This window comes from Panulirus ornatus, chromosome 41 (assembly GCF_036320965.1).
Source record: "Panulirus ornatus isolate Po-2019 chromosome 41, ASM3632096v1, whole genome shotgun sequence".
In the NCBI taxonomy this organism is placed as follows: domain Eukaryota; kingdom Metazoa; phylum Arthropoda; class Malacostraca; order Decapoda; family Palinuridae; genus Panulirus; species Panulirus ornatus.
In genome coordinates, this window is record NC_092264.1 from 13,919,775 (window position 1) to 14,031,061 (window position 111,287).

Sequence of the window (111,287 nt, forward strand, 5' to 3'; positions counted from 1 at the left end):
ATTCTGTGGCATGCAACACTCTCATTAGACTGAGGAAACACGCGACTGAGTTAACTGTTTATTCAACATGAGGACTTTAGAACTTAGTTCGAAAAGAGAATGGGAAATCAAACGTCCAGAATGGTTTGAACTGTGTTACGCTTAATTGTCATACGTTCTTTTCTCTTCTCTGAAAGAGATTAGATAGTGTTTTAGCAGAAAAAAAGGGAGTCATCCCAGCACACAAGAATCGAGCAGGTCACACAGTATCTGTCCAAAAATGTCTAAATGTTTGCGTCCAGAAGTGCGAAAGGTAACTTTGTTATTGCCACTGAATTAATTTACTCCCACACCGACGAAAAGTGTGTCAACGGTTGGCTGGTTGCTTGGGGGCCTTTTGGCCTAGCAACTGCAAGGGTTAAAATAAGGCCACCTACGTCAAGCGATATCCACCAAGAGAAAAATCGTTTATCACCTTTGGGTGTCAAGGATAATGCTAAGACCAACTTATACTCTCACAATGTAGGTCGACACGGACCATCGCTTCGGCGTAGCTGAGCTTAGCGCTGCTGTGAGGAAGGTGAGTGTAAACCAGGGTCAAGCCCTCCCTGTACACTCACGATCGTAGGGCTCCAGACCGTTAAGGGGTGGGTATCTCCCTTCATCATGACTGTTATATGGCAGTCGTCAGAAAGCAGGGAATGCCGTACCACACACCCTAAATAAACCTCCTTCCCCTTAGAGCAGGGGCTTTAGGGGGAATTTGAAGGGAGAGGGGAGGGCCCATAAAAAACGCTAGGGATGGCTCTGGCTCAGACATTGGCGTTGGTAAGGACATGGTCATGTTATTCCATGCCTAGGAACTCCGGTGGTGGAGGTGGACAACTCACACTATACCGTATCAACAGGTCATACACTGTTGACAAATTACTCGATGTTTGGAAGCGCGCTGTGACATTGTGTCTCCCTAAGGTGTGTTAAAACGTTTAGACCAACCTCACTGTTGACAACTGTGCCGATTAGATAGGATAAGATAGGGTAGCATATGATACTTTTCCGGCTACGATGGAAAATTGGTCCCTTTCACCAAAACATCTTTTGGTTTGCTGAAGGTTCAGGTACGGCTAAATGCATTCTTAGTGTATTTGGACAACTTGATAACTCGAATTCTGGCCATTTTAGATCTTCAGCAGGGATTTGAATTAGCGGCTCCCTGTGTAATAAGTCTCCAGTGGGTAAAGGTTAATTTTAAGGTGGGGCTATCACCTAAGTGATAATATAATCAGAGTTACTTTCAAAGGACATTTTTCACTCTTCAAGGAGGAGTTGATTCCGAAACTGTTCAACCTCTTAATGGAGAAACTCGATAAGATTGCCTGACCTAATAATTCCAATGTCCTCAGCTGCTTGTTAGCTGTAGGGTTCCTGCCCTGGCTAGTGCGCAGGTGCACTTAACACTATAGAGATGAGGTGCATTGGTATAGGACTAAAAAATCTCCATTGTAAAGTCAAAGGCACTTTGCTATGGTAATAAGGATCAAATAACACGTCTCCAGGTGCAGGATATGAATCTTGACTGGGTGTTACATTAATATTAAGGGATATAGTTTGACCAAAAAAAAAAATGATATGCAGGTAAAGTATACTAAGGAAAGAACAGCAAACAAGTTGAATGTGATGAGAGAGATGTTGGGCCAACGACTGTGTTTACAGACCATGTTACCATCACGCTGTAAGGTCTGTTACTTTGATCGCTCCGAGCACGACACTAATACCGTTAAGTCCAAAGTACTGCAAGCTCATAAAGGCAATGGAAAGCAATGCAGGAGTTCCAGGGTGGACTATATCACGGAGAATTTATGCCCAGAAACGCACCTCCAGCCCACATTGGCACTTCCTCCCTGGCCGTTGATGAAGATTCTCAAGAAAGATAAGGTAAGCGTATTCACAAGACAATGGAGTCGGTCCTTCCCAAAGGAGCTCGGTTGTATGTTTGTTAGGTTTTACGGCCATCGACCTATGAGGAAGGTCATTAGGCCTTCAACCCTATTTAGTGTATGACTGATGTCATCATTCCTATTAAAAAAAAAGTGTAATTTTGATGTAATAATGATAAATATAAATAATGAATATAAGTAGTGGAAATAAAAGAATCGGTTGTATCTTGGTGAGACATAGTTGATGTTTACAAATACAGAGCGTACCTGACCGCGTCTCCCATCCAACACTGTTTATACCTAATACTTCCTAGATTTCTCCTTTCGGTGACATACCGTTTTTCCTGCCACCCAACCACAGCCATTGTACTTCAAAACCCATTACATTTCAACTCGTATTGTGGCTACATTTCAACTCATATTGTGGCTACATTTCAACTCATATTGTGGCTACATTTCAACTCATATTGTGGTTACTATTTATGTTGTTCCTCCAGGCTCGGTGGATTATAATACTTGATAGTTCTGTGGATCAGCAAACTTTGCGTGGTTGCTGCTGCAGTACATCTCCTTTGACCGACGAAGTTTGTACAGACGGAACTACGTGTCATTTAGATGTCTCTTGTACGTGCAAAACACCTCATTATTATGATGCAGTGATACACTGATTCGAGAGCTGTAGTTGAAACATTGACACATCTTTTCAACTGACGATGTTAATCTACAAGAAATAATTCCACTCCTCCGTAAACTACAGTTAGAGGGTAGATAAATTATCCACAACTGGATTCCTAACAATGTGCTCTATACGGGAATGAGCTGAGCCAAACGAGGAACTTATCAACAAACGCTCGAAGAACGAAGCTCAGCGACTATGAAAAGTGAACCAAATGAAGCGAAGGTGGGAGACGGGACTCGGGTAAGAGGCGTCGTCTGCTTAACACCACAGTGACCACACAACCCTCTGCAACATTTTTCCTTCCCGCCGTCTGGTATAATGCCCTAACTGACGACCAACCACCAGCATTTAGTAACAAGAATACCAGGGCTTGGGCGGCCGGCCGGAACAACGCTTGGGAGCTGTTGCTAAACACCTCAGAGAACGGTAAGAGATGTAGAAACGTTGACACATTTACGGATATTCTTCAAAATCATTGATAACTGCATTATGATCAATAACACCATGTGAGTGTATTACTGAAATGTCACACCGTGGTCAGTGTAGCAGCAAAATGTGTGTGGCAAAGATTGTAAAGATTGGCTCCAGTGAATTATTCGATACGAATGTGTAAATTGGCTTGGTGAGTAAACACAGGGGATAACGTATCCGTTATATTCTTATAACTTTTCGTCTTGTGCAGAAGCCATCTTAAACACTTGAAGTGGTAACGTTAGATTAATAAGACTCTCCACCCCAGTCGTATTCAGTGTTTTCATAAGACATCACCCGAGTCAAATGGCTGCTGCCATTATACTGATGAATACTATGTTCAGGTTCGTGACACAGTCTTAGGATCATAATAATTCTCTGGTCCATTCTCAGCACTTTGTAATGGTACGATCAATGATTAATCTTGTTTTTTTTCCGATATCTTTCGATTATATTGTTTCTTTACTTCAAATTTCTTACTTTTATAGTTATTGATGATTTTTGGGTAGAAATTTCGTGAGTTGATCGTAATGCCACAATTTATGTTTGTCCTTTGATTTCTATTTATTATTTCGTTTCTGTTTTGCTGTAACTGTTTACCTGCCTCTCGTTTAAGATTATGTAGCGAAATGGTAAAGTTCCCATGATAAGTGTAGCTAAATGGTTGTTGTAAAGACGATATCAGTCTTTCACCAGGTCATTATATATATATATATATATATATATATATATATATATATATATATATATATATATATATATATTTTCTTTTTTTTCAAACTATTCGCCATTTCCCGCATTAGCGAGGTAGCGTTAAGAACAGAGGACTGGGCCTTTGAGGGACTACCGTCACCTGGCCCAATTCTCTGTTCCTTCTTTTGGAAAAAAAAAAAAAAAAAAAAAAAAAAAAAAAAACGAGAGGGGAGGATTTCCAGCCCCCCGCTCCCTCCCCTTTTAGTCGCCTTCTACGACACGCAGGGAATACGTGGGAAGTATTCTTGCTCCCCTATCCCCAAGGATAATATATATATATATATATATATATATATATATATATATATATATATATATATATATATATTTGTGTGTGTGTGTGTGTGTGTGTGTGTGTGTGTGTACGAACAAAGTGCATAGGAACGCGCACCTTCATAGAATATATATATATATATATATATATATATATATATATATATATATATATATGTGTGTGTGTGTGTGTGTGTACCTGATTACATGACCTACGATAGTGTTGGCAAATTCATTTTTTTTTCAGTGTAATTGTAAAAAATCCATTCGTATGTAAAACTCGTTACCATTTTGATCCTGTAACTATTTGATTCCTTTAATTATGTTGTAAAATTCTAAGTGTTCAAGTTCTTGTTAATATTTGATTGCTGAGCCGTCTAAAACGCAGCAATTTTGTTGATGAAGAAATCAATTTATTTCATAGGAAAATCAATGATGATACTGAAATGCATATGAGAATAGAACGGAGATTAACAAACTCATGAAAATAATGATGAAAGACCCGACAAGGCCACATTATAGAGAAATTAGCTCTTAAAATATTTGTGTTGTTTAATCAAATCACATGGTCAAATAATCCATTGAAAAGTTGAATATAATCACAATAGATTTAAGTTTATTACGAAAGTGAATTTACGATTTTTGATAAGACATCAGATAGTAATAATCACAGGATTGTTGTTAGATGAAAGTTGATTATATGTCAGAGGTGCAGAATAGTGAAATGGACTCTCTTCTCTCATCTCTCACCACAGTTTAGTACATATCTTCAGAGTTGCCATCTTGCTTTCCCCAGATGTAATACATGAAAGTGCACTCGGGACTTCCCGTGCTCCATTTTCTTTCGTTGTTATCTGTAAATACGTGGTTTTTTGCACATCATCTTGAGCTTATTGCATACATGTAGGTTTGATCTTAATGCATACATGTAGATTGTTTTTCAAGAAAAAAAGTAAACAAAAATGTTACAAAGTTACTAGTTACTACTGGTTGTAATTACTAGAAGTTATTTTTGATGGTTGGTGTTGTCCAACTGAAACTACTATGGAAACCCATAGCCATAGTTTAAGTAAAAACCCCTTAATAAAGACATTAATGACCCAACTAGGCCACTAGACTGCCAAGCATGCTTTGAATACTTTTCCTGTGGGCTAAGGAAAGGCCAATAGCCTTCTTGCATTTAATACTTGAATATGATGACAGGAGTCCGCATGGCATGACATGTAAATGTGCGTAAGCACGCGGTGAGTGTGGAGTATATCTTAACATCTTAAACTGGTTGCAACACTGCAAACATAATCGGTCATCATGCATGGGTCCTCACAGTTATCAGAAATGATGTAGCATGCATTCCAACACTGCTAATAGTACCTAAACCTCCTAATTCACAATTGCAAGGGACTTGTTGTTAATGTCCTTAACCGACTGATATGTCAAATAAACAAAACACTGTGTCGTTCCTGCTGCACAACATAGCACTTAGAGGCGACTTCGCTTCAAGGTCTCTGCTGGTGCTTAAAATTTTGTTCACCTAGTGAGCGTCAGCTGGTAACACGTCCTTAGCGGTGGATTTTAAGTAATCCAGTCTGCCACTGGTCTCCGAGCGTGAGTGTTTCCGTGGCGCCCCTTAGCGATGGACGACCTTCGTCCTCCCTCGTCATGTCACACGGTGCTCCGTGTTTCACGCAACGCCGTATCTCGCCTCCTGGGTCGAGCACGTCCTTGGCGCTGCCCACAGGATCGGTGCTCGCACATCTGTGACTTTTCCCTCAGCTGGGACGCGGGTTTCCTAGTAGATGTTAAATGCTATTTAACCCCCCCCCCCCTCTCTCTCTCTCTCTCTCTCTCTCTCTCTCTCTCTCTCTCTCTCTCTCTCTCTCCCCAAGGCAATTATGTCAGTTGCCTTGGTTTATTACTTCCCCTAAGTCACTTTTGTCATTTTTTTCCCACACTCGATACATTTCCTTGGTGACATTATTTGAAACTTTTTCCCACACTCGATACATTTCCTTGGTGACATTATTTGAAACTTTTTCCCACACTCGATACATTTCCTTGGTAACATTATTTGAAACTGTCTCACCGTCCGTTCTTATTTGAGCCACGTAAACAGTAAACCTTGCACTTGGCTTGGTCCTATTTGGAACCTGCTCTTGGCGCTCTGTGAGTTGAACAATTTAATTTCTGTAATTAACCTCTAGCTATACTCATGATACATGACACGGATGATTTTACGCGGTGATGCCTTACGTAATTCTTACCGTATGATAATTTGCTCCTTACTAGCTAAACAATCTTGCATGAGTACCCATAATTGGTATCCCCCCCCCGGATTGGGGGATGTGACAGCGGGTTGGGGGGGGGGGGTCAGCCTCCCGCATGACCTCCCTATCACTCGTGACCCCGCGGGGTTGCCACATTTGGTAGCCTTCCCCCTTAATAGTGGCTTTCGTGATGATGTATACTTGTACTTGCAAGTTATAACATTCCAGATATGTCAAATTTCAACTGAATGTCAATGAGACTAAAGTATAATAATACAGGGTAGACAAATATAGCAACACTGGCCTACATCTGGTCCCTTATTTATTCCCAGTCTGTGTTGTTCTGCTGACCCCATGGCACAGAATATATATATATATATATATATATATATATATATATATATATATATATATATATATATATATGTTATATATATAATTCATATATATATATAATGTTATATATATATGTATATATATATATATATATATATATATATATATATATATATATATATATATATATATATATATATATATATTTCCCTGGGGATAGGGGAGAAAGAATACTTCCCACGTATTCCCTGCGTGTCGTAGAAGGCGACTAAAAGGGGAGGGAGCGGGGGGGCTGGAAATCCTCCTTTCTCGTTTTTTTTTAATTTTCCACAAGAAGGAACAGAGAATTGGGCCAGGTGAGGGTATTCCCTCAAAGGCCCAGTCCTCTGTTCTTAACGCTACCTCGCTATCGCGGGAGATGGCGAATAGTATAAAAAAAAAAATATATATATATATATATATATATATATATATATATATATATATATATATATATATATATATATATATAAGGGCGATGTCCCTATCAAGCAGAAAGATTGCGCCCAGAGACGACTGATACGCTGGGGTCCTGGGTTCAATCCTGGCTGTTGGAGATTTGTATGCTCTGCGATATATATATATATATATTTTTTTTTCAAACTATTCGCCATTTCCCGCATTAGCGAGGTAGCGTTAAGAACAGAGGACTGGGCCTTTTTCGGAATATCCTCACCTGGCCCCCTCTGTTCCTTCTTTTGGAAAATTAAAAAAAAAACGAGAGGGGAGGATTTCCAGCCCCCCGCTCCCTCCCCTTTTAGTCGCCTTCTACGACACGCAGGGAATACGTGGGAAGTATTCTTAATCCCCTATCCCCAGGGAAATATATATATATATATATATATATATATATATATATATATATATATATATATATATATATATTGTCCCTCTTATACTTCTAGTGTGGTATCATGGTAATATGGTCCCGTTAGCAGATAGATCTTATAATACTCTCCATGTTCTGTGGTCATAATTTTTCCTTATTTCGCTGCGCCTCATCACCGTCATATTTGCGTCTACTTGAGTTGAGTTTCATCATCCATGTTTCTAACCAAGGCTGGATCCTGTCCAACTCCCCGTAAGATTTTACCCAACTCGATAGAGTTTGTTACTCTCTTAAGTTCTGATCATCCACACACACATATTTGGGTGGGATTGAAGTCCTTTTTGGGCAAATCAAAATCTGGAACAGTAGTGGTTTCATTGCTGATCCCTTCAGGATGTACCGCTTCTATGTGTTCTTTTCTTTGTCTCTCTAAGTGGGTAATTTTCCATCCATCGAAGAATGGTGTCACTTATTTTGTCTGTGTGTCTGTATGTGTTTGTGTGTGTGTGTGTGTGTTTTTAATTACCTATTTGTAGTTAGCTATCTGTATTATACGGTGAGTTTTATCTCTTGTGTACACTTGTAATTTTAAACAACACCAGTACTCTAATATATAGTTACCCCTACTGTTGTTTCTACTGTACATTAAGAAGTACATGTAATTTTGATGCGAGTTACGTTCCCTAAATCATAGACGTAACTTATAGCTTCAAGTTCATCCTAGCCTGCCGTTGTAACTCTTAGCTACGGGTATAGTTACGTACACGACTATGGCATGTGCAGAGGCGACCTGAGCAGTAACTCCTTGGCCCTAAATGCAGCCCGTGTGTGTACCGCCCTTCGGTAGGTGTTAAATCTTGGCCACAAACCTAGAAGCACAACGAACATCCTCCTCCGGAGCTTGGCAATGTTGGGGTCGGCCACTTTACCCTCTGGCTTAGACATGAAGAACACCCTGAGAACATAGATATCACCCTGAGAACATAGATAAGAAGACAATGAGGAACTCTCGATTCTCGAACGGAGAAGTTTAGTAGAAACTATGAAGTGATGTTTACTATACTCGGGGTGCACTAGTAAATGTTATCTGTTATCTCTAGTGACTTCTTTGTGGTATGAAATATAAACACTGAGAAACAGATGGAAGAACACTGGAACAGGCTTGCGAATAGGGTCGAAAAGGTTCAGTATGTGAGGTAGTCCCTGACCCTTACCATATCTCCGACCCGCGCCATTGACGTCTTTACCAACAAAATGTTTTCATTTGAAGTCTTGAAATTCAATCATCTTCGCCAAATTCATATTCTTTTATCTCGTATATTGTCCTGAGTTGATGATCCATCAGTTCCATATCATATATTTCAAGATTGAAAATAAGATGGCAAGGCAAAAAATAAATTAGTGACAACAAGATGTGAAAATAAGATGGCAAGGCAAAAAATAAATTAGTTACAAGATGTAAACTGACTAGAAAAAAATAGCCGACAAAAACACACACACACAAGTGAAGCTATAACACTATTATCACTTGCTAGTACAAATAAAGGTAAAGTGGTTAGTTACAAATTTAACTCGCTATATCTAACCAGATTTAGTGTAACAAAAAGATTATTGAAACTGATTTGCTTCGTGTACATGACAGCAGGAATATAATCAATATTTACTCTATCAACCGTAGTTAGTCGAAGAAGCAGGTAATGGAATATTGTCAGACTTCTCTTACTTTGTGTGAGGAACTCTGACGTTCAATGTGCAGCTTAGCTCAGCTTACAGCTTGTGAGGAATTCGAACCTGCACGGTGCAGTGTAGCTCAGCTTACTGCCTGTGAGGAACTCTGACCTGCACGGTGCAGCGTAGCACAGTTTACTGTGTGTGAGGAACTCTTGACCTGCACGGTGCAGCGTACCACAGCTTACTGCGTGTGAGGAACTCTTGACCTGCACGGTGCAGCGTACTACAGCTTACTGCGTGTGAGGAACTCTTGACCTGCACGGAGCAGCGTAGCACAGCTTACTGCGTGTGTGGAACTCTTGACCTGCACGGAGCAGCTTAGCACAGCTTCCCGCATGTGAGGAACTCTGACCTGCACGGTGCAGCGTACCACAGCTTCCTGCCTGTGAGGAACTCTGACCTTCAAGGTACAGCGTAGCAGCAGGATGGGAGAGAATAATGAGGGCGAGGCATAGTGTGTGGATGAGTCAGCGAGTGAGGTGTGTGGCTGCTTCCTGCCTGCCCCTTGGCGGCCTTCAGGTCAGTTGGGCCAAGGATACGCATTTATTATCCGACCCTCTCCTGTGGAACACTATTTTCCGTGTAAGGTGAATTTTCAGTTGAATTCACCTACAGTAATGTATAATTAGACTATATTCTTCAAGTGGATTTATGACAAGCAGAGGTTTAATTGTACTACCTAAAAGGTCATTTATTGCCAACTCGTGCTTCTGCTGTGGAAGATGGCGCCCAAGTTTACATAGTATGGGACGGGCTCATTGAGTGAAATATGTGACAAGTTACATGATGCATTGACTGAAATATGTGACAAGTTACATTATGCATTGACTGAAATATGTGACAAGTTTCATGATGCTTTGACTGAAATATGTGACAAGTTACATGATGCATTGACTGAAATATGTGACAAGTTACATGATGCATTGACTGAAATATGTGACAAGTTACATGATGCTTTGACTGAAATATGTGACAGGTTACATGATGCATTGACTGAAATATGTGACAAGTTACATGATGCTTTGACTGAAATATGTGACAGGTTACATGATGCATTGACTGAAATATGTGACAAGTTACATGATGCATTGACTGATATATGTGACAAGTTACATGATGCATTGAACTACTACAGTGTACAAAGTTAGGGTGCTTCTCAAGTTGGTAGGAAAGTTAGGGATAGTACATATCAGTATGGATGAAATGCTTACCAGCATATAGTAATGCGAAGGAGAAATTACATTATGAATATGTGAATAGGATTTGCAGTTGGCAAAGTTAGGGCATCTGAAGTAATATATAATTATGGATGGAATGCTCACATATATTATGTATAATAGCAGTTATATAACAAATTACATAATTGAACTTTTAACAGTTGGCAAAATCATGAAATTCTCAAACGAATCGTTGTTTTAGGCTGTTAGGTTGGGGGGTTTACAAACCTAACCACTCGGTTGGGAGGGGAAATCTTCAAGTGACACTTAGTTTGGCCTCCACAAATGAAAAATCCGCTAGCACTTAACAGTTGATTTCTTTGTATATGTTCATATCTTTCACGGTTTACCTCCTCTTGTCCCTACAACTTTATCATAAGCATACACCGAACTGTCACTGTCATACGAATAAGTGGCCATGATGCGTTGTTTTATGCGTCTGTATAATTAATTATCTTTCCATAAGGATATTTCTCCATCTTCATTCTTCGCTTTATATTCCCCTAACTCCAACTGCACTACGTAAGTGATCTATCCCTGTATATGTCATTTTTCTGTAAATATGGACCTGATTATTCTCTGTATTATCTTTACTTATCATAACATATACCTAAATTCATTATCTGTTTGTGACTTTCAATCCCTTCTGAAAACAAGGTAAGGACCTTGTTCCTTGTCCCAGAGTACCCAGTTGGGTCCAACATCTTCCTCCTACATAGATCACGAAAACGACCCGTGATTCAGCAAACAGTGCAGCAACATCTGCATACAATACCCGATAATCACCACCCCACACCTATCTCACGTAATAGGTCATCCATAAAAACATTAATCGAGGGGGATATCAGTGTTCAGCCTTGAAGTTATCCTTCAGTCATTTCACATTGCCTCTTCTTTACACTCACATAAACTCTGCTCTCTTTATAAAAGCATTAAGCAACTTTAGTCTTTCAAGCCCATCATATGCCAGATTTTCCAAAGTCCTTTCAAGTTAATTATATCATAGGTGTCTCTTAAACTTGTAAAGGATGTGAATTTACTGCTTTTCTCTACAGTTTTTCCACAATTTGCCAAAGTGCAACACTTACCTGGGTCTTCCTATTAAGCGAGGTCATTGATTATACTTTGTACATAAGCCAAAAAAAGCCGCAAGTTTATGTCAACAAGTATTCATTTACGTAAGATGAGCTTCTCTGCTTAATTCCTTATGACACCTTCCTAAGTGGGAACAGCAAACACCAGCATGGAAGGTGTGACTGGGCATAATAAATGGTGATGCGAAATAACCGACTTTCCCTAACGTGCAAGATATTTAACGAACTACCTGATAATTACAAAATAATTGACCACCAAAATTGTAAAGAGAGTTGTGGCTGGAAGAGCTGAAGAGGGTTTGTTGAAATGGTTTGGGCAAATGGGGATAATGAGCAATGAGAGGTTTGTAAAGATGATGTATGTGTCAGAAGTAGAGGGGACAAAGAGAAGGGGAAGACCAAATTGGAGATGGAAGGTTGGAGTGAAAAAGATTCTGAGTATTCAGGGCCTGAATATGCAAGATGGTGAAAGGCATGCATGAGATACAATGGATTGGAGCGATGTAGTATCCAGGTAGGGTGGGGGATGTGCTGTCAGTGGACTGAATCATGGCATATGAAGCAGCCAGGGAAGACCTTGGAAAGATCTGTGGAGCCTTGTAGTGGTAAGGGGGCTTTGGTTTTGGTGCACATGACAGCTAGAGAATTGATGTGAGTAAATGCAGCCTTTCTTCATCTGTTCCAGATATTAGTTTGCTGATGTGAAAAATGGTGAAGAATTATAAAAAAAGATTCTCTTGGTGTAGTAGGACTTGAAACAAGGTTTTACACACACCGTTGCCGGTAGGTGTCTTTCCTTCTTTTCTGTCAAGAGCATACATGACATTACACATGTCTTTCTCTTTGCAGGGAACCAACATCTGAGTCTCTTGGGGTCGTTTTCTTACACTTCTTGGTAAGCATTACATCTCCGGCACTTTTTGATAAAATTTGATGCAGTTTGACAGGTAAGATTTTCCTACAAAATTTTGGAAAGGAAGTCATGCATGTACACATCTAAAGTCCAAAATCAGAAATAAGATGGACAGTAAATTTGTAAAACTCCATCCAAAACATTTTCATTTTCCGTCTTAAGTTTGCTGATGCATGCTCTCCCCAATTCTCATTTGCCTTCTTTTTCAACCCTTAAATCTTCTTGATCGCATGCCACTTCTAATGTACATATCCGAATCACACGTATTCCTAACCAGCCTCTAACGTCCATACACCTCTTTTTTATCTTTCACCAGCAACTTACATTTCTTGTGCCAACTGATCACATAAAAGATTCCATGGTATTTACCCCGTGAAAATCTGCAGGTGCAGTTACCAGGTAAAGATCTACAGCTGTTGTTACTTACACCTTTGTATCATGAGAGCATAGATATATTCCTAAAAACCATATACTATTTCTTGTGCAGGAAGCATATTTATTTATTTATTTTGCTTTGTCGCTGTCTCCTGCATTAGCGAGGTAGCGCAAGGAAACAGACGAAAGAATGGCCCAACCCACCCACATACACATGTATATACATACATGTGCACACATGCAAATATACATACCAATACATCTCAATGTATACATATATATACACACACAGACATATACGTATATACACATGTACATAATTCATACTGTCTTTCTTTATTCATTCCCATCGCCACCTCGCCACACGTGAAATAACAACCCCCTCCCCCGTCATGTGTGCGAGGTAGTGGTAGGAAAAGACAACAAAGGCCCCATTCGTTCACACTCGGTCTCTAGCTATCATGAAATAATGCACCGAAACCACAGCTCCCTTTCCACATCCAGGCCCCACAGAACTTTCCATGGTTTACCCCAGACGCTTCACATGCCCTGGTTCAATCCATTGACAGCATGTCAACCCCGGTATACCACATCATTCCAATTCACTCTATTACTTGCACGCCTTTCACCCTCCTGCATGTTCAGGCCCTGATCATTCAAAATCTTTTTCACTCCATCTTTCCACCTCCAATTTGGTCTCCCACTTCTCCTCATTCCCTCCACCTCTGACACATATATCCTCTTTGTCAATCTTTCCTCACTCATTCTCTCCATGTGACCAAACCATTTCAAAGCACCCTCTTCTGCTCTCTCAACCACACTCTTTTTATTACCACACTTCTCTCTTACCCTATTATTACTTACTCGATCAAACCACCTCACACCACATATTGTCCTCAAACATCTCATTTCCAGCACATCCACCCTGCTGCGCACAACTCTATCCATAGCCCACGCCTCGCAACCATACAACATTGTTGGAACCACTATTCCTTCAAACATACCCATTTTGGCTTTCAGAGATAATGTTCTCGACTTCCACACATTCTTCAAGGCTCCCAGAATTTTTGCCCCCTCCCCCACCCTATGATTCACTTCCGCTTCCATGGTTCCATCCGCTGTCAAATCCACTCCCAGATATCTAAAATACTTCACTTCCTCCAGTTTTTCTCCATTCAAACTTACCTCCCAGTTCACTTGACCCTCAACCCTACTGTACCTAATAACCTTGCTCTTATTCACATTTACTCTTAACTTTCTTCTTTCACACACTTTACCAAACTCAGTCACCAGCTTCTGCAGTTTCTCACATGAATCAGCCACCAGCGCTGTATCAGCAGCGAACAACAACTGACTCACTTCCCAAGCTCTTTCATCCACAACAAACTGCATACTTGCCCCTCTTTCCAAAAGTCTTGCATTCACCTCCCTAACAACCCCATCCATAAACAAATTAAACAACCATGGAGACATCACACACCCCTGCCGCAAACCTACATTCACTGAGAGCCAATCACTTTCCTCTCTTCCTACACGTACACATGACTTACATCCTCGATAAAAACTTTTCACTGCTTCTAACAACTTGCCTCCCACACCATATATTCTTAATACCTTCCCCAGAGCATCTCTATCAACTCTATCATATGCCTTCTCCAGATCCATAAATGCTACATACAAATCCATTCGCTTTTCTAAGTATTTCTCGTATACATATACATATTATTAAGAGCCTGGCTTCTTTTCAAGAGACAAGTAAACAAGGAATTCAATGATATTCAAGTTAGGTGTGGTTGAATTTAATGAGAATTAGTCACTCTCAGCATTTTGTAGGGTTTCTGAAAAGTTTATGACTAATCAGATGGTTAGTATAAGACAGTACATATTGCCATGAATAAAATTATCAACACTTCTTACAAATACACATGAAATTCTTCTTTGGTTCTAAAAAAGATAAAGTGAACCTTCAAAGTTGATTCACCATTGAGCATAAAATATAAATGCTATCATTTATCTATGCATTTATTATTGTTGACGCCACAAACAGGCATACATCTTTTAGGTTACTTTATTCTGAGGAACTGGGGTTCCCAGCTCCATTCCCACAGGATTGCTAAGGACAATTTATTTATCATCACTTTCACCATAAGCATACCATTTATGGTAATAAGCTCCACATTAACTGCCGATGAAAGATGGCATCAGGCTTTTCAGAGTAGTCCAAAAAATTTGCTGTCCATATGCCAACACCATGCATTCTGGATGCCTGAGCTAATGCATATTTGTAAACAAGACTTCGCTCATCATCATACCGCATCTGATGCTGCTGACCATTGTCCTACAAAATAAAGAAATTCTTGGTTAGAAATTGCTTATGAAAGATCTCATCCGATTTTGATCTGAAGTAACATAAATCTCTTTGGTCTTAAAGATCATTGATGAGACTGCACTTCCCTTTGTCTATTGATGACATAATGTTGCTGAAGGTGATATTTAAAGTATTTCTTTACACATTTATACCTTTTTGGCTAGAAAACTTTTACAACCAGAATTGCTGTCAGCACCTTTTTTTTTCCTTTTTTTTTTTAAGCTGAAAGATCCAGTTACTGACATGTCTTCATCAAGGCCAGACCTTAGATATTAATTAATCAGGGATAAAGAGAGAGAGAGAGAGGTACAGAGGATATGGTGCATATAGGGTGACGTTAAGACTTGTCTGGAAGCTTAGTTTTAATGAAACAGAAAGCAAGATTAAAATGACTATGAAACAGAAAGCAAGATTAAAATGACTAACACGCTGTTATGAGAGTGAAAGGTAGTATTTCCCTGAACAGTAGCTGTCTTCACTCTACTTGCTACAAAGCATTAATTTTTTTTTTTTTTTTTTTGCTTTGTCGCTGTCTCCCGCGTTTGCAAGGTAGCGCAAGGAAACAGACGAAAGAAATGGCCCAACCCACCCCCATACACATGTATATACATACGTCCACACACGCAAAATATACATACCTACACAGCTTTCCATGGTTTACCCCAGACGCTTCACATGCCCTGATTCAATCCACTGACAGCACATCAACCCCGGTATACCACATCGATCCAATTCACTCTATTCCTTGCCCTCCTTTCACCCTCCTGCATGTTCAGGCCCGGATCACACAAAATCTTTTTCACTCCATCTTTCCACCTCCAATTTGGTCTCCCACTTCTCCTCGCTCCCTCCACCTCCGACACATATATCCTCTTGGTCAATCTTTCCTCACTCATTCTCTCTATGTGCCCAAACCACTTCAAAACACCCTCTTCTGCTCTCTCAACCACGATCTTTTTATTTCCACACATCTCTCTTACCCTTACGTTACTTACTCGATCAAACCACCTCACACCACACATTGTCCTCAAACATCTCATTTCCAGCACATCCATCCTCCTGCGCACAACTCTATCCATAGCCCATGCCTCACAACCATACAACATTGTTGGAACCACTATTCCTTCAAACATACCCATTTTTGCTTTCCGAGATAATGTTCTCAACTTCCACACATTCTTCAAGGCTCCCAGAATTTTCTCCCCCTCCCCCACCCTATAATCCACTTCCGCCTCCATGGTTCCATCCACTGCCAGATCCACTCCCAGATATCTAAAACACTTCACCTCCTCCAGTTTTTCTCCATTCAAACTTACCTCCCAATTGACTTGACCCTCAACCCTACTGTACCTAATAACCTTGCTCTTATTCACATTTACTCTTAACTTTCTTCTTTCACACACTTTACCAAACTCAGTCACCAGCTTCTGCAGTTTTTCACATGAATCAGCCACCAGCACTGTATCATCAGTGAACAACAACTGACTCACTTCCCAAGCTCTATCATCCACAACAGACTTCATACTTGCCCCTCTTTCCAAAACTCTTGCATTCACCTCCCTAACAACCCCATCCATAAACAAATTAAACAACCATGGAGACATCACACACCCCTGCCGCAAACCTACATTCACTGAGAACCAATCACTTTCCTCTCTTCCTACACGTACATATGCCTTACATCCTCGATAAAAACTTTTCACTGCTTCTAACAACTTGCCTCCCACACCATATATTCTTAATACCTTCCACAGAGCATCTCTATCAACTCTATCATATGCCTTCTCCAGATCCATAAATGCTACATACAAATCCATTTGCTTTTCTAAGTATTTCTCACATACATTCTTCAAAGCAAACACCTGATCCACACATCCTCTACCACTTCTGAAACCACACTGCTCTTCCCCAATCTGATGCTCTGTACATGCCTTCACCCTCTCAATCAATACCCTCCCATATGATTTACCAGGAATACTCAACAAACTTATACCTCTGTAATTTGAGCACTCACTCTTATCCCCTTTGCCTTTGTACAATGGCACTATGCACGCATTCCGCCAATCCTCAGGCACCTCACCATGAGTCATACATACATTAATATCTTTGATTAATAGAATTACAGTATTGTGTTAGATGTAAAGTGATTATGCAGATTTATAAAAACCTGTTGAGGACAAAAGAAATGCCTTTTTTTGTAAACAATGCATAATGGTTAACTTTGTTTTGTAACTTGTAGAAAGACTAATGTAATGATAAACCAATCAGTCTGTGTAGGAAAACCAGTAGTTCATACCACATGTATTACCAGCAGAAAGAATTGGGATACAAGCAAATGCGTTTTTTAAATGTTAGTGAACCCCATACAATGGGAGGGATATGGAAACCTATTTCATTCCCAGTGGTGAATTATGGCCAACAAGCTAATTCCAATAATATTTTTCTTACTTTTTATGCATTGTTTTACCATTTCAGCAAACTTGAGGACCAAATGAAAGGTTTTCTTTTGAAAACAGTGATTCATTGTGCTGTAATGTGTGAACTGAATTAACGTATCATTTCATTTTCACCAGCATCAGTCATGCATTCAGTTACACAGATTTCTTTTTCAGAAGTATCATCCTCTCCTTTGCTTTTATCCCAGACTATATCCTCTGGAAATTTCCAAGCTATTCTGACCCTTTCCCCTTCTACATAGTATCACTCATAGCTGCAACATCTACCTTCCCATGCTTACGCATAGCATTGACCTCTCCCTTCTCATTCTGGTTACATAGATGCTCATTCAGACATCCCCTGTCTGATTCTTTTATGAGCAATCCTCTCTTGTCTCCTTCTTTCAAAAAGTGATAGTACAAGGAGGGGAGGACCTCTAGCCCCCTGCTCCTGCTTCTATTAGTCACCTCCCATGACATGTAGGAGATAAGTGGGTAGTTTTCTCTCTTATTTATCCTCAGTGACTGAGGAAAATTGTGATTTAGGGTAAAGAATTGTATGAATTACTTGCAGTTAAGTGTTACATGAAAAATGGAAAGTCAGTGTACAAGGGGCAAGTGACTGTCAGTGCTTATACCATTGATAGCAAGAAGAATGAGGAAGACAGTGGACTCTTTTGGGAGGAGTTGAGTGAATGCTTCAGCAGTTTCAGTGCAAGGAATCATGTTCTCCTGGTGGCTGATTTGAATGCAAGAGTAGGTAAAGTGGTAGTTGAGGGTATAATTGAGGGCAGAGGTGCCTGAAGTAAATGAACAAATGGTAGAGTTGTGTCAAAGAGATACTTCATTGAAAAATAGTTGTATATATGCGTATACAAGGGTTAGTAGGGGTTGGGACCAGTGGACATTGTCAGAATATGTATTAGATGACAGGCATGCTAAGGAGAGGTTGATGGATGTAAACATCTTGAAAAGGACAGCAGGTGGGATGTCTGATCATTTCCTGGTGCAGGTGACTGTGAAATTTTTTAGTGATTTTAGGAACATAAGAAATGACATGGATGGGAAGAAAATGTAAAATGAGTAAGCTTAGAAAAGAGGCCTGTGTGTATAAGTACAAGAGTAATGGAGTGAAGAATGACATGAGGGGGGTAGGCAAGGAGTAAAAGTAATAAAGGGATCCTGTGCTGTCATGTCGGGTGCTGTCATGTCCTGTCATTATGCAGAAAGTTGGATGTGTGTGTGTGTATGAGTAGATGAAATTGCTAGTGAAAGAGAAAGCTAGCAGGGGAGAGTGCTCATGATTGAAAAGAAACTGGCAGGAAGTCATGAGGAAAATGCAAGAGCTGAGAAAAGAGCAATTAAGAGATAGGTTGAGAAATGTCAGCACGCTTTAGAGAGAGTGAAAAAATGTTTTTGGAAGGAGGTTAAAATTGTGTGGGGAACAAGAGAACAGAAGAGAGCAACAGTGATGGGAGCAGATGGGAAAGTGTGCAAAGGTAAGGAAAAGGTGAAAAATAGATGGAATAATTATTTTGAAAGACTGTTGAATGGGTTTGATGATAAGGTGATGGATGTAGTGTGTTTGGGATGAGGTGGTATGTAGTGCGAGAGAGTCATGATGAAAGGTTTGTTGAAAAGATACGTGATAGTGAGAATCTTGAGTAAAATGTGGCAAAGCAGTAGAAGTGAATGGGGATTGCAGATGAGTTTATCAACAAAGGGGTTACAGTTTGGCAGATTGGTTACTGAGGCTTTTCAGTGTATGTATGGTTCAAGGTGAGGTGCCTAAGGACTGGCAGAATGCTTGTGCATTGCTTTTGTATAAGGGCAAAAGGGAACAAAAGTGAATGTTTGAATTAGAGAAGTATAATTCTTTTAAGTATATTTGTTGAGGTGTATGGGAAAATTGTAACTAAAAGCCTGGAGGAATGTGTTGAGCTTCAGACTGGGGAAGAACATTGTGGCTTCAGGAGTGGCAAAGGATGTGTTGACCAGGTTTTTGTGTGACAAATATTTATGAGAAATGCTTTAAGAAGGATCAGAATTTAGGGACTTGGAGAAAGCACATGGTAGTGTTCAAAGAGATGCTTGTGGAAAGCTACTAAATGCAACAAAGAATTTTTATTGTGAGAATATGGCATGCATGCAAGTACAACGGGAGGAGGGTACAATGTTTCAAGTGATGGTAAATCTACAGTAAGGTATGTGTGATCACCATGGCTGTTTAATCTGTTTAAGGATGGAGTGTTCATGGTCTTGGCAATGTAATGGTCTTGGAGTGAGAACTAGGTCTATATTATGTCGGAGGTTGGGAAGACATGGGAGATGAGTCAGTTGCCATTTGCAGATAACACTGCTTTGGTAGCAGACTCGAGAGAATCTTCAGAAGCTTGTGTCGGCACATGGGAGAGTATGTGAAAGGAGGCAGTTTCAAGCCAGTGTAAACTAAAGTAAGGTGAAGTGATGTAGCAGGCAGTAAGACAGGATAGTTTGAATGTAAATAGGTGAACCTAAAGGAAGTGGAGTGCTTTGGTGCATAAAAGAGAATATGACGGTGTATGAAAACTTGGGAGCTGAAATAAGTCACAGGCTAGAAGAAAGTGTTAAGGTCCTCCGTGCATTGAGAATTGTGTGGCTGCAAGCCTTGGGCCCTGAATACAAAAGAAAGGAAGAGGTGGACATGTTGGAAATAAAATTACTAAGGACAATATGTTATTTAAGGCAGAATGATCATGTAAGGGAAGACAGTGTAGGATCTGGGGGTGGTACTAAGCTCAGTCTGACAGAGAACGTTGAGCAGGGTGTACTGAAATAGTCTGGACATATGGAGAGGATAAGTGAAGAAAGACCAACTACCTAAGAGGACCTAGGTGTTAGAAGAATTGGAAGCCAGTGGGAAGGGAAAACTGAGACTGAGAAAGAGATAGAAGAATGCAAAGAAAAAAACTTTCAGGTATTGTGGCCTGAATATGGAGGTTGAAAGGTGTGAATAGAGTAAAATATATTCAGGGAGTGACATGCTGTCAGTGGGGCTTGGCTGTTGATGGTAGCTATAATTTAGGTGCATTATACATGATGGTTATGGAGTGGTTGTGAGTTGATGATATAATTAGTTATCTTTTGTTGGCATTGCCTCATTACGAGGCATTTCATCAGGGATTTGTGTTCAGTTTATTGGGATTAACACCTTTACAGAATTAAGGCAAGACAGAAGATACATCAGCATCAGAAAATACTTTCAGTGCCTACTTACACTTTCTAACTTATACTTTATCAGTTTACCTAACCTAAAATGACAGGGGTCTTCATGTGAAGATTTGTGTAGCAGGTGCAGGAAGTCATCAGATGAGCACTAGTTTTTGCAGACTTAATTTAAACCTGTCAAATTTTTTATATCTGCATGTCTGTTAAATTAAACAACCATGGAGACATCACACACCCCTGCCGCAAAACTGCATTCACTGAGAACCAATCACTTTCCTCTCTTCCTACACGTACACATGCCTTACAGCCTCGATAAAAACTTTTCACTGCTTCTAACAACTTGCCTTCCACACCATATATTCTTAATACCTTCCACAGAGCATCTCTATCAACTCTATCATATGCCTTCTCCAGATCCATAAATGCTACATACAAATCCATTTGCTTTTCTAAGTATTTCTCACATACATTCTTCAAAGCAAACACCTGATCCACACATCATATACCACTTCTGAAACCACCCTGCTCTTCCCCAATCTGATGCTCTGTACATGCCTTCACCCTCTCAATCAATACCCTCCCATATAATTTACCAGGAATACTCAACCAACTTATACCTCTGTAATCTGAGCACTCACTCTTATACCCTTTGCCTTTGTACAATGGCACTATGCAAGCATTCCGCCAATCCTCAGGCACCTCACCATGAATCATACATACATTAGATAACCTTACCAACCAGTCAACAATACAATTTGTTTATGGATGGGGTTGTTAGGGAGGTGAATGCAAGAGTTTTGGAAAGAGGGGCAAGTATGAAGTCTGTTGGGGATGAGAGAGCTTGGGAAGTGAGTCAGTTGTTGTTCGCTGATGATACAGCACTGATGGCTGATTCATGTGAGAAACTGCAGAAGCTGGTGACTCAGTTTGGTAAAGTGTGTGAAAGAAGAAAGTTAAGAGTAAATGTGAATAAGAGCAAGGTTATTAGGTACAGTAGGGTTGAGGGTCAAGTCAATTGGGAGGTAAGTTTGAATGGAGAAAAACTGGAGGAAGTAAGGTGTTTTTAGATATCTGGGAGTGGATCTGACAGCGGATGGAACCATAGAAGTGGAAGTGAATCATAGGGTGGGGAGGGGGCGAAAAATCTGGGAGCCTTGAAGAATGTTTAGAAGTCGAGAACATTATCTCGGAAAGCAAAAATGGGTATGTTTGAAGGAATAGTGGTTCCAACAATGTTGTATGGTTGCGAGGCGTGGGCTATGGATAGAGTTGTGCGCAGGAGGGTGGATGTGCTGGAAATGAGATGTTTGAGGACAATATGTGGTGTGAGGTGGTTTGATCGAGTAAGTAATGTAAGGGTAAGAGAGATGTGTGGAAATAAAAAGAGTGTGATTGAGAGAGCAGAAGAGGGTGTTTTGAAATGGTTTGATCACATTGAGAGAATGAGTGAGGAAAGATTGACCAAGAGGATGTATGTGTCAGAGGTGGAGGGAACGAGGAGAAATGGGAGACCAAATTGGAGGTGGAAAGATGGAGTGAAAAAGATTTTGAGTGATCGGGGCCTGAACATGCAGGAGGGTGAAAGGCGTGCAAGGAATAGTGAATTGGAACGATGTGGTATACCGGGGTCGACATGCTGTCAATGGATTGGACCAGGGCATGTGAAGCGTCTGGGGTAAACCATGGAAAGTTCTGTGGGGCCTGGATGTGGAAAGGGAGCTATGGTTTTGGTGCATTATTACATGACAGCTAGAGACTGAGTGTGAACGAATGTGGCCTTTGTTGTCTTTCCCTAGCGCTACCTCACACACATGAGGGGGGAGGGGGTTGTTATTCCATGTGTGGCGAGGTGGCAATGGGAATAAATAAAGGCCGACAGTATGAATTATGTACATGTGTATATATGTATATGTCTGTGTGTGTATATATATGTGTACACTGAGATGTATAGGTATGTATATTTGCGTGTATGGACGTGTATGTATATACATGTGTATGTGGGTGGGTTGGGCCATTCTTTCGTCTGTTTCCTTGCGGTACCTCGCTAACGCAGGAGACAGCGACAAAGCAAAATAAATATATGAATAAATAAATAAATGTCTGTTAAGTTCTCTTGGTCACATAAGTGTTTCTTACAGAGACTAATATTCTCTGGAAGGTATTCTAAAGTGTAAATATATACAGAAGTAGATGTATGTGTGAAAAAACGTTTGAATGTGTGTAAATATTTATCCCTAGGGATAGGGGAGAAAGAATACTGCCCACATATTCCCTGCTTGTTGTAGGAGGCAACTAAAAGGGGTGAGAGTTGGGGGGCAGGAAATCCTCCCCTCTGTTTTACTTTTCCAAAAGAGGATCAAAGAATGGTGCCAAGTAAGTAAGATTTTTCCCTCAAAGGTTCAGCCATCTGTTCTTGATGCTACATCGCTAAGGCAGAAAATGGCGAATATGTTTGAAATAAAAGTTTTAGATAGTAACTGTAAATAGTGATGAGTGTCATTTAGAGAATATGGGTCTGAAATGAAAATTTTAGATAGTAACTGTAGTAACTGTAAATAGTGATGTGTCATTTAGAGAATATGGGTCTGAAATGAAAATCTTAGATGGTAACTGTAAATAGTGATGAGTGTCATTTAGAGAATATGGGACACAAGGCTAACCCCCCCCCCCAGGTGCTCTTCCACCAAACCCTTTCCCCACACCACTTCTGCCAAGGAATTATGCAATATCTTTAGGGCTATTTTATAGCTATATAAGTTCTGTCAACTCACTTATTTCTACATATCCTTTACATTTACAAATATTTCTTTCATAAACAGTAATGAGTCATTACTGAACTTGTGTAAGGGGCTCGCCCCTCCTCTTTCTCCATGCCTCCCTGGGTGCTCTATCCATCAACTTCAGCACTATAACATGGCCATAAAAGTTGTATTAGCTCACTTTTCTGGACATACCCATTGCTTTTTACTTGTATTTCATATCATAATGGGAAGCAGAAAATCTGATCATCTTGTCTTTTTGCTGAAATTGTGAGCAACTTTCTGTAAGCCAGCTGGCATCAAAGGGTTAAATTAGATATTTGTATGAAAACCACACAATACACAGAGAATCAAATCTGGGCATGTGACTTGATATTTACAGCTGGAGTGATAAAACAAATTATTTATCATCTCACCATGTTAAGAAATACTATAATCCAAATCACATTATATATATTGATAACTAATTTATCCTTACGTTCTTCACTTGTCCCATCTAAGCAAGGTAGCATCAAGACCAGATGATGAAGCCTTCAGGAAATTTTTTTAGCTTGGCCTCTTGCTCTCAATTTACTTTAAGAAAGTGGTAATACAAGAGGAGAGAGTTTCTAGACCTCTTCTCCAACCTCTCTAAGTTGTCCTTTACACCATATAAGAGGCATGTGGACAGCATATTGTTTCCCCTATTGCCAAGGATAGATATTGTTTTGGTAAACTTCAATATTACTAAAACTAGGGAATTAATAGATTTAAGTATTTGAGAGTGAAGATCAGTATGAAAGGCAATGAAAAGGCTGAAGTTGAGAGTGAGATCATGCAAAGGAAAATAATTGGAAGTGTACTGAAACCTTCGGTGAATGAGAACTTACCTCTACAGCAAGCAAGATTCTAGCAAGATGGGATGCTTGTTCTGCCTCTAAAGTACAGGTATGAAACCTTAGTTTTCATAGATCCATGTAAGTCAAAGAATAAAAGTAGTAAAGATGGATAATTTTATAATCTGGAATCAGAGGAAACAGAAATAAAAGTAGTATAATTTTTTAGAAGATGGAAGGCCTTTCATAACTGCATGGCCATGTATGACTCATGGCAGATTATAGATGGATGATGATATATGGTAACACAGGTGAAGGTATAAGGACAGATTATGGTTGGATGATGAAGATGAATGGTAGCACAGGTGAAAGTATAAAGAGAAGAGGAACCAGAAAGGTGATGGACAGATACAAAATGAATGAACTGTTTTGGTCTAAAACGAATTTCACTTTAAAATATCAGAGAAACTATTTCTGATTGTGTGCAAAGGAGTTTAATATTTTATATGTGCATGCAAAGGTATAAGTGGAACCATTAGTTTTTTTGTTAAATGAACAAAATGAGAATTGAATATTTATATCAGGGTGGAAGTCTAAATTCATTTATGTGGGTTTGCTGAGGCTGAAAGTACTTGGTCCAACCCAAGTAAATGGCAATGGAAACATCATATACATCAATGACTTACCTTGACTTGATACCATGGGGTGAGGGATTTCTTATCCCAGTGGTAATGTGCTCTGAATCGATGACGTGTTTTAATCATATAACTATATGGATATTTCTTCCCTGCTCCTTCACTACAGTTGGCTCCTCTAAAGGGTACTTCTTTGATAAAACATGTACCATTCTGGGGATATAAACAGTCAGCTGAAAAGAAGCATCTTTATAATACATAGGGATGAAGTGATTATAATGAATGTATTCAAAAAAATTTTCTTGACAACAAAATGGCAAGTATTAGACTAGATGATCCTACCATAAACAGAAGCATTGACCAAATGTGAGAAAAAATGAATACATTTATGTAATTAATATGTTAAATTGAAAATTTACTGCATATAAGATTATGCAGACAATTTTCATTTGCCTTATTCTTACATTTTTTCAGAATTTCTTCTCTTCTTTTTTTATGTTACTGTTCAATTTATATCTTATCCACTGTATATATCTTCTTCCCTTTGCCTTTCTCTTTAGACTGAATCTCCCATTATGGATTTTTTTTTTCTGATTGGACAAGGCTTTTCTTGTTAAAATTCAAGCACAATCCTATGTCTTCATCATTAGAAAATTTGCTCAGATTCACTAAATCTAGCTGTAAAGATTGTATGTTATCAAAACAATTACATAAGATTCCTATACTATTTTCTTTCCCATTATAAACAGTCTGAAGAAGCCATTATCTTAATGGTAACTCCTGAAAATTTCAGTTTTCTTTTAATAGGAGGGCCAAACATCTGACTTCTTCACTTTCCTTCTTGATTATTGTGTATCCTTTGGAACATACCAAAAGTGAATCCATCTCCTTAGTAAACTTCATCCTTACAGCAATATTTTCCGTGATTTACATTTTGTCTCTTGACGTGGGACTATACTGGCAGATTTTTGTTTTGTTGTATAAGTGTTGAATGCTTGTGGCTGCTTGACAGTCATTGATTGTTGTGAGTGCTTGTTTTAGGTCATTTGCAGCTCTGCTATATTTGCTTCACACTGGGTGGATGACCAGGCAGGTGAGGCATAGTTTAGGGTGGAAAAGATGAATTGTTTGTATAGGTTACTTTAGGATTATTTTTCCTACCCAAAACTGGTACCAGTAAGTGTTCTGAGGGAGTTTGATATTTTTTTTCTTTGTGTTGTGCAGGAATTGAAGGTTATGTGCATGTCTTATGTGATGCCCAGAATAGTTAGAGTTTAGTTGAAAGGGAGCAATTAATCATTCAAGGTGATGGGAGTGTGCAGGTTGGATTCATGTCAGAGTGGGATTCAAAGAGTGACTGAAGACTTTTTTTGGAAATGGAGACATCCTGTTATGGGTGAATCAGTATTCCAGTTATATGATATAATGTACCTTGCTTATTACTGCTTGCATGGTGTCAAGGTGCTGTCATGTAAATGCCAGATCAGCTACCTATAAGAGCTTCATACTATACGTTTGGGTAGATACACAGGCACAGCACTAGTAATGAATATCTATTTATCTGTCTATATGTCTATATAATGGTTGTTTAATTTGTTTATGGATGGGGTTGTTAGGGAGGTAAATGCAAGAGTCCTGGAAAGAGGGGCAAGTATGAAGTCTGTTGGGGATGAGAGAGCTTGGGAAGTGAGTCAGTTGTTGTTCGCTGATGATACAGCGCTGGTGGCTGATTCATGTGAGAAACTGCAGAAGCTGGTGACTGAGTTTGGTAAAGTGTGTGGAAGAAGAAAGTTAAGAGTAAATGTGAATAAGAGCAAGGTTATTAGGTATAGTAGGGTTGAGGGTCAAGTCAATTGGGAGGTGAGTTTGAATGGAGAAAAACTGGAGGAAGTGAAGTGTTTTAGATATCTGGGAGTGGATCTGTCAGCGGATGGAACCATGGAAGCGGAAGTGGATCATAGGGTGGGGGAGGGAGCGAAAATTTTGGGAGCCTTGAAAAATGTGTGGAAGTCGAGAACATTATCCCGGAAAGCAAAAATGGGTATGTTTGAAGGAATAGTAGTTCCAACAATGTTGTATGGTTGCGAGGCGTGGGCTATGGATAGAGTTGTGCGCAGGAGGATGGATGTGCTGGAAATGAGATGTTTGAGGACAATGTGTGGTGTGAGGTGGTTTGATCGAGTAAGTAACGTAAGGGTAAGAGAGATGGGTGGAAATAAAAAGAGCGTGGTTGAGAGAGCAGAAGAGGGTGTTTTGAAATGGTTTGGGCACATGGAGAGAATGAGTGAGGAAAGATTGACCAAGAGGATATATGTGTCGGAGGTGAAGGGAACGAGGAGAAGAGGGAGACCAAATTGGAGGTGGAAAGATGGAGTGAAAAGGATTTTGTGTGATCGGGGCCTGAACATGCAGGAGGGTGAAAGGAGGGCAAGGAATAGAGTGAATTGGAGCGATGTGGTATACAGGGGTTGACGTGCTGTCAGTGGATTGAATCAGGGCATGTGGAGCGTCCGGGGTGGGCCGTGGAGGGCTGTGTGGGTATGTATATTTGCGTGTGTGGACGTGTGTATGTACATGTGTATGGGGGGGGTTGGGCCATTTCTTTCGTCTGTTTCCTTGCGCTACCTCGCAAACGCGGGAGACAGCGACAAAGTATAAAAAAAAAAAAAAAAAAAAATATCTCTGATGCCTATTGCCATTGGGAACTCCATCAAGGAATGACCACAGCAAAAGAGTTTCTCTATGTGAGACTTAGGTGCAGTAGTTCCATAATTTTTCCCACATGATCACAGACCAACCACAAGGATGGTAGCGAAGGGAGTGCTGGCCTCACACCTCATCACAAAATCCTGCTCTAATCACCCAGTCACTTTTCCTTAATTTTTCTTATGTTTTTCACTTTTCTTGCTGACTGACACACACACACATGATAAATGTTAATATCTTTCAAGTCATCCAACAACATGCCTATTTTCTGTAGGATCATCAAACATGCACAACCTTCAGGTTAATGGCCATGCACTTGTGATGGTGATTTTGAGGTTACTGAGAAGAGCAGAAATTTTTCCCATACCTGCCTGGTGCTGACAGAGACCATTATATGCTACTAATGGTGTGATAACTCAGCTGGATATTTAAATGGAGGCAGGAAAATTTAAACTGTTATCTGATGTTGACCACCATCCCCTATAAGTTTAGATACTAAGATGACATAATTCATGGAAACAAGAATAGATGTCACAAAGTACTGGCAGATTTAGCATAATGTTGAAAAAAAAACACTAGGTACAATTATGAAAATAAAACACTTGGTACAGTACAATTATAAAGTTATTTACCTTGTCCACAGAAATGCAAGGATAGTTGTAACCATACCAAGGTACCCCCAGAATCATCTTCTCAGGAGGAATGTCAAGATCAAAGTAGGTATGGACACCTTGAGTGGTCTTGAAGATGCCAGAATTTGGTCTGTAGACAGAAAACATTCATAATATCAGATATCATGAATAATATGAAATCTCTACTTGCTGAAATACCATATACTAAAGAGCTGTTTCTATGAGTCTTGAACCTTTGTTTAATAAAACAATGGAACTATTAGATCCTAATTCTCTGAACAGAGAGGCGAGCAAGATTTCCAGGATCTCTGTTGTATTAGTTGTTCCAAATACAATTGCCTGAGAATTGTTATCTTAGGCAGGGCATCTGTAGTTGTTGCTAAAAGAGGCAGAAGAAACCCATGAACACTCCTATTTTTCACCTAACATATTAGTATTCCTCACATGAACCTCCTTCATGCTTTAAGATAATCCATATGAAGTATTTTGATCTTTTAATTTTCATAAACTCTTCCTCCGAGACACTTATTTGTTTTCCTTTTATTCATGTACAGTAACTTTTGTTTTTGATTCTGTTGCTTATACTCTCTCTCTCTCTGTCTTCAATTCATCATTATTTTTTGGATAATTCATCTTCTAAATAATTTTTTCCATAAGCAACTTTCATAAAAAAAAATTCATTCCACCATCCTGTTCCTCTGTTTTCACAACCCATACCTGCAATCACAGACACCACTGTGGCTGCCTCTTTAACTTTTGCCAAATCACCTCAACCTCAACACTGTATTTTTCTCAGTATCTCATTTTTTCTTCTAACTATTGGAAGTTAAGATTTAAACTTTTATTTCTTTACTTTTATCCTTTTCATTTTCCCCATGTAAATGGAAAGAAAATCAAGGTAAAACAGAGACAGTCATGTGACTTTAGGAGTGGGAATATGAGAAATGGATGGAAAGAGGAGTGAAACTTATTAGGAAACTGATTCAAGATATGTCAGCAGATTGATGAGAAGTATCCCATACAGTAGGAGATAACACTAAGGTAAATATCATAGGTTTATGGTCATAGTTAATGTCTATCACTTACCTGGCAGTGCATGGGCCATTAAAGATCTGACTTTGCTCATCATATGCCATGATGAAGATAAGATCACTATAGTTGGCAATTGACTTGTAGTCATAATGTCGACCATCAATCCCATTTGCTGACCAAGCAACATCAAACGAAACCTGCATCATTCAAAGCTTTAACAATTACCAGGACAAAACAAGGAATTTAAGTATACTAAGCTCAAATCTACAGTTAAAACATTAGTCAAACACATCATGACGTCTTTTTCTCAAGCAGACAATACATGCCACTTCGGTTATACACTCTTTAAGCATATAGTACTCATGGTACATTAATAGCCTGTTCCCATTGGAGTTCCCTCAAAGGGGTGGCCACTGCAACAGAATGTCTATAACTAAAGAACTCCAGTGTTGTAAGGCTTATTCTTTTTCATACTCAGTATTATGATCACTTTCATATTCTTACCATTATACTAGATCTCTATTTCCCATACAGCAAGATAGCACCAGGAAAAGACAAAAAAAAAAAAAAAAAATGGCCTCATTAGTTCACATACACTCTTGTCATTTATAATGCACCAAAACCAAAGCCTTTTATCCATAGCTGAGCTACACAAAACATTCCATGGTTTCCCCTTATCATTTCGTATGCCTTGGTTCAGCTAAGTGTCAGCTCATTGCCCAGTGTCAGCACACTGCCTCTTGTCATTCCATTCCACTCTATCCCATGCAAAACTCACATTCTGCATGCTCAGGTCATAGTAAATTAAAATCTTTATCACTTCATCCTTCATCGCCTCAGTCTCCCACTCCTAATTGCTCTCTTCACTTCTTACACATACTTCCTCTTCATCAGTCTCTCTTCATTTATTCTCTCCATGTGTCCAATCCACTTCAGCACACACATTCATCTCTCTCACTTGTACTCAACTTACTTCCAAACCTCGCTTTCACATGATATATTGTCCTCAAGCATTTCATTTTCAGCGCTTCCATCCTTCTCTGTCCTTTTCTATCTAAGGCCCCACAACCAGCACCCATACAGCACTGTTGGAACTACTTTTGTTACGACCTCACCGCTTCCTTTATTAGTGTATTATCAGCATCCAACACTGGTTGAATGCTAAACACATTGTTTTTTTCTTACATATTCGCCTTATCCCATGTCAGTGAGGTAGCGTTAAGAACAGAGGAGTGAGCTTTAAAGGGTATATCCTCACTTGGCTTCTTTTGTAACATTATAAAAGGGAGGGGAGGATTTCAAACCCCCACTCCCTCCCCTTTTAGTCACCTTCTACAACATGCAGGGAATATGTGGGAAGTATTCTTTCTCCCCTATCCCAAGGGATAAAAACACAGTGGTATGTTATAAAAATATTTTTACATTAACAAAAATCAACTTGTGCTCTCTGAACATGAAATATAACAATTCACACCTAATACAATGATCTTCTTCACTTATTTTACTTAGAAAACTTTTGGTAAATATACTGGCCTCAATTTATAACATAATTCTCTCAAATCATCAAGATGTGTATAGATAATATGATATATTTACCCAACAGGATTGTACAACATCCTACCAAAACCTATTGAGAGAGAGAGAGAGAGAGAGAGAGAGAGAGAGAGAGCAGAACCAAACCAAAACATTTCTACACTTTTTTCTGTTTCTGTATACAAGTACTTTCTAGTATTTTATCTCTTACATATTCCTTGGTCTTCCATAAATTGTAATAATTATGATAGAAATATGTATTTATTTATTTACAATCTAATAAAATTTCATATTGTAACATACGACAATAAGATTTTTCAAAGAATATAATGTACCTTAGATAAAAAACTGAACATAAAATGGATAACTGAAACAATTATTGGGAATGAGGGGAGATAACGGTAACCCTATACCATCAAACAAACTCTGTTTCCACACACTCCTCAATGCATCCAAGACCTTTGACCCTTCACTCACCCTGTGGTTCATTTCATCTTCCATCAGCTGCCACCACTCCCAGGTATATAAAACACTCCAGTTCCTCCATGATCTCTCCATTCAAACCAACCTCTCTCTCCCAGATGTTGAATCATATATCCTTACTCTTTTTCACATTCTCAGATACCTTCTTTCACACATTCTCCCAAACTCAGACACCAGCTTTTTACATTTTCTCACTCAAATCTACCACTAAGGTCATGTCATTTGCAAATAGCAACTGATTCATCTCCCTGGCCCCCAACCCCCCACATACAGCACTCTCTCTCTCTCTCTCTCTCTCTCTCTCTCTCTCTCTCTCTCTCTCTCTCTCTCTCTCTGACCTTCACATTTACAAAACTTACCATCTTTTCCATAAACAATAAACAGCAATTGTTACATCACACACCCTTGACACAGACCTGTCTTCACCTGGAACCTGTCATCCTCCTCCCTTTCTACCCAGACACAAGTCTCTCTCTCTCTCTCTCTCTCTCTCTCTCTCTCTCTCTCTCTCTCTCTCTCTCTCTCTCTCTCTCTCAACAAAAGGTCCTCTCTGTATCTGATAACTTTTCTCCCTTACCATATATTTATGATGCATAGCATCTCTATCAAACCTATATAGGCTTTCCCCAGATCTGAAAATGCTAAATACAGATCTCTCTCTCTCTCTCTCTCTCTCTCTCTCTCTCTCTCTCTCTCTCTCTCTCTCTCTCTCTCTCTCTCTCTCTCAACAAAAGGTCCTCTCTGTTTCTGATAACTTTTCTCCCTTACCATATATTTATGATGCATAGCATCTCTATCAAACCTATATAGGCTTTCCCCAGATCTGAAAATGCTAAATACAGATCTCTCTCTCTCTCTCTCTCTCTCTCTCTCTCTCTCTCTCTCTCTCTCTCTCTCTCTCTCTCTCTCTCTATGTTTCTAATAACTTTTCTCCCTTACCATATATTTATGATGCATAGCATCTCTATCAAACCTATATAGGCTTTCCCCAGATCTGAAAATGCTAAATACAGATCTCTCTCTCTCTCTCTCTCTCTCTCTCTCTCTCTCTCTCTCTCTCTCTCTCTCTCTCTCTCTCTCTCTCTCTATGTTTCTAATAACTTTTCTCCCATACCATATATTTATGATGCATAGCATCTCTATCAAACCTATATAGGCTTTCCCCAGATCTGGAAATGCTAAATACAAATCTCTCTCTCTCTCTCTCTCTCTCTCTCTCTCTCTCTCTCTCTCTCTCTCTCTCTCTCTCTCTCCAGTTATTTCTGACACAAATTCTTCATAGAAACCACCCAATCCACACATCCTTGACCATAACTGACATCACATTGCCCCCACAAGATAAATTGCCCCACCAGCTGACCCGCTTGGCACATTCACATTCAACAGTCTCCATCTTTCCTACTCACTTATATATAATTGTGCATGTCTCTCTTTTCAAACCAGGTATCCCCATTCACTAGTCATTTTGCAGCACACAACTCCACAAGCTGTTCACCATTTCAGTTCACATTACTGAAACCCCATGCCCCCCAAATATTTTTTTCATACTTACCACTGTTTCCCCCATTAGCATAGGAGCACCAGAAACAGACGGAGAAAGACCACATCCACTAACATCCATTCCCTAGCCATCGTGTGTCATGCACCGAAACCACAGCTCCCTATCCACAACCAGGCTCCACAGATCTTTCTATGGTGTACCCCAGATGCTTCACATGCCCTGGTTCAGTCCACTGACAGCACATCAACCTCAGTATACCACATTGTGCCAATTCACTCTATCCCGTGCATGTCTTTCACCCTCCTGCATGTTCAGATCACGATTGCTTAAAATGTTTTTCACTCCAGCCTTCCATCTCCAATTTGTTCTGCTCATTCTCCTTTTCCCCTCCACTTCTGACACATATAGCCTCTTTGTCAACCTTTCCTTACTCATTCTCTCCATATGTCCAAACTATTTCATGACACCCTCTTCTGCTCTCTCAATCACATTTTTTATTACCACACATCTCTCTTACCCTTTCATTACTTACTTGATCAAACCACCTCACACCACATATTGTCCTCTGTGCAGCCTTATGTATAGCCTAAGCCTTACATCCGTATGATATTAGTGGGACTACATTTCCTTCAAAAATACCCCTTTTTGTGCTCCCAGATAAAGTTCTCTCTATCCACATATCATTGAATTCTCCTAGAACCGTAGCCCCTTCCCCCACTCTATGACTCACTTCTGCTTCCATGGCTCCATTCACTGCCATGTCCACTCCCATATATCTAAAATACTGCACTTCCTCCAGTTTTTCTCGGTTCATACTCACACCCCAACTAAGCTGTTACTCAACCCTGCTGAACCTAATAACCTTGCTTTTATTCACATTCACTTTCAATTTTGTCCTTTCACACACTTGTCCAAACTCAGTCACCAATTTCTGCAGCTTCTCACTTAAATCTGCCACTAGTGCTGTATCATCAGCAAACAACTGATTCACTTCCCAGGCCCTCTCATTCCCACAAGCTTCATACTTGCCCCTTTCTCCAAGACTCTTGCATTTTTTACTCCCTCTACCCCATCCATAAACAAATTGAACAATCAAGGTGACATCATACACCCCTACTGCAGATCAGACTTCACTTGGAATTATTCACTCTCCTCTCTTTCTACTTGTTCACAAGCTTTGCATCTATCTATCTTTATCTCTGATGCCTGTTCACAACTGGAACTCCCTCAAGGGGTGGCCATGGCAATAGAGTCTCCATAACTGGGAAACTCCAGTGCCACCTCTTAGTCTTTAGTGCCTCATCCTTAACAGGACACTGGCAGAGGGCAACTTTAGCAGTGTTTGCAGAGGGTACTACATAATGTTCCTACTGACTACTTCTACCTAATGCTCCTTCTTAATGTTCCTACCTGCAACTTCTACCTTATGTTTCTCCCCAGTACTCCAGCCTAAAGGTTCCTACTTACTACACTGCTATCTACTGCCCCTACCATCTTGCCAAAAGGCAGTGCCAGCACAGTTTTCACCACAGGAAAATCTAGTTATGAGGAATGAGCTATGTGAATTAAGTGTTGTCAAGTGTTATATATGATAAGGAGAGATTGTATCTTTGTGGACAGAATGCCAGTAGTCCATGTGCGAGTGAGGCATACAGAAAAGACAGCTACCTTGGTCACAAGCACAATTTGACAAGACAATCAGTGAAGTGCTGGCTCTATGCAGCTGTCACTAACCCTTCTGATACTCAGGCAGATAGTACTGGTAATATACCTCCCTGGTCATTGGCTGCCTGCCAATTACTACCTACTGCAAACTACACTCTTGATAAAAACTTGTCACTGCTACTGTATATTCTTAAGACCATCCACAAAGCATTTATCAACCATATCATATGCCTTCTCCATATCCATCACTGCCTCATACAAGTCCAGCTGTTTTCTTAAATATTTCTCACACATTCTTTAAAGCAAACACATGAACCACACATCCACTCTCACCTTTGAAACCTCACTGCTCCTCCCCAATCTGATGCTCTGTACATGCCTTCACCCTCTCAGTCAATCTAATGGACTGCAAATGTGAAGTTGGTACTACACAATCATGACACTAGTATTTAGCAAAAAATTAAAGATGTGCTCTAAGTGAATTCTTCCACTTACCTGTGACCCAGGTAGATTCATATGAAATATTTTTGCTGTTTCTAGCACCAGATTAGTTAGTCCCTCTTGTTCAGGAGAGTTTGGATCTACAGCATCCTCATAGTCAATGTTGATTCCATCCAAGAAGTTTAAAGTAACATCTTTGGCTTGTAATGCTGCCCATTTATGTCTTGCTGTAGCATTGGAAAGATCACTTGTAGGAAAGTAACCTGTATTAGATGAGAGCATCAGTTTCACATTATATGCTGAAAACACTACATGATTACTTATTTGTGCAATGTGGGAAGGGACTCGACACTCATGACTACCCTTCACTTAGATTTTCTTGTGTATCATGAAAATTTCTAAACTTGTTTTTACTGTCTACATATGCAGTTTCTTTTTACACAAGGAAACACTTGGCAACTGATGGCTGTCTTTTAACCTTCATGTGGCTACTGGTGAATTTGTCTTTTAACCTCCATGTGGCCGATGTGGCCTGACACCCCTTCCAGGGTTTGAATTCAACCCATGGTGTATATAGATATTTTCTATCTATTAACATATTTGTCAAGCCATTGGTGCCATGATGAATTAGAATTCTATATTACCCCGACTGAGATGAAGCTGGGACATAAAAAACAGTGGGCAAGTAATGGTTATGTCTTTTTTTAACATTCATGTAGACAAGGTGGCCAGATGCTCTTCCCAGGGTTTAAATCTGACCTAGGGTGTATGAACATTTTCTATCGACAAATTTGTCACAACATTGGATCTGCAATGAATAGTCCATGTTACCTCCGCCAAGATTAGGTTGGGACACAGATATAGTGGCTGAGGTGGCTGGATTCCCCTCCCAGGGTCAATATATACATGTTTCCACAACTCTTTTGCAGTAAAGCATTTCTTTACATCTGTAAACTGAGTTTTCATCCTCAAGTTCATCCAATTACTAATGAATTTGAAGCATTGTTTTGTATCTATTTCATCAAAGCCATTCTCAGACTTGTTTGTTATTATCCTGCCTCAACTCTTCCTTCTTTATTCAGACATAGGTAATTCCATTGCTGCTTTCCTTTCCCTTTAGCTTAGTTCCTTGAATTTTGGTAAAATTATTGTTGCCCAACTCTGGACTTTCTCCTATATAGCATGTTTCCTTTTGTGGAGTGAACAAACTAATGCTGCACATTCTACTTAATCAGTTTTCTAAACAGCTCCACAGAAGTGCACTTGAAGGCAATCTTGGCACTGTATTGACTGGTAAGCAATTTACACCCTTAACAATTCTCCTGGTCATCGTGGAAAGGGCTGAATGCTATGCAATCCACTAAATCTCTTTCAGATTTTGATATTTAATTTGTCTCTATCAAGACAATATTCATAATAAATGTCTAATTCATAACAAATATTTAATTCTGAGGGGTAAGGCTGCCTTGAACACTTGTGTTTACATCAGAAGGGTGGCTCTCTCTCTAATCTACCTGAGGAACTCTCATGGGAAGACATGAGTCGCAGAGAATCATGGAACTCTGCAGACCGCTGTTTGTGGTGCTTGGGTGCCTATTAAGAACTTAACTCATTGCTCATTATTCTAAATCACTACATATGCTTCTTAGTGACTTCAAACTACCTAATTTCTCAACTCTCTTACTAAGTTAATCAGTATTTGGAAGAAAGTGAGTTCTATATGCATGAAAAGCTACTTCTTCCTTCAGAGGACAATGAACAAGCCTATAATTTCCTTTCCAACCTCCGTATCCCGCTTTTACTCTTATGTACTCTCTTATGATGTCCTAGCCACCAAATTCTGTCATCTACCTCTTGCTGGTGATAAAGAAACCAACCTAGGCTCCACAAACATGAATATGCCAAGCTTAGCCTCCTACAATGAAAGTGTATGAGTCTTTTACCTTGAATACAAACTTAAGGAAAAGGACAGATGTATTGGAAATGAAATGCCAGAAGGTGATATATGATGTGATGTGGGCAGATTGTATAAGATAAGACAGTATCAGAGTTGTAGTACTGAGCAGAGTCCAAATGAGGTGGCAGACTAAGGTGTTCTGAGATGGTTAGAACGTAGGAAGATGAGTGAAGAGAAAATGCAAACATCTTTGTGTTGTAAGTGAATGAAGCATGGGGAAGAGAAGACTGAGGAGATGGAAGAATGGAGTAAAAGAAGGGCCAAAACATTCAGGTGGGTGAGAGGCGTGTGTTATTCAGGAAGAAATGGATCAATTTGGTATGTAGGCAGGAGGGAGGCACAAGCTGTTCATAAGCTGAAGCATGACGTATGATACAGTAAAGGTAGTGAGTGGGGCTTGCTTGTGGATGGTAATCTGATTTCAGTGCATTAAACTTGAGGACAAGAGACTTGATTTGAACAAATGAGGTTGTTGCTCAATTGTTTCTGGTGCTACCTTGCTAAAGTGGGAAATGCAATTTGATATAAAAAAATATCAAATATGTCATTTCCTGCTCTTAACAGAAACTTCCATTTTTTCCTCAGTGCTTCATATTTACTTTTATTGATCATCCAAGAATTATATCTGAATAATGAAATGGCTCACTGAATAATAATGTTTTCTAAATCATCACTCTATCTAGACTGAAAAGAAAGGCAAATGTCAACACAATTTTTCTAATATTGAAACGAGATTGAACAAAATCCTTACCCAATTTGACAACTCTGACTCCATGCTGATGGGCTAGACAAACAAGGTCTGCTTCATAGAAACCAACAAGAGCGATGGTTGTCAGCTTGGACCAATTGAACTTGCCCCATATAGATGCATTACAGTTCAGCACAAATGCAAACACCTGCATTACCAACATATGAGTATTAGTGTCACACCTGTATTGAAAATGAAATTCTTTTTAACATATAATACAGTATATGATCATGACTTAACAAACTAGCCAATGGCCTACAGTGCCATAGCCAGGAAGCTTATAGTCTTTAGGGTTACTTTTCAAGCCTTCAACTCTCATCTGTTAAATGCTATTAGCCCACAAAACAGACACTTACTCATTTGGCGTCTTCATCTGGAATATCTCTAGCTTTCAAGATTTCATTTACCTTCCCTCTCTTGATGTACCTCTTCCGTATTACCTTTAAGAATGTTATTTCAGATCTCCAACCTCATCATACCTTTTCAACTTGCTGTTGCTACTGCAACTTTTCAGTGACAACTACACACCATTTACCTTTCTTAAATCTTTACTCTTATCTCTTTTCTTACTATTGTATCATGCACTTTGTGTCTGCTGCTTACTAATTTGATGTCGTTATCCAAATACAACAGTTGGAACAAGTACAACATGTAAGTTTCTTGGATACACACACTTCTTTGCATTGATAAGAGTTTTCAAAGCATTTCCACTTATTATTATTCTTTCTACTACTCTGATCTGCATTTCCACGACAATGTTGATGATAATCATTCCAAAATACCTAAATGCTTCCACAAATTTCAATCCCTCCCTCTTGAGAGAGATATTAGATTGCTCACCCTTTCCTAACATACAAACCCTGCTATTTCTTGCAATTTCATTTTTAACATCTTCCTCTTCCACTTATCCCAAAGCATCTTATTACTTTTTATTAACCCTTTTTCAGATTCAGCAGACAGAATTACTCGCTCAGCTTCAAACAACCAAGATAGCTTCCAGTCTGTTCCACCACACTCTTTATTCACATAAAAATTAAACCTATTGCAAACTATTCATTTATACCATTGCTTATTCTGAATAATGCTTAACTTCCAGTTTAAACACAGTCAGCAGTTATCTGTGCACTCAGAAGAGCTGATTTACATAAATCTTTTTCTCTTCCAGTGATCATACCCTTTTCTAAATCCAAACATGTTATATGCACTTACTTTTTATTCTCAGGATTTTTTTTTTTTGCTACAACCTGTCAACAATTTGAAGTCCTCATATACAAACAGTTAAGGAATCTTTTTACTTAAGATTAACATTAAACCTAAACTGTAAACTGTTTTATGCTTCTCAAGTTTGGTCAGGCACCGAAAGAGGTACGAAGATTTAATTGAGAGTCCAGAGAAGCACAACTAAGATGTTACCTGAATCAAGACAGCAGAGTTACAATGAGAAGCTAAGAGTAACAAATTAGTCGAGCATTTAAGAGAAAAGATTCGGTAACATTATTACAAAACTCAACTTTTTAAATCACTTGGACAACATTGACAGTAAAGAAACCTTCATGAGATGCAATGCCATGAGTAAACAGAGGTCATAACAAGATAGGCAAGAAGCTTATTAGAAAAGATATGAAGAAGAACTGTACTGTTTTAGTGTAAGGTAGTTCATAGTTGGAAAAAATAAAGTGATGAAACTGTAAATGCTTGCAATTTGTACTGTGTGAAAAGCTATTTAATGATAAAGAAAGTTCAGGAGTGTAGAACTCTCTCCTCATGTAAAAGTTGGTAATTACTGATAATACCATTATATTCATTTATTATACTCTGTTGCTGTCTCCCACATTAGCAAGGTAGCGCAAGGAAACAGACAAAAGAAAGGCCTAACCCACTCACATTTACATGTATATACATACACATCCACGCACTTACATATACATACCTATACATTTCAATGTATACATGTATCTACATACACAGACATATACATATATAAACATGTACATAATTCATATTTGCTTCCTTTATTCATTCCCGTCGCCACCCTGCCACACATGAAATGACAGCCCCCACCCCCGCATGTGTGTGAGGTAGCACTAGGAAAAGACAACAAAGGCCACATTCGTTCACACTCAGTCTCTAGCTGCCATGTATAATGCACCAAAACCACAGCTCCCTTTCCACATCCAGGCCCCGCAAAACTTTTCATGGTTTACCCCAGACGTTTCACATGCCCTGGTTCAATCCATTGACGGCATGTCGACCCCAGTATACCACATCGTTCATATTCACTCTATTCCTTGCATGCATTTCACCCTCCTGCATGTTCAGCCTCTGATCGCTCAAAATCTTATTCACTCCATCTTTCCACCTCCAATTTGGTCTCCCACTTCTCGTTCCCTCCACCTCTGACACATATATCCTGATAATACTACCTTAATAAATACACTTTGATGAAAGTGGTGAACAACTTGTGGAATTGTGTGCTGAAAAAGGACTAGTAATTGGGAAAACCTGGTTTAAAATTTAAGCAGGAACATACACAAAATATACATTCATGAGTAGGAAAGATGGTCAGTGGGCATTATTGGATTGCATAATAATTGATATGTTTTCCAAAAAGAGACTTCTAGATGTGAACGTGCTCAGAGAGGCAGTGGGATGTTTGATCATAACCTTGTGGAGGCAAGGGTGAAGATTTGTAGAGGTTTTCAGAAAAGTGGAATCATTATAGGTTAAGAGGAAGGTGTTGAAAGTGAGCCAAAAAAAAGAGATGTTTGAAGAAATATCACAAGAGATTGAGTGTATAGTGGCAAAAGACAAGAGCAAACGAAGCTAGGGGAGTGGGTTTGGAATGGAGGTATTTAGGGAAGTGGTGCTAGCATGCATGAAAGAAGGAGGTGGGAAGGTGAGAAGGAGCAGTGAGTGGTTGGATGATATTGTAAAGTTTGTAGTAAAAAAGAAAAGAGAGGAGTAAGAGATGTATTAAAGAAAGCAGCAGGAGGTCAAGAGGAGGTGCAGGGGTTGAAAAATAGGGCAAATGAGAGCTTGGGTGAGCAATTATCAGTAAACTGATGAGAGAATAAGATGTTTTGGAAGGAGGTTAATAGTGTTAGGAAAACAAGAGAACAAATGAGAACATTGGTGAATGGGGTAAATGGGAAAGTGGTAACAGGTAGTGATGAGTTGAAGAGGAGATTGGGTGAGTATTTTGAAGGACTGTTGAATGTGTTTGATGATATGGTGGCAGATGTAGGGTGTTTAGGTTCAGGAGGTTTGAAAAGTGAGAGAGTCATGGAAAGAGGTTTGGTAAAGAGAGAAGAGGTATTGAAAGCATTACATGAGATGAAATGTGTCAAGGCAGCTGGAAAGGATGGTATTTCAGTTTAATTTCTTGGGGAAAGGGGTGACTGTGTCTGTTGGTTAGATAGGATTTTCATTGTAAGTATGGATCATGGGAAGGTGCCTGAGGATTAGCAGAATGCATTTAAAGTTCCACTGTATAAAGGCAAGGGGAACAAAGGTGAGTGTTCAAATTACTGAGGTATAAGTTTTGGAAAGCTTGGAAAGTTGTATTGGACAGTAGTAACTGAGAAAGTTAAGGCATATACATAGCATCAGATTGGGGAAAAAATGTGGTTTCAAAAGTGGTAAGAAATGTGTGGATCAACGGTTTCATCTAAAGAATGTGTGAGAAAAATACGAAGAGAAAAAGAAAGATTTGTATATGGCATTTATAGATCGGGAGGAAGCACATGACAAGGTTCATAGAGATGTCTTGTGGAAGGTCTTACAAATATATAGAGATGTCTTGGGGAAGGTCTTACAAATATATGGTGTGGGAGGAAAGCTGCTAGTAGCAGTGAAAAGTTTTTTATCAGGGGTTTAAGACGTGTGCAAGTAGGAAGAAAGGAGAGTAAGCGGTTCCAGGTTAAGGTTGGTCTGAGGCATGGGTGTGTGATATCATCATGGGTTTAACTTAAGAATGGGGTGGTGAGGGAGGCAAATGCCAGGTAAGTAAGAAGGGTAAGAGTAGAAAGCTGGAAGGCCTCCACTCTTGTAGTGTACTTTCTTGTCAGGCACAGAAGAATGCACAAAGAAAGTTTTTCCTCAAAGGCTCAGTTGTCTTTTCCTAATGATACCTTGCAGAGGTGGGAAAGGGCAAACAGGTATAGCAAATATATTAAATGATATAAAAGAGGTTGTTGTGCGACTGCACTGCATAACTCACCTCCATTTTCTGAGACTTCTTTATGAACTCTAGAACATGTGGAGCTGATGGATTTTTATCTTTAGCATCAGCAAGTGGCATACACAGAAGTTGATTGCTACAAGGACATGGGTGGCTGGTGTTTGCAATTTCTTTTATTGGCTCATATCCCTCCATGTCAGAAACGTCTACATGATATCTTCCAGGAGCAAAAGGAATGAGTCCCAATACCACTATAATTATTGGATTCAGGTTCATCTTTAATTATAGTTACTGAAGTTTTATTCTGTTCACTCCTCCACAATAGTATGATGGTATAGATAATCCTAACATTAATGGTTCACTCTTAAGTTATCTGTACTGTCTTATCTATGTCTTCTGAGAAGTAAGTTCCAGTCTGCAGAAAAGTGCCTGTAAATGAAACAAAATAAAAATGATTAAAAGTTACTAATGTTTATACTGCTCTGCTGCCATTTTGTTTTCATAATTGTGTATAATGCTCTGCAGCCCTGCTATTCATATCACTGTTTGTACTGCTCTGCTGCCATGCCATTCATATCATTGTTTATACTGTTCTGTTTCCATACCACTAGTGTCATCTCATATCACATCAGTTTCTTTTTTATCCATGATTTTCCTTTCAAACAATTTTTCTTCATTGAATCTATATTTGTATCCAACTTTGTTAAACCTTTCAGGCCTAAACTCCATATATCTCTGCATTCCCTCCAGCCTGTATATGGATTCTTCAAAAAATTTAGAAATATCAACTGACTTAATGAATGAATTAAACATCAAAAATAGATTTAAACATCAAAATAGAAAGCATCTCCATTTGCAGCTATAGTCCTTTGGAGTTTCCTTAGCAAAACCTTCTATAGCATTGGTCCTTAATCTCACCAAAGAACTCCTTCTCTTAATCAATTCTCCTTAATGATCAGTTCCACATGACTATACTTCCCCTCTGGTTCCTGTGCCCACTCTTATCCCCTTCTTGTATCCTCCAATACAAAAGACTTGAAAGCAAGCATTACAAGATCAGTCTTTCCAATAGGGCATCATACAGAGGGTCCCCATTCAAAATCACATGTTCATACATCATTTTTCATATAAGTCATCAGTTTATAAAGGAAACTGAATTGGTATACTTCGAATAGTTTCACACCAGCATGATTTTTCAATGGAAGAAGAGGGAATCAATTTAACCAAAACATCCATATTGGTTGGCTGCTTCCTTCTACCCAGTGTGTAAGCAATGAGGTGGATGTATGCTTTGAGTACTTTGTGCTCTGATGTACTGTATCATGTTATATTCCCGTAATCTTACAACAATGTATGGAAAATCTATTGCCAGTGGAAAGTTGTTTAGATTTTGCAAGAGGCAATGTAGTAGTGATACTCTCAACTTGAAATGGAGAATGGATTGTCGAAATTGTGTCCCCATGGCTTACCTCCAACCAAATTTTTACAATTGCCAGGAATGCTGACAAGATTATGGCAAAAGTGAAGCATACAACACAGTGATGATCACTCAGCAAAGACTCTATGCTATGGAAACAATGAAGAGGATACTGCCTGATTGGCTGGATGATCAATATAATAAAATTTGTTGATAGGTCTCACCTTCATTCAGAAGGCATTCAGCATATGTGAATACATGGAGAAGGAGGGAGGGAGCCCTTCAATTAAAGAATGTACATGTGTAGGGTTAAGCAGCAAATATGAACACTGAGGGAGATAAAGCTTTTCAGGAAGACTTTAAGGGAGATAACTGAGAAAGGTGACTACAACCCTCAACAAGTTTTTAATGCAGATGAGATGACTTTGTTGGAAGGAAATGACATCAAAATACCAATTTTTTTTCAAAAAATGACCCTGGTTTCAAGGCTTCCAAAGAATGCCTAACATTCATACTTAGTAGCAATGCCTATGGAGACAAGTTGAAGCTATTGCTCCTTTACCATATATGCATTTGTTATAGGTTGTAGGTATATATTATTATTATCATACTTTGTCTCTGTTTCCCGCATTAGCGAGGTAGCGGAAGGAAAGAGACGAAAGAATGGCCCAACCCACCCACATACACATGTATATACATACATGCTCACACACACACATATACATACCTATACATTTCAACGTATTTTTTATTATTTTATTTCATATGTATATATACATACACAGACATATACATATATACACATGTACATAATTCACACTTGCTGCCTTTATTCATTCCTGTCACCACCCCACCACACATGAAATGACAACCCCCTCCCCCCACATGCACACGAGGTAGCGATAGGAAAAGACAACAAAGGCCACATTCGTTCACACTCAGTCTAATGTATAATGCACCAAAACCATAGCTCCCTTTCCACATCCAGGCCCCACAGAACTTTCCATTGTTTACCCCAGACCCTTCACATGCCCTGGTTCAATAAATTGACAGCACGTCGACCCTGGTATACAACATTGTTTCAATTCACTCTATTCCTTGCATGCCTTTCACCCTCCTGAATGCTCAGGCCCCAATAGCTCAAAATCTTTTTCACCTCTAATTTGGTCTCCCACTTCTCCTCATTCCCTCCATCTCTGACACATATATCCTCTTTGTCAATCTTTCTTCACTCATTCTCTCCATGTGACCAAACCATTTCAAAACACCCTCTTCTGCTCTCTCAACCACACTCTTTTTTATTACCACATATATCTCTTACCCTTTCATTACTTACTCGATCAAACCACCTCACACCACATATTGTCCTCATACATCTCATTTCCAACACATCCAGCCTCCTCTGCACAACTCTATCTATAGTCCAAGCCTTGCAACCATATAACATTGTTGGAACCACTATTCCTTCAAACATACCCATTTTTGCTTTCCGAGATAATCTTCTCGCCTTCCACACATTTTTCAACGCTCCCAGAACTTTTGTCCCCTCCCTCACCCTGTGACTCACTTCGGCTTCCATGGTTCCATCTGCTGCCAGATCCACTGCCAGATACCTAAAACGCTTCACTTCCTCCAGTTTTTCTCCATTCAAACTTACCTCCCAATTGACTTGTCCCTCAACCCTACTGTACCTAATAAGCTTGCTCTTATTCACATTTACTCTCAGCTTTCACACACCTTACCAAACTCTGTCACTAGCTTCTGCAGTTTCTCACCCAAATCAGCCACCAGCGCTGTATCATCGGCAAACAACAATTGACTTACTTCCCAAGCTCTCTCATCCACAACAGACTTCATACTTGCCCCTCTTTCCAAAAGTCTTGCATTCACCTTTCTAACAACCCCATCCATAAACAAATTAAACAACCATGGAGACATCACGCACCCCTGCCGCAGACCGACATTCACTGAGAACCAATCACTTTCCTCTCTTCCTAATCATACACATGCCTTACATCCTCGATAAAAACTTTTCACTGCTTCTAACAACTTGCCTCCCACACAATATATTCTTAATACCTTCCACAGAGCATCTCTATCAACTCTATCATAAGCCTTCTCCAGATCCATAAATGCTACATACAAATCCATTTGCTTTTCTAAGTATTTCTCACATACATTCTTCAAAACAAACACCTGATCCACACATCCTCTACCACTTCTGAAACCACACTGCTCTTACCCAATCTGATGCTCTGTACATGCCTTCACCCTCTCAATCAATACCCTCCCATATAATTTCCCAGGAATACTCAACAAACTTATACCTGTGTAATTTGAGCACTCACTTTTATCCCCTTTGCCTTTGTACAATGGCACTATGCATGCATTCTGCCAATCCTCAGGCACCTCACAATGAGTCATACATTAAATATCCTTACCAACCAGTCAACAACACAGTCACCCTCTTTTTTAATAAATTCCACTGCATCTCCATCCAAACCCACTGCCTTGCCGGCTTTCATCTTCCGCAAAGCTTTTACTACCTCTTCTCTAACCGAACCTAACCTAACCTAACTAAATCATTCTCCCTAACCCTCTCACTTTGCACATCGCCTCGACGAAAACACCCTATATATGCCACTCTATCATCTAACTCATTCAACAAACCTTCAAAATACTCATTCCGTCTCCTTCTCACATCACTACAACTTGTTATCACCTCCCCATTAGCCCCCTTCACCGATTTTCCCATTTGTTCTTTTGTCTTACGCACCTTATTTACCTCCTTCCAAAACATCTTTTTATCCTCCCTAAAGTTTAATGATACTCTCTCACCCCAATTCTCATTTGCCCTCTTTTTTCACCTCTTGCACCTTTCTCTTGACCTCCTGCCTCTTTCTTTTATACATCTCCCAGTAATTTGCACTATTTCCCTGCAAAAGTTGTCCAAATGCCTCTCTCTTCTCTTTCACTAATAATCTTACTTCATCCCACCACTCACTACCCTTTCTAATCTGCCCACCTCCCATGCTTCTCATGCCACAAGCATCTTTTGTGCAAGCCATCACTGCTTCCCTAAATACATCCCATTCCTCCCCCACTCCCCTTACATCCTTTGCTCTCACCATTTTCCATTCTGCACTTAGTCTCTCCTGGTACTTCCTCACACGTCTCCTTCCCAAGCTCACTTACTCTCTCCACTCTCTTCACCCCTACATTCTCCCTTCTTTTCTGAAAACCTCTACAAATCTTCACCTTCGCTTCCACAAGATAATGATCAGACATCCTTCCAGTTGCACCTCTCAGCACATTAACATCCAAAAGTCTTTCTATTGAGTGCCTGTCAATGAACACTTAATCCAATAATGCTCTGTGGTCATCTCTCCTACTTACATATGTATACATATGTATATCTCTCTTTTTAAACCAGTTATTCCCAATCACCAGTTCTTTTTCAGCACACAAATCTACAAGCTCTTCACCATTTCCATGTACAACACTGAACACATGTACACCAATTATTCCCTCAACTGCCACATTACTCACCTTTGCATTCAAATCACCCATCACCATAACCTGGTCTCATGCATCAAAAGTACTAACACACTTACTCAGCTACTCCCAAAACACTTACCTCTCATGATCTTTCTTCTCATGCCCAGGTGCATAGGCACCAATAATCACCCATCTCTCTCCATCCACTTTCAGTTTTACCCATAGCAATCTAGAGTTTATTTTCTTACTCTCTATCACATACTCCCACCACTCCTGTTTCAGTAATGCTGCTCCTTCCCTTGCTCTTGTCCTCTCACCAACCCCTGACTTTACTCCCAAAACATTCCCAAACCATTCTTCCCCTTTACCCTTGAGCTTTGTTTCACTCAGAGCCAAAACATCCAGGTTCTTTTCCTCAAACATACTACGTATCTCTCCTTTTTTCTCATCTTGGTTACATCCACACACATTTAGACACCCCAATCTGAGCCTTCGAGGAGGATGAGCAACCCCCGCATGATTCCTTCTTCTGCTTCCCCTTTTAGAAAGGAATGCATGGGAAGTATGTTCAGGTGTTGCTGAACTTGTTTGAGAATGTATCTCACACTAATTATGGAATTCCTCAGCGGAAAAATTCCCTTTTATATGTCGTTTTGCTATGTCATTTTTCAAGGATGTAACCCAGATGTATAATGAGGACCCACTGTATTAATTATGTTCTATTTCCATGCTGCAGTGTGGAATAACAAGGTCAATAGTAGATGACATATCATCTTTAATTCTCGTTTGCTTTGTTATATGTTGATTCAGGATGTTCTGTATATTTTCAAGGAATATGCATCTTCATTACTCATTATCTCCAAGGGAGTCCAAGTTTTTTTGCTCATTTTTCCTGTAACTGAAATCCTCCATTATCAGTAGTTTACCATCTCCTAGGATGGATGTCATGTTGCTTTCTTCACCACATTTATTATTCCTTCATTATTCTTTATATACACCTGTTCTGCATTATTGTAGTTCTTTGGAGGATTGTAGACTAAAAGTACTCTTCTACACTTTCTCCCTACAGTAATCTTCCACATTATGTATTGTCTGAAGGCACCATCCACTGATATATCCTGGAATTTAATGGAATCCCTTATTGAGAGGGCTAATATTCCCTCTCCTTTATTGTCCCTTTCCCTTTTGCTTCTGTATGTCCCTCTGGATAAACTTGTTTAGAGTTAAGTTTGTTTGAGAGTGTTATATCCACCACTCCCACAATGTTTGGGTTGCAGTTTCATAAATGGTTCCTAAATTCTGGCTCCTTTCCATATGCCACCAGTTATCTGCATTTGTCTAAAGAGCCTTCAGCATACAGCACTTGCAGATATCTAGTTTTGGTGTGTTTCTAATAGAGGTAGGAGTGTTGTTTATCCCTCTTCCATTATGATTCTTGTTTTTTACCTTTTACCAATCTCTCCTTGACTATCTCTCTCACTTCACTTCCCTCAGTCATTCATTCCTGAGATCATTCTGCTTGGGTTGCAATCTCATAAATGGTCCCTAAATTTTAGGTCCTTTGCATTTGCCACCAGGCCATCAGCATTTGTCAGTAGAGCCTTTATCCTACAGCACTTGCAGGTGTCTAGCTCTGGTATCTTTCAACTAGAGATAGGAGTGTAGTTCCTCCCTCTTCCTGAACTGATTCTTCTCATTTTTTTCCCTTTGCCAGATCTCTCCCTGGCTACCTTTCTCCCTTCCGTTTGTCTGTCATTCCTGAGAAACACTCTGGGACATTCAGCCAGGTACATATGGATAATGGAGGTATGAAATACACATATGCCATCAGTGTTTGTTTATCAAATCATTGTTGTTTCTGCTTAAGATAAATCTTCTCTAAGTATATTTCATCTCAGGACATTCAAGCATCTAACAAGAACTCTAGGACAATGGTGGATGAAGCAGTATCAGTAAAAGTTGAAGGTGTATGTTCTATGTTCAGTACCTTTCTTTAATAAGTCTGAGAGTTACACTCATACATTTTGTTTTTTCTGCAAGAAGGATTTCTTTTAAACTTAAATATGGTACATTCCTGTTTGGTATATTATTAAGCTTCTTTTCTCCTGACTTTTTGTTTGTCAGTAAGGCTGATCAATAGAAAATTTTTGCAGTTTTTCAGATCATTATCATCAAAACTCTCACTCATTTTCCTTTGGTCTGGAACCACTTCACTACTAGTGAGTTGGTTCACCATAGGAGCACTATCAAATACATACATACATTATAGTATCACTGCAGAACAAAATTGCACAATAAACAAAATTAGTTTTGATGTGAAGCTAAACTGGTAATTCATCATTATTCTAATCTAGTCATTTACCCCTTCCTTTATCTTTACCTTCGTGCCCCAGGTTTCCCTTCTGTGGGACTCCCACATTGCTTAGGTCCACTGGATGAGACCACAGGCCAAAAAGAGTGGTTATGTTTGTGTTTTTATATGAGCACAAGACAATTGTGTGAAAGAAGAAAGTTAAGAGTAAATGTGAATAAGAGCAAGGTTATTAGGTACAGTAGGGTTGAGGGTCAAGTCAATTGGGAGGTGAGTTTGAATGGAGAAAAACTGGAGGAAGTGAAGTGTTTTAGATATCTGGGAGTGGATCTGGCAGCGGATGGAACCATGGAAGCGGAAGTGGATCATAGGGTGGGGGAGGGGGCGAAAATTCTGGGAGCCTTGAAGAATGTGTGGAAGTCGAGAACATTATCTCGGAAAGCAAAAATGGGTATGTTTGAAGGAATAGTGGTTCCAACAATGTTGTATGGTTGCGAGGCGTGGGCTATGGATAGAGTTGTGCGCAGGAGGATGGATGTGCTGGAAATGAGATGTTTGAGGACAATGTGTGGTGTGAGGTGGTTTGATCGAGTAAGTAACGTAAGGGTAAGAGAGATGTGTGGAAATAAAAAGAGCGTGGTTGAGAGAGCAGAAGAGGGTGTTTTGAAATGGTTTGGGCACATGGAGAGAATGAGTGAGGAAAGATTGACCAAGAGGATATATGTGTCAGAGGTGGAGGGAACGAGGAGAAGAGGGAGACCAAATTGGAGGTGGAAAGATGGAGTGAAAAAGATTTTGTGTGATCGGGGCCTGAACATGCAGGAGGGTGAAAGAAGGGTAAGGAATAGAGTGAATTGGAGCGATGTGGTATACCGGGGTTGATGTGCTGTCAGTGGATTGAATCAAGGCATGTGAAGCGTCTGGGGTAAACCATGGAAAGCTGTGTAGGTATGTATATTTGCGTGTGTGGACGTATGTATATACATGTGTATGGGGTGGGTTGGGCCATTTCTTTCGTCTGTTTCCTTGCGCTACCTTGCAAACGCGGGAGACAGCGACAAAGCAAAAAAAAAAAAAAAAAAGACAATTGAGAAGTTGGTGATATCTGTCTTCAGTAGAGAAGTTGCATCTTGGGTACAAGGAATCTTGAGATATACAGTACTGAATTGGTATTTGTAGTACTGGAGATAAAAAGTTTAGTTTATTTTTTGGTTGTAACTTTACAAGGAATGTTTTATGCATGCCTAACTGCAACTGCTTAGATATATACAATGCTCGTTTGTTTCTCTGTCTTTACAGATGTTGCACCTTCTGATTTTTACTGATTAATCCCTTAAGTACCCTCCAGGGTTTGATACAATTCATTCAGCAGGAACAAATTCATATATGAGCTCAGTTTTTCACCATGAACAAATTCCCATTACCTGAACTCTGAAGGGTCATGAATCCAAGGTATGGAAGCATTGGTATTATATCTTCAACAGTTCTTTCAGACAGTCTCTGAGCTAGTCAAACTGGATGTGCTCACTAATTTTTTCAAAATGTGAGACTTATGATGAGGCCATAGAAACTCTGACATCCTTTTATGAAAAGCCAAAATTGAATGATTAGTACACCATATCCTTGCCAAAATATGGGAAACCTGAATAAGCACCTTCAGGCTCCAAAGCAGTTTAGCCATCATTACAAATTTACTGCAGTAAGCACATATTTTAAAATCTTTCTCTCAAGTTGTGTCCTGTGATCATAAGAGCTTCCCATGGGTGTTTAAGAAAATAAGGAAGACCTCCATTCTAATAGGAAATGTTGGCTTTTCCCACCTTTCACAAATCATTCAACTCACTCATTTTAGATCTGCTTTCATCTAATCAGGAAGTATCACTAGGATGCTGTCATCAGCCTTTTCCCATCCGTCCTATGGCTCAGAAGTCGCAGATCACTGATACACCCAAAAGCAGTCACATTTGGTAGAGAAATGGCCTTTGAAAACAAGCAGGAAAGGTGAATCGAATGCACTTTGGATTATCTCATGAAGGAGGCATCTCCAGAACCACAAAGGGTAGATCCAGAATGTCAAAATGAAGGTATCAGCTGATGAAGATGTTAGAGAAGTATGAAAAAACAATTTTATTGATATCCTCCAACAAAAGATTTCTAAGAAAGAGTAAAGATAGAGGACACCATACAAGCCCAAGTTGAATCAATAAAGCAAGTTTCTTAATTCATATAGAGATATTCCTTACTGGAAGAGGTTTTATAGATCTAGGGTGTACAAATAAATGGTCCCCTGGATATTCTCCAGTGAATACCAAAACTGTTTTTAAGAGCTTACTTGGGCCTAAAGCATAATCCTCTCTTGATGAAGGCACAAAGCAGTTGTAGAAGTTCAGATAACTATTTACCCCAACATAACCTTGAAACTCATGCACAACCTAACCCACATCCATCTCATCAACCTCACTTTTAATGTCTCCCTCAACCTCAAGAATTGTTGCTGGCACCCTAGAAGAAAATCATCTTGCAAGTCAGTGGTGCCCCAAAGGTCAGTTTCAAAAAACAAAAATTCAGGCCAATTTTCGCATAAACCAAACCTTCAGTGTCATGCACAACCAAATCCAGAACCACACCAACAGTATTACACTTCCTCGCCCTCAGTCCCACTCTCAACCTCACTAAGTTGCCACATAGATGTCCAGACACCTGGTCATCCTAATGTACCCTTTAAACATGTGCACAACATATCCCATAACCTTTTCATCAGCCACCCCCTTAATCTCTCAACCTTATCAGTTGCTACTGACAACCCATACAATAATCACCTTGCAAGACAGCCGCACCCCACAGGACAATATTGAAAAACAAAATTCCAAACCAAACCTTCAAACTCCAGCATATCCTTTCTGTGACCTCACCCACATTATTATACATCATACTCACCAAGTTGTCTCAAGGAAGCTCTATATCTTTGTGGCAACTTGATGAGGTTGATGTTTGATACTGAGGGTGAGGTTCCAGTATTACCTGTTGAGGAGGGGGAGGATATTCAAGGTGAGGTTGATGGGAAGGTTGTGGCTGAGGTTTTGCATAAGCTTAGCAGTCATGTTATGGTGAGCAGTTGGCTGAACTTCTCTTTCTATACATTTGTGGCTACTTGGTGAGATTTAGAGTAAGGTTGAGGGTGAAGTTGATGTATATCATAAGCAAGGTTCAGAGTTATGTTTTATATGAGTCTTAAGGTTCAGTGAGAGTGAAGATTGGCCAGGTTTGCTATTTCTAGCTTTGTTCTGGTGGATGCCACTGTCATGTGAGGTGACTGTACTGTAGTGAGAAGGTATCAGTCGTTGAGGGCGAGATTAAAATTGAGGTTGAGCATGAGTTTAAAAGTTATGTTAGGGTGATCAACTTTTTGGTCTTCCTTCTCTACATTTCCTTTGTGGAAGCTTGGTGAGGGTGAGTGTGATTTATAATACTATGGATGAGGTTCAAAGTGAGATTAAGTCTGGAAGTCTAGTTAGGGTGAAAATTGGCCAGAACATGTTTCGGGGCACTGCTGTCCTTTGAGGTGACTGTCCCTCTGGGGTGCCAGTAGCAACTGATGAGGTTGAGATTAAGGTGATGTTGAGTGGAAGGATGTGGATGTGCTTGAGTTTAGTTGGTAGGTTAAGCAAATGGCAGAAGTTTCTCGCTACTCCTTCACTTAACAAATTGGGGAGGAAAGATTAGCCCAAACTGTTTTGACAATGTCCTATGGGTCAGTACTTTCCTGTAAGGAAACTGTCCTCTTGGGCACTGGAGACATTTTTGAAGTTGAGAGTGGTTTTAGGGGAAATATTTTTGAGAAAGCTTTAGCTGAGGTTGTGCTTAGTTTAAAGATTGTTTGGGTGAGAATTTGTTTGAACCTCCTTTGTGGCAGTTTAATGAGGTTGATGCATGATATGTGGGTAAGGTTGTGATGAGTCTATGGGTTTGGCAAGGGTGAAGATTGGCCTAAAGTTCTTGGGGATATTGTTGAGGCTGAAAGTAAGATTAAGAATTAGGTAATGCATGAATTTTAAGAATATGCTAGGATGAGAAATTTTCTGAATTCTCTCTCTACACCTTTGTAGCTACTTGTTGAGGTTGATGTATGCTATTGTTAGGGAAAGTTCAGAGTGAGATTCTACATAAGTCTGAATGTTCAGTTAGGGTAACTATTAGCCTAAATTGCTGTTTTATGAGATTTTCCTCATTTCACATGCCTCCCTTATACTAAGGGGCGATGCAGGCCTGCTACACTAATCTCCCATGTCCTGTGGGACAACACTGGCATTTTTTTCATTATACTTAATCGTTGGCTCCCGCATTAGTGAGGAAGCGCAAGGAAACAGACGAAAGAATGGCCCAACCTACCCACATACACATGTATATACATAAACGCCCACACACACACACACATATATGTACCTTTACATTTCAACATAAACATACATATACATACACAGACATATACATATATACACGTGTACACATCCACACTTGCTGCCTTCATCCATTCCTGTTGCCACCCCACCACACATGAAATGGCCTCCCTCCCTCCCCTTGTGCACGCACGAGGTAGCGCTACGAAAAGACAACAAAGGCCACATTTGTTCATATTCAGTCTCTAGCTGTCATGTGTAATGCACTGAAACCACAGCTCCCTTTCCACATCCATGCCCCACAAAACTTTCCATGGTTTACCATAGATGCTTCACATGCCCTGGTTCAATCCATTGACAACATGTCAATCCTGGTATACCTCATTGTTCCCATTCACTCTATTCCTTGCACCTATTCCTTGCACGCCTTTCACGCTCCTGTATGTTCAGGCCCCAATCACTCAAAATCTTTTTCACTCCATCCGTCCACCTCCAATTTGGTCTCCCACTTCTCCTCGTACCCTCCACCTCTGACACATATATCCTCTTTGTCAATCTTTCCTCACTCATTCTCTCCATGTGACCAAACCATTTCAATACACCCTCTTCTGCTCTCTCAACCACACTCTTTTTATTACCACACATCTCTCTTATCTTTTCATTACTTAATCAAACCACCTCACACCACATATTGTTCTCAAACATTTCATTTCATTTCCTCCGCAAACTCTATCTATGGTCCATGCCTCACAACTATGTAACATTGTTGGAACCACTATTCCTTCAAACATGCCCATTTTTGCTCTCCGAGATAACGTTCTCGCCTACCACACATTCTTCAACGCTCCCAGAATCTTCTCTCCCCCAACTTGTGACTCACTACTGCTTCCATGGTTCCATCCATCAATCTTTCCTCATTCTCTCTATATGTCCAAACCATTTCAACACACCCTCTTCTCAACCACACTCTTTTTATTTCCACACTTCTCTTTTACCCTTTCATTACTTACTCGATCAAACCACCCAACACCACATACTGTCCTCAAACATTTCATTTCCAACACATCCACCCTCTTTTGTACAACCCTATCTATAGCCCATGCCTCACAACGTTGGAACTACTATTCCTTCAAACATACCCGTCATTTTTTCATTGCTTCCCAAACCTTCGCTTCCTTCAAACATACCCGTCATTTTTTCATTGCTTCCCAAACCTTCGCTTCCTTCAAACATACCCGTCATTTTTTCATTGCTTCCCAAACCTTCGCCCCCTACCCCAACCTGTGACTCACTTCCGCTTCCATGGTTCCATTCGCCGCTAAGTCCACTCTCAGATATCTAAAACACTTCACTTCCTCCAATTTTTCTCCGTTCAAACTTACCTCCCAGTTAACTAGTCCCTCAGCCCTACTGAACCTAATAACTTGCTCTTATTCACATTTACTCAACTTTCTCCTTTCACACACTTTTCCGAACTCAATTACCAACTTCTGCACTTTCTCCCTTGGATCAGCCACCAGAGCTGTATCATCAGCGAACAACAGCTGACTCACTTCCCAAGCCCTCTCATCCCTAACAGACTACAACTCATCCCCTCTCTCCAAAACTCTTGCATTTACCTCCCCAACCACCTCACCCATAAACAAATTAAACAACCATGGGGACATCAAACACCTTCTCTGGGAACCAATCGCTCTCTCTTCCTCCTCGTACACATGCCTTACATCCATGGTAAAAACTTTACACTGCTTCAAGCAGCTTACCTCCCACATCACATACTCTTGAGACTTTCCACAAAGCATCTCTATCAACCCTATTATATGCCTTCTCCAGATGCATAAATGCTACCTACAAATCCATCTGTTTTTCTAAGTATTTCTAACACATTCTTAAAAGCAAACACCTGATCCACACATCCTCTACCACACACACACACACACACAGGACTGATTGAGTCTTTCACAAGTAAATTCAAGCCACTAAAATCAAATGTATGAAATTTCTTTCCCTCTTCCCGAAAAAAAAAACCCACGATATCAGTTCGTAAAGTCGACCTTTTAAGATGCTCATATATTTTTTTTATCTACTAGGTTACGTCAGAACCTATTGCAGGCGTAGTCCGGTAACACCCATAAACCAGATGTAATAGACATACACGTTCAGAACCCAGGTATAAAGTTCTGGGAAAGATTTAGAATGCCAAGTTGTCAAGAAAAAATCGAGTTTATGAAATTGTATATCAATACATCAAAAAAGAACAAATTCTTTTTAGAATAAATTTTTCAGCGATTATATGCAGGTAAGATTATTATTTCTATCCCTGAGTACACGTAAAAGATTAATGTAATTATCTAATCTTTGCTGTATATATTACATTAACTGTATACTGAATAAATGATTGATAAAACTATTATCCGTTGTTTCATCATTCAAGTCATAGTAATAATAATGCTAGGCCGCAATCACTTGGTCGACATGTCATTATTTTACTATTTGTAAATTTGTGTGTGTATGTGCAATTACTGATGAAGAGTAAGTAATTAAGTTTTCAGACATTGTATCATTACTAAACTAATTATAGTAATAATGAGGATAAGCCGAAATCATAAAACTACGTAAACAACTTCAGAATCATTGGTAATTTGCTTAACGAAAGTGGACTACGTAAACAACTTCAGAATCATCAGTAATTTGCTTAAGAAAGTGGACATTAACCTAATATTATTAAGCAGTGCACTAAAATATATTATAGGAAGTAACTCAATTACCTCAGTAGACGTCTTGCTATTCTGAGCGTTGAACGCTGTCTTACCAGTACTTAACTATCATTATAGATTATTGCCCTCTCCATGATTTAATTATCATAGGTGTCTTGGTTGTTTAATTGTCCTTTTACAATTCTCTTTCTCTTCCTATGAGAGAAATAGTTCTGTAACTTTCTTTTATTATTTCGCTATTTATTATGTCTATCGTTTCTTTGGGAGATCGATTTGGTGAAAGCATTACAGCAAACTTATTTTGTTTTTCTTTAACCACGAATTTTTTCTCTTAAGAAGGAAGACATTTTCCTTCTAGCTCATTTCAGCTTTGAAATTGTTTGTAAGCAGTTTATATGCTATACACTGTGTTATTTTGGGACATTTCAGCTAATGTCGGCATTTTTTCGGGGGCTTTACGTTACTTTCGGGCGATATTTTTTGAAACGAAAAATTGGGAGTTATGATAAATGCATTTATTCTTTAGAAGTGGCAGTTTGTTTGCTAAGTCTGGTTATGATAAATGCATTTACTTATGGAGAGTGACAGTTAGTTGTTAAGTCTGTTTAGTAAATAATGAACGTGTTTACGTCCTCTTAATTTCATGTAACCACCACAGGAAAGGGAAGATAATATATATATATATATATATATATATATATATATATATATATTTTTTTTTTTATTTTTTTTATTATACTTTGTCGCTGTCTCCCGCGTTTGCGAGGTAGCGCAAGGAAACAGACGAAAGAAATGGCCCAACCCCCCCCATACACATGTATATACATACGTCTACACACGCAAATATACATACCTACACAGCTTTCCATGGTTTACCCCAGACGCTTCACATGCCTTGATTCAATCCACTGACAGCACGTCAACCCCGGTATACCACATCGCTCCAATTCACTCTATTCCTTGCCCTCCTTTCACCCTCCTGCATGTTCAGGCCCCGATCACACAAAATCTTTTTCACTCCATCTTTCCACCTCCAATTTGGTCTCCCTCTTCTCCTCGTTCCCTCCACATCCGACACATATATCCTCTTGGTCAATCTTTCCTCACTCATTCTCTCCATGTGCCCAAACCACTTCAAAACACCCTCTTCTGCTCTCTCAACCACGCTCTTTTTATTTCCACACATCTCTCTTACCCTTACGTTACTCACTCGATCAAACCACCTCACACCACACATTGTCCTCAAACATCTCATTTCCAGCACATCCATCCTCCTGCGCACAACTCTATCCATAGCCCACGCCTCGCAACCATACAACATTGTTGGAACCACTATTCCTTCAAACATACCCATTTTTGCTTTCCGAGATAATGTTCTCGACTTCCACACTTTCTTCAAGGCCCCCAGAATTTTCGCCCCCCTCCCCCACCCTATGATCCACTTCCGCTTCCATGGTTCCATCCGCTGCCAGATCCACTCCCAGATATCTAAAGCACTTCACTTCCTCCAGTTTTTCTCCATTCAAACTCACCTCCCAATTGACTTGACCCTCAACCCTACTGTACCTAATAACCTATATATATAACCTATATATATATATATATATATATATATATATATATATGCTTTGTCGCTGTCTCCCGCGTTTGCGAGGTAGCGCAAGGAAACAGACGAAAGAAATGGCCCAACCCACCCCCATACACATGTATATACATACGTCCACACACGCAAATATACATACCTACACAGCTTTCCATGGTTTACCCCAGACGCTTCACATGCCCTGATTCAATCCACTGACCACGTCAACCCCGGTATACCACATCGCTCCAATTCACTCTATTCCTTGCCCTCCTTTCACCCTCCTGCATGTTCAGGCCCCGATCACACAAAATCTTCTTCACTCCATCTTTCCACCTCCAATTTGGTCTCCCTCTTCTCCTTGTTCCCTCCACCTCCGACACATATATCCTCTTGGTCAATCTTTCCTCACTCATTCTCTCCATGTGCCCAAACCATTTCAAAACACCCTATTCTGCTCTCTCAACCACGCTCTTTTTATTTCCACACATCTCTCTTACCCTTACGTTACTTACTCGCAAACGCGGGAGACAGCGACAAAAATATATATATATATTTTTTTTTTTTTTCTTTCAAACTATTCGCCATTTCCCGCATTGGCGAGGTAGCGTTAATATATATATATATGTGTGTGTGTGTGTGTGTGTCCTTGGTGTCTGTCAACGATAATTCTGAATACTGTAGTAAAAATCAGACCCTAAATAAAACTAGGTGATATTTCACACATTATGTCGATTGATATTATTCTTCCACTTTCAGTCATATTTAACCTGGTCACAGCCCTGTTTCCCTTACCCAAATGAAGAGGAGAGAAGAGATATGCCTCAAATTATGCTCATCATTAAGTCTGAATATCTATTAATTTGTATAAGAATATCTATTAATTTGTATAAGGAGTCCATTGATATGAGGTTCATCCGGATCCAGGACATATATTTGTGTAGATCTTTAACTGTTGTAACTTCAGCCATTCACCTTCTTTCCAACGTTTTAGTCGCCTTATACTGTTTTAGTTGCATTCTTTGTCATCAATGAAAACAATATAACACTTCTTTTCAAAGGACCTTTTTTTTTTTATCAGGAATATACAGAATATCAAATGAAGTTTTCATCCGTTATGTTGATTTCTAAGTGTTCGACATTCTCCAGCCCCACATTTTCCTTGATCATTAAGGCCCTACATGATATCAATATTAAAGGATTATTTTATGATAAAATATAATGCTACCAAATCACATTTCCTTGTACTAAACCATTACTATGAAATGATATGATGTTAGGGGGAGTTTAAGTCAGATTTTCATTCATTACTCCTGTTTCTTTGTATTTCATCTCGCCACTATTTTCTTATTTGATACCGAGGTGATAATGCTTCATAATGTACTTATAGCTTTTATTTTGGTCATTTAAACACTATACTATAATTATAACGTCAATTTAGTCACACACGATCTATAGTAAATCTGGATAGTAATTGTTTCTTACCAATTATAATCCTGTACTTCAGTTACCCTACCCATTTTATTGGTATTATTTATTATCATTAATAATGGTAAATAAATATTGCATCTCTCAGACACTTTATTGTTTAGTGAACGAGTCGGTGACATTATGACGTTTACGTCCCAGTTTAGGGGCACCACAGACCTAGCATAAGCGTGTGGTCGAAATGCATTATCAGTAAACGCATTATATTTATCATAAGTGATATGGGGACTGGATAATGATAGTGAGAAGGGGCTATCATCTTTTGGGGGAAAATGTTAGTCTAAAAGTGGATCATTTACAGAAATCACGGCCGAACTAAAGGAAATCTCTCCTAATCGAATAAATGATAGTATTTATGAATTATTAGTTTATTGAAATAAATAATAAATGGTTTAATGCCATATGCTTGTGGTTGCTGAGAAGGTTCCTCAGTTTAGGTGTGCGCTGAGTGACTGCTTCCTCCAACGCACCCAACCACCAGTGCTGAAGAGGGAGGGAGGAACGTATATATATTTGTCCTGAGTTATTTATTATACTACTGAATATTAAAGGAAATTCTGGTCCTTCGACAAAATCGGGTGAGTTTTCATGGGTTCTTCTGTATAATAGTATTGCTTCATTAGTCTTTACTTGATAAATCATAAGCTATCTAGTAACTTTTTCCCCGAAGGACATGAAATTCAAGTCCCACATTATGTTTTCCTAACTTAACCATTTCAGTTAATTACAGAGAGAACACTGACATGTATTTCATCGCCATGCAAAAATGCAATATATCTAATGGTATATCCCTAACCTAGAACAACACCGAGTCAGCTTATCTTATCTAATAAACTAACGCCCTAAAGATACATTTGTACCCTGTTACCTTAATACAGCTATTGTGTTCTCAACTGGTCATGATGTCGACTTACAGATTACATGTATTATTCACAAAGTATATTGAGAAAACTGATTCTAACAACTTCAAAAACAGCACCGGTACCTGATGATGATAAACTAAATTAGTACCCCATAACCAAATTACTACGTTATTCCCTGGTGTTTCGGAGCTTGTTACCTTTTCTATTGCCTTCACTGCATTTCTTTGAGAAGTTCTCCTTGCTTACCGTGTTAGTTATGGGGGTTGTTATCCTTTCCTTCTCGTGTGGTTCTATAGTTAGATAACTTCTGCATTAGCTGAGCTGGGAGGCGGTTCCTAACACGCGTTATCAACCTATAGTCCCCGCTGGCCCGCTCCCCCGTAGAACCTCACTATCTCTCTCTCCCTGAGAATTATTAATGATGGAAATCAATCATTTATATAAAATCAGGAGGAAATGTATTTTCGATTCTAGTCTGAGACATTGAAATATGACTACTGACACTTGATCCAACTACCTTGTACAGAGGAAGCGACGCTAGGAGGAAGATAACAGGGGTTGAAAAAAAGAGGAGAAATGAGAGTTGGGGTGAGCAAATATGAGTAAAACTTAAGGGTGATTCATATGTTTTGCAAGAAGGTTATTAGTGTGATAAGAACAAGAGGGAAGACATGGGAAACATCAGTGGAAGGGCCAAATGGGGAAGTGGTAACAGGTTAGGAACAGGTGAGGAGGAGATAGAGTGAGTATTTGAGGGATTGTTAATTGTGTTTCATGATAGGGTGGCGGAAATAGGGTATGTGGGTCCGGAAGGAATACGAAGCGAGAGAGAGTCATGGACAGGGGCCAGGGCTGTGGTGAAGAGAGAAGAGTCGGTGAAAATTGCGTAAGATAAGATGTGTTAAGGCATCTGAGTGGATGGTATTTCAGTAGAATTTCTTAAGAAAGGGGGTTGAGTGTGTTGTGGATTGGTTAGTTAGGACTTTCATTGAATGTATGGATCATTGTGAGGTGTGTAAAGATTGGCACAGTGCATGTATAGTGCGATTGTATAAGGCAAGGGAGATAAAGGTAAGTGTTCAAATTAAAGAGGTATAAGTTTGTTGATTAGCAGTGTGGTTTCAGAAGGGTAGAGGATGTGTGATGAATAATTAGAGAAAAAGAAGGTTTTGTATGTGGCATGTATGAATGTGGAGAAAACATGATAGGGTTGATATGAATGTTGTGTGGAAAGTCTTACGAACATATCATGTGGGAGGAAAAGTGCTGGAAGCAGAGGTTTTTATCGAGTGTAAGGCTTGCGTACGAGTAGGAAGAGAGGAGAGTAAGTGGTTCTGGGTGAAGGTAGGTCTGCACAGGGGTTTGTGATGTCACCATGGGTGTTTAATTTGTTTATGGATGAAGGTGATGAGAAATGTAAATGCGATCTTGGGGAGAGGGGTGAGTATTTTGTTTGTAGTGGGTTACAAGGCTTGGGTAGTGAAGCAGTTATTGTTTACTGATGAAGCAATACGGGAGACATATTTAAGTGGGGGAAACTGCACAAGTTGGTGAATAAGTTTGGGGGAGTGTGTAAAAGGAGGAAGTTGAGTGTAAATATGAATAAAAAACAAGGTAGGTTCAGCAGGGCAGAGGAACAGTTTGGTTAGGATGTGAGACTGATTGGACAACATTTTGAGAAAATAAGTTTTGTTGATACCTGGGAATGGACACTGCAGCGAATGGAACCATGAAAGCGGAAGTAAGTGAAGAGGCAAAGGTTTTGGGGGCTATGAAGAATGTATAGAAAGAGAGGTCGTTATTTGGAGAGGCGAAAATTGGCTTGTTTAATGGTGTGGTAGTCGTAACGATGTTGTATGTATGCTAAGCCTTCATATGGGCGGGTATAGGCAAAGATATACGGAGGGTGGATGTGTTCGAAATGATATGTTTGAGAACAGTGTGTGGTGTGAGGGGGGGGGGGGGGGCTTGATTTAGAAATGAAATGGTAAAGTGGAGAGAGCTGAAGAGGGTGTACTGAAATTGATTGGACATACGGAGATAATTGGTGAGGAGAGGTAGACAAAGTGGATATATGTGTCCGAAGTGGAGGGGACAGGGAGAAGCGGGAGACCATGTTGAAGAAGGAAGGACGAAGTGTGTGTGTGTGTGTTAGAGTTGGGATTTTAAAAAAAGATCTATGAAACGTTAGCACCTGATAAGGCGGATTGTCTCAAGTAGCGTAGCATTTATTGAAAAACACCCTCTTCCGCTCTCTCAACCACACTCTTTTTATTACCCCACATCTCTCTTACCCTTTCATTACTTTCTCGATCAAACCACCTCACACCACATATTGTCCTCAAACATCTCATTTCCAGCACATCCACCCTCCTCTGCACAACTCTCTGCAGCCCACGCCTCGCAACCATATAACATTGTCGGAATCACTATTCCTTCAAACATACCCATTTTTGCGTTCCAAGATAATGTTCTTGCCTTCCACACATTTTTCAATGCTCCCAGAACTTTCGCCCCCTCCCTCACCCTATGACTCACTTCCACCTTCATGGTTCCATCCGCTGCCAAATCTGCTCCCAGATATCTAAAACACTTCACTTCCTCCAGTTTTTCTCCATTGAAACATATCTTAAGGTTCATGCCCTTGTAATGAGACCCAGGCAGTCCATAGGCCTAAAGCCCAAATAACTAAACAAACCATATGTATCATTAAACTTATACTAAGTTAGGTCACGTCTTCTTTAAGTTAGGTTGTTGAAGAATGACCTAATGCCATAATCGTTCCTTTGACCTACTGGCCACTTGGGGAAAAATTACGGAAGAATCATTTGCTGTCTTTAATCCCTGTCTTGGGTAAATGGTTAAGTTACACCGTCACTCTTAAAGAGACTACCTTCAGTGACAGAATAGAGTCATTAACATGAGGACATGGTTATGCTACCACAGACTAGACTTAGAAAATCATGGCCCAGGTGTCATGGTGGCTTCACCCACCTCAACAATGGCGCAAGGGAAACTGAGACCGCCCTATTATTGAGTGATAACAAAGTTATCTTGATTCAGGAACCGCCTCCTTTCCAACAAAGCTCGAGTACATGGTCGTGGAAGCTGTACAAATAATAAGAAAAGGGAGATAGCAGTTCAGTCAGTCAGTATAGTTAAGCAGAACGTATACAGTCCTGGGAAGTAACTCTCTACAGCAAAGAGTGAGAACTAACTTTAAAAAAGGGCTGGTAAGTGCTCGATTTCGTCAGCTTCCGTCATGAAACTCGTATTGAAAGCTCTGAAACCATTGACAGTCATTTGTAGAATGATTGATTTACTTAAATATCATTTAAGTTGGATTAATACCAGTTGGCTGCATACTAATATTGTACCATGTCATTGCTGAATTCATGACAAATGTATGGCTATGAACGCAGGACAGTGTCATGAAAGCTGTTTAAAATGCTATAGTTAATAGAATCTCATGGAAGATACGATATTTTTTTTCCAAAATTCGATCCCAAACTGCTACAGCACCTTGGTCTTGTAGTATCACACCATTTGCGTCTCATACCTGGAGGGTACCAACTTTTAATTTGCATGTTGAGGTTGTTTGATCAGGTTAAATTTAGTAGGAGAGGCTATGAATCATGTTGTAATAAAACAAATATAAGGAGATCTCTTGTTGAAATTCATTAGTTGGAAACAGTTGCCTGTCATGTTGTATTATTGACTGATATTATTGCCAGTGTTAGAGCAGTGCATAAAATCATTATTGTAAATGCTAGTCTCTTTTTTTCTTGAATGATATGGTCTACTGTTTCAAATGGCTTACTATATATGTGTACAAAAGCAGCGTCTTCTAGGTTTCATTGTCATGTTCTAATTATGTTTTTTTTTTTAGTATATTAAGACTGTCATCTGCTAGCTAAAGTGTTGCATTCCAAGAATTTTTATCCCTAGCATAAAACATTTATATTTTTGGTTAAACATATTCATTTGATGAGAGTGCCTCCTTCTTTTCAGTCTTCAGTTGCTAAGAGGAAGAACTGGGAGTATGAAGTATTCAAAATTTTCAAAACCATTTATTAGTGAAAAACGTTTTGATCATCTCCCTTGGTCCATCTTTCTTGAAGTGTTGTCAACCCAAGCTTGTTTGTCCTTTTTTTTTTTTTGTTTGTTTGTGTGAGTGTATATGGATCTGATTTTAAGTTATTTGTATTTTCTGGAACTTCTCACTATCTCTGATGTGGACATACTAGTCTTGCTCTATATATTCTGTGAGGGGACAAGGTAAACTCATCTAATTCTCCATGAAAAGTTCCTTAATTATAATTGCTAGTAATCTTATTCTCCCCAAAATGCCATATGCTTTTGCTGCTACCTTAGCTGAAAATGGTGGCTTGAGGGTAAGGGTAACCAGCACCGCATATCCCAGTCTGTTCTCACTTGCTTCATTTTTTCACTGTAGTTATATGAATATTTTTTTTTAATGAACATGAATCATTTGTTTTTTTATTGTTTCTGGATTTAAAGAAGTGTTCTTTACAAAGGTCTGTTAGTCTTTGTTTTGTTGTATATGTTAGCAGCATTTTTTTCTTTTCACAATAGCTAACACTGGAATGAGAACCTTCCAAAAGGTCAGTAATAGAGGTTAGAAACTTAAAAATACACAAAAATTTCCATGAGGAACACTCCACTCTCCCCAAAAGTCTTAGAATGAACTTCATATGTGGACCATTTGGTTCTTTCCAGAAAGGAAAAAACCAGAACTGTCCTTTAATCTCAACATCTTTCATTTTTGCTGCAATGTTTGATGTGGGATTATATGAGAAGCTATCTTGCTGGCCAAGCAAATGACATTTACTCTGTCCTTTTTGTCAGTGGCAGTTACCAGTTCCTCATATTTCGTCTGTATAAGTTCAGGACCTTTAGATCTAATGCCATGTGCAGCTTACTGAATAAACTTTTTGCACAGTATCAAGTTGCCCCATTGGTTGGTAATTAGTTATTCCTCCCATAACTTTCCAAGGAACTGATGTCAGATTGATGAGATGGTAGATAATATGCTTTCATGTTTTTTTCTATTATACTTTGTCGCTGTCTCCTGCATTAGTGAGTTAGCGCAAGAAAACAGACGAAAGAATGGCCCAACCCACCCACATACACATGTATATACATACACGTCCACACACACACATATACATACCTATACATCTCAACGAATACATATATATTTACACATAAACATATACATAAATACACATGTACATAATTCATACTGTCTGCCCTTATTCATTTCCATCGCCACCCCGCCACATGAAATGACAACCCCTCCCCCCCGCGCATGTGCGCGAGGTAGCGCTAGGAAAAGACAACAAAGGCCACATTTGTTCACACTCTGTCTCTAGCTGTCATGTATATGCACCAAAGCCACAGCTTGGGTTTATGTAAAGAATTTATCCCATCTTAAGGGTCTTACTGAAGAAATTCCTTAGAGGTTAGAAAAGTGCAGAGGCTTATTCTTTGGGAGCGCTTGGTTTAGTATTTTCTGGAACTTTTCACATTTTCATCAACTTTTTGTCTCCTCTGTGGAAAAACTGAGATTTTTTTTAAAGATTTGTGATGATATTTCTTACCAGTATCTAGAACCTGGGTGTTTTCCTTTTTTTAACAATTATATTGTGATATTTATTGTTAAAAACCTCACAACTCAATATGTCTTAGTTCTCTCATCTTTCATAATGGCTTCATAATTGTTGTTATTTCATCCCTGCTTTAGGATGGAAAGGTCTTTCATTTACTTCATTCACAATAGCTTCACAGGCAGTTTCTGCTAAAGCTCATAAATTGAATCCCCATCTTCCTTGGTCGATTCATTCATTTTTTTATAGTATTTCTAGTATTTTCTCATGGAAATTTGTTGCTGATACATCTCTCATGCTTCTTTTCATTTGCCAGTTTTTAGCTTAAAACCTTTCACACATCTGAGACTTCTTTCAGAGTCAACATACTGTTGAGAAGCAAAGCCACCCACTAGACACATATGTCTTTAACAGTCCTGGTAGTTCATGTACCCAGTGGATATTATTTGAAAATGTTTTACTTCCAAAATCTGGTGTAATTTAATTTGAACCTCGATGCATTATTACTATCTTAACCTCACAATATATGGTTAAAGACTATGACAGCATGATCACCTGCATCAATAAGGAATAATTTGATGACCATAACCATTTCATTCTCATATAGAATGAGGTCAAGAAGCAAGGGATTGTTGTTCATATGTGAGAGATTGAAGTCCTGGACATGTTGGTGGAAGGATGAGTCTTAATGGGTGCCTTAAAGTTTGGCCCGTTTGTTCTCATTCTTTATAAGGAAAGGAATGTAAGTACTGTTTAGTGGGTGAAGTTTGCTGCATGGAAAAGAGGACAGAAAAATATTACATAAGTATAATGGGACAAGATGATAAAAAAAATGTCATGTAGGGATATAGCATATCATCTTATGGTGCAGACACAGAAATTGCAATGGAAGATGTGATTATATAGAAAAGGAAATCAGATAAGTAGTTAAGGTGGATGAAGAATAAGAATTCAAGTTGAAAACTCAGTTAAAGGAGGGAAAATGAATTTTTAGAGGGATTATGTTGCTAGAAAGAGGAATGAATTTGGAAGAAGTGAAATCGAATACTCTGGCAATACTTTGTGTGTGTAACATAATGTTATTATGGGTAATTAATGTTTTTGTGGATGGGACACTGAAACTGGACACAGGGTTTAGCAAATGTTATATAGATTATCCTGTTCTTTTAGCTAAGTCAGAGGAGGAGGTTTATAGAATGTTGGCCCACTTTGATGATGTTTGTAAGAGGATGATACTGAAATTGAATGCAAGTGACACTCCTGAGACAGAGGCAAGTCACTCTTTCCAGCTTACACTTTGATTATTACCCATCACTACTGTGTCACAAATCATGTTTCAGCATATCCTTGATTATTACTCATCACTACTGCATCACAAATCATGTTTCAGCATATCCTAAGACTCTTCATGCCCACAGTACAGTCACCTTAAGGAAGACACTGAGCACTTACTGTTCAATTGTCCTGTGCTTTCTGCCCATAAACGCATGCATGATAGCACAACAATTTATGACGTGTAATCTTGACCAATGCTGCAAGAGCCTTATAAGGATGGAAGGGCTCATAGGACAAGAGTAACATTTTGGTTTTTGAATGAGTTGGGATCACATTATATTATTAGAGTGAATGGTGAAAAATTGGAGTTTTTGAGTGACCACACATTTTGGGAGGAAAAGTTCCATGAAGATGGGAGTGGGAAAGCTGAAGTTTAGAGTACTAAAGTCTTGCAAGGAAAAAAATTGGAGGTGCTTGGAAAGGTTCATTGATTGGAAAGAATTTAGATTAAGAGAGTGCAACCCAGGTTATATATTCAGCAAGTTAAGTGAAATGTCAGATGAATAGAGATGAATAATTGTGGTATAGTTGGATTTGCAGGATAGAGAAACATTTACAATGTGAAGAAGAATGTTTGGTACCTGGCTGGCTAAAAAGACATTTAGGAATAATTCAATACAAGGAGGAGAGGTATAAATGTATAAATGCATTGTTAGTCAAATGAGGTTAGACTTACTTCAAATGAAGCTGGTAGGGGCATGATGTGGATTTAGAATCAGTGGAGGCATTTAGATGATTTGATCTTTGATGAGTAGCTTGAAAAGTAAAGAGGTAAGAAACACAGCATACCCTACACTAGCATGAAGATTCGTGTGGTGGTCATGGTTTAAAGATGTGTACAGTATAACTGAACCGAGGCATAAGCACCTGATCCATCTCATGGAATTAAGAAAGAAATAACTGTACTGGAGACTCATTATTCTAGTGTATAGAATGAAAGTAAGTGGCCTGAAAGTAGTCAGAATAATAGTATGGCCATTCCTGTTGTTACTTCATATCCTTTATTTATTTACAGGTATATTGTGAATTGGAGCTTATTGCCCAGGAAACCTTAAAAGAATCCTACAGATAACTGGGATAATCTGATACTGGACCAATTATATTGGGATTGTATACTTTATTAAGAGGAGTTGTAAATGAAAATATCAGATTAATGAATACAGGAGTAGATATGAATTTGTATCATACTTTTGTGGTGATATGTGGAGTGTTCGCTGTTGTTACCGGAGAGATTCATCCAAACTTCTCTCTGAAAATGGTGGAAGATGTGATGCCAAAAGAAAGTAAAAACACTAGCCATCCATGTCCTTGTGACAATCAACTTTTGTGTATGCCGCTTGCAAATGCTAAGGATAGAAATCCATCAGCTCCACATGTACAAGAGTTCATAAGAAAGACTCAGAAAAAGGAGGTGAGTTATATGATCATATGTTGATTCCTTTCATAATATTCGATTTATTTGTATTGTTTTTAATTTAAATCCCAGCAGTTCTGGAGAATCTGTTGGCCCTGTGTCCACACAAATATAGTCATATTCCTCTGGTATAAAAAATTTGTTTTTACTGTTTTCCTTTACTACACATAGAAATCACATCTTGTCTGTTGTTGTTATGATAGGGTACTCTTATAGCTAACACTGTCCACATGTCTTGGGGTTCTCTTTCAATTACCCATTTGTAATTACTAATTTGCGCTGTATGGAGGCAGAGTTTTACACTCATTGGGCCCCATCTCTTGAACATTCTCTACTGTCTTGTAACATATATACATTTCAAGGCAAAGTGACAGTGAGATGGTTGGTAACTTGGAAGGGAAGGCGTGACACCTTTTTTTAGTCGGAAATTACTTTGCTACTAAGATATTATAAGTAATAAAGGATAGGGTATGTATGACAGTGCATTGCCTTCAGTGGCAGAGTCAAGAGGTTGTTGTTGTGGCTGTGAGATGAGATGGATTGTCTGTGAAACATGTTTTGTCACATGTATAGAAAAATTACATGTTAGATAAAATTATATAAACTACTGAATTAAGATTTCACATTCATATTTATTATACTTAACCACCGTCTCCCGCGTTAGCGACGTAGCGCAAGGAAACAGATGAGGAATGGCCCAACCCACCCACAAACATGTATATACATATATACATAAATGCCCGCACATGCACATGTACATATACATTTCAACGTATACATATATACATGTACATATCCATACTTGCTGCCTTCATCCATTCCTGTTGCCACCCTGCCACACACGAAATAGCATCCCCCCTCCCTCCCTCCCTTCATTGAGGCAGTGCCAGGAACAGATGAAAAAGGCCACATTCGTTCACTTTCAGTCTCTAGCTGTCATGTATAACGGCTGCAAGGCATGGGCCACATTCACTCACACTCAGTCTTTAGCTATGTGTAATGCACTGAAACCACAGCTCCCTATCCACATCCAGGCCCCACATACCTTTCCATGGTTTACCCCAGATGCTTCACATCCTGGTTCAGTCCATTGACATCATGTCAACCCCGGTATACCACATTGCTCCTCTTGTATGTTCAGGCTCCGATCACTGAAAATCTTTTTCATTCCATCATTCCACCTCCAATTTGGTCTCCTGCTTCTTGTTCCCTCCACCTCTGACACATATCTCTTTGTCACTCTTTCCTTACTCATTCTCTCCATATGTCCAAACCATTTCAATACACCCTCTTCTGCTCTCTCAACCACACTCCTTTTATTACCACACATATATCTTACCTGTTCATTACTTAAACCACCTCACACCACATGTTGTCCTCAAACATTTAATTTCCAACACATCCACCTTCCTACATACAACCCTATCTATAGGCCATGCCTCGCAACCGTACAACATTGCTGGAATTACTATTCCTTCAAACATACCCATTTTCATTCTGAGATAATGTTCTCTGCTTCCACGCATTCTTAATCACTCCCAGAACCTTTATTCCCTCCCCCACCCTGTGACTCACTTCTGCTTCCATTCTTCCATCTGCTAAGTCCACTAGTAGATATCTAAAACACTTTACTTCCTCCAGTTTTTTCCACTCAAACTTACATCCCAATTAACTTGTCCCTTCATCTTCCTGTAGTGTAAGTGCTATTTTAAGCTTAAGAGTTTGATCAAGATGAACCTGACAAAAAGAAAATAGGCACATACTAGCTTAAAAGGTAATGGTCGTATTTATTTATGTACATGAAAAATGCCTGATGTTATGTATTAAAAGGATGACACTAATATTTGTATTTGGTTGGTGATAATCCAGGTGTTTGCCTTTGTGCTGGATTGCGATGCATCTCTGTGGGGCAAGTTCAACTGGTCCAAGCTGTCAACCATTGCTCTAGTTGGCTTCTATGACCCTGATCTTGTTTGTTATGCCCATCATCATGGAGTTAGAGTTGTCAAACTTGGTAAGGATTTTATTGTATTTGCTTAGATTTGTTGAAAAATAGTTTAGGGAGTTTGCCTCTCTCAGTTTCATAGTCTGAATGGCATTATTGTGCATTAAGCTATTTATATAACTACAAGTTAATTTTGGATGATGATTCCTTTTAGGTAAGAAATATTGAGAAAATGCATTTCCCAGAAATTTATGCTTGCATGAACTCCAGAAAATTGCAAACTCTAACTTATTTTATTGTTATTATTATTATTATTATTATTATTATACTTAGTCACTGTCTCCCACGTCAGCGAGGTAGCGCAAGGAAGCAGACAAAAGAATGGCCCAACCCACCCACATACACATGTATATAGATACACGTCCACACACACACACATATACATACCTATACATTTCAACATATACATATATATATACATGCACAGACATATACATATATACACATGTACACAGTTCATACTTGCTGCCTTTATTCATTCCCATCACCACCCCGCCACACATGAAATGACAACCCTCTCTTCCCCCGCATGCGCGCGAGGTAGTGCTAGGAAAAGACAACAAAGGCCACATTCGTTCACACTTAGTCTCTAGCTGTCATGTATAATGCACCGAAACAACAGCTCCCTTTCCACATCCAGGCCCCACAAAACTCCATGGTTTACCCCAGACGCTTCACATGCCCTGGTTCAATCCATTGACAGCATGTCAACCCTGGTATACCACATCGTTCCAATTCTTTCTATTCCTTGCACGCCTTTCACCTTCCTGCATGTTCAGGTCCCGATCGCTCAAAATCTTTTTCACTCCATCTTTCCACCTCCAACTTGGTCTCCCATTTCTCCTCATTTCCTCCATCTCTGACACATCTCTTTGTCAATCTTTCGTCACTCATTCTCTCCATGTGGCCAAACATTTCAAAACACCCTCTAACTTATTATATGTATATAAGTGCCTTTATCTGTTGAAATTGGGCAAATTGATAGTCACTCCAGGAAAAGAATCTTGGATAGATATATTCCCATTAATATGATTTGTCTAAGAAATTGCAAACATCTTTTCAGTGCCCCTGGACAAATATGTATAGAAGCATTATGGCATTGTAGTAATATAATCTTTATTATTATTATTAGTCGGTAGTCGTTGGTTTGCAGCTAGTGACTAGGGAGGAATATTACCAGTACTTCCTGCCTGAGCATCAGGAGGGTTAGTGGCATTGCTTAGTGAGCCAGGACTTAAGTGGTTATCAAGTTGCACTCCTCTGATCTAGGTAGTTGTCTTTTCTTTCTGCCTCACTAACCCATGGACTACTGGCATTCTGTCCATAATCATACAATGCTCCTTGTCATACATAACACTTGACAATACTAACTCATGCAGCTCATTCTTTGTAACTCTAGATTTTACTGCAGAGAGCACTATTTGCTAGCCCTGCCTTTTGGCAAAATGGTAGAAGGTAGGGACATTTAGGTAGGAATGTTATGTAGAAACATTAGGTAGAAGTAGTAGGTAGGGGCATTAGATAGAAGTAGTCATTAAGTAGGAGCCTCTGCAAACACTTCGCTAGACTTGCCCTCTGTCAGTGGCCTGTTAAGGGTGAGGCACTAAAGGCTAAGAAGTAGCACTGGAGTTCTTTAGTCATGGAACAGGCATCAGAGATATAGATAGATAGATAGATTATTACGGTTTGTATTGAAATAGCTTACCATCAAAGTTTTGTTTTTTAGTTTTTTACTGCACATGCATTTTGTCAATCCTCAGGCACTTTACCATGATCCATACATACATTGAATATCCCTACCATCCAATCAACAGCATACTAACCCCCTTTCTTGATATATTCAACTGCAATACCGTTGACTCTTGCTATCTTGCTGCATTTCATCCTACGCAAGGCTTCACCACCTCTTCTTTTTTCACCAAAGCACTCTCCATGACTCTCTCACTTCACATGCCACCCTGACCAAAAAACACCCTACATCTGCCACTCTGTCATCAAACACATTTAACAGTCCTTCATAATACTCATTCCATCTCATCCTCACTTCATTGTTACCGAGTATCACTTTCCCTTTTGCTGTCTTGACCAATGTTCCCATTTGTTCTTTTGTCTTTCACACATTATTTACCTCCTTCCAAAACATCTTTTTATTGTCCATAAAGTTCCTTAATACTCTCTTACCCCAACTCTCATTTGCCTTCTTTTTTAACTCCTGCACCTTTCTCTTGACCTCCTGCTGCTTCCTCTTATACATCTCCCAGTCATTTGCACTCATTCCCTGTAAGTACCACCCAAATGCCTCTCTTTTCTACTTCGCTAGCTACTTTACTTCATCCTATCACCCACCTTTTGCATGCCACATGCATCTCTTGCACATGTCATGACAGCTTTCCTAAATATGTGCCATTCCTCATCCACCCCCATCACTCCATATGCTCTCACCACTGATGGTGTTTCTTCACACAGGTCTACTTTCCAAGCTCACTTAATCTCACCTTTCTCTTTTCCCTGACATTGTTTCCTCTTTTTTATCAAAAACCTCAACAAATCTTCACCTTTGCCTCCTCAAGATAGTGATCAGACATCCCACCAGCTATCCCGCTTAACATATGTATCTTCAAAAGTTTCTCTTTTACATGCCTATCAATTAATATGTAATCTAATAATGCCGGTCCTACTTACATACATATACCTGTGTATATCCATCTTTTTAAACCAGCTATTCCCAATCACCAGTCTTTTTTCAGGACACAACTCCACAAGCTCTTCACCATTTCCGTTCATAACACTGAGTACCCCATGCACACCAGTTATACCTTTGACTGCCACATTTCTTACCTTTACCTTTAAATCATCCATCACTAATACCCAGTCTCATACACCAAAACTGCTGACACACTCACTTACCTGCTTCCAAAACACTTGCCTCCCATGATCTTTCTTCTCATGGCTAAGTGTATAAGCACCAATTATTACCCATCTCTCACCATACACTATCAGTTTTACCCACATCAATCTAAAATTCACTTCCTTACACTCCAGCACACCCCCATTACTCTTGCTTCAGGAGTAGTGCTACTCCTTCCTTAGCTCTTGTCCTCTTACCAATCCCTGACTTTACTCCTAAGACATTTCCAAATCATTCTTCCCCTTTACCTTTGGGCTTCATTTCACTCAGAGCCAGAACATCCAGGTTTCTTTCCTCAAATATACTACCTAATTCTCCTTTCTATTTAGCTTGCTTACATCCACACACATTCAGATGCCCTAGTCTGAGCCTTTGAGGAAGATGAGCACTCCCTGCCTGGCTCCTAATTCCTCTTTTAGAAATTGGAAGAGGAAGCAGGAGGACCTTACAAGAAAATACAATTGAGGCAGTAATAGTAATATAAAGCTGATCAAGTTATTTGAGAATGTAGACTGGGAAAAAATAGTCCTACAGTAAGAGGATAGACCAGTACCATAGGTGGTTTTGTGAAATCTAGTATAAAAGTACCAGGACATGCGTGCCATAGGAAACTAAGATGGGAGGAAGAGTAAAGCAGAAAGAGAATGCAGGGATGTACTGTGGAAGGGGTACAAATGACACTACAGCCAGTCAGCATTGGAAAGATACAGGAGAGCAAGAAATAAGTACCACAAGGTAAGGATGGAGGATCAGAGAGGTTTTGAAAAGAGCATTGTGGATAAGGCATAAGACGATGTAAAGTTTCCGTGTAAATTCATCAAGAGCAAACTACCTCCTAAAGAACGGCTAATCAGGCTAAGGTATGGGGAGGGAAGGATTCTTGAAGGAGACAAGAAAATATGTAAGGAACTAAAGTGTAAAGATTAACTTAACTAGTATAACCAGGGTATTGAAACAACTAGACATGTATAAGGCACAAGGACAAGGTGGAGTCTCACCACATGTGTTGCAGGAATGCAGTGAGGCACTTACTTGGCTTCTTGAAATACAGTTCAGTAGGACACTAGAAGAAGGGGTAGAATCAAGGATATGGAAGGTTGTGTTGTGCCTGTCTTTTAGAAAGATGAAGCAGCACTGAGTGACAGGCCAGTTTCATTGACAGATTTGGTTTGTATGACTCTAGAAAAGATAATCTGAAAGCACATAGGTGGCTGCATCCAAAGGAGAAACTTTGATAACTGAAAGACAACTTGGCCTCAGAGAAAAGGGATCCTGCATCATGAACCTATTACTGTAGACTTTTATGACTGACTTTCAGAGAGGCTGAATAAGACAGGAATAAGAAGCAGAAATCCTTTGCTGGACTGAGGATTCCCTATGTGTATAAAGAAACAAGGGACACAGGTAAGAAGCATACACTCAAAGAGGGCTGAGGTTATTAGTGGAGTGCCTCAGGGCTGTATCTTGGGCTTGCTGCTATTCTTGATGTATATAATTGACTTTCCAGAAGGATTAAACTCATACCTAATCATGTTTGTGGATGATGCCATGGTCTTGAGAGAAATAAGGAATGAAAATGATTGCATCACCTTACAGGATGTTGTTGTTTGTGATTAAACCTCCCTACAACTCAGGGGGGTGTGGGCCCCATGCTCTAGTTTGGCCCTACAGTGGTGAGAGACCTAAGCACTGGGCCTAGGAGGTTGGGCTTGTTATCCCACCCAGTCCCCATGAAAGCCAGGCTCCCTCTGACCTTACAGGAGGATTAGGACAAATTTCAAAGTTCTAGTAAATGGATGATGAGATTCAGTCATGGGGACTGCAAGGTAATAGAGATGGGGAGCAATGAAAGAAGGCCCCAGTATGAATGCTACTTAACAGGAAATAAGCCACATTCATTGATTTGTGAGAGAGATATATAGGGGTCATACTGATACCTAATATGTCACCAGAGCTTCACATCAAAACTGTCAAAAAAGTAGACAGTCTACTGGCAGATATTTAGATCACATTTAAGTATTTGGTTTTTGGATGAGGAAATATTTGGTAAACTATTCTCTCCACATATTAGATTGAAACTGGATGATGCCTCTCATTTTTATCACCACACCCAAGGAAGTACAATAATATGACTGACAGTCTAGGCAAGAGCAGTGAAGATGATACCCAGGGAAAGGGGAGAAAGAATACTTCCCATGCATTCCTCACCTATCGTAGAAGGTGACAAAAGGGGACAGGAGCAAGGGGCCAGAAACCCTCCCATCCTTGTATTTTAACCTTCTAAAAGGGGAAACAGAAGAAGGAGTCACGCGGGCAGTGCTCATTCTCCTCGAAGGCTCAGATTGGGGTGTCTAAATATGTGTGGATGTAACCGAGATGAGAAAAAAGAAGAGATAGTATGTGTGAGGAAAGGAACCTGGATGTTTTGGCTCTGAGTGAAACGAAGCTCAATGGTAAAGGGGAAGAGTGGTTTAGGAATGTTTTGAGAGTCAAGGGTTGGTGAGAGGACAAGAGCAAGGGAAGGAGTAGCACTGCTCCTGAAACAGGAGTGGTGAGAGTATTTGGTAGAGTGCAAGAAAGTAAACTCTAGATTGATACGGGTAAAACTGAAAGTGGATGGAGAGAGATGGGTGATGATTGGTGCATATGCACCTGGGCATGAGAAGAAAGATCATGTGTTTTGGGAGCAGCTGAGTGAGTGTGTTAGTAGTTTTGATGCATGAGACTGGGTTGTAGTGATGGGTGATTTGAATGCAAAGGTGAGTAATGTGGCAGTTGAGGGAATAATTGGTGTACATGGAGTGTTCAGTGTTGTAAATGGAAATTGTGAAGAGCTTGTAGATTTGTGTGCTGAAAAAGGACTGATGATTGGGAATACCTGGTTTAAAAAGAGAGATATACAAAAGTATACATATGTAAGTAGGAGAGATGGCTAGAGAGCATTATTAGATTATGTGTTAATTGATAGGCGCGGGAAAGAGAGACTTTTGGACGTTAATGTGCTGAGAGGTGCAACCGGAGGGATGTCTGATCATTATCTTGTGGAGGCGAAGGTGAAGATTTGTAGAGGTTTTCATAAAAGAAGAGAGAATGGTGTGAAGAGAGTGGTGAGAGTAAGTGAGCTTGGGAAGGAGACTTGTGTGAGGAAGTACCAGGAGAGACTGAGTACAGAATGGAAAAAAGTGAGAGCAAAGGACTTAAGGGTAGGGGAGGAGGAATGGAATGTATTTAGGGAAGCAGTGATGGCTTGCATAAAAGATGTTTGTGGCATGAGAAGCGTGGGAGGTGGGCAGCTTAGAAAGGGTAGTGAGTGGTGGGATGAAGAGGTAAGATTATTAGTGAAAGAGAAGAGAGAAGCATTTGGACGAGTTTTGCAGGGAAATAGTGCAAATGACTGGGAGATGTATAAAAGAAAGAGGCAGGAGGTCAAGAGAAAGGTGCAAGAGGTGAAAAAAAGGGCAAATGAGAGTTGGAGTGAGAGAGTATCATTGAATTTTAGGGAGAATAAAAAGATGTTTTGGAAGGAGGTAAATAAAGTGCATAAGACAAGGGAACAAATGGGAACATCGGTGAAGGGGGCTAATGGGGAGGTGATAACAAGTAGTGGTGATGTGAGGAGATGGAGTGAGTAGTTTGAAGGTTTGTTGAATGTGTTAGATGATAGAGTGGCAGTTATAGGGTGTTTTGGTCGAGGTGGTGTGCAAAGTGAGAGGGTTAGGGAGAATGATTTGGTAAACAGAGAAGAGGCAGTAAAAGCTTTGCGGAAGATGAAAGCTGGCAAGGCAGCGGGTTTGGATGGTATTGCAGTGGAATGTATTAAAAAGGGGTGACTGTGTTGTTGACTGGATGGTAAGGATATTTAATGTATGTATGACTCATGATGAGGTGCCTGAGGATTGGCAGAATGAATGCATAGTGCCATTGTTCAAAGGCAAAGGGGATAAAGATGAGGGTTCAAATTATAGAGCTATAAGTTTGTTAAGTATTCCTGAGAAATAATATGGGAGGGTATTGGTTGAGAGGGTGAAGGCATGTACAAAGCATCAGATTGGGGAAGAGCAGTGTGGTTTCAGAAGTGGTAGAGGATGTGTGGAGTGTTTGCTTTGAAGAATGTATGAGGAATACATAGAAAAGCAAATGGATTTGTCTGTAGTATTTATGGATCTGGAGAAGGCATATGATAGAGTTGATAGAGATGCTCTGTGGAAGGTATTAAGAATATATGGTATGGGAAGCAAGTTGTTATCGAGGATGTAAGGCATGTGTACGAGTAGGAAGAGAGGAAAGTGATGAGTTCTTAGTGAATGTTTATTTGCGGCAGGGGTGCCTGGTGTCTTCATGGTTTCTTAATTTGTTCATGGATGGGCTTGTTAGGGAGGTGAATACAAGAGTTTTGGAAAGAGGGGCAAGTATGCAGTCTGTTATGGATGAGAGAGCTTGGGAAGTGAGTCATTTGTTGTTCGCTGATGATGCAGCGTTGGTGGCTGATTCGTGTGAGAAACTGCAGGAGCTGGTGACTGAGTTTGGTAAAGTGTGTGAAAGAAGAAAGCTGAGAGTAAATGAGAATAAGAGCAAGGTTATTAGGTCCAGTAGAGTTGAGGGACAAGTCAATTGGGAGATAAGTTTGAATGGAGAAAAACTGGAGGAAGTGAAGTGTTTTAGATATCTGGGAGTGGATTTGGCAGCAGATGGAACCATGAAAGCAAAAGTGAGTCACAGGGTGAGGGAGGGGCGAAGGTTCTGGGAGCTTTGAAAACTGTGTGGAAAGCGAGAACATTATCTCAGAAAGCAAAAATGAGTATGTTTGAAGGAATAGTGGTTCCAACAATGTTATATGGTTGCAAAGCGTGGACTGTAGATAGAGTTGTGCAGAGGAGGGTGGATGTGTTGGAAATGAGATGCTTGAGGACAATATGTGGTGTAAGGTGGTTTGATCAAGTAAGTAATGAAAGGGATGTGTGGTAATAAAAAGATTGTGGTTGAGAGAGCAGAAGAGGGTGTTTTGAAATGGTTTGGTCACATGGAGAGAATGAGTGAGGAAAGATTGACAAAGAGGATATATATGTCAGAGGTGGAGGGAATGAGGAGAAGTGGGAGACCTAATTGGAGGTGGAAAGATGGAGTGAAAATGAAAAAGATTTTGAGTGATTGGGGCCTGAACATGCAGAAGGGTGAAAGGTGTGCAAGGAATAGAGTGAATTGGAATGATGTGGTATACCAGGGTCGACGTGCTGTCAATGGATTGAAGCAGGGCATGTGAAGTATCTGGGGTAAACCATGGAAAGTTTTGTGGGGCCTGGATGTGTAAAGGGAGCTGGGGTTTCATTGCATTATACATGACAGCTAGAGACTGAGTGTGAACGAATGTGGCCTTTGTTTTCTTTTCCTTGCGCTACCTCGTGCGCATGTGGGGGGAGGGGGTTGTCATTTCATGTGTGGCGGGGTGGCGATAGGAATGAATAAAGGCAGCAAGTATGAATTATGTACATGTGTATATATGTATATGTCTGTATATGTATATGTATGTATATGTTGAAATGAATAGGTATGTATACGTGTGGACGTGTATGTATATACATGTGTATGTGGGTGGGTTGGGCCATTCTTTCATCTATTTCCTTGCGCTAACACACGAGACAGCGACAGAGTATGATAAATATATGAATATGAATAAATAAATGAATTGAGGTACATCAACATAGAGTGGCAGATATAAAAGGAGGTTTACAAAGTAAATACAATGGTTTAAACATTATGTACAGTGATAACTAGTTGAAATTTAAGTGATGAAAAGTCACAGTAATAGCACATAGCTTATCTAAGAGGAAATTGAGTTGTTTACTTGCTTAGCTATGCATTTCTTCATGCATTGTTTGCTGTGTTCACATGGATAGGTATAGCACTGGCCTTATATCTGTCTGTACAAGCTCTGATGGTTACAAGTCATTTGTGGTGACAGACAGTGGTCCATTGGTGCGTGTGTGTGTGTGTGTGTGTTTCCCTTCCTCTGTGACAAGGGTGTGTCATCAGATTATAGCCAAACTGCCATGTGAGCTGCCAGTTTGGTCTGAGAGGGTGGACAGGCTCAGCAAGATGAGGGCTTCTTGATAGGTTTGGTAAGATGTACCCAGGTTGGCTCTGTATGCTTTTCTGCATTCTTTCTGGTTGGTCCTTCTGTGTAGCTGTAAGGCTAAAGGACCAGGCTGGGGGAGGCATAGGTGAGCTTAGGTAGAATGGAGACTGTATAGACATTCCTGAGCTCGGATGATAGAACATCTAGTGATCTAAGGTAGACAGTTTGAGGGAGGTGTTGTATGGTTGTACAGAATGTTCGAGAGATGTAAAAAATAACTCTCTCCTGGTGCAGTACAAGTAGTTACTTACACACACACACACACACACACACACACACACATATTGTTCTCTGTGGTGTGGTGGCTTGCATTACTGGCCATGAGTCAGCACAAACCAGCCCCAGGTCAGATCCTCATGGGTTTGAATTTTGAGCTTAGCATATGGCCTACACCCAATCTAGGAATTCGTCTTCCCCACAGGGCTGGCCAAAGAATGGGCACTAGCTTAGGCTAGTGTGTGTGTGTGTGTGTGTGTGTGTATATACATATATACATGAGGATAAAGACATGGGACATATGAATAAGGTTGAGACTTGTCAACACAAGTGCAAAACTCTCTTTTCCCGTAACAAATTATTCAGTGAACAGCTCATGGGAGATGTAGGGAAAGAGCAACCAGAGGACAGCTAAGCAAGGCAGTGGAAAAGGGCAAATGCCATACCCATTTATAAGAAAGAAGGCCAGCAGGAAGTACTGAACTACAGATCAGTCTCCTTGATAAGTGTGGTCTGTAAGGTACTTCAAAAGATAGTCATAAAGCACATGAACAACTTTCTACAGAGGAGAAATTACCAAAGTGAGAGGTGAACCGATTATTGGGAAAGGTCTGTGTAACTAGCAATTTAAATCTATACAAAAGAGTGAGCTCTGTCATAGTCGAATGGGAAAGCTGGATGGATTGTTTGTATCTTGACCGTTAGAAAGTATTCAAAACTGTACTGCATGGAAGGCAGATTGAGAAGTTAGATTGCCATACAGGAATAAGAGGGAGCCTTCTCTAATGAAGAGATTTTTTAGTGGAAGTGAAAAAAGGACACATGTCAGAGGAGCCTTTTCCAGTGGATGGAGATTACCAGTGGTATGCTGCAGGGCCCTGTTTTTGGGCTTCCACTGTTCTGAATATTATTTGTAGACAATGTAAAGGTCATGAAGGAAGTGAAAAGCAAGGAAGATTGCATCACCTCACAAGTGGACCTAGACACACTTCAGAATTGTGATGCGTGGTTGATGAAATTCACCCTAAATAAATATAAAGTAACGAGGATGGGACAAAGTGAAAGAAGTCCTCAATATGATTAAAATCTAGCCGAGAATGAGCTTCAGGGTTCTATGTGTGAGAAGGACTTGGGAGTTTACATTATTCCTAGACCTACTGGCAGAGCCCCAGAGACAAATTGCTTGCTGGCAAATATTAGAATAGTGCAGCACAAGGATGAGGAAATAGTTAGCAAGCTGTTATAAGCTACTCAATGCCAGAACTAGAAAATGCTTATCAAGCTTGGTCACTGCCCCTAAAGCAGCACAAAGGACTGGTAGAGAAGGTCCAGACAAGGGCAACAAAGATGGTGTCAGAATTAAGAGAACTGAGTCACATGGAAAGGATAGAAGCCATGAATTTACCAACCTTGGAAGAGAGAAGAGTGTGGCGTGACCTGATCACACAACCTTTAAATTTTTAAACTAGATTGATGATGTAGACAGTGAATTGTTTTAAAAAAAAGTAGGAATATGACAACATATGACACAGCATGAAATGAAGCAAGAAACTTGTCAAAAAAGATTTAAAGTAGTAGTTTTATAAAACAAGAATAGATGGATGGAATGAAATTTCTGAGGGAATAGTGAGTGCAGACATCATACATAGATTTAAGAAGTAATATGTTAGGAAATGTTCAAGAGATAGAGCCCCACAAGTGTAAAACTCCCTCCCTTTACTGTACAAACAGGTAATTACAAATAATTAATTACACATAATCAATATCTTTTAACAAGAGGATGCATTGATGGGCTAAACAAGAAATGAATTAGAAAATATTGTAAGAAAGTACATGTATATTGACAGTGTAACAGTTGAATAGTATAAACCTAGTAAAGAAATGGTGAATACAGAAAGTGTAAAGAAGTTCAGCATATTGTATGAGGGAAAGTTGAAGAGATGGGACCCTACAGGTGTAGAAGTCCTTCAGTGTAAGGCACAAAAAGATAATTAGTACTGTTTGAAATGTAATCACACACACACACACACACACACACACACACACACACACACACACACACACATACACACACACACACACACACACACACACACACATACAAACAAAATATATTAATCAAAGAAGAACAATTATGACACTGATGCTTCTTTTTTACACAGGTAACATTCCTACAAGTGATCTTCCCAATGCCACTGCACGGAGAAACTGGGTGAAATTACATGCCAGTGATGTTGCTCTGAAATTCATGGATGGAATCAACATTGACTTTGAGGATGCTATTGATCCAAACACTCCTGAACAAACAGGACTGTCTAAACTAGTACAAGAAACTGCAGATGTATTTCATAGAACTTTACCAGGGTCACAAGTAAGAGTGAAAATTTTATCAAATACTTTTATACATGATGCAGAAAGACAAAATGTACTGTGACCCCCTTGCATTTGGGCTTTATGTTATAGTCAGCAGGACTTGACAGTTTTATTTTCCCTAGTATGTAAAGAGATGGCCACTTTCATCAGTGCAAGAGCAATTTATCCTCCCATAGAGATACTATCAGCAAAAGTGATGTAAAATATAGAGAAATGAAACTTTGTTTTTATATCTTCACATTGAATTACTATGTAAAGGAAATGGATAAGAATGTAAAGATACGTTTACCTCTCTACCCCTGGGTCCACTTCTGTGGGCCCCCCCATCACACTCACAAAATCAGCCATGCCCATCAGATGGAAATACACATCAAGAAGTGTGAAAGAGTTTGTGTATGTGTGTGTGCATCTCTCTCTCTCTGTAGGATGAATACAGGACAGTTAGGGAGTAAGTGTTCAGTGTCTTTAGTGTGAAAATTTCATGTTGGGGATGACAGGTTTTGTGATGCGTTGAACTGTTGTCTGTAATTCTCTGTGTGAAAGTTTCATGTTGAGCATAAGTGAGCTTGTGATATGTTGAGCTGGTGTTTGTAATGCTCTCTGTAAAAGTGTCATGTTGGGCATAATGGGTCTTGTGATGAACTGGTGTTTTTAATGCTTGGAAGTTGGGTGGTGTTTGGAACAGACAAGCATGGATAAATCTTACTAACATTCTGTGGTTGGTTGAAGCCCTCTTGGATGTGTTGTGTGAGGCTTGTTTGCAGTCTGGTAGTGGAGTTGATTGGATCTGAATCCATGTTGTGTTGGTGGGAATGGGATATTTTGGATGGTTCTCATATGGATCAATTTTTCAAATAGCTTGGATACTGAGGACAGCAGTGATGTTTGACAGTAAGTGGAAGGAGAGTTGGGCAGTTTAGAGGGTTTTGTGATGGATACAGGGGGTTCTTATGGAAAGACGGGATTATTTCTGAGGATTTCTTGTTTTAGCAGAATGTCATTGTATGAGCAGTTGAAACCCATTTTGTAAGGGGGGCACCATCAGCACTGCAACTTCTTTGGTGGCAAATGAGAAAAATGTTTGGTCCTAACCACCATCTTTGAGTTTTACTCATGATTCTTGAATTGTTTCATTTGCTGTTGTTGTGTTAGGAAGGTAGCACTGGAAACAGACTAAGAAATGGCCTCATGTGCTCACATTGATTCTGTAGCTGTCATGGATAGTGCAGTGAAACCACAGCTCCCTCTCCATAACCAGGCCCTACAGACCTTTCTGTTGTTTCCTCTGGCTTCTCCATATGCCCTAGTTTAGTACTTTGACAGCATATTGCCACCATATACCACATTGCTCCAGTTTTACTCTTACTTCTTAGCCACCTTCCACAACATTCAGGGAATATGTAGGAAGTATTTTTTCTCCCCAGTCCTTAGGAATTCTTAAAATAATGGGAGTATGTAATTGAAATTTGTGAAAAGCAAATTATAAAATCAATGATCATGGTGTACTACCTATGGATATCTAGGTCTCATATGATTTAAAACACATGAAAAAATATAATCACATGAGTGAAGAGTTTTGAATTTGTCATCACAGCACAAGTGCTAATGTGACACAAAATTTTCTAGTTGATTGTCAAGGGTAGTGGCTTCAGGGGAAAGGATGCTGTGGCTATGTACACTGTCTGACCAATTTGTGACACCGTACTGTCTTTAGTTATGGATAGATTTTAATTCTGTGATGGTGTGTGCACTACTCAAAATGTTCCAGTGTTGTAATTTAATAGCAGTATTTTGCACCACTCATCATGTTGCAAGATGCAGGACTTTCTGATTTGGATTATGACGTATTAATGGATATTCAGTGGACATGCAAATACACTCACGTGTGCTGTCATTTTTTCTTTCAGTCATTCATTTTAAATGGGGTGAATCAAGTGCACACAGTCTTTCAGTTTATTCAAGCACATGCTCATATGTTCAAGCATGAAACATTGTTTAACCTCACAGCTTATTTGATTAATGTATTAGGAATATGCTGAAAAGCAAATGTCAGAATAGGTATAGAGAATGCCTTTCATTCATTTGGTATGTTTGGAATATGTTATTCATGTAGATCTGATTATACTTGGAAGCCCCTGACTTACAAATACCCATAAGAATAAGGAGGCTCAGAAAAATGCTCTTTGATTCCTAGATTGACAAGCAAATAATCACTCATACATACAAACTGCTGACTTATTTTTTTCTTAATATGATGTTTTATTAGATATTTTTCAGAATATAATGTGGATTCCATTATGACTTTGATTCAATTTTATGAATTATCACAAAAATCTATATTTTCTGACTTATGAACAAATCATCTTACAAACAGGACCCAGGAACATAACCCATTAATCAGTTTGGGACTCCAAGTAGTTTCCATAAATTTCCTGTATAATTCTGGTAATTTTCATAGTTTTGATTACTTCAGGTCTCATTTGATGTTGCATGGTCAGCAAAAGGGATTGATGGCCGATATTATGATTACAAGTCAATTGCCAACTACAGTGATCTTATTTTCATCATGGCGTACGATGAGCAGAGTCAAATATTTGAAAAACCATGCACTGCCAGGTAAGTGGGATACATTTAGTGCACCTCTAAATCTGGGATATTTATACAAATGTTATTACCAACCGTTCATTTCTCTTTCTCATCTGTGATTTGCATATATCTATTCTGAATATCAGCTTGAATCCCATTCTCATATACATGGGATGAATTGATTATGTACTGCCTTTCATTCCCTTTACATACGTCATCATTCATATATATTTATTTATTTATTTGTTATTCTTTGTCGCTGTCTCAGGCATTAGCGAGGTAGCGCAAGGAAACAGGTGAAAGAATGGCCCAACCCACCCACATACACATGTATATACATGCACATCCACACACGCACATATACATACCTATACATTTCAGCATATACATATATATACATACACAGACATGTACATATATACACATGTACATAATTCACACTTGCTGCCTTTATTAATTCCTGTTGCCACCCCGCCACGTATGAAACGACAACCCCCTCCCCCCGCATGTGTGTGAGGTAGCGCTAGGAGAAGACAACAAAGGCCACATTCGTTCATACTCAGTCTCTAGCTGTCATGTATGATGCACCGAAACCACAGCTCCCTTTCCACATCCAGGCCCCACAAAACTTTCCATGGTTTACCCCAGATGCTTCACTTGCCTTGGTTCCATCCATTGACAGCACGTCGACCCCAGTATACCACATCGTTCCAGTTCACTCTATTCCTTGCACACTTTTCACCCTCCTGCATGTTCAGGCCCTGATAGCTCAAGATCTTTTTCACTCTATCCTTCCACCTCCAATTTGGTCTCCCACAACTCCTTGTTCCCTCCACCTCTGACACATATATCCTCTTTGTCAATCTTTCCTCATTCATTCTCTCCATTTGACCAATCCATTTCAAAACACCCTCTTCTGCTCTCAACCTCACTCTTTCAATTACCACACATCTCTCTTACCCTTTCATTACTTACTTGATCAAACCACCTCACACCACATATTGTCCTCAAACATCTCATTTCCAGCACATCCACCCTCCTCTGCACAACTCTATCTGTAGCCCACACCTCGCATCCATATAACATTGTCGGAACCACTATTCCTTCGAACATACGCTTTTTTGCTTTCCAAGATAACGTTCTTGCCTTCCACTTATTTTTCAACACTCCCAGAACTTTCGCCCCCTCCCCTACCCTATGACTCACTTCCACTTTCATGGTTCCATCTGCTACCAAATCCACTCCCAGATATCTAAAACACTTCACTTCCTCCAGTTTTTCTCCATTCAAACATACCTTCCAATTGACTTGTCCCTCAACCCTACTTTACCTAATATCCTTGCTCCTATTGACATTTACTCTCAGCTTTCTTCTTTAACACACTTTACCAAACTCAGTCACCAGCTTCTGCAGTTTCTCACCCGAATCAGCCACCAGCGCTGTATCATCAGCGAATAACAACTGACTCACTTCCCAAGCTCTCTCGTCCACAATAGACTGCATACCTACCCCTCTCTCCAAAACTCTTGCATTTACCTCCCTAACAACCCTATCCATAAACAAATTAAACAACCATGGAGACATCACGCACCCCTGCCGCAAACCGACATTCACTGAGAACCAATCACTTTCCTCTCTTCCTACTCATACACATGCCTTACACCCTTGATAAAAACTTTTCACTGCTTCTAACAACTTGCCTCCCACACCATATATTCTTAATACCTTCCACAGAGCATCTCTATCAACTCTATCATATGCCTTCTTCAGATCCATAAGTGCTACATACAAATCCTTTTGCTTTTCTAAGTATTTCTCACATGCATTCTTCAAAGCAAACACCTGATCCACACATCCTCTACCACTTCTGAAACCACACTGGTCTTCCCCAATCTGATGCTCTGTACATGCCTTCATCCTCTCAATCAATACCCTCCCATATAATTTCCCAGGAATACTCAACAAACTTATACCTCTGTAATTTGAGCACTAACCTTTATCCCCTTTGCCTTTGTATAATGGCACTATGCAAGCATTCTGCCAATCCTCAGGCACCTCACCATGATTCATTTATTTATTTATTTATTTTGCGTTATCGTTGTCTCCCGCGTTAGCGAGGAAGCGCAAGGAAACAGACGAAAGAATGGCCCAACCCACCCACATACACATGTATATACATACACGTCCACACACGCAAATATACATACCTATACATCTCAACATATACATATATATACACACACATAATTCATACTGTCCTCCTTTATTCATTCCCATTGCCACCCTGCCCCATTCGTTCACACTCAGTCTCTAGCTGCCACGTAATAATGCACCGAAACCACAGCTCCCCTTCCACATCCAGGCCCCACAGAACTTTCCATGGTTTACCCCAGACGCTTCACATGCCCTGATTCAATCCATTGACAGCACGTCGACCCCGGTATACCACATCGTTCCAATTCACTCTATTCCTTGCACGCCTTTCACCCTCCTGCATGTTCAGGCCCCTATCACACAAAATTTTTTTCACTCCATCTTTCCACCTCCAATTTGGTCTCCCACTTCTCCTCGTTCCCTCCACCCCTAACACATATATCCTCTTGGTCAATCTTTCCTCACTCATTCTCTCCATGTGACCAAACCATTTCAAAACACCCTCTTCTGCTCTCTCAACCACACTCTTTTTATTACCACACATCTCTCTTACCCCATCATTACTTACTCGATCAAACCACCTCACACCACATATTGTCCTCAAACATCTTATTTCCAGCACATCCACCTTCCTTCGCACAACTCTATCCATAGCCCACGCCTCGCAACCATACAACATTGTTGGAACCACTATTCCTTCAAACATACCCATTTTTGCTTTCCGAGATAATGTTCTCGACTTCCACACATTCTTCAAGGCTCCCAGAATTTTCGCCCTTTCCCCCACCCTATGATTTACTTCTGCTTCCATGGTTCCATCCGCTGCCAAATCCACTCCCAGATATCTAAAACACTTCACTTCCTCCAGTTTTTCTCCATTCCAACTTACCTCCCAATTGACTTGACCCTCAACCCTACTGTACCTAATAACCTTGTTCTTATTCACATTTACTCTTAACTTTCTTCTTTCACATACTTTACCAAACTCAGTCACCAGCTTCTGCAGTTTCTCACATGAATCAGCCACCAGCGCTGTATCATCAGCGAACAACAATTGACTCACTTCCCAAGCTCTCTCATCCACAACAGACTGCATACTTGCCCCTCTTTCCAAAACTCTTGCATTCACCTCCCTAACAACCCCATCCATAAACAAATTAAACAACCATGGAGACATCACACACCCCTGCCGCAAACCTACATTCACTGAGAACCAATCACTTTCATCTCTTCCTACACGTACATATGCCTTACATCCTCGATAAAAACTTTTCACTGCTTCTAACAACTTGCCTCCCACACCATATACTCTTAATACCTTCCACAGAGCATCTCTGTCAACTCTATCATATGCCTTCTCCAGATCCATAAATGCTACATACAGATCCATTTGCTTTTCTAAGTATTTCTCACATACATTCTTCAAAGAAATCACCTGATCCACACGTCCTCTACCACTTCTGAAACCACACTGCTCTTCCCTCAATGTGAGTCATACATACATTAAATAACCTTACCAACCAGTCAACAACACAGTCACCCCTTTTTTTAATAAATTCCGCTCCAATACCATAAATATACATCCACACACGCACATATACATACCTGTACATCTCAACTTATACATATATATACACACACAGACATATACATATATACACATGTACATAATTCATACTGTCTGCCTTTATTCATTCCCATCGCCACCCTGCCAGTCACTGACAAAAGTCCACATCGGGGCCAGGCCTTGATTGAAATATAGAGAGAATTATGAAACAGGAAAAGAAAGGACAAGGGAAAGTATTTGCAAATTTTTGAGAAAGTTAGAAACTGTCTTATGCAATGCGCTAGCTAGGTCATAGTTATGGAAAGACCTGAGAGGGTAGAGAGTTCCAGAGTCAACATGCAAGGAAAAAAGCAGGTATCAAAATGACCCACCCTTGAATTGCTGATGGTCACACAATAATCATGTGGTGCAGCAGCTTGCCAAATATTATGTGGCCTAGTTAGTGGTGTGGGCACACAACCAGCCAGCTTTCAGAAGCTAGAATAAAATTAATACCTATAGAAGAGGCAGAGTGAACCAATATTGCGGGATACAGCAAGGGGGGGTCAAGTTTGGAAGTTAGCCTGGGACAGTTTATAAGGTGGGTTACTTTCAACTCAACTCTGTCAATTAAGGATGCAGAGCTAGAACCACCCTAAATGTGAGAGCAGTACTCCATACAAGGACGAATCAGTCCCTTGTATGAATGGAGCAACTGTTCAGAAGAGAAGTTTAGACATCTAAACAGGACACCCAGTTTCTTAGAGGCAGACTTAGCTATTCCTGTAATGTGGGTTTTCCAGGAAAGAGTGGATATTACAGTAATGCTATTTATGTTCATTGAGTCAAGAGGTAGAATTACAGAACCGTCAGGGAGAGACGAGAGTTGTGAGGAGTTTTTGATAAAGAGATGAGTAGAAATTGGGTCTTGAAGGCATTAAACTTAGCAAGATTTTGTCTACCTCACTGAGTTAGCCTGTCCAAGTCTTAGTTTATTGAGGAGGCTATGTCAAAATGAGATGAAGATCAAGTGAGAGAAGAGGGAGCAGAATTGAAGGATGTGGATGAATGCTGTGTTGAGATGTCAGCGTATGAGTGCATTGGTTTATTTGTGGAGAGGAAATCATTGGAAAGAGGAGAGAAAGTATAGGGGACAGGACAGAACCTTGAGGGACACTGCTGTTGGTGGAGAAAAGGGGGAAAGCTGATCCATCAACAACCACAGAGACAGATCAACCAGAGAGGAAGCTAAATATGAAGGTGCAGAGTGAGGGAGGGAATGTAGTCACACTCCTTAAGCACATCCATATTTACATATTCACTTTGTTTGCTATGGTTATTTATCAAGTGAGATTAATATTTTCATCACCTTTTTACCCCTCTACTCAAATTACCTCTGTTGTATCATCTTGTTGCTTCGTTAGTAAAATCTGTTCACCTTAACAGTTCACTTGCTGTAACTATCCACTCCTTTTGCATCCCACCTCTTTTCCTCGAAGCTAAAATCATACTACATCTGATCTTGTATGAATCTATCATCTGCTATATGTCTTAAATGACAATACCATGTGAACAAGTTTTTGTCTACAATATAATCTCAGCCAGTCAGATCTTGGGAATTACCCTGAAATATGAGTTTAGCAGAGCTTGGAGATAACTGAAGCCACCTGGCTTACCACTTGAACTTATCTTTGTGTACCTGTATGAATTGATATGCTCACTTTTTTTCTGGCTTCAGTCACAACCAGAAGACTTAACTGATCTTAACTGAACTATAAAGAGGTTAATGAAAAGGAGAAAGAAGAGACAGGTAAAAGTATTCACAAATTTTGGACGAAGTGAAAAACCTGTCTTTTAAAATGTTCCTGAATATAGTGATTGGGAAAGACATGTGAGGGGTAGAATGTTCCAAATCTTCGAGATGAAGAGAAAGAAAGAGATATCAAAACTGCCCACCCTTTGGTTGTCATGTGAAATTCTGCATATAGAGCCCTTGTTGAACTGCCTGAAGTGTGTTTTGGACTTAATTTGTATTATGAATTCAATAGATTGTAGATATTTCTTTTTTTGATTTTCATTCCCTTTTTTATTTTCAGGCTGGCAAATTATTTTGAAGAGCAGCTGTTGTTAGGATTGGACTATTGTGTAGATGGCATAAACGTGATCCTAATATGGTGGCATATGTGCGTGTATGAAGTGTTAAAACAAAGGTTATGAAATCTGAAACACTTTTCTCCCTGTGGCAGTGTTCCATTGTTCCTGTGTTTCTCTGGAAAATTTGGGTTAGGACCCTTTAACGATTGCAATTCCCTAACTAGGTAGTTACAGCTTCTTTATTTTGGGACAGCCTATGGCTAGTCAGAGACCACTACAGATATTATAGCACTGATCCAGTCATCCGTGACTGCCTGGCATCAAAGAATTTGCAAATCACAGGCACCAATCCACAATTGGTCACTTTTTTTTTTTTTTCCTTAAGGGAGAGGAAGGCAGTGCAAGGCAAAGAATCTTGGAAAAATTGCTGATAGGACACTGGCTCACAGAGAGAAAGTTACAAATTTATCCTCCATTTCTCTCCTTTTCAATCTGTCCCATGAGCATGAAGGAGAAGGGTTTAAAGAAAAGTCTTTCAAATGAGGACTAAACCAAAAGATGGAATTATGTATCTACAATGGTGAATTTCTCTCCTCTTGTCTGTCCTATGAGCATGAAGGAGAAGGGTTTAAAGAAAAATCTTTTAAATGAGGACTAAACCCAAAGATGGAAATATATATCTTCAATCGTGAATTTCTCTCCTCTTCAGTCTGTCCCATGAGCATGAAGAAGGGTTTAAAGAACAATCTTTCAAATAGGGACTAAACCCAAAGATGGAAATAGATATCTACAATGGTGAATTTGGGGGTCACACTGGAATCTGTCCTTCCAGAAGGAGGAATACCCAAAGTCATATCAATTAGATCCGCGAAGTCTGATATAAGGTACTGTCTTATGAAGATGCTAGACAAGTGCCACTGACCCTTCATTGTTGAGTTTTATCACCAAAAGGCTTCTGAGGAAGGCTAAGGCAGAGGCCAGCTTCCTCACATATTAATGAGTTCCTTAGTCCATGCCAAGACATTTCCTGCCAAAAAGGGTTTCAAGGTCGCAAGGTGCACAAATATTGCTTTCTACATATAGTTTCAGAAGTTCAGCATTACTAAAACTCAAAACCTGATTAGTTTGAGAAGAAATTTTCCTCAAAGATTTACTGGGGTAAGGATAACCCGATTCCTGTAATTCTGATCTAAGGACAGAGCATCTGTTGCAACTGTTCTTAGTCGAAAATTGGAGATACATATGCTGGTAGTACTGTACTGGCTCTTGTGGTCAAGATCCACCTGGGTTGCAATTTCTAAGGAAAGACTCTTATTGAAAGAATCTTTTGCCTATAGATTTTTTGTGTGAGGATATGTTTGGGAACTATTTTGAATACTGTGTTGGTGATTTTTTTCTGCTAGTATTGTATGGCAGGAGGTTTGTGGTTAGTTGAAGTCTTCTATGAAGTGATGTGTGAATTCGGTATGGTGTCTGATTGTGAAATGTTGTCTGGTTGTGGAATGTTTGGCTCTAAAGCCATATTGTGTAGGTGAGTAGAATATTTTACTTGATTCTATTGTACATAAATTTTTCATATTGTTTGGATGATGAAGACAGAAGTGATATAGGGCAGTAAGAGAAGGGGAAGATAGATGGTTTGGAAGCTTTTAGGATTAGTAGCAAGTGGAAAGTTAACAAGTTTCCAGATGGTAAGAATTTTGTTTTGTAGCCAGGATTAGGCTTTAGGATTGGTAATATGCTGGCAAGTTTCCAGATGTTAGCGATTTTGTTGTGTAGCCAACAGTAGTTGTAGATATTTGGAAGTGCATGTATTACAATGGGACCAAAGTGTGTGAAGTGAAAGTTTGATATGTCGTGAGGACCTGTTGCAGCAGAGTTTTTTAAGGTTTTAACTGCATTGCTTGTGTCAGTAGGAGTGGAGGGTGGGTGAGCAGTTGTTTCAGGGTGGATTTTTTTGCTAGTTTTTCTGAATTTTATATTGTTAATTTGTAGCTGATTTTTAAGTGGTGTCTTATGTGTGTTTTTTTTGGGAGATGATGTCATTGGATTGGATTACGAGTGCTTCATGTGTAGGGACTGTTGGTACAGGTATGGATCTGCAACATGTGCCAAACTTAGTTGCTTTGGATTTTGTGGTTCAGTGTGTTCATTCGTCTTATTCCATTCATCCACTGTTGGTACAGGTATGGATCTGCAACATGTGCCAAACTTGGTTGCTTTGGATTTTGTGGTTCAATTTGTTCATTTGTCTTATTCCATTCATCCACCACTCACACAATAAAAGTACTTCCTTACATTTTTTCTTTCTTTTAATTTTCTTGCTTAAATTTCGTATGATGTCCTCTTGTTGCTTTATCCTTACATCTCTTGAAGAATGTTCTGTTAGAAGTAACGCATTACTAGATATCAGAAAAGGTTTCAGTTAAAAGGAACTTTTACCATACAAAAATCTAAGGGGGAGAAGGATCGATTTGGTTCCAATAACTTCCATTTGAGAACAGATGATTGTGTTAACTGCCCTTACATTTGATATTGGAGAAGGAATGGTAAAATGAATAAGATGAAACACATTGCTTTCGGTGGCTCAGATATCACCTGAAGTGCACTTCAAATGAGAGGAAGCTCCATTGTAAGTAGTGATAATATTATCCCTGGGGATAGGGGATTAAGAATACTTCCCACGTATTCCCTGCGTGTCGTAGAAGGCGACTAAAAGGGGAGGGAGCGGGGGGCTGGAAATCCTCCCCTCTCGGTTTTTTTTTTTTTTTTTTTTTTTTTCCCAAAAGAAGGAACAGAGGGGGCCAGGTGAGGATATTCCAAAAAAAGGCCCAGTCCTCTGTTCTTAACGCTACCTTGCTAACGCGGGAAATGGCGAATAGTTTAAAAGAAAGAAAGAAGAAAGTAATAATATAACAGAAAAATAGAACATGATGTGGTTCAGCAGGTGTCAACATTACCACAGTCCTTATAGTTACAACCATCAGGTGAGTGAGTTTGACAACCTTAATCCACTTCTGGGATCAAGGCAAATTACATGCTGCAAACAGGCAAGTAAGTCCGGTCCTTTGAATCAAATAAAAAGATAGTTGTACTGGAAAATATCCCAGATAACTAGAATCTACAATAAGTTATATGTATGTATGGGTAAAGTATTATTAAAGCTATAAGATAAATGAAAAGGCAGAAAGGAATACTGATCATTATAGAAGCTGACTGTGCAGCAGGAACCAGACCCATTCAGACATGCATTTTGCTCTCAACACCATTGAGCTGCTCACCAGTGAAGGTGCATTACACTTGACAACTTGGGGATGGATATGAGATAATGCAACCTTTCTTTGTCTGCCCCTTGCACTACTTTGCTGATTTAGGAAATGGCTATCAAGTGTGAAGCAAAAAAATAATGGTGAATTTTGCAGTCATGGTAACTGTTTCTTCTCATGGTTTATGGCACACTAACAACCAATAGGCAGGAATTTAAAGGAGAATGACAATGATATTATTTCATTTTATGGTGTTGTTATGAATTCCAGTTGCATGACTAGCAGGTTGAATAAACATTCATCATCTCTGCTTGCTTCTGAATACCTATTAATGTTTCACTCTCGTCAGAAAATCCCTTTAAAAATTGCATGTAAATCCCGTATTTCCATTTTGATAGCAGCTGAAGATGCTCTGCCCCAGCCAATAAATGTTGAAATAACAGTATTAGAATTGTGAATTTTGACACCTTGCTCACCTCATGTTCATGTAAGTAGAATACAGGAGTTTAGATACTTTATTGTATAAAGTTTCAAGGCTGTCAAAAAGAAAAACAGTTGTTTGGCTTTGGGTATTGGGTATTTCTCACTCTTCAAGTAAAATATCTTGACTCATTATTTGGGTTTATTATATGATAGATATTTTCTAATTATAGAGCAAACTCTGACATCTTCATGACTGCGCATGGTGTCAATACATACCTTGATCTTGGGATTCCTGCAAAGAAGATGATCCTGGGTGTACCTTGGTATGGTTACAACTATCCATGTATTTCCATTGATAAGGTAATTACTTAGTTGTTCATTACATTTGTTTTTTTAATCATGTGTTCTCTTTTTAATCTCATATTACCATGAAAATATATTATTTTCTTAAAATGGGTCTTATTCCTCTGATATATTATCTTTTTTATTTCATATTCACTATTTTACACAATGATAAGGTGAAGTAGTACCAGGAACAGACCCATTCTCTGCCTGTCATGTGTAATTCACTAAAACCACAGCCCCCTATCCACAACCAGTCCTCATAAACCTTTCCATGGCTTCCTTTGGCTTCTTCAAATGCCCTGGTTCAGTCCATTGACAGCATGTGCCCCCACTTTACCATATTGCTCATTTGCTTTATCCTGTACACACCTTTCATCCTCCTGCTTGTTCAGGACCCAGGATCTTAACATCTGATTAACTCCATTCCTCCATCTCCAGTTATATAAAGCACTTTACTTCCTTCAAGTTTTCCATTCAAACTCCCATCCCAACTTACATGTCCTTTTGCACAGCTAAGCATTATAATCTTACTTTTGTTCAAATTTACTTACAATTATCTCCTTTCACACACTCTCCAAAACTCAGAAACCAACTCGTGTAGTTTCTTAATCGAATCTACCACCAGTGCCGTGTCATCAACAAACAAGTGTCGACTAACCTCTTAGTCCTCCTACCCCAACAGACGGCATACCTGCCCCTCTATCCATAACCCTTTCATTTACCTCCCTCAATAAATTATATGGCTATGGTGACATCATACACCCCTTCAACAGAGGCACTTTCATCTGGAATCACTTGCCCTTCTGTTTACCTACTCTGTCAAGATAAAAGCTCATCACTGCTCCTAATAGCTTTCCTCCCACACCATTATATGTAATTAACACCTTCTACAAAAAAAATTCTGTGAACTCTTTATCATATGCTTTCTCCATATCCTTAATTGCGATGTACATATCCTTCAGTTTCTATAGTTTTTTCTCATACACACTCCTCAAAGCAAATGCCTGATCTACACATCCTATACCTCATCTGAAACCTTCCTGTTTCTCCCCAGTCTATTGCTATGCTCATACCACCTCCTTCTCAGTCACCACTCTTCCATACAACTTAACAGGTACACTCAAAATCTTATGCCATTGTATTTTAAAGACACGCCTTTGTCCCCCATGCCTTAATATAGTAGCATTATACAGGCATTTTGCCAATCCTTAGGCACCTCATTTTGATCCATATAGACTTAGGAAATCCAAATTTACCAATCTGACTCAGTCAGTTCCTTTCTTGAGAAATTCAACTGCAGTACCATCCACTTCATCCACCTTGCCTCATTTCATCTTATGCAAGACTTTGATCTCCTTTCTTTCCACTAAATTACTTGCTATGACTTGTCATACTCCCCAAATCTGAATACCCTACACCTGCCACCCTATAATCTGACACATTCAACAGACTTTCACTGTACTCACTCCATCTCCTCTTCACTTCACCATTGCTTGTTACCACTTCCCCATTCCTCCCCTTCATTGATGTTCCCATTTGTTTGTTCTTTTCTTCCCCCTTGCACAAATAACACCCTTCTAAAACAGTTTACATTCTCCCTAAAGTTTTTTGATACACACTTACAACATCTCTCATTTCCCCTCTTTTTCAGCCCTTACACCTTTCTTTTGATCTCTTGCCTCTTTCTCCTGTACCTCTCCCAGTCACTCACCTTCTTTCCTTGTAAGCATCACCTTTACACCTCTCATTTTTCTTTCACAGGCAGTTCTGTTTTGTCATTGCACTACTCACTACCTTTCTCTCCTGCCCACCTCCCATCTTCTGCATGCCTTATACCTCACTTGCACATGCCAGCACTGCTTTTCTAAATACCTCCCATTCCTCTCCTACTTCCCCACTTTGTTTATTCTAACCTTTAGCTGTTTCACATTGTACCTCTCGGTATCTCTTCACATATTCCTCTTTTTCCAAGCTTACTTTACTTTCACCACCCTCTTTTCACTCACATCAGTCCTGTTTTCCAAAAGTCTCCAACAAATCTTCACCCTTGCCTTCACCAAGTAATGATCAGACGTCCCACCACCTGCCCCTCTCAGTACATTCACATCCAAGAATCTGTCTTTTGCACACCCATCAATTAGTGTGTAATCCTAAAATGCCTACTTCAGTAATGATACCTGCTCCATTTATACTTTTGTATGTCACTCTTTTTGAACCAAGTATTCCTTTTCACCAGTCCTCTGTCAGCATACAACTCCACAAGTTGCTCATCATTTCCATTTTCATCACTTGGATACCTCATACTACCCAGTTATACCCTTATCTGTCACTGTGTTTGATGATAAGGTAGCAGATGTAGTTTGTTTGGTTCAAGGAGGTGCATGACGTGAGAGAGTCATAGAAGGTGGTCTGGTTAAAAGGGAAGAGGTAGTAAAAGCCATGTGTAAGATAAAATGTGGCAAGGAGAATGGAGTGGGTGGTATTGTAGTTGAGTTTTTTAAGAAAGGGAGTGGATATGTTGGTGTTTGGTTAATTAGAATATCAAATGTATGTATGGATCATGGTGAGGCACCTGAGGACTGGCAGAATACATGTATGGTGCCATTTTATAAAGTTGTATTTTTTAAACTACAGAGGTGTAAGTTTGTTCATTGTACCTGGTGATTTGCATGGAAGAGTGGTGATTGAGAGAATGACGGCATGAACAAAGCATCAGAATGGGGAGAAACAATGTGGTTTCAGGACCAGGTATTTGCTTTAAAGAATGTGTGTGAAGAATACTTAGAAAAACAGATGGACTTGTATGTAGCATTTATGAATCTGGAGAAAGCATATGATAGGGTTGATAGAAATGGTTTGTGGAAGGTATTAAGGGTATATGGTGTGGGATGAAGGTACAAGAAGTAGAGAAGTTTTTATCAAGGATGAAAGGATGTACAAGTAGGAAGAGAGGAGACTGAGTGGCTCTAAGTAAATGTTGATCTGTGGAGTGGTTTATGATGTCAACATGGCTGTTTAATGTGTTTATGGATGGGAAGGTTAAGGAGGTAAATGCAAGAATCTTGGAGAGGATAAAGGGAAGTAAATACAAGAGTCCGAGAGAGGGGATGAGAGGACCTGGGAAGTATCATTTGTTGTTTCTGATGTTACAGCACTGGTGGCAGATTTGAGTGAGAAACCATATAAGTTGTTGACTGTATTTGGAAGAGTGTGTGAATGGAGGAAGTTGAGAGCGAATGTGAATAAAAGCAAGGTTATTAGGTTTGGCAGGGTTGAGGGACAGGTTAGCTAGGTTGTGAATTTGAATGGAAAATTAGATAATGTAAAGTGTTTTAAATATCTAGAAGTGGACATGGCAGTGAATGGAAACGTGAAAGTGAGTCATAGGTAGGATAAAGATTCCAGGAGCACTGAAGAATTTGTGTAAGAGTGGTTGGTATTTGGAGGGCAATAATGGGCATGTTTGAAGTTATAGTGGCCCCAACAATATCATATGGATGTTATGCATGGGCTATAGATGTGTGGAGAAGGATGGATGTGTTGAAAAGTAAATGTTTGAGGACAGTATATAGTGTGAGGCAGTTTGATCAGATTAATAAAAGGGTGAGAGAGAGATGTGGTAAAAAAGAAAGTGTGATTGAGAGAGCTGAAGAGTATGTACTGAAATAGTTTGGATATATGGAGAGAATGTGTGAAGAAAATTTAACAAAGAGGATATATGTGTCAGAAGTGGAGGGAACAAGAAGAGGTGGACCAAATTGGAGATGGAAGGAAGAAGTGAAAAAGACTTTGAGTGATAAGTGCCTTAACATACAGGAGGGTGAAATTTGTTCATGGGATAGATTGAGTTGGGATTATGTGGTATACAGGGTTTGATGTTCTCTTAGTGGACTGAACCAGGGCATGTGAAGTGGCCAGGGTGTACCATGGAAAGGTCTTTGGGGCCTGGTTGTGGATAGAGAACTGTGGCTTTGTTACATTACATGTGGTAGCTAAAGAATGGATTTGAGCAAAGGCAGCCTTTCTTTGTCTGTTCTTGGAACAACCTCACTAGTAAAGGAAACATCAATAAAGTATGAACTAAATTTATTTAGAACTCAAGGACCCTTCTTATAGGGCATATGCAGCTTCAAGACTACATTCCGAACAGGGGTAGGGAAATGATGGATTCTTTTAGGGAGAGAAGTTTCATTTCGAATGTGTACTTCTTTCCATCCGATGAAGGTGATAAGCTTCACCAAATATGACCTTTACTAAATCATACTGTTAAATCATATGAAACAACTGTTGTATTAATTGTTAGGATCCTAACCTAATACCATCAGTTTCAGAGTTTAGAAGTCAGTTTGCATGTTTTCAGTAAATCTTTTATCCATCTACTTTTCATATGTTCTTTTATCCACTAGAGTTGTTTTATTTCCTCAGAATGGCACATGCTTTATCGAAGAAGTGCCATTTAGAGGAGCCAACTGTAGTGATGCTGCAGGGAGAGAGTATCCCTTTAGTTATATGATGAAAACTCGTCACCAGTACAATGCAACTTATCACTGGGATAAAAACGCCCTGTCTCCATGGTATAACTTCAAGGTAAGCTGCCTATTTCCCATTACCATTACTTCATTCTCACTCTGATATCATACCTTCACTCTCTGTTTCATGGGATGGATCACGTATACATAGCCTTTGCAACACCACTTACAGACATCCTCAACTCATGTCCTGTGTGTCAAAATGAAAGTTGAGCTTGCAAAAGTGCTTCTTACTTTACACTTTGCATACTGGAAGACTTGTCATATTTGAGACCAATTTCTCCATGTTTATCACTTCCATACACAAAATCATCCACTGATTCTGATCCCTAGTCTGTCTACCTATCTATCTACATTTCTGATGCCTGTTCCCTTCAGGAACTCCATCAATGGGGTTGCCACAGCAAAATAGTCTCCATGAATAGTCAAATCTAGTGCTGCTTCTTAGCCTTTAGCACATCTTCCTTAAAAGGCCACCAGCAGAGGACCAGTCTATTGCAGGTGTTTGCAGAGGCTTCTACCTAATGTTCGTACTGACTACTACTTAATGTTCCTTCCACTACTTCTACTTAATGTTTCAACCTAATAGTACTACCTAAATGTTCCAACCTACTGCCTCTATCTATTGCTCCTACCACTTTGCCCAAAGGCAGGGCTAACACATAGCACTCACCACAGGAAATTTCTAGAGTTACGAAGAATGAGCTGTCCTAGTTAAGTGTTGTCAAGAGCTGTGTGTGAGAGGGAGAGATATATTATATGTTTGTGAACGGAATGCCTGCACTTCACATGTAGGTGAGGCAGAAAGAAAAGACAGCTATTTGGGCTAGAGGAGCGTAACTTGACAACTAATAAAGTGCTGGGTCACTATGCAGCTATCGCTAACCCTTCTGATACCCAAGCGGGTAGTACTGGTAATATACCTTCCTGGTCATTGGCTGCCTACCCTAGTCATTTGTCTAATATGAAATATTCCAAGGCCTAAGCAGTTCAACTGCATTCCTTTGTTCATGTTCATGACATTTGTGTGACTTTCCTTATAGTTCCTTCTACTTTATTATGTTCATCATCTTGACCAACTGTCACCTGTCATATATTCTCCATTACCATAACATCCTAAAAGACTTCCATATATGTGCCTTTCTGTGACTTCTTTAGACCACATAACCTATTCATGTCTACATTCTTCATTCTATCTTTTGTCTTAATTCCATCACTGCTTCACAAATTACCCGTCTCTACTGCTTTTATTTTTGTTCTGTCCTAACCTACATAAACTTTAAGGGTTTAGAGTTATATATCACCATTGAGTGAAGTATTCCTTCATACAAGCTATTAGTACCTCATTCCTTACAGAAGGGCTTATATTTCAGTTATCAGTATAACAATCATCCATGAGAATTATTATATTCTCTGGGTCTTTAGAATTTTACTAAGAAAATATATGTCTCATCCTTATATACACTTAACAGTCTCTGGCATCTCCTTTACACTCTACACAGTCCCCAAAATAACATCCAACTCTCTTCTGGCAGCCAGCAATCTTGCACACCCTTGCATTGATTCAAACAGTGTCACATAATGAGATTATGCCTAGCATTGAACATTTTCATACTGTCATCTACAAAGCTTCTTGCACACAAAACTTAAATGTTTTTTTTTTACTAGAGCTTTCAGTTCACTTCCACTCTTTTCCCCTGCATGAATCCCTTTCAACTTCAGTTTTCTCAGTGCCACCCTTCATAAACTTTACTCTTAAACATTAAAACCTATCCACAGATTCCAGTTCCTCACAATGCAAACTGATCTTACTCTCTTATCTCCCTTCTCTTTCAAAACCTAACATCTTACTCTTATTCACATTCTCTCAGTATCCCCCTATTCCATACCTTATCGAACCAGCTCATCATTCTATCCAACTTTTTCTCTGTAGTAGCAAACAACTTAGTATCATTTGCATACAATGAATGCAACAGCTTCCATTCAGTTTTCCATGATCCAGTATCATACCACTGTCACAACTTGTTTTATTCTGATGCAGTGCCTCCTCCATAAACATTAGATAACCATGGTAACAGCACACCCCTGATGCATTCACATATTTACTTTATATCATTCACTCATCCACCACTTATATATGCACTGCTTCCTCCATAAAAGCTGTTTAACTGCATTCAAAAGTCCACCATGCACACCATATAGAGTCATAGCTTTCTAAAGTGTTTTCTAAGTCACTTTATTGTATGTCTTTTCTCATGCACGTTTTTTCTCAAAAACCTTTGTCTGTATATAGCATACTTTAAACTGCTACATTAGGCACCACAAAAGCAGTCTCCAAAAACTATTGTCAGTATATATATACTGTACCTCAGGAAACTTATTGTTTAGTTTCTTATCCCCTACCAGAGGAGGTAGGGAAATATTAACATTTTCATCCTTTATATTCATATGAGTGTTCATCACCATTGAATCAGTTCAGTAAAGCTTAAATTTAAATCTTAGATGTTATCATGAAAATGGCAATCACTCTTGATGAGGTTATGGGTTTGTAAAAATATGACCATTGATACATACACATTGTCATTCATGATGATGATACTTTAGTTAGTGTAGTAGCAAAAGATATATTTCTTCAAACTACATTAGGAGTTAATTGTTAACCAGCTGCCATGAAAGATATTGGATAGAATGTCAGGGAACAGGGGTCTGGTGTATGATGACTCTGAAACAGAATTTTTTTTTTGACACTTGCAGTGATCTTGCAGCTTTTGCAGCATTGTGATCTACTTATTTCTTCACATTTGGGTAATTAAGTAAGCTTATTACATGCTTGAATATGAGGAGGAGGAAATATTTATAAAGTAACAAGTCTACTCCAGGGGAATGGAAGTCTCTGATCAATTATTTGGGTGAGTGGTTGTAGGTGAAGACAGTCTACAACAGCATTATTTGATGTCAAAATGGCTTTTTTTTTTACTCTGTTTCTAGATGGGGTCGTGAGGGAGGTAGATGTAAGGGTCATGGAGAGAGGGACAAGTATGTAATCTGCTGGGGGTGCGGGTGTCTGGAAGATGAGGCATTTGTTTGTTGATGACAAAATGCTGGTGGCAGATGCAAGTGGAAAACTGCACAAGTTGGCTGAGTGTGGGAGTGTCAAAAAAATAATGAGTGTAAATGTGAATAAGAGGAAGGGTATTAGAGTTAGTAGTACAAAGAGACAGGTTAGTAGGGGTGTGAGTTTCAATGGAGAAAACTTTGAGGAAGTGTTTCAGTGGAGAAAACTTTGAGGAAGTATTTCGGTATAGAAAACTTTGAGGAAGTGAAGTTTCTTAGATACCTGGGAGTGGACATGGCATTGATTGGAACCAAGGGAGATGAGATTTGAGCACATGGACATGGCATTGATTGGAACCAAGGGAGATGAGATTTGAGCATATTGAGGAATGTGTGGAAAGAGATGCAGTATCTGGGTGGCTGAAGGTGGGTATGTTTGAAGGTAAAGTAGTCCCGAGAGTGTTGTATGGATGCAAGGCATGGGCTTTATATGGGAATGTATAGAAGAGGGTAAATGTGTTAGAAATGAAACGTTTGAGGACAATTTGTGGTGTGGTGAGGGTTGATCTGGTAAGAATTGACAGGATGATAAAGAGGTGTGCTTGAAAGAGCTGAAGAGGATGTAATGAAATAGTTTGGCTATGTGGAAAGAGTGAATGAGAAGAGGTTGACAAAGAGGATATATGTGTCAGAAAGAAATGACTACTGATACTAATGGCCTGTAAAATGACTTTTTTTTTTTTGTACATTTTTTATTGTTTGTTGGTAACAAGTGTGTACAGTTTCTTTTGTATGAATATAGTAATGAATATATCTTAGTACTGAACGTTTACATGTTTGGGAAGGGGTTGGTATTAAGAATCCCCTTCCCAAACATGGATGAACAAAAGACGACATTGTTGTGGGCATGAGTGAAAATGTCAGAGACATTGGCATCTGTAATGTTGGTTATAACTGTCACCATTAACTCTATTTACAGTCATATTATACAGGTTGGATCAAATACATTCAGTTATACAAGTTATATGAGTAATTCCTCATGACCAGTGTTTCTGGCCCCACTTCCTCAGGCTGGCAAAGGGCAGGAACACTTAACTCCCAGGGCCATACTTGTTATCTTGCTACCCATTGTAACTAATGTATAGGAAAGCCTTAGTCATATTACAAAGAAATGGTGGCCTTCAAACTACTGTGAAAGTTGGCTCTTGTGGTAATCCCTGGAGAATATTGCAAAAAAAATTGAAAGATGCATTCAGTTTGAGTCATAAGTGAGGGAACTATTTGGCTGTATTTATCACCTCATGGAATTTGCTGTACCTTTTAATGGAACTGTTATGGAGGTTAGTCACAAAGAGTGCTTCTATGTCTGCTGCCATTTTGGTTAGCTAGGGTGTGACACTTTCTCACTCTTGTGAGGTTGTACTCTAAGGTCTTATGATGCTGTTGATTTGATTTTTAAGTGGGGTAAAGAAAAGAGGAAATGCTGTGGTTGTGACTCACTTTCCTCAAAACTGTTTCTGAGCTATGGTAATTATTCATCCAGGGTACCAACAAGGTTCAAATACTGATCTCTAAAGGTACCGTCAACTACATTATCTTATATTACACTTAGATATGAAGTTTTTTTCTTTGAGTTCTAATCACTTTGTAAGAGACCTCTTCCAGTACTTTTACCATGTATGAAATGTATTTGCCAGTAGTCCCTATTTTCAGTTGTTTCTTTTCTTGAAATCAGTATTTGACCAAAGAGCCACCTAAATGTACTTACATGAGCAGTCACCTTTATGGCTGGAGTGGGTTTAACTGTTGATTAGCCATTGTAAATAGTCTTATAGTTAGGGGATTCTGATCAAGTTTTATTTTATTTCTTTTTCAAACTGAGATGGCAGAGGGAAATGAATGCCTTGATTGTTTGATGAGAAGACAGCAACTTGGGCAGTTGGCTTCTATCTTGTTGGATGTCTGTAGTGCCTTACTGTACGCCAGGCAATAAGAATTTGTCATTACTGTGTTTTACAAGTAGAGAGTTTTACTCTTAAATTACTTACTTCATCTCAGATTTGTATATATATATATATATATCATGTTTTAAATTCTCATGTACATACACATATTTGCAAACCAGTTTATGCCAGGTACCTGTTTACCAACTATCCCTAGAGGGAGGATGAGCAGCTGGGTTGGCTGTGAGCTGTCTGCCCTCTCCACGATTCAGACCTGAGCTCATTAAATTGGCAGGTTTCATCGTTAACCACTGCACTGCAGAGGCTGGTATAGATGTGAATTATGTCAGAGTACAGAAAGAGTTATTTTTTGCTTTGCATCCATTATTTGATACAAAATTTCTCATATGGTATTTTTTTTCTCTCTGTAGGATAGTCAGGGTCAGCAGCGTCAAATGCGTTATGATGATGAACGAAGTCTTGTTTACAAGTACATGTTGGCTCAAATGACTGGAATGCGTGGGGTTGGCATGTGGACAGCCAATTTTCTTGATTATTCAGAAACAGGTGAAGCTGCTGTTCAACGAAGTTGATGTGGAGCTTGTTACCATGAGTTGTTATAATGAACATGTTGATTTAAGCTCGTTTGGAGTTGTATGCTCACAAGGTGCTTTCATTCCCTTTGAATGTAAGAAAAATTGCCTCATGTTTTTAATTCAAAAATGAGGATTTTTGTAATTTTGTGATTGTAAAACTGATGGCATGGAGAAAACCAATTTTTATAACATTATGATAAATTTTCTGAGGCCCTGTTTCCCCAGAAATTGATACGGAGCCTGTCACCATTATTGTTGCTGATATGATGAAAGGAATGGTTGATAGCTCATGTTCTGTCCTGAATCTGCCAATAAAGCCCGTATTTACCCCTCATGCTAATGTTGAATTTCATATATTTGCAAACAAAGGAAGTCCTGGTGTTTTTGATGAGGTAGGGTGATAACTTCACAAGCAACATGGAGCAAGATTAGGGTTAGAGACTACATGATAATCTAGGGCAGTAACATATTATCATACTTGCAAAGGACCATGTTAAATACTGAAGAGCCTTTTATGTTTTTTGATATAACAATACGTTTTTCTTTATTCTTGTTTAATGTTTGCTACTTTTGGGAGGGTATGTCAGGAACATATAAAACATTGTCATATTTGCATACATACACTCCCTTTTTTCTCTCTCTTGTCCCACTTCCAAACAATGTGCTAACACCCTCCTAACATTCTGTGCAGTCATTACCCACAGATCTTTAACACCACTAAACAAAATCAATGAATCACTGCAGATACACTCCAAAAACAGGCACCAGCCCAAACCCCAACCCAGTAATCATACCAGCTGGCATACTTGAGGCAATCAAACCATTCAAAAGCTCCTTAGATCTAGGTGAAATAATAACATTTACCTTTGGTTGTCCTATTCCTTACATGAATATTTAGCCACCCTAGGCCCCATAACAGAATACTATACATTGGAAACTAGCAGACATACTACTAGTCTAGAAACGTGGCAGGCTATCAAATCTTCCTTTCTGTTAAGCAATTCTCCTATCCACTCTCTCTGAAGTCCTCATAAGGTCGACCCTTTACACTTTAGTGCTAGGTGAATACAATAAAGTATTGCAAATTACAATTTAGACAAAGAAATAAGATCTTAAAATTTTGTTTCCTATTATAAAATGAAAGAAATACTTGTAAAAGTAAAGGATACATACAAACAAGCGAGCATACATACCCTATCTGGCTATGGTATACCACTGGAGTTATGGCATAAATCCACTGGTGGGGGATGATGCGGGAAGGAGTTACAACAGGAGGCTTATTCTCAAGATGCAAATTCAATGAATGACATCAATATTTATGGTTACTATTTACACATATACATTTACATGTATTTACACCAGAATTACTTCCGGAGAGTAACAGTCTCTAAAGATATGCAATTATAGGGAATAAGGCAACACTTAGCAGCCATACAAATGTCAAAATATTGACAAAGGGAGTTTCAAAATGCAGTATACCAGGTATTCTGTCCACAAAAATACAATCTCTTCTTGTCATGCATAACATTTGAAAACACATTACTCACGCAGCTCATTCTTCTTAACTCTAGGTTTTCCTGTGGTGAATGTCGTGCGCTAGCCCTGCCTTCTGGCAAAATGGTAGAAGCAATAGATGTAAGCAGTAAAGAACATTTAGGCAGGGGTATTGGGCAAAAAATTAGGTAGTACTTTGTAGGAACATTAGGTTGGAACAAACACTGTACTAGAGTTACCCTTTGCTGGTGGTCTGTTAATGGTAAGGCACGAAAGGCTAAGAAGCAGCGCAGGAGTTCATTACTTATAGAGAGACTGTTGCCAGGGCTACCCCCAGGGAGTTCCAGTCAGGAACAGGCATCAGGAATATAGATAGACAGATAGTGTACCTGTGAACATTAGCACTCCTTTGATGACTCCATGTGTCTACTACATGAGTCTTCTTGAGAAAACTCCTGTTAATTAAGGGTTAAAAGAATCACTGCTGACATCCCCCATCCCTTTCACAACATGAACAGTACCATTTTACACTTCAAATTAATGCAACTCACACAAAATGGCTTCAACCTCCCCAGACCCTCATCCTGCACCATACAGGAACTTCCATCGTGTAGGCGGCTACCGCAAAAGAATCCCCACTTCTCCCTGTCATTACATATCTCCCTCACAGGCACCATTCTAAGCATTCCTCCACCATTTCTTCCCCTCCATTGCTCTTCCAATCTACTTTCCATTGTCTTAGGTTGTCTTCCTCTTAAACCAACTCCTTTAATTGTACTATCATGCATTTTCCTTGTAAACTTCCCATCCTACATTCTTTCCATATGCAATGCTGAGTCATCATTGTATGAGTGCATTTGTTTATGTGTGTAAGAGGAAATCATTGAAAAAAAAAAAAGGAGAAAAAAGTGAAGGGAACAGGACAGAACCTTGAGGGACACTGCAGTTGATGGAGAAGGGGGGGGGGGGGGGGGGGGGGGGGTTTGACCCATCAATAACAATAGAGATCGATGTGCTGGAAAGAAAGCTACATATGAAGGAGCAAAGTGAGGGAAGGGAGCATAGAGATGAGACTCCCTTGCCACATCCTGTCAAAGGCTTTGGATATGTCAAGAGCAATTGCACATGACTTTTCAAAATCTTTCAAGGATGATGACCATTCATAATGAAATACAGGAAAGAATACCACCAGTGGATCTCACCATACGGAAGCCATTTTGGTGATCAGATAGAAGACAGAGTTTTGAGGTGTTTGAGGATATGGAAGCTGAAGGGAGATTCAAAGACTTTGGAAATGGTAAATGTCAAAGCAATAGGACGATAGTTACAGGGACCAGAATTGTCACCCTTCTTGGGGATGGGATGTATCAATGCATGCTTTCAAGGGAAGGGGCAAAAAATTAGTAAGAGGAGCATCAGGGGTGGAGGAATGTTAAAAGTCACCCAAGGCAAAGTTAGATGAGAAAAGGGAACCAAAGAGGATTGCTTTGTCTGCAGGAGAGACAGCTATAGTGCCATCAGAAGAAAGACCTATCAGTAGATGAGGAGGAGAGGTTATTGCAATTCCTTTGAATAAAGGAACCTTTGTCTGACTTGGGTAACATGCTTACATTGATTATGAGCAGGGATAAAAGCTGAATGGGAGTCAGGAGAGTTTATCCAACCCCAATATACCTGATACTTTGTCTGAATGGTTTCAGGACAAGAATGGTTGAACCATGGATTGGAAGAGGTCGTTTTGGAGGTAGAGGGGATAAGTGCTTCCATTCCCGCCAAAATAACAGCAGGAATGCTTTTGGAAGAAAAAGAAGGATCACTTTTGTGACAGAAATTTACCTACTGAAAGTAAAAAAGAAAAGAACTACGTAAGTAGTAAAAACTATAGAGATGAATAACTTGTGTAGTATAGTTGAAACTAGGGGAAGAGAAAGAATGAAGACATGAAAAGGCTATGTGGTGCACCAAAAAAAAACATTAAAAAGATGAATGGATGAGGCTTGGAATGGTATGGTCTTGTAGAACATGAAGCATTGATACTTTGATCAAAAATACATTTGGTAGTGTAGCAGAAGATAACGGTAGAGAAATAGACAGCACAAGAGATGGGCGGGTGGAATGAGGAAAAGGATTATGGTTAGGGATGATTTTAGAAGATGCTTGAGAAATGAGATGATGCAACGGAAGCATTTTGTAATTGGGCCCGGTATGAATGGAGAATGTTTCACTGGACGAGTCAGTGTCTTTGATGAAAAAGGTAAGTAGTCCTACTACAGGTGTGGACTTTAATGTTTCATATATGACGAGGTTCTGGTTGCCATGGGAATTTTTTTGTTCTCTGTTGACACTACCTTCAATCAATTGGTATTTTCTGGGTCAACTCACGATGCACTTCAGTGACAGCGTTTTTCTTTTGGAAAACCCTATAGCTAATTCTCTTTGGATCAGAATCTAGTTGGAGCAACTGGGAGAACCAAGAGCATGAAGGAGATAGTTTGACATCAGTAAAAAACGACTTTTTTGCAGATGTTAGAAGACCGGAGGCACAGATATCCTGATTTCTGCCCTGTATGACTATTATACAAATGGGGTTAGATAGTATGATGAAAATGTCCCTAATCCAATAGAATAAGAAATGAATTGAGGGCAAGATCACTTTCAGGCTACCCTCTTCGAATGGTCGGAATACCCCATTCATGGGAAATGCTCCTGTAATTGGTTGGAATACCCCATTCAAGGGAAACGCTCCTGTAATTGGTTGGAATACCCCATTCATGGGAAACGCTCCTGTAATTGGTTGGAATACCCCATTCATGGGAAACGCTCCCGTAACTGGTTGGAATACCCCATTCATGGGAAACGCTCCCGTAATTGGTTGAAATACCCCATTCATGGGAAACGCTCCCGTAACTGGTTGTAATACCCCATTCAAGGGAAACGCTCCCGTAATTGGTTGGAATACCCCATTCAAGGGAAACGCTCCTGTAACAGGTTGGAATACCCCATTCAAGGGAAACACTCCCGTAATTGGTTGGAATACCCCATTCATGGGAAACACTCCCGTAATTGATTGGAATACCCCATTCACGGGAAACGCTCTCGTAATTGGTTGGAATACCCCATTCATGGGAAACGCTCCCGTAATTGGTTGGAATATTCCATTCATGGGAAACGCTTTCGTAATTGGTTGGAATACCCCATTCATGGGAAACGCTCTCGTAATTGGTTGGAATACCCCCTTCATGGGAAACGCTCTCGTAATTGGTTGGAATACCCCATTCATGGGAAACTCGTAATTGGTTGGAATACCCCATTCATGGGAAACGCTCCCGTAATTGGTTGGAATACCCCATTCATGGGAAACGCTCTCGTAATTGGTTGGAATACCCCATTCATTTGGAAACGCTTTCGTAATCAGCGTTGCCAGATCCTTTCAGTCAAATGATCATACCACTTAGGTCAAAATTATCGTATTTTGGACAAAAGTATCGTACATTTTTTTTCTGAAGATGGTGTATAATAACTACCACATTGACATATACACAGCAGTGCTTCGGCTTACAAAAATATAATGCTACTTCAAATTACATAAATCATTCTCTTCCTTCTGAGCTGAAAATCAAAATTGGCCCTAAATCCCAAAACTTAGTAAAAACAGCATTTTATTTTTTTTCAGCCACTTTTACCATGATGGATGAATTTTGAAAGGTGAATATATCTGTAGATTCATCATCCACTAAAATGCTGAAGTTAGGTCTGCTTCAAGTGCTTAATTAAGTCCTGTTTGTGAGAGACGGCCATAACAGTGATACACACTTTTTGGCACTTCGTCCATTTAATTTTCAATTCTTGTGCAGTTGCTGAATCAGTGGATAAAAAAAAAACTTTAAATATATCACGTAAATGATCAGCCACACGAAAACTTGTGTTCCGTCATAAGTGGTCAACTGTATTTTGGCAGCTTTAATACAACCACTTTTACTGGTTTCACTAGCTGTGCTTACATTAACAAATAACTCTAATGTAGTTTTTGATGATGGCACACAATTTTTCTTGTGCTTTTCACTGTTTTCATTTAACTTAATGGTTACCAGAGCAATTAGCTCAATATTACAGCTGCGACAAAGAACCTTGTAATGGATCTTTCATTTAAGCGGGAGGAAAAGTTTCCTTGGTTGAACCAAGGAAACTTTTCCTCCCGCTCAGGTCTGTATTTCTGTTCATATCTTGGCTTTTTTTTCTTCATTGCACCGGATCCTTTACCTCTTTCCACTACCTTCTGCGTCTGGGACTGGTCAGACACCATGTATGAAGGACAGTAGATTAGTTTGAAAGCCCCACTACTCGCACCGCCAATAAACTTAAGCGAGACAAGTTTGACCATTATTTGATACATGTAGCAAGTACAGCTGTTTGGATTATTATCAATTATCTAGTGTTTTTTATTTTTTCAGAAAAATTATCGCAAATTATGTAAGAATATCGTTCCAAATTATCGTACGAATTGTATCCTGCATCGTACACAGGCCAAAACTATCGAACTGCATTAATGGTCGTACGCCTGGTAACGCTGTCTCCCCAAAGCCACGCCTCCTATGCAGTGTTGCCAACTCGAAAATTCATTATTGGTCTAAATTTCTCTAAAGAAATATGAAAAGTCCTAACGTACAAAGTCCTTATGCCTTTCCCTACTTGAATTATACTTATTTTCCAACAAGAAATGCTAGTGTTTCATATGAAGTGATAGATATGATAAAGGAGAACCAAATAATGAACGCAATGATATTAATGATCAGCTGAGAAAAGTAAATTCTTTTGTTTCAATATGCAAACCAATTTTCTCGATTCCTCTTCTAAATCAAGATCAGGAAAAAAATAAAGTTTACATAGCTCGTTTTCAATATAGTCAACTTGATGATATGTTTCATTGCCTAGGTAATTCCTTTCATTATGATCATACGAGAAGAAAAATACCAGGAATATATT

The 111,287-nt window shown here is 39.5% G+C and overlaps 2 protein-coding genes across 3 annotated transcripts; one reads left to right on the plus strand and one right to left on the minus strand.

Moving 5' to 3' along the window:
- Positions 1 to 14,673: 14,673 nt before the first annotated feature.
- Positions 14,674 to 60,799, minus strand: LOC139761688 (di-N-acetylchitobiase-like). Its single transcript, XM_071686022.1, has 9 exons — positions 60,778 to 60,799; positions 60,507 to 60,665; positions 42,027 to 42,416; positions 37,811 to 37,955; positions 35,157 to 35,365; positions 29,534 to 29,676; positions 28,448 to 28,577; positions 25,161 to 25,322; positions 14,674 to 15,228 (listed from the first exon to the last, which is right to left on the minus strand). Exons 3-9 carry the CDS (start codon positions 42,261 to 42,263, stop codon positions 15,049 to 15,051), a joined length of 1,206 nt encoding a protein of 401 aa, XP_071542123.1. The 5' UTR covers positions 42,264 to 42,416; positions 60,507 to 60,665; positions 60,778 to 60,799; the 3' UTR covers positions 14,674 to 15,048.
- On the plus strand, positions 59,646 to 105,142 carry LOC139761686 (di-N-acetylchitobiase-like). 2 transcript variants are annotated; one of them, XM_071686021.1, is made up of 8 exons: positions 59,646 to 59,975; positions 68,241 to 68,636; positions 70,509 to 70,653; positions 82,064 to 82,272; positions 84,748 to 84,890; positions 94,574 to 94,703; positions 99,114 to 99,275; positions 104,646 to 105,142. In XM_071686021.1, exons 2-8 carry the CDS (start codon positions 68,379 to 68,381, stop codon positions 104,805 to 104,807), a joined length of 1,209 nt encoding a protein of 402 aa, XP_071542122.1. In that variant the 5' UTR covers positions 59,646 to 59,975; positions 68,241 to 68,378; the 3' UTR covers positions 104,808 to 105,142. The 2 variants fall into 2 exon arrangements, with proteins under 2 accessions (XP_071542122.1, XP_071542121.1); XM_071686020.1 differs by lacking the exon at positions 59,646 to 59,975 and adding an exon at positions 63,254 to 63,493.
- Positions 105,143 to 111,287: the final 6,145 nt, after the last annotated feature.

What these genes read in the sequence shown, in the direction of transcription:
- LOC139761688 (XM_071686022.1), bottom strand. Translation starts at nt 42,263, where the DNA reads ATGAACCTGAATCCAATAATTATAGTGGTATTGGGACTCATTCCTTTT. An exon ending in TGAATCTACCTGGGTCACAG is followed by an intron (nt 29,677 to 35,156) that starts GTAAGTGGAAGA and finishes TGAATGATGCAG; the next exon opens with GTTTCGTTTGATGTTGCTTG. An exon ending in CCCCATGGTATCAAGTCAAG is followed by an intron (nt 15,229 to 25,160) that starts GTAAGTCATTGA and finishes TTTATTTTGTAG; the next exon opens with GACAATGGTCAGCAGCATCA.
- LOC139761686 (XM_071686021.1), top strand. Translation starts at nt 68,379, where the DNA reads ATGAATACAGGAGTAGATATGAATTTGTATCATACTTTTGTGGTGATA. An exon ending in GAAAGACTCAGAAAAAGGAG is followed by an intron (nt 68,637 to 70,508) that starts GTGAGTTATATG and finishes GTGATAATCCAG; the next exon opens with GTGTTTGCCTTTGTGCTGGA. An exon ending in CATGTATTTCCATTGATAAG is followed by an intron (nt 94,704 to 99,113) that starts GTAATTACTTAG and finishes TTATTTCCTCAG; the next exon opens with AATGGCACATGCTTTATCGA.